Raw genomic sequence first — 122,500 nt, 5'->3', positions numbered from 1 at the left:
TATTAACCGCTAAAGTCGGCGGATTTTTACTGTAATGTAAAATGCAGAAAATCTGCATCTGCCTATTTTCTGCATTTTACATTACAGTAAAAATCCACCGACTTCAGCGGTTAATAGCAAAGCCTCCGGAAGTCCTAGAAACGCCAAATGTGTTTATTAAACAGAATCTTCTGAACAAGATGCAAAAAAAAGTTTTCAAAAAGACCTTATAGTTTTTGAGAAAATCAATGTCAAAGTCGGGCGGAATTTCCGCGATTTCCGGCGGAAATTCCGCATTAGAATGCGGAAATTGGTAGCGGAAAGCAGAATCGGTAATTGGCAATGGCGGAATGCGGATTTACTGCGGAATCGGAAATTGGCATTCCGACCATCCCTAGGAGGGTGGTACACAGGATGCAACTACTCCAAAATAACAACGTAACCATATGGCCTTTGTTACAGCCGGCCGGCCGGCCAGCTGTAACAGGGGGGAGGTTTTCAGTTAGACAAGATAGATCTGATGGTTTTTAGCAAACCTGAACTGACAATTTTCATTCAGATTAAATAAAGCTTGCTGAACCTACGAGTATTTTAACTCAGTTACTGGACTTTGTATCCCAAGCAACCCTTCTGTGTTTTATTAGGCTCGGAGCACACTTGTCTGTGCAGAAAAGCATGTCATTTAAAGCGTGTGCATTTCTGTGTTGTTCTTTGCGTTTAAATTTTCATTCACATTAGTGTACTTTGTGAGTATGTCCCCCATTGTGCCTTTTTCTGTCCCCTTTGTGCCTCCTTTGTGCCTCCTTCTGTCCCCGCCCACCTCCTTCTGTCCCCCTTTGTAACTTCTTCTGGCTCACGTGCTTCCTTCTGTCCCCTTGTGCCTCCTTCTGTCCCCCTGTGCCTCCTTCTGTCCCCTTGTGCCTCCTTCTGTCCCCCTGTGCCTCCTTCTGTCCTGTTGTGGTACCTCTGCCCCATGCATCTTTTGTGCCTCCTTCTGCCACTATCTGTCCTCGTCCTCCTTCTGTCCTCTTGTGCTACCTTTGCCCCCATGCATCTTTTGTGCCTCCTTCTGCCACTATCTGTCCTCGTCTTCCTTCTGTGCTTCCCTGGCCCAGCAGCAGTGTGTAAATGCAGAGCATAGTGCAGCAGAAGCTGTGCTCTCACCTCCCTGCCAGAGTCCAGTGCTGTGCCTGTGCGACCATCCGCTCTGTCTCTTGCTCCCTCTAGTTTGGCACCTCACTCTCCTCACATCTCATGTAATCACGCTACCTGCGGTAAGATATAGCAGGCACTAGGCCGAGTGGTGAGCGGACACAGCACTGGAAAGTTCGGAGTACAGCTTTGCCTTAAACAGCACATGGCTTATATTCTCTAGTGGGTGCGTGTTTTTTTGTGACAAAGGGGCTAGAAATGGTCCTGGCCTGGATTCATTAAAGATGCAGGATCCAATATCCAAAGAAACATCTGTGTCTTGGGCTGTGTCTTTTGCCCCTGTGAGTCTGATTACGTTTGTTAGACCTCTAGAGCTGTGAAACTTCGTCTTAAAGGACAACCGAGGTGACATGTGACATAATGAGATAGACATGGGTATGTACAGTGCCAAGCACACAAATAACTATGCTGTGTTCCTTTTTCTTCTTTCTCTGCCTGAAAGAGTTAAACATCAGGTATGCAAGTGACAGTTTCTGCCTGGGTCGGGACCGGGTCGGACGGGGTCAGACTATAGCATAAGCCTCAGTGATAAGTCATTACAGCCATAAAATACTTTCCTGTCAGTAAATGGCTTATGAGAGCAGGAAAGAGATAAAAAGGGTCAATAATTCATAGATTTTAGCTCAGGCATACTTCAATGAAGGTGTCATTGAGCAGAGACAATGAAACAGTAAAAACATAAAAACTAGATGTAAATATAAAATAAAACTTGGATGTCTTAAAAAGTCATTTTTAGGAGAAGGAGGATAGATACAATTGTTTTTTTCATCAGTTTATTTTCACCTCGGATGTCCTTTAATAAACATTGCAGTTCTAGTTGAACATTTAACTAGGTTGTACTGATGAGAACAAAAATAAATGTGATTCTCCTGTATTCTTCTGTAGGTAATAATTTCTTTGTATGTGATATACTTATGTTGGTGTGTGTTAGAGAAAGTATCCCCCAGGAATGGATACGCCCCCAGACTGCTTTGCTTCAAAGGGAAGGAAGGTGGATTGGTGTTTTGAACACTTGAACCTCAATGGGATTGAATGAGGACATTAATCTGAGATGTTTTTGTAATGCAATTGTTTAAAATGCAAAATTTGTAAGATGTTTCCATTTAAAGGGATACTGTAGGGGGGTCGGGGGAAAATGAGTTGAAGTTACCCGGGGCTTCTAACGGTCCCCCGCAGACATCCTGTGCCCGCGCAGCCACTCCCCAATGCTCCGGCCCCGCCTCTGGTTCTCTTCTGGAATTTCAGACTTTAAAGTCTGAAAACCACTGCGCCTGTGTTGCCGTGTCCTCGCTCCTGCTGATGGCACCAGGAGCGTACTACGCAGGCCCAGTATGGTCTGTGCCTGCGCCGTGTGCTCCTGGTGACATCAGGGGAAGCGAGGACACGGCAACGCAGGCGCAGTGGTTTTCAGACTTTAAAGTCTGAAATTCCAGAAGTGAACCAGAGGCGGGGCCGGAGCATTGGGAAATGGCTGCGCGGGCACAGGATGTCTGTGGGGGACCGTTAGGAGCCCCAGGTAACTTCAACTCATTTTCCCCCGACCCCCCTACAGTATCCCTTTAAAGCGAACCTGAAGTCAGAACTTTTTCTTTGCTCTAAAAGATAAGCAACAGCATAATAACCTTTAAAGAAAATCATTTATTTGTTACAGCTTACACAACTCCTGCAATAAATCTACAGTGTATCTACTTCATGCTTTCATGGAAGCAGGCAAATGGTTATCTTCCTGTGTTTACATATTAGCTGTGTCTGCAGAGGACTGCCGAATTTCTGTGCTGAAACTGCTGAGAGATCAAATTACACTTGTGATTACTTACAGATTAAGGGGGATTCAGGGAGGGGGGTGTGTTAGACCGGCTCTTCTCTCTAAACACACACAGGGTACATTTCTCTCTGTTTTCCTTGTGTCCTGTACAGGAGTTACAGTCCACTTTAAAGTGAACCCAAGGCAAGAGTAATATGGAGGCTGTCATATTTATTTCCTTTTAAGCAATACCAGTTGCCTGGCTGTCCTGCTGATCCTCTGCCTCTAATACTTTCAGCCATAGACCCTGAACAAGCATATGCAGATCATGGTGTTTCTGACAATATTGTCAGAACTCACAAGATTAGTGTTTCTGGTGTACTTCAGACACTGCTGCAGCCAAATAGATCAGCGGAGCTGCCAGGCAACTGATATTGTCTAAAAGGAAACAAATATGGCAGCCTCCATATCACTCTCATCTCAGGTTCACTTTAAGAGCTCTACTGTGATAACTAACTTTTTTTGGGTGTGGCTTCAGTTACCCTTTAACCAAAAACTTGACACTTCCCAAAATTCTTCTGAAATTCTGCATTCAGTGAACATTAACAGGTCTGTTATAGACTAGCTGGGGGCAACAGCAGAGTTCAGACAGTCAGCAAGGCTGGTTGTTTTCTTCAAAGGACCAAGCAAAGGTCAAGCAGCAACGTCAAGAACCATATCTATAAGACTGGTAATTGTGATCCAGCAACACCAAAGCGCTAAAGGACTCCAAATTCCAGAACAAATCCAGGCACATTCCACGAGGGGCACAGCAGCATTATAGGGGACAATGACATTTTCAAAGGTCTTGGTTGGGAGGAATAGTGTACCAAGCAGCTACTATCCTGTCTGGCTACACAACCGATCCTGCTATGTTATCAATTCATGATGTTAGCAGAGCTGTTACAGCTATTTATTTGTTTAATTCTCAGTAACATTGTGCTCTGCATCCCAGACTGTTTGACAGTTACATCTCATGTTCTGGCGTCATACTTGTGCAAGTATTTGTATATTTATTTACTGTAATCCTCCTTTACTGGGGCATAATGATGCGTAATAATGGCCCAGGCTCCCCAGCTCAGTGGCGTAGCTAAGGTGCTGCTGTGGGCCCTGATGCAAGTTTTACAGTGGGGCCCCCCAAGCACTCTATACATAACAATTGATACGGCGCACCAAAACCTGCCAATGGCAACTACAATGTCAGAGGTGCAAGAAGGGGATGGGGAGCAGTTTGTTAGTGATTACTACCATTCACAGTATCTATAGAAGTCAGTGGCGTAGCATTCGCTATAGTCACCATAGCGTTGCTACGGGGCCCCTAGCCACAAGGGGCCCGTGCGAGTCGGGGGACTTTTTTTTTTTAAATTATGATGCCGTCCGGCCCGGGCCCCCCCCCACGATAATTTTACACCAGCGCCGCCACTCGCCAGGCTCCCCTGGCCCCCCTCCTTTGATAAGGTGGCTGGTGGTGAGGAGGGGGACTATGTGGCGGCGCATTGATCCTCCCTGGCGGCTGGGCCGACACTTACTGTATAGTTCCGGCTTCCGGCCAGCCAGGGAGGGAGAAGGAGGAGACGTGCGCTGCGAAGAGGGAAGAGGAGAGCTGCGAGGCTGCGAGGAGGGGAGCGAGCGGAGCACGGTCACCGACCCCACGCCACGAACAAGGCATTTATTGTGCTGACGCTGATGGAGCTGGAGGTGGGTGGAAATGGGGGCCGACCCGGGGGACTTGTTGGCTGCTCCCATGTGCCACCCATACCTGGTCCAGTCTGGCTAGCGGCCATGATGCAACCTGTGCTGGCTGGCTGCTGGGGGAAGGGGGGATAGGGCAGGAGAGTTGCTGGCTGCTGGGGGGGGGGGGGGTGTTATGGGGGAGAAAGTTGCTGGCTGCTGGGGGGGGGGGGGAGGAATGGAGGAGAGAGTTGCTGGCTGCTGGGGGGGGGGGGGGAATGGAGCGGGCACATATTCCCCTGACTACATATACTGGGCGCATATACCCCTGACTACATATACTGGGCGCATATACCCCTGACTATATATACTGGGCAAATATACCCCTGACTATATATACTGGGCGCATATACCCCTGACTACATATACTGGGCGCATATACCCCTGACTACATATACTGGGCGCATATACCCCTGACTACATATACTGGGCGCATATACCCCTGACTACATATACTGGGCGCATATATCCCTGGCTACATATACTGGGGACACTGGCTGTTTGTCATTATGTGCGTTTACTGGTGAAAAGCTGTCTCTTATTATGTGCGTTTACTGGTGAAAAGCTGTCTCTTATTATGTGCATTTACTGGTGAAAGGCTGTCTCTTATTATGTGCATTTACTGGTGAAAAGCTGTCTCTTATTATGTGCGTTTACTGGTGAAAGGCTGTCTCTTATTATGTGCGTTTACTGGTGAAAAGCTGTCTCTTATTATGTGCGTTTACTGGTGAAAAGCTGTCTCTTATTATGTGCGTTTACTGGTGAAAAGCTGTCTCTTATTATGTGCATTTACTGGGGAAACGCTGTCTCTCATTACATGCATTTACTGGTGAAAGGCTGTCTCTCATTATGTTCATTTACTTCATATTTTTTTTTATGTAACTACATTAGCTAGTATAACTACATTAGTTAGCCCCACCCACATGACATCATGGCCACAAACATGTTGCCCCCCTAACCATTTTTGACTGCCCCCTCATATGTGCCAGTCTAGAACCGGCCCTGTACCCTGCCTACATATACTGGGCACATATACCCCTGGCTACCTGTTCTGGGGACATCTCTACCCCTGGCTACCTGTTCTGGGGACATCTCTACCCCTGGCTACCTGTTCTGGGGACATCTCTACGCGAACATCTAGATGTTCGGGTTCGGGCCGAACAGGCCGAACATGGCCGCGATGTTCGGGTGTTCGAGCCGAACTCCGAACATAATGGAAGTCTTTCGTGCTTTGTAAAGCCTCCTTACATGCTACATACCCCAAATTTACAGGGTATGTGCACCTTGGGAGTGGGTACAAGAGGAAAACATTTTTTTAGCAAAAAGAGCTTATAGTTTTTGAGAAAATCGATTTTAAAGTTTCAAAGGGAAAACTGTCTTTTAAATGCGGGAAATGTCTGTTTTCTTTGCACAGGTAACATGCTTTTTGTCGGCATGCAGTCATAAATGTAATACAGATAAGAGGTTCCAGGAAAAGGGACCGGTAACGCTAACCCAGCAGCAGCACACGTGATGGAACAGGAGGAGGGCGGCGCAGGAGGAGAAGGCCACGCTTTGAGACACAACAACCCAGGCCTTGCATGATGACAAGAAGCGTGCGGATAGCATGCATTTTGCCGCCATGCAGTCATAAATGTAATACAGATGAGAGGTTCCAGGAAAAGGGACTGGTAACGCTAACCCAGCAGCAGCACACGTGATGGAACAGGAGGAGGGCGGCGCAGGAGGAGAAGGCCACGCTTTGAGACACAACAACCCGACGGCGATGTTCTCCTTCACATACAAAATCTGGGTCTCTGTCAACATTGTCCATACCCTCCTCCTCTTCCATATCCTCAAACTCGTCATATGTGATTGTGGGCCGCCGCCGTGGAGTAGAGCTCCCCAGAACAACCTCTGCGCAGCTCACTCCAACGTCGTCTTCCAGATTTTCTCGGCCGACCTCCTGCCCAACTTGCTCTGGGATTTGGGTTTCACAGTCCTCGGACTCGCCTTGCATTTCAGTGCGCGGTGCATTTACCACAGTAAATGGTTGTGAATCCGGGCACAACATTTCTGGCTGTTCCATTGACCTTTGAAAGGTGGAAGTTTGTTGGGCTGGGAATAGCTCCTGCGAATACCCCATTGTGTCCTGAGGAAATTCTTCGGACTGGTTATTTGGCAGTTGTGTGCGTGGTGTCGCTGCCGGTTGTGTCAGCTTTGTGCTCACTGGCTCCTTGTAACTGGCTGAGGACTCGGACCTCGTGCGTGATGTGCTGGTGCTGCTTAACCCACTGCTGGACGCTTAAGAGCTCATCCAATTAATTATCTGGTCCTGTTCTTTTGGATTTGTGAGGGTTGATTTCCTGGACAACATGGGCGGTATTGAGTGGGTTTTCTTCGGTGCTCCACTGTTGCCTGTACGTGAACCGTCAGGGGAAACACCTCTTCCCTTGCCCCTCCCTCTTTCACAGGATTTCTTCTTCATTTCACTTATCCTTAAAGTACACGCTGACTGGCAGCAGTACAGTGGCAGTACAGAAATGCTATACAGTGGTGGGTGAGCGGTGTACTACTGTTCCCAGCAGCGACACAGAGCACAATGCTATACAGTGGTTGGTGAGCGGTGTACTACTGTTCCCAGCAGCGACACAGAGCACAATGCTATACAGTGGTTGGTGAGCGTTGTACTACTGTTCCCAGCAGCGACACAGAGCACAATGCTATACAGTGGTGGGTGAGCGGTGTACTACTGTTCCCAGCAGCGACACAGAGCACAATACTATACAGTGGTGGGTGAGCGGTGTACTACTGTTCCCAGCAGCGACACAGAGCACAATGCTATACAGTGGTTGGTGAGCAGTGTACTACTGTTCCCAGCAGCGACACAGAGCACAATGCTATACAGTGGTTGGTGAGCGGTGTACTACTGTTCCCAGCAGCGACACAGAGCACAATGCTATACAGTGGTTGGTGAGCAGTGTACTACTGTTCCCAGCAGCGACACAGAGCACAATGCTATACAGTGGTTGGTGAGCGGTGTACTACTGTTCCCAGCAGCGACACAGAGCACAATGCTATACAGTGGTGGGTGAGCGGTGTACTACTGTTCCCAGCAGCGACACAGAGCACAATGCTATACAGTGGTTGGTGAGCAGTGTACTACTGTTCCCAGCAGAGACACAGAGCACAATGCTATACAGTGGTGGTTGAGCGGTGTACTACTGTTCCCAGCAGAGACACAGAGTGGCAGTAAACACAATGCTATACAGTGGTGGGTGAGCGGTGTACACAGAGTGGCAGTAAACACAATGCTATATAGTGTGGTTGAGCGGTGTACTTCTGTTCCCAGCAGCGACACAATGACTGGGGGGACCCTGGCTAGCCTGGCTGGAGAGAGAACTACCCTGCCTGCCTACCCAAAGCTAAACCCACAGACAAATGGCGGAGAAATGACGTGGATCGTGTATTTACCCTGAACCACATGACCCGTTCGGCCAATCAGAGCGCGTTCGGGTCCGAACCACGTGACCCGTTCGGCCAATCACAGCGCTAGCCGAATGTTCGGGGAACGTTCGGCCATGCGCTCTTAGTTCGGCCATATGGCCGAACGGTTTGGCCGAACACCATCGGGTGTTCGGCCGAACTCGAACATCACCCGAACAGGGTGATGTTCTGCAGAACCCGAACAGTGGCGAACACTGTTCGCCCAACACTAATCTCTACCCCTGGCTACCTGTTCTGGGGACATCTCTATCCCTGGCTACCTGTTCTGGGGACATCTCTACCCCTGGCTACCTGTTCTGGGGACATCTCTACCCCTGGCTACCTGTTCTGGGGACATCTCTACCCCTGGCTACCTGTTCTGGGGACACCTATAGACCTGGCTACTTATACTGTACTTAGAGGGTTGTGGGATTGTTGGGGTGGAGGGTCCTGGAGGAATGTTTGGGTGGGAGGTCCGTGGGGTTGGAAGGTTGTCGGGGGGGGCCATAAATTTTTTTTGCTATGGGGCCCAGTCATTTCTTGCTACGCCCCTGATAGAAGTGATTATTATGAGCACAGGACCAATAGAGAGCTAATACTGTAGTTGAGGGAGGGCCCTTCGGGGCCCCTCTGGCCCAAGAGCCCCGATGCGGTCGCTACTTCTGCACCCCCTATTGCTACGCCCCTGCCAGCGGTGCAGAGGAGTACCTCCTCTAGTGCACCTGCGTGAGCGCCGCTGTCAATCAAGTCCATGTGGTTCACAGTGTACTGTGCAGGCACAGTAGTTATGCACCTGCGCAGTACACCGCAGACAACGTGGGGTTGATTGACAGCGACGCTTCCGTAAGGCGCAGTAGAGATGACCTCGAGGTCGCCTTCTGCACCGTCAGGGAACCCGGGCCAACGGCTGAGCGTGGAGCTGTCAGCGTGGGACATGTCAGCTGCAAGGGGCTGGAGGAACCCCAAGGTATGTATGAAAAAATGTTTTCATTCATCTCATGTACACTTTAAGAAGGCTGTTTTAAGCATGGGGGTGGGTGGAGCTAACCCATACAAATAGTAAATGGCAAAAAAAAATATATATTTTAAACAAAAGATGAAAGTTATATCCTAGTGAATTGGATAGGAGCCAATCTCTTCTAGCATTCTGTGCAGCTACATCATGATATGCCCATCCCATATATACAGGTTGTCCCTTCTTACAATCAGGTTCCGTTCTGAGAGATTGTTTGCAAGTTGGATTTGGTTACACGTTGAGTCTTGTGTTGAACATGGTAGATTGTGGATAAATGATTTACAGTCGAAGGACTCTTGATGTTGTCATACAGTATAAACTATGTTATGTTCACTGTTAACACGTAACGCAGTACACAGTTTTACTTCAACGCACCTGTTGCAATGTGAATGAAGCATAGGTAGTGCATTGCAGTATGGCAAGCCGTGTTACAAAGCATCCGTTATGTCGCAGTGCAATGCACCACTGTGTATGTAGCCTTAAAGCAGGCGTCTCAAACTCGCGGCCCGCGGGCCATTTGCGGCCCTCGATACAATATTTTGTGGCCCTCGCCGGCAAAAGCTCCCTTATAGTTCGCTTCAGTGCTCCCAAGTAATCCGCCGCATCCTCGCCGCTAAATGAGGGCTGCAGAGCCCCCAAATCACCCGGGGGGCAATCCGCCGGGCATTTCCTGGAAGGGGCAGAGCTTTTAGCTTCAGCTCTGCCCCTCCTGACGTCAATCGCCGCACGGATCGCCACCTCTCCCCGCCCCTCTGTGTGAAGGGAGAGTGAGAGGGGCGGGCAGAGGCAGCGATGCGCCGCGATTGTGAAATTCCTTATGCGGCCCAGCCTCATCCTGACTTTGCCTCCTGCGGCCCCCCAGGTAAATTGAGTTTGAGACCTCTGCCTTAAAGAGAGTCTGAAGTGATTTTAAAAATAAAAAACAAATACTCACCTAAGGAGAGGGAAGGCTCTGGGTCCTATAGAGCCTTCCCATTCTCCTCCCGGTCTCCGCGTTCTTCCACAGGCTCCCCCGTTGCAGTCTCTTCCGGGTTGGGCTGGCTTCGGCAGTTTTTGGAAGCATTCGGGCTTCTTAAGACTATCCGCTCCGTACTGCGCATGTGCGAGTGCCCTCTCTCGAGCACTCACGCGTGCGCAGTACGGAGCCGCCGGTCTTCTGGAGCCCAAGTGCTTACGAAGACTGCCAAAGTCTCCCGCAGCGGAAGATTCATACAGAGGAGCCTGTAGGGGAGCGAGGACCCCGGGAGGAGAATGGGAAGCCTCTATAGGACCCAGAGCCTTCCCGCTCCTCAGGTGAGTATCTGTTTTTATTTTTAAAGTCACTTCAGACTCACTTTAAAGTGTTTTCCACTTGTGGGAAATAAAAGCTTTTTTCAGCTGTTTCCAACAGCCCAAAAATGAAAGCAGCTTCTCCTTCCAGTGACATCACCTGCCAGCAGTAAAAATGTCACCATGTGATAAATGTCAGAGTGTAAATCAGGGAGAGGAAAGATTTTACAATGGGCAAACACTGACTAAACCATTTATACTGTACATAATTAATGTAAAAATGAAGCACTGTTTTTATTACATTGTTTCACTGGAGTTCCTCTCTAACAGTAACAACCTTTATTAATAGAGTCGAGCAGCAAGTTGCAATAGGCTGGTTTGGTCCTCCGCTTTAATCTTTGCACTCTTATTAAAACCATGGTGTCTTGAAAAGTTGATGACATACAAATATCTCTCATTTCACACTGTGTGCCGTCAAAGTAAATAAAGGGCAGGAGAGTAAATCTGGTGCTCTGTGTGTCATTTTAACAGAGACATGAAGTAGCCAAATAATGCCTGATATTTACCCACTTCCCCTCCCCCAGGACGAGTAACCATGTCCCTGCAAAATCCCATACCTCCATGCAGGGATATAGCTACTAAGTCCCTCCCCGCCACGCACTCTCGTATTCACAAAAGCCGATTACATACACGTCCACGCATTACTTCCTGTTTGCTTAGTAATAGTATGCATAGGGAAGTTATGCGCGAGGACAGCTTGTGGTCAAATTGTCAAACTACATCTAAAACCTTTTTTTTTTTTACTAACAGACTTTTTACATTTAAAATTAACCCATTACCTCTCACATTTCCCAATAGCTCCCCCCAAAAAATGTTTGTAAAAAAAATAAATATACAAATAGTTAGGTTAGGTTAAGGTTGCCATACACCGATAGATGACCACCAGATCGACCCTCCCCTAAGAAGTCTGAGCGGCCGCAGGCTGAGGCCGGTTTTACACTACTAATCGACGTTGCATTGCGGTGCGATGGTAGCCTTCGGGGATTACCGTTGCAATGCGCGGTAATCTCCCTTCTGGCTGCAATCCAAGCAGGAAGTGAGGCTCTCTAGCATTCATTTCCTGTGGCCGATGTTAGAATTGCGCAGAAGTGTATTGTCAAAGTATGCTTCAGCACATGTGCACCGTAAATATGTGCGGTAGACTGTTTAAATTATGTGTGGCGCCATAGACTTACACGACTTCTGGTCACCGCATGTGACTGTGCATACTGGACACCAACGTGCCGATGCTTCACTGTCATCCGAGCAGTAAATTGAGGACTTCCGACACATCGCACCGCGCAAAGTATGAAATGCTCCATAGACTTTCGTCACAAAAAGTTTTTATTGTACTCCATAGACTTTTATTGGTGTAACGTTATCCTTGGGTAAAAACAGGGTAATGCAACACACCAGTGTGAAAGGGCTCTTAAAGGGGGAAAACAAGGGCAGGGGGGGGAGATGGGGGGGGGGTGGAGGGGGAAGGGCATAAAGAGAGTTCAGGAAGTTAACAGCAGAGGAGAAAAAAGGAGTTGCTATGCCTTGATGTCCTGGTGGAAATGGCCCAAAACTTTAGGCCTGAGGGGATCTGGCTAGAGAAGCGGTGGCTCTAGTGTGATGGGCCATTGGCAAGAGGAGCTGTAGACCACCTCAAACAATATAGCAGAATGCCTTCCTAGAGCTGGTGTAACATTACAAGCAAAAAATACAATTCCTGGTTCCAATGCAATAAAATACCGGTAATACTACACCAGGACAAGGGCCCCGATGTACTACAAAAAAACTGAACTGTACAAGTAAAAAATGTACTGTATGCCTTTGTGAGCTGCTCGTTCTTGGAGACAAGGTGGTGGTGCTCAAAGATCACACATCTACAGTGACTACTTTGGTCCTTTGTAGCCCCTTTACACAGTCCAAGAAGTTCTGGCTCACTATGAGCTTGCTGGGTAGTCACCTAAGGGTTGGGGCGCACCAAGAGCGGTTCTGAGCGTTTTTTAAAGCGCTTGTATTTCAATGGGCTGGTGCACACACCAGAGCAGTTCGTTTCCCCCCCAAACGCAAACTCGGGTTTTTGAGGTTTTCTGAGGCATTTCTGTCTCAATGTAAAGTATAGGTAAGTGGAAAACCGCTCTGAAAAACGCTAGATCAGAGCGGTTTTCCAAGCGTTTTTGTTACAGAAGCTGTTCAGTTACTGTAACAAAATATGAAATCTGCTACACAAAAAACGCTCCAAAAACCGCTAGGCATGTTTAGAAAATCTCTCTAAACATGCCTAGAATCGCTCTGAAAACAGCTTCAAAAACCTCTAGCTTTTGCAGGTCTGCTAGCGGTTTTTGGTGTGCACTGGCCCTCACTCTGGGGGTTTCAAGTCCTCCGCCATAAAACCAAATGAATCCATGCCATGCACTGATGAAGATCAACAAACTCGAAACAGTCTGTTTGCATGTTGGATTATTGTGTCTCTGTACAATTAACAAGCTGACACATCATTGCATTCCAGCAGTGTGGTTAGCTTACAGGGACAATAAAGGATGATTTTTATATTCAGCAGTGATGCATTGTGGGCAGAGCAGGGACAAGGTCCTCCAGCACCCAAGGCTGAGACACCAACGTGCGCCCCTTCATCCCTCCCACCCCAGCCGTCACACACTGATTGCTATTACACTAAGACGCCCCACCCCAGCTGTCACACACTGATTGCTATTAGACTAAGAGGCGCCACAGGGCCCACAACCTCCCCAACACCTTAATATCTAGTTATCTGGCTTGCAGTCACTGCTGTGTATCCCCTTTTCTTATTTCTTTCTGCTTCAAACACAATTAGGAATGACAGCTGAATGAATTGTGCGCCCCCTCCTACACTGCGCCCTGAGGCTGGAGCCTCTCCAGCCTATGCCTCGGCCCGGCCCTGATTGTGGGAGACATCATATGCTCACTTCAATCTGAATAATTGCAAATGCCTTCTGTTTTAAGAAGGCAAACTTTTGTACTGTATAAAAATATCTCTTCTCTTGTATGCGTTTTGAAAGCAATCAATCTTCTTTGTGCCACTTTGCCTGTTGGGAAGTACAGTAATCCTTTAGGCAGATAGTAGCTACCATCAGCATGGAATGTTTGCTTTGTTCGAAATCTGAGGATTCCCTATTTTTCTTTCTGGATTGACAAGATTGCAGTTTTAATTTATTTCAGTTTAGCCTGCGTCCTCCTCGGGTGTATGTGCTGCCAGAGCAGGCTGCTGAGCGCACGGATCCTTGACAATACATGTTTCCCTGGTTATAGCTTGTGTCTAGGTTGTCATGAAGATTTGCATTTACAGGTCAAATAACCAAGCCAATGATTAGCCATACTCCGGCTCATTGTGCGTATGGAGGACATGCCTGCGAGAGCAACGACTTCAGTCTGTAAATAATGCACATTCTTAATTAATGACGCCACAATGACAGGTTTATGCTTTATATACATTTGTCTTCCTAAAACGGAAGGCCTTTGCAACTATTCATCTTTGTGTGAGCATGAAATCGCTCCCATGATGCATCACAGCTGAGCTGAATATGCAAATCATCTCGTTAAGAGGACCCTGAACAGATGTGAAAAAAGCACATCTAGACTTACCTGGGGCTTCCTCCAGAACCCCCCCCCCCCTAGGGTCCGCAAGATCCCTCGGTGCCCTCTGCGGCTCCGGTAGGTGCATAACTTCGGCCAAAGTCGCGCATGTGCCCAAGCACCCAGGTAAGTATCAAATCTTTCTTGTTGTCTCAGATTTACTTTACCTAGTTAAAGTAATTTTAAAAGAGGTGACAATACACTAAAGAGATGCGATGTAAGGTTTGGAGGACTTGCATGATTCAAAGAAAAATAAAACTTAAGGATAACCAAGTCATAAATAAAGAGTGTTTTTTAAGTTTCCTGGGGTTTGTACCAATGGTTTTGACTAAAAAAAAATGCTCAGAAATCAGTCAGTATTTGGTGGCACAACCTTGATTTGCAATAATGGCTTTCATGAATTTGGCATGCTCGAATTCATACGCAAAAGACATTGTTTTATATTTCACGACACCACACTGGTTATTACTATCAGTTTTATTTCATATTTCATATTAAACAGTACCTGAAGCCAGGTAAAAAAAGAGTTACATACTTACCTCAGTAGAGGAAAGCTTCTTGATAGTCAAGAGGATTCCACGGTCTTCCTACGTCCCACACTCTTTTACAATATGTTGAATAATGGTCGCAGCCGCGCTGGCTCAAACTGTGGCCCGCCCCTGCGTATGAGCGCAGAGCCACTCGTGCACAGTTTTTTCCTCTGTGCATGAGTGGCTTTGTGCTACAGTGCAGGCCCCGAACCCTACTGGTACCTATGCACCGTGGTCCCGCTCATAAACGAAGAGGAGCACGGCCGCAAAGATGAAGAGAGTATCAGCTGGCATTGGAGGGGTCGTAGAGGATGGGGGAAAATGTAAAAGATGGGAATAAAGTACTCATTTAAAGTACCCCTGAATCAGAGGAAAAATAGTGAATTGAAGCCCATGGCGGGCTAAATAACCTCCTCCTTAGACCCCTGATGCTGCTCTTTGTCTTGGGGCGGAGGCAGCCTTAGAGTACATGAGGCCTGGGGTGAGTGTCACATGCGGGGCCTAGATAAGTGTAGGCCATCTACCATACCACCATGCTCACACAGCCTTCTCCACTTCTAATGCAGTATGCTTTATTGTTTAAAAACAATTAAGTTTATTAAAGGCCACTAAGGTAACCACTAAACTGGAGATGGGTACTTAGAGCTGGCTGGGGAGCTAGGGATGGGTACTAGGCAAGCTGAGGTGCTACGGGTGGGTACCCTGCTGGCTGGTGGCTGGGGAGCTAAGGATAGGTAGAGGCTGGCTGGTGAGCTTGGGACAGATACAGGCTGGCTGGGGAGCTAGGGGTGTGTACCATACTGGCTGGGGATAGGTGCTAGGCTGAACAGGGAGCTAAGGAGCTCCCTATGCCTTTTCTGCACCACCACCACCAGGGGACAGGGTGATATGTGTTGTGTCTGTTGGCCTGACTTTGCTGGCTGACTCTGATTCTGTTGGAGATATTGTAGAGTCTTTACCTGTTAAAGGGAAGGTTCAGGGAGGGGTAAAAAAATAAAAATCAATATCCACTTACCTGGGACTTCCTCCAGCCCGTGGCAGGCAGGAGGTGCCCTCGCTGCCGACCCAACCTGGTCAGGCCGGCTGCCAGGGCGAGCTCTTCTGCGCTCCAACGACGGGCTCTTCTGCGTTCCACGCGGGCGCGCTGACGTCATCGGACGTCCTCCGGGCTGTACTGCGCAGGCGCAGAACTACTGAGCCTGCGCAGTACAGCCTGGAGGACGTCCGATGACGTCAGTGCGCCCCCATGGAGCACAGCAGAGCCCGACCTGGCAGCCGGGCCTGGCCAGGTCGGTTCAGCCACCGGAGACGCCCGGGAGCCTCTGAAGCGGCGGCGAGGGCACCTCCTGCCTGCAACGGGCTGGAGGAAGCCCCAGGTAAGTGGATATGGATTTTTATTTTTTTTACCCACTCCCTGAACCTTCCCTTTAAGCAAATTCCAAATATGATGCTACTGAGTCCTGTGAGAGGTTGATTGTCGCAGACTCGCAGTGGTCGGTGCTAGGTCGGTGGTATTTTGTGCGCCTATGGCCAGGAGTGCTATGCGCAGGACGTAAGTCATGATGTTAGTGCGCAGGGCGCTCTCGTCCGTAGGCACGCAATCAAGGATGCGTGAGCCGCTGGGTCAGCACCTGAGCATGAGCAGGCAAGGAAGAACGGGGCTCTCCCTGCGAGTGCAGTGGGCATGTCTGTGGGGGCCCCTTGCCTCCTGAAAAAGGCTGCCACTGCTTGGGGTCCCTGCCATTCCTGGTCCTCTTCTCTCCCCAGTCTCCTGGAAGTTCCTCTACGCATTGCTGACCAATTCTGAACTACGTAAGCACGAGTTTCTATCAAAACATCACTTCTGAAAGAGCAACAAATGAAGAAGAAAAAGGGTCAGAGTGATTTGGTTCCCAAAGAGGGACTGACTCTCTGAATAAAGTGACAGTTGGAAACAGGGCTGTAACTACAGGAGAGCAGCCCCTGCAACCAATGCAATAGCAGGGGGGCCCAGATATGTGAGGGGTCCCATTTACCAACCTTCCCTCCCTCCCTCCAATAAAGGAATCCATCCTTCAGATCAGGTGTTTTTGTGCCTACAATTGTTAGATGTGTGAAGATTATGATGGCCACACTTATGACCCTTGCAAGATGGTCTCTCAGGCTGTGTCACCAGTCCAGGGAAAGGTAATTTACCTGTTTTGGTTTTTAGTTAGGTATAAATAATTTACTGGGAGTTGAGTTTTAGACTCCAATGAGAATTGCTGCTAACTTCACTAGCTCTGGTTATTTGCAAACTTTGCTTTAGATTTTCTCTCTCAATGACACATGGCCGCGCCTCCCCAACTTTTTCATCAAGAAAGAAACTGCCTCTCAGTGTGACAAATCCTGGGAACTCTCCTCCCCCTCTCTGCCCTTAGTTGGTACCGCCCTGCCCGCTCACTGGCTCCCTGTCTTCTACAGACCGTCCCATTTGTAGGGGGGTGGGTGTGTGTGTCATGTCGGAGTTCATTGACAGCCGCGCAAGTGGGGGGTGAGAAGGGGTTACAGAGTGAGGGAGCGCTGAGGAGCCCGGGATCCGGTCACGGCAAGGTGAGAGAGTGATGGCCGCGCTCGCCGGAGCCCCCCAGCCCTTCACGTACGAGTCAGCCGGGGTTAAGCAATGCAAATCCGGCAAGGGCAACCGGGAGACGGCGCTAATCCCGGCCGGCGTGCGGAGAGGACACCGGGGAGGGGGGGCGTCACTACTCCGCCTGTACCAGCTGTGTGTGACAGAGCGCTGCCTGCCCGGCCAGAGAAGGGTTAAAGGGGGAGGGAGTTCATAGACTCCCAACAAAGAATATGGCGAGAGGAGCAGGCAGAGAGTCAGTGGTGTCCTTCCTGTCCCGCAGCGACTGTCACCCCCCCACTCTCCCCCTTCCCCCTACAGACTGAACGCTCTGCAGCGCAGCCGTGTGTCCGACCCGCAGCCCGCCTGCTTGCCCTTCACTTGTCTCCTGCTGGTGGTAAGTGACCTTCCTGCAGCCAGACTCTCTGCACATCTCCCTGCAGCCAGACACCGTGCACACTTCCCTCTTTCCATACTCTCTGCACATCTCCCTGCGGCCAGACCCCCCCCCCCCTGCACATCTCCCTGCAGCTAGACCCCCCCCCCTGCACATCTCCCTGCAGCTAGACCCCCCCCCCCCTGCACATCTCCCTGCAGCTAGACCCCCCCCCCCTGCACATCTCCCTGCAGCTAGACCCCCCCCCTCCCCTGCACATCTCCCTGCAGCTAGACCCCCCCCCCTCCCCTGCACATCTCCCTGCAGCTAGACCCCCCCCCCTCCCCTGCACATCTCCCTGCAGCTAGACCCCCCCCCCTCCCCTGCACATCTCCCTGCAGCTAGACCCCCCCCCCTCCCCTGCACATCTCCCTGCAGCTAGACCCCCCCCCCTCCCCTGCACATCTCCCTGCAGCTAGACCCCCCCCCCTCCCCTGCACATCTCCCTGCAGCTAGACCCCCCCCCCTCCCCTGCACATCTCCCTGCAGCTAGACCCACCACCCCCTGCACATCTCCCTGCAGCTTGACACCCCCCCTGCATATCTGCCTGCAGCCAGACCCCCCCTGCATATCTGCCTGCAGCCAGACCCCCCCTGCACATCTCCCTGCAGCTTGACCCCCCCCCTGCACATCTCCTTGCAGCTTGACCCCCCCCTGCACATCTCCTTGCAGCTTGACCCCCCCCCCCCTGCACATCTCCCTGCAGCTTGACCCCCCTGCACATCTCCCTGCAGCTTGACCCCCCTGCACATCTCCCTGCAGCTTGACCCCATCCCTGCACATCTCCCTGCAGCTTGACCCCCCTGCACATCTCCCTGCAGCTTGACCCCCCCCTGCACATCTCCCTGCAGCTTGACCCCCCCCTGCACATCTCCCTGCAGCTTGACCCCCCCCCCCTGCACATCTCCCTGCAGCATGACCCCCCCCTGCACATCTCCCTGCAGCTTGACCCCCCCCCCCCCTGCACATCTCCCTGCAGCTTGACCCCCCCTGCAGCTTGACCCCCCCCCCTGCACATCTCCCTGCAGCTTGACCCCCCCCCCTGCACATCTCCCTGCAGCTTGACCCCCCCCCCTGCACATCTCCCTGCAGCTTGACCCCCCCCCTGCACATCTCCCTGCAGCTTGACCCCCCCCCCCCCCCTGCACATCTCCCTGCAGCTTGACCCCCCCCCCCCCTGCACATCTCCCCGCAGCTTGACCCCCCCCCTGCACATCTCCCTGCGGCCAGACCCCCCCTGCACGTCTCCCTGCGGCCAGACCCCCTGCATATCTCCCTTCTGCGCCTCTGACTGCGGTCGGACTCTCTGCGCCTCTGACTGCGGCCGGATCCCCCTGCGCCTCTGACTGCGGCCGGATCCCCCTGCGCCTCTGACTGCGGCCGGATCCCCCTGCGCCTCTGACTGCGGCCGGATCCCCCTGCGCCTCTGACTGCGGCCGGATCCCCCTGCGCCTCTGACTGCGGCCGGACCCCCCTGCGCCTCTGACTGCGGCCGGACCCCCCTGCGCCTCTGACTGCGGCCGGACCCCCCTGCGCCTCTGACTGCGGCCGGACCCCCCTGCGCCTCTGACTGCGGCCGGACCCCCCTGCGCCTCTGACTGCGGCCGGACCCCCCTGCGCCTCTGACTGCGGTTTCCCCTTCGCCTCTCCCTGCGGCCATGCCTTCTGCGCCTTGCAGACTCTGCCCCTCTTCCTGCAGCCAGATCCCTCTACCTGCTGAAAGCTCCCCTCACAACTTTTTCTTTTTTCCTCTTCTAAAAAAACTTTGAATAAAGCAGGGATAAAAAGATTGCCAGTTAGCAGCTTCTCCACCGGCCTGGATGGCAGAGGATCTTTCATTCAGGGTCATCTGGGGAAAAAAACTACAAAAGGGAAGGGCAGAGCTAGCGTTTAATCACAACTAGCTCAAGGGCACATCAAAGTGAATCATTTGTTTTAATGTTAGGTTAATAACCCGTCTCCGAGACAACCAGCGGAGCAACTTTGTGTCCTCCCTCCTGTGATGTGACATAGGCTGTGCCCTCCTCCTTGCACTGAACCCCCCCCCCCCTCCTCCTTGCACTGAACCCCCCCCCCCTCCAGCTCGCGCTCTGTCCGCACTGCACGTTACTTGCTGACCCCTTTCTGGTCTTCGCTGTACAGAGAAGAGTTTTCATCTTATTAGCCGTGAGTAAGTTGACATTCCCATCGCTTTTTATTTTGATCTAGTTACTGAAAGTAGGCACAGGGCTAATCAGATGTGGAAAGCAAATGATTCATTGAAAGCTTGATTCCTTAATGAAGTTTTCAATTAATCATTAGCTTTCCATGTCTGTTTAGCCCCATGCAAAGTTCTGGCTAGAAGTTTGTACAGATATTAGAGTTTTGTAGTTAGAAATTATTATTTATTGTCGTGGGTTAAGGCTAGTAGTGTCAGTACAGTCTCTACAGTTCCATCACTTAGAGATCGTTTTTGCTGTATTAGTAATTGGGCAACCACAAACGATTGCTATTAGGGCTGACCGCTGGTCCCTTGCTCATCACTTCTCTTCATAGAGCAGACTTTGGGCTTGATTCAGTAAACCGTGCTAACTGTTAGCACGCTTGTGAAAAGCCCCTCTTCACGCCTAAAATAACTTTGTGCGCAAAGTCCCGCGCACAAAACCTTGAACACGGGACTTTGCGCACGATCTAAATTTCACTGGTGCGTGCTGAGTACTTGGCACCCTAGTAAGCATGCCCAAAGCCTTTAGGCGTGCTAACTAGGTTAGCACCGCATATTGAATCAAGCCCTTTGTGCGCAAAATAATCACTGGTGATATTTTGGGTGATGGTTTAGGAATGAGGGCAGAGCAGCCTATTCTGTTTAGTGGAGAGGGAGGAGAGGTGCCTTTACTCTACCAGTTGTTAGTGATCCAGCACAGCACAGTTGGTTACTATTGACATAGTCATTGATATCAGGGGCACCTGTACTCCCGCTAGTTATTGACTTGATACAATCATGGCTGGTCTTTTCATGCTATCAGGCCTGGGCCCACTCGGGCACTTTCAGATCACTGGCAATCCCAAAAAGTGCTGTGCTAATGGAAGTGAACCCACAGCCACGATTGTGGTTTTGCCAAATCGCGGGTCTAGCAGCGGATGCGCGCCAATGATAAAGATAGGGGCGCTGCAAAATCCCTTTCCAAAAGAGATTTTTGTAGAGACTTTGGGCATATTTTCTGTTTAAATAAAGTTTAAACTTCTTGCTGGGTTTTTTGAGTTCCGCCTTCTGGTGCATAGCCCTATCCCCTTGCACAAGAGGTCATTGGTGCATCTCCATTTGGAGATGGAGAAGCATGTATGCCCTCTTGCCCTAGGGGTGGAGCTACGCATCAGAGGAGTTGAACATTCTAAACTTCATCAGATGCAACTGGTCGAAACTTTGTGCTTTGCACTGTGTTATTTGAAATGAACTGGCCAGTTGTCCTAAATCCAGGTCAAGACCCAGTCTTTCTGTTATTGTATTAAAGAACACCTTGTGTGGATACGGGTGGCAACTGGTTGACTCCCTGGTGCTGCAAACAATTGGGTTGCAACATTGAGGAACTTCACTATTGCTTTAGCCTCCATCCCTCTTAGTTCAGGTGTATTTTAAAGAGACTCTGTAACATTCAAAAGATCCCCTGGGGGGTACTCACCTCGGGTGGGGGAAGCCTCCGGATCCTAATGAGGCTTCCCACGCCGTCCTCTGTCCCACGGGGGTCTCTCCGCAGCCCTCCGAACAGCCGGCGACTGTGCCGACTGTCATTTCAATATTTACCTTTGCTGGCTCCAGCGGGGGCGCTGTGGCGGCTTTCCATTCCGAACTACACGGAAATACCCGATCTCATTCGGGTCCGCTCTACTGCGCAGGCGCAGGAAACTTGCGCCTGCGCAGTAGAGCGGACCCGACGGCGATCGGGTATTTCCGTGTAGTTCGGAGCCGACAGCCGTCAGAGCGCCTGCGCAGGAGCCGGGAAGGTAAATAATGACGTCACCGCTGCCTGGACTCCACGGAGGGCTGCAGCGAGACCCCTGACGGATGGAGGACGGCGTGGGAAGCCTCATTAGGATCCGGAGGCTTCCCCCACCCGAGGTGAGTACCCCCCAGGGGATCTTTTTATGTTACAGTTCCTCTTTAAGTTCGGTTTTACACTTGTTTGCGGGTGCGATGCAATGCTCCTGCCGCATCACAAAAAACTTGACTAGTATGACCCCGCGGCAGAGCGCACCGACAGGGTCATATGCATAGCGCCGCCCCCCACTCCTGCTGGGCAGGAAGTACATCAGCTCTCCGCCATTTATGTACGTCGCCCATAGACTTCCATCCTAAACACTGTGCATTAAGCGCAGTGCTTGCAGTAACGCGATGCACCCCTTGCGTTGGCTTGGATACCTCCAGCGCGCCGCAACGGACAGCAATAAGAGTGAGTCTCCATAGTCTTTCATTACTTTTGCAGCCCCTTGCTGTAAAATAGCCACACATTCGCATAGAATCGCACACCACTGTCGAGGTGCTGGATCGAAGTGCCATACAAGAAAATCCAAAGGATCCACACACTTTTGGATGAACCAAGTTCAATTTATTGATTCAAGCAAAGTAACACATGCCATTCTATATACCAACGATTCGTTTCGGGGCCCCGTGGGGTCCCCTTTGTCAAGGTAACAAACACAGAATGGTTCTTGCTGTAAAATAGGGTAACGCAATGTGGGTTTAACCTGCAAGTGTAAAAGGGCCCTAAATAATACTGAACCTGCTTTTGCAGTTCTGAATCTTGTTGAAGATAACCAGCCAATAATCACTGTAGTATAAGATAGATGGGTAGATGGGAGGTTACTCTTTCAGCTCTCGGCATTCCACTGACGAGATCTCCCTTTAGTCAGGTGCTCTGGCCCACCACTAGCTGCTTAATACTGAGGGCACCTCTGGTTATCTAATGCCAAGGGACACCTGTAGCTACACTTGCAATACAGTTTGGCGGAGGTTTTAAAGGATACCCGAAGTGACATGTGACATGAGTATGTACAGTGCCTAGCACACAAATAACTATGCTGTTCCTTTTTTTTATTTCTCTGCCTGAAAGAGTTAAATATCAGGCATGTAAGTGGCTGACTCAGTCCTGACAGGAAGTGACTACAGTGTGACCCTCACTGATTAGAAATACCCCTTTTTATCTCTTTCTTGCTGTCAGAAGGAAAGTGTTTTATAGTTAGAATTTCTTATCAGTGAGGGTCACACTGTAGTCACTTCCTGTCTGAGTCAGCCACTTTCATACCTGATATTTAACTATTTCAGGCAGAGAAAGAAAAAAAGGAACTCAGCATAGTTATTTGTGTGCTAGGCACTGTACATACACATGTCTATCTCATCATGTCACATGTCAGTTCGGGTATCCTTTAAGTCGTGGAGGGTGAAATCTAGGGTGCCAGGACATCTGTGCCTATAGGCTCCTGTGAGTGATGTAAATCTGGCCCTGACCCAGTCTTCCCTCTCCTTAGGTAAGTATCTGTTGTGGGTTAGCAATTAGCCTTAGTCTACATATTAGCGTCATTGGCTAAGGTGTTCCCCTAAGGGTTCCTTTCCATATCCAATGGAGGAGCCGTGTGTCAGCGTGGCTCTGCATTGCACGTGATTCCCCAGGGGGTGGTGCTTGCGATCCCATTCATTATAATGAATGGGATCGTGGGTGTAAATGGGCCAAAATGCAGGCAACCATGCGCTGCGATTCAGTGGTGAATCCCAGTGCATGTATGGAACATTAGAGAGTGCAGTCTATGCGCTCTCTGATGTCCCTGCGATCGCATTTCCATAAGTGCGGCTGGAAACGAGCCTTTAGAAGTCTCCATTAAACTGCTAACGTTATTTTATTCCGTTTAATCCTCCGCCCCTTTCTTTTTGTCCTATACGTAAAATAATCTGTTGAGTAAGAATGTGCTACATGCCTGGAATATGTTGCTGCAGTTTGCTGCCTGTGTGGCCTGACCTTGTTACTGCTGTGTCAGCAGCTGTCCAATATGTTATAATTTTACTGATAGAAATCAGTACTTTTCAGTTGCATTCTTACTGGTCCAACTGTAATTCAAGGGTAATCAAGGATTTGCAGCGTAGACAGTCTTGTAGTTGGAACAAAATCTGTGCTGTGAAAACTGGCATGTTAATTTTTTACACAAATCTCTGTCCTGTTAACTAAAGCGTATCTCCATGTTCCGTAAGAATTAAAAACAACCCTTATCGAATCATCATATCCTTTCTGTAGTGCTCTGTTTCATCAAGTATTCAAACAAGGTTACATTATACAGACATTCCTGTGATTATACTCAACCTCTCCATAAGCTTCACTGAGACAGGTGCCTGCATGGCTGTCAGTTGTTACTGACATGGGAGTTCTTAAAGGACAACTGAAGTGAAAAGGATATGGAGGCTGCCATATTTCCTTCCTTTCAAGCAATACTAGTTGCCTGGCTATCCTGCCGATCCTCTGCCATTGATAATTTATAACCATAGACCCTGCACAAGCATGCATCAGATCAGGCGTTTCTGACATTGTCAGTTCTGATAAGATTAGCTGCATGCCTGTTTATGGAGTGATTCTGTACTGCAGCCAAACAGAGCAGCAGGACTACCAGGCAACCGGTATTGTTTAAAAGGAAATAAATATGGCTGCCTCCATATTAGGCCTGAAAGATAAATCAAATTTAAACCAAAATCACGATCACCAAGATCACAATTTCGGAATCGTCAAAGTGGCGGTTATCGTGATGACGTCATTTCCGCATGGGGGAAGTTTAAAGACACTGCTTCAAACTTCCCCCAAGACCTGGCTTATGCTGCCCGCAGTGTTGGTCATACCTTCCGTACGAGTCCAACGCTGTCCGTCCTCTCGCCGTCTGCCGGTGTTGTGTCTGATTGCGCTGCCTGTGGATTTGCGCTGCCCCGCATGCGCAGTAGGAGACTGTGCGGCCACATTTCCTATAGAATGATGCTGCAGGAGGTAAAATACTAAATATCTCCGCTCCCACACCTCTTACACTCCCCAAATTTTCAGGGTAGGGAGGGGACCCCCTGAACTACCTCTATGCCAAATTGCAGCCCCCGAGAACCGCTGGTTCCCGAGATAGGTTTCTCTAATCCATCTCCTGAACCAGCGGGTCTCGGGGGCTGCAATTGGGCATAGAGGTCGTTCGGGGGGTCCCCTCCCTACCCTGAAAATTTGGGGAGTGTAAGAGGTGTGGGAGCGGAGATATTTAGTATTTTATCTCCAGCAGCATCATTAAAGGGATACTGTAGGGGGGTCGGGGGAAAATGAGCTGAACTTACCCGGGGCTTCTAATGGTCCCCCGCAGACATCCTGTGTTGGCGCAGCTGCTCACCGATGCTCCGGTCCCGCCTCCAGTTCACTTCTGGAATTTCTGACTTTAAAGTCAGAAAACCACTGCGCCTGCACGCCCGTGTCCTCGCTCCCGCTGATGTCACCAGGAGTGTACTGCGCAGACACAGACCATACTGGGCCTGCGCTGTGCGCTCTTGATGACATTAGCAGGATCGAGGACACGGCAACGCAGGCGCAGTGGTTTTCAGACTTTAAAGTCTGAAATTCCAGAAGTGAGCCGGAGGCGGGGCCAGAGCATTGGGGAGTGGCTGCACGGGCACAGGATGTCTGCGGGGGACGGTTAGAAGCCCCAGGTAAGTTCAACTCATTTTACCCTGACCCCCCTACAGTATCCCTTTAACTTCACACTGAGCATGCGTGCTACTCAGTGTGGAAGGGAGCTTCCGGGCAGCGCAATCAGATATTACACCGGCTCTTGTGCACAGCATACTTCCTGGTTCCTGTATATCACATGACATACAGGAAGTATGCCATGCATTAGAGCCTGCAGGAGGCGAAGGTTTATCCAGCACTGCCGCAGCTTGGGGGACAGCGGGCACAGAGAGAGACAAAAGGGACACAAAGGGGGCAAGAGACAGACCCAGAGGGGGCAGAGAATGAGAGCGAGAGAGACTAAGGGGGTAAAAAGGGGCACAGAGAAACACAAAGGGGCAAAAAGACGGGGCACAAAGAGACAGGGAACAGAGAGGCAGAGGAGGAACAAAGCTTAATTTGAAGGAAATCGTGAATCAAATCAAAATCGTGATTTGGAGCAGAAATCGCTCAATTCATTTGTTTTCTAAAATCGTTCAGGCCTACTCCATATTCTCACATCCGTTGTTCTTTGAATGCGTTGTATGCAGAGCCAGAACCCTCCGGATGTGAGAATCCATCCTACCTGTAAAATGAATGTCATTGCAATAAACCCTGTTTACTACCTTATAAAGGTCCCTGGTGTCTAGCATACCCCCCCCCCCCCCCCCATACAGTTCCCTAGTGTCTAGTGGCCTCTGTCCCTTAACCATGTAGATAAAAAAGGATGGGGGGGGGGGTGAGCTGTCACCCTAACCAAAAAAACAAAACACAAGGGAGACCAAGGGGGCCCAAATGGTGAAGTACGTCACACTCAATAGATGGTATACGGAGTGTATTCACAAAGGGAGGTTTAAAGGGGCAACCAACCACTGCAGGCAGGTGGAGATCTGTAAACCCCAACTCCACTCAGGGGTCCCGGTCAGCCGAAAGTGGTTGCACCTTTCAAGGAAAAAAGGGTCCTACCTTATTTATTTTATAAGATTTTATTTCATTTTATTATCCTTTGAGTGCATTTTCATCCTGTTTGTTCTATTAACCATGTGGCTTCATATTTTCAGTGCTCAGGTGCTCGCATGCCAAACATAATTCAGAGTGTAGAAACCACTTGTGGGCCTGGTTTGGTGGCACTGTGAGACAGACTTGGCCCATGGCCCAGATTTTAACTTGAGAATACTAATTCAAAGCAGGACCCCCACCACCTTCCTAATAGTGACAGGGATCCCCGGAAGTTAAAGCGATGACATCACACTGGGGTCCCTTTCAGTCTCTGGAGACAGGCCTCCACGTCAACAGAGCGGCTTAGCTACCTATGCTGACAACTGGGAGGAAGGGTGGCACTTGCACAATTCAGCCCCACCCATTGGTGATTGGAGGAGAGGTGTGGTTGTTAAAGTTACAGACCTATACCTAATATGATGAGTGGCTGGGACCCTCTGGCTACGGAAAGTTTGCAGGTATGCTGTGAGAGTTGGCTGAGGGAAGTTTAGAAAAAAAAATCTCCTGATGGAACTGCCCCCTTGGAATTGCGGGCATGACTGGTTTTCTTCAAAATTTGGCCTAGGCACACCCACCTGAACTGCCGCAGCCTTCCCCAGCTTGGCAGCCACGGCCTAATCAAAGGCTTCTGAGCTGATGGCAGGCTGCAGCAATGCAGGTGGAGGTTTCTAAAGAGCTTCAGCACACTTCGGAAACTTGGCTGCGATGGCGTTCCTTAAAGCGGTACGATCAGCCATACTATTCCAGGGAAAAAAAAACATATATAAGTAGATAAATACTTGATCTACTTACATAACACATGTATTTTACTGTCCACGTTTTGATTTCAGTGAATGTTATATAGTAAATGACGAGAATTCTGTTCCTGGTGGGGGCCATGTCTTTTGCCCACGGTTAAGGCTAACTCGTGATGTCATTTCTGCCCTTTACTTTTTTTCTTGTCTCCTCCAATCACTGAGTCACCTCAGCCTTGCTTGTAAACACAAGTGAGTAGGGGATTAGGTTTCAGATAAGCAGCAGACAGAGAAATAAAGGGAAGAGGAGGAATAGATTATAGATTAAAAAGAACCCCCAGCATGCAATTCGTTGGCACTGACTACTAAAGAGTCAGTGCTCCTAAGGTATATGATAACTCCAAATCATAACGGCAGAAAACGTTTTGAATGCAGGATTAGCATCTTTATCACTTAATACACTCAGACCAGTTGCTGTTGAAATTTGATTTTTATGGTGACGATACCGCTTTAAGAGGGCAGAGCTTCACCTAAGTTTCACCCTAAGACACACTACCCCACCCTGCAGCATTCAGAATCCTTTCCTGTCCTGAATGGCAGCAGGCATGGGTGTCCACTACCCCTCGGCTTCCTCCTTTGGAGCTCTGCATAGAACCCCTGGCTATATTAATTAGGGGCTCAAACGAGGTCCTGGTGTCGACGTCGGCAGGAACTCTTTTAACCACTTCACCACTGAGGGGTTTTACCCCCTGAGCACCAGAGCAATTTTCACCTTTCAGCGCTCCTTCCATTCATTCGTCTATAACTTTATTATTACTTATCGCAATGAAATGAACTATATCTTGTTTTTTTCGCCACCAATTAGGCTTTCTTTAGGTGGGACATTATGCCAAGAATTATTTTTTTCTAAATGTGTTTTAATGGGAAAATAGGAAAAATGTGGGGAAAAAAATAATTATTTTTCAGTTTTCGGCCATTATAGTTTTTAAATAATGCATGCTACTGTAATTAAACCCATGAAACGTATTTGCCCTTTTGTCCCGGTTATAAAAGCATTTAAATTATGTCCCTATCACAATGTTTGGCGCCAATATTTTATTTGGAAATAAAGGTGCATTTTTTTCAGTTTTGCGTCCATCCCTAATTACAAGCCCATAGTTTATAAAGTAACAGTGTTATACCCTCTTGACATAAATATTTAAAAAGTTCAGTCCCTAAGGTAACTATTTATGTATTTTTTTTAATTGTAAATTTTTTATTTTTTTTTTTAATTACAAAAAAAAAAAAAGGGGAGTGTGGGAGGTAATGAGTTAATTTTATGTGTAAAAGTCATTTATTTGTATGTGAAAAATGTGTAGGGTGTAGTTTACTATTTGGCCACAAGATGGCCACAGTAACTTTTTGTTTTAATGCGACCTCCAAGCTTCCTTCCGGAAGCTTGGAGGAAGAATAAGGAGGCTGGACACGTGAGTTTTTTCTCACAATGATCGCGCTGCCCATAGGAGAGCAGCTGATCATTGCGGGGCTTAGATCAACAAACGGGAATGGATTTTCCCGTTCATTGATCTCTGGGCGAGCAGGCGGCGGCGTGTTTACTAGCGGCGGGCGGCGTGTTTACGAGCGGGAGCGCGGGCAGCGTCGGGAACGCGGAAAGTACGTGTTTCTCCGTCCCTGGTTTTTAAAGGATGGAAAAAGGGGCGGAGAAATACGTACGCGCGGGGGTAAAGTGGTTAAAATGGCCACCTTTCAGACAATCTTATCTGTCCCTAGTCCCCTTATGTCCCTTCACCACCTTATTTAACCTCCTTGGCGGTAATCCCGAGCTGAGCTCGGGGTATGCCGCCGGAGGTCGCCGCTCAGGCCCTGCTGGGCCGATTTTCATTCTGCAAAAAGCAGCACACGCAGCCGGCACTTTGCCAGCCGCGTGTGCTGCCCGATCGCCGCCGCTCCGCGGCGATCCGCCGCGTGCAGCGGCGAAAGAGGGTCCCCCCAGCCGCCCGAGCCCAGCGCAGCCGGAACAAACAGTTCCGGCCGGCGCTAGGGGCTGGATCGGGCGGCTCTGACGTCGACTGACGTCCATGACGTCACTCCGCTCGTCGCCATGGCGACGAGGAAAGCGAAACAAGATAGGCCGCTCATTGCGGCCTATCTTGTTACTTTCGATCGCCGGAGGCGATCGAAAGTACGGTTCAGGAGCGCCCTCTAGTGGGCTTTCATGCAGCCAACTTTCAGTTGGCTGCATGAAATATTTTTTTTTTAATTTAAAAAAAACCCTCCCGCAGCCTCCCTGGCAAAATAAATAAACCGCCAGGGAGGTTAGGATTCTTAACGACTTCTGCTCAGTCTTGGGCTTTAGGGTTAATAAGACAAAGTTTGAAGCAATGGCTTTTGGTTTTCGTGGGAACAAGAAGAAGCTCTGGCCACTTCATATGGGTTTAAGCTAAGGCCTATGGGCCCATTCACACTAGAAATAGCTAAATGTAAATGCTGAGCAATAATTTTTTTTTCCCTTCTGGCATTTTTCTAGTGATTTCCCAGCGATTTTCACTGTATAGAAAGGATTATTCCTGCGTTTATTCAGCGATTAGCATTTTGCGATTTCTAGTTCAAATTGCCTGCAAAACTGTTCTGAGCCATTAGCGTTTTAGCAAAAGAATTGGTCAGAAAACACTGCAGGCAACGTGTTCGCGTTTCAGCAAATCACTTAGATGAGAACACTTCCATATACTTTCACTGTACATGCGGTTTTCAAACCCCTAGCGGTTTTCAGCAATGCTGAAATCGCTCTGAAAATGCACAAGTGTGAATGGGCCATAAGGGCCTAAAGTACTTATGGGTTACTCTTACACCATCCCACTTATCCCTTTATAAATCTAACTAGTCCCCTTTACTCACTAAGCTGTGTAGCTCCATGGAGTGGTCTTCCTATCCCCCTTTAACTCACTGGCCATATAAACGCAATGAAAATGAACCTTCTCCCCAAGATACTTTACCTGATTTGTTCACTCCCAGACCGGCTAGTTCTGGGGATATCAAAAAGCTGCAATCACTTGTGACTAGATTTATTTGGGTGGAAGACCTCCCAGAATAAGATGCCAATAACTGGAGACAGACCCAGTGTGGGCCTGGGTGCCCCAGTGTTCCTCTAGTAATTTTATTCCTCTAGAATGGCCCAGATGGTGCAGTGGTCAGCGGAGCTGACTCTCTATGAATGGGCAACCTCGAGGCACCCCTCATAATGGCCCATATTCACGGGCTGCAAAAGCGGCCTGTCGCCAGCACACGTGAGCGTGTGCGCGACAGGCCGGCGACAGCTCGTCGCCAGGTCCCTCCGCATACACACGGCGGAGGGACCTGGCAACTAATTGCGATGGAAGCTGTCGCTGTTGTCCCTCCCCCGCCGGAAGCGCCGTCTATTTGCTATTATGTTGCTGTTGCTAGTCCGCGTACTCACGCGGACTAGCGACAGTTGCGGCGGAGATGCGGCGGCGACTGTCGCCAGGCGATTGACCGCGCCAATCGCCTGGTGACATCAGCGATGGGCGACAGTTCGGGGTGCGCGCCTGTGCAACACCGCATACTCGCGGGCGACCTGTCGCCGCAACACGCGCGCGCCGCATGTTGCGGCGACAATTGTAGCCCGTGAGTATGGGCCATCAGACTGTTTCCCATCACTGCCCTACTATGAACACCTCGCTGGCGATCAGCAAAGCACTGCTGCACAAGTAATCCTATGGGAATGTGGTGTATTTGCAGTTTCTTCCGATTGCAGACGTGCTGCATGCAGCATTGTTCCAGCGATTGCGTTGCAACTCTTATTCAGGTACCCAAAAATTCCACTCCGACCCTGTTAGTGATTTATATCAGCCAGCAGAGCAGCAGAGTTGGAGGTATTTGGCCTCACACTCCCCCCTATCTCCCCCCATTCCGTACACACAGCACTGTTCAAACTTCTGCATAGGGGAAGTTCCTCTTCTCCACTACATGGAAGGGATTTATAATATCTGATGGGGTGTTCATAACGCATACTTAGGGTTTAGATCGTCCTATTGCAGAAATCTGGAATGTTTTAATGTTTAACTTCATCTAGATAGATAATGATTAAGTTAAATCGTTCAGTTTCAACTTTTTACTGCACTTTGTGTGCATCCCACAGACTTACCCTAGGCTTCCAACACAAGTTCACTAGCGTAAAGTCTCCTGTATCCGGCTCCGGACGGGATTGCCTGAGGCCAAATGCGTGTGCTTGTTGGATGCTTGAGCCGAAAAAGCACACGCCACCCCCCTCCCAAATGCAGCAGAAAATACCAAACCTCCAGGCTCTGCCTGCTACACTTTCTGTAACTCCTAGCGGCTTTCCAGGGTTGTGTCTGATTACGCTGCCTGTTAATTTGCGCTGCTCCGCATGCGCAGTAGGAGACTGTGCGGCCACAGTTCCTATTTAATTATGCTGCTGGTGGTAAAATACTAAATATCTCTGCTTCCTCACATCCTACTCTCCCCAAATTTTCAGGGTAGGGAGGGGATCTCCCAAACGACCTCTATGCCAAATTGCAGCCCATGAGCCCCGCTGGTTCCCGAGATAGGGTTCTCTAATCTATCTCCTGAACCAGCGGGGCTCGGGGGCTGCAATTTGGCATAGAGGTCGTTTGTGGGATCCCCTCCCTACCCTGAAATTTTGAGGAGTGTATGATGTGTGGAAGCGGAGATATTTATTATTTTACCCCCAGCAGCATAATTAACTTCACACTGAGCATGCGTGCTACTCAGTGTGGAAGGGAGCTTCCGGGCAGCGCCATCAGACATTACACCGGCATCCTCTGTGTACGGCTCCTGGCGTGTCACCTGACCTGCATGAGGTCAGGAGACACGCCATGAGCGGTGCATGGATGCCTGAAAGCCAAAGGATGCTGCAGGAAGGGGAGAAGAATGCGCCTTGAGGCTCGTTAAAGGGCCACTATCGCAAAATATTGTAAAATTTTAAATACATGTAAACACATACAAATAAGTACGTTTTCTCCCAGAGTAAAATCGGCCATAAATTACTTTTCTCCTATGTTGCTGTCACTTTAAAGTAGGTAGTAGTAATCTGACATTACCGACAGGTTTTGGGTTAGTCCATCTCTTCATGGGGGATTCTCAGCATGGCCTTTTATTCTTTATAAAGACACTCCTTGAAAAGGATTTATACAAAGACGCTGGCCAGCCTCCCTGCTCGCTACACACTATTTTAGCAGTTAGACGGAGCAACTGCTATTCACTAAGTGGTTTTGAAAATAAAGAAAACCATGAGAATCCCTGACGAAGAGATGGGCTAGTGTAAAACCTGTTGGTTCTGTCAGATTTCTGTTGCCTTCCGAAAGTGACAGCAATATAGGAGAAAAGTCATTTATGGCTCATTTTAATCTGGGAGAAACGTAGTTCTTATTTGTATGCGCTTACGTGTATTTTACATTTTAAATTTTTCACGAGTGGTCCTTTAATTAGTTCCTGGCCTGAAATGGCCAGAAAAATGCCCCAATGCACTGTTCCGGCTATCCACCTCAGGCATGCCGGTTAGTTGAGACTTCCAGATAACGGGACCTTTATACTTAAAGGATGAGATGATGGGCCTTACTCCATTCACTCATTTTCTTGTAAGTTTTTTTTCTCCTGGGTGCGATCTTCACACCTTAGCAATAAAATGCCTTTGTAGCCACCAGCAAGCAACAAAAAATGCTCAGAATAATTTTGACAATACCTTTTCTCCTACTTTTTGGTACTTTTTTTCTATTGCGGAATGCTGAAAAGTTATTTTAAACAGAAGCTTGTTTAAAGATCCGGAACACCAGATCTTTAAATGCCAGCGAGCCTTGAGAGCATTGTTCTCATCCATTCCTCCCCTCCTTCCTGAAGCTGTTCATTCATCTGCTGCATGTTGTCTGCCCCCCTCCATCCATGGCAACAGATATGCTGCACCACTATAGCAGAGGAAAGCACCTGTACAGGATTCAGCCACTAAACTGCTGCCTGCAGGATCAAGTCTTATTCCCTTTGGTAGACAACAGTTGTGCATGTGAACCCGATGGTAAGAGACGTGGAAGGTGACATATTTGATCTGCATGTTTGTTAACGGGATACTGTAGGGGGGGTCAGGGGAAAATGAGCTGAACTTACCCGGGGCTTCTAATGGTCCCCCGCAGACATCCTGTGTTGGCGCAGCCACTCACCGATGCTCCGGCCCTGCCCCCGGTTCACTTCTGGAATTTCAGACTTTAAAGTCTGAAAACCACTGCGCCTGCGTTGCCGTGTCCTCGATCCCGCTGATGTCACCAAGAGCGCACAGTGCAGGCCCAGTATGGTCTGTGTCTGCGCAGTACACTCCTGGTGACATCAGCGGGAGCGAGGACACGGCAACGCAGGCGCAGTGGTTTTCTGACTTTAAAGTCTGAAATTCCAGAAGTGAACTGGAGGCGGGGCCGGAGCATCGGTGAGTGGCTGCACGGGCACAGGATGTCTGTGGGGGACCTTTAGAAGCCCTGGGTAAGTTCAGCTCATTTTCCCCCGACCCCCCTACAGTATCCCTTTAAGGGTTTGTGGCTATAAAGCCCCATACACACGCTCAACAGCGGCCTTGTATGCTTTCACAACTTTTGTTTTCAAACTCCTAAATAAAGTCTTGCTATTGTTCAAATAACTGATAAGACTGATAAGAAGTCTTCTTATCAGTCTTATCAGTTATTTGAACAATAGCAAAATTATATATATATATATATATATATATATATATATATATATATATATATATATATATATATATATATATATATATATATATATATATATATATATATATATATATATATATATATATATTTTTAGGTGTTATAACTTGTTTCACAACAAAAGTTGTTAAAGCATAGCCCCATACACACACTCAACAGCGGTCTTTAACCACTTTGAATCCCTTGCTACGCTTATCTACTCTCCACAAAACTTCATCTGAAGCTCAGGGGAGTAGATATGCGTACTTGTGGTAAACAGTGTGCTGTATGCCCAATAAGCTATCTGATTATGTATATAGGGTATCATTTTAACCGTGACAAGTGAGAGAATAGATTTTGTGTTTGACAACTAAGGGCTAAGTCATGTTTTTTTTTTTGTTTTTTTTGTTTTTTTTTTAACTGGAAAACTGAATGAAAAGCAATAAAACTGTAATTTTCATGTACTCTGTACCCCTAAATAAATACTTGTAAAAAAAAACAAAAGTGAGCATTGAAAAGAGAATACATAGTTACCCTAGGGACTCAGCTTTTAAAATATGTATGCCATGAGAGTGTATTACTGTTAATCATGAAGATAAGGGCTTTTAATTACTGATAGAGTACAATGAGAAAACAAAAAATACAAACCAGAAACTAATATATTATCGCCATACATTGTAATAGGAACATTATTTAAATGTTGAGATTGGACTAGCCCATCTTTTCATAGGGGGGTTCTCAGGGTTTTCTTTATTTTTAAAAGCACTTAGTGAATAGCAGTTTCTCCATCCAACTGCCAAAATAGTGTGCAGCAGGGAGGGCGGTCAGCATCTTTGTGTAAATCTTTTTCAGAGTATGTCATGTCAATAAAGGCCAAGCTGAGAATCCCCTATGGAGAGATGGACTAGCCCAAAACCTGTCGGTAATGTCAGATTTTTTTTACTACTTACTGTAAGTGACAGCAACATAGGAGAGAAGTAATTTATGGCTTATTTTACTCTGGAAGAAATGTACTTCTTATTTGTATGTGTTTTAAATTGTAACATTTTCGAGACACTTCCTCTTTCAGGCCCCGTTCATACTGCACGCGTTTTCAGCCACGTTTCGGAAACGCGTGTGGGTGGCCCGACTCGCACGACATCAGATCTGATGTTCACACTGCATGCGTTCCGGACCTATGTGGTTCAGGAACGCATGCTGCATGCATTTTTTGCCAAAACGCGCGGCTGTCCCATTCACTTTTCAGTGATGGGATCAGCCACGCAACGCACCCAAACGCAGATGGCGTGCGTTCGCATGTGTTGCGTTCCGCACGCATGGCCATCCGCGTTTGTGATGTGAACGGGGCCTAAGAGTATTCTGCATGGTACACACAATGAGATTTTCTGTTTACTTCTATGGACAATCGATCAGAAATCATATTGGACATGTTGGAAAATAATCGATCTAACAGTAAATGTGCCAGAAAATCTCATTGTTTGTACCTAACATAAGAGGCAGAGGATCAGCAGGACTGCCAGGCAATCTGCATTGTTTAAAAGGAAATAAATATGCCAGCTTCCATATCCCTCTTAGTTCAGGTGTGCTTTGAGTGTAACAGAAGTTTATGGTTTGGAGGAAAGAGATCTACAGTACTTTCTAAAAATTAAACAGGAAATTAAAGAGACACTGAAGCGAAAAAAAATGATATAATGAATTGATTGTGTACTTTGAATAATTACTAGAAGATTAGCAGCAAAGAAAATATTCTCATATTTCTTATTTTCAGGTATATGGTGTTTTTTTCTAACATTGCATCATTCTATAATATGTGCAGATTACACAACACTCGGCATTCAAAATGATTCTTTCAGAGCAGTCTGTGAACTAATGACCTGTCCTCTGGCAGAGAAAAAGTAAAAAATTAACTAAGGCCCAGTGCACACCAAAACCGCTAGCAGATCCGCAATACGCTAGCGGTTTTGGGAGCTGATTTCAGAGCGATTCTAGGTATGTTTAGAGAGGTTTTCTAAACATACCTAGCGGTTTTGCGTGCGTTTTTGTGTAGCAGATTACACATATTGTTACAGTAAAAGCTGTTACAGAACAGCTACTGTAACAAAAATGCCTGGCAAACCGCTCTGAACTAGCGTTTTTCAGAGCGGTTTGCGGTTTTCCTATACTTTACATTGAGGATGAAACGCTTCCGAAAACCGCAAACGCGCAGCAGGAGGCGCGTTTGCGGCTTGGCAAAAAGCGCAAACCGCCGGTGTGCACCATCCAATTGCAATACATTAGACAAGCGTTTTTAGAGGCGGATGCGGCCGGCGGATCGCTCCAAAAACCGCTCGGTGTGCACTGGGCCTTACAGTTGAGATAAGAAGTCAGAAAACAGCCCTCTCCACGACTTTGAAAGTCGTAGAGCTTAATGGCTTTTTTGTATAGAGATAACAACTGGAGTTTTTTAACTTTTCCTGTACTGGAAACAATTAGACTGATGTATCTGATCTTAATGTTTTATTTCTTAGCTGTGCTACACATACAAATCATAATATCATCATTTTTTTTTTCGCTTCAGTGTCTCTTTAAGAGTGACTGTGTGACGAAAAAAAAAAAAATCAACAATAGACCGTATTAATTCCCCTGCAGCTTTCAACTATTTTCCTTTACTGTGAAGATTTGATGTTCCATTTCTTGGTTAATTATGTGAATCTGATTTTAGCAAGACAAAACACATTTTACACACTACACCATTTGCCCCCCTCCCCCCCCCCCCCCCTCCCCCTCTCTGGGTTTAAATCTTTCTCTAACTTTTCTGTTTAAAGACAATCCAGATGTTTGACTGATGACAGGATGCGTTTTTATTACTAAAATTAGTTTCTTTTCCATCCTAGTATCAGTCAAAGCCCAGAGCCATGCAGGCAGCTTATATAAGGCTTCAATCAACAGTGTCATTTGTAATATTACTGGGTAAACAGTGTGGGCTGTGTGTGAGAATATCTTGTAGATATAACCGTGATAGAGCCAAGTGAATGGTAAGTCAAACGCTGTTTTAAAGCACACTTGATGTGAGAGACACGAGGAGGCTGCCATATAGTTATTTTCTTTTAAACAATGCAGATTGGCTTTTCTGCTGGTCCCCTGCCTATTAAAACTTTTATCCGTTGACCCTGAACAAGCATGCAGATCGGATGTTTGACTGAAGTCTGATTGGATTAGCCACATGCTTGTTTCAGGTGTGTGATTCAGACACTACTGCAGCCAAAGATCAGCAGGACTGCCAACTGGTATTATTTTAAAGGAAATGAATATGGCAGCCATCATATTCCTTTCACTTCAGGTGTACTTTAAAAGACAACTGGAGCGAGAGGTATATGGAGGCAGCCATTTTAATTTGCTTTTAAGCAATACCGGTTGCCTGGCTGTCCTGCTGGTCCTCCGCCTCTTGCTGGGTACACACTATGAGATGTTTTGGTCGATTTACTGCCAGATCGATTATTTCCAACATGTTCGATTTGCTTTCCGATTGATTTCCAATCGATTTCCGTTCACTTTAGTAGGAAATCGATCGGAAAATGCACGGAAATCGATTGGAAAGCAAATCGAACATGTTGGAAATCGATCTGACAGTAAATCGGCCAGAAAATCTGTGTGTACCTAGCATAATACTTTTAGTGATGGACCCTGAACAAGCATGCAGCAGATCAGGTGTTTGTGACACTATTGTCAGATCTGACAAGACTAGCTGCATGCTTACGTCTGGCGTGATTCAGACACTACTGCAGCCAGATAGACCAGCAGGGCTGCCAGGCAACTGGTATTGTTTTAAAAGGAAATAAATATGGCAGCCTCCATATACCTCTCACTTCAGCTGTCCATTAAAGTGGACCTGAACTCAGAACTTCCTCTCTGCTCTTAGGGCCTGAGCCCACTAACGTAGTTGTGTCCGCTTTTCAGGATCTGTAACATTTATGTGTGACTGAAAAGCGGACACAACTGCATCAGTGGGTTCAGGCCCTAAAAGATGAGCAACAGCATAATAATAACCTTAAAGAAAAACATTTATTTGTTACAGCTGATATAAATCTGTACTGTTTCTTCTTCCTGCTTTCATGGAAGCAGACATGTTGTTAACATTCTGTGTTTACAAATTAGCTTCTACGCCGTGGCTGTCAGCTCAGCTGAAACAAATGAGATCAAATTACAGTTCTGATTAGTCACAGATGAGAGGGGAATTAGACAGGCTAAACTCTCTAAATACATACAAGGTGCATTACCCTGTTTTCCTTCTGTCCATTCCTGGGCAGGAGTCATAAAGTTGTAATAGTCATTCCTAGGACAGCAGTTGTGATTAATTGCTAGTGTGCGAGAGATAATCTGGTCAGTGAGGCATTTATCCTGATGAACTCTCAGAAGTAGAGGTGGAAAACTGCTCTGTTTGAACCATCTTGTACCACAGAATACAGCGTTTTTACCATTTCATAGGGACCATTTACAGTGAGTGTTATGAATGTGGGCACTGAAGCTAGAACTCTCCCCTAGTTGTAATTGAAGATGTGTTCTCAGGTTTGTTTGCTGCACTATCTACATGCAACATCAGTGTTCTCCCCAGGCTCTTATAGCTGGGTGCTCCGCCCGGCTAGTTTTGGTGAGCACCCGGCTGTCATCGGCTCACCTCCTCCGATGCTGTAAGCAGAGAAGTGCCGACCCCGTATTCTCTCATCGCGCCCCACCCAGCTACTTTTTCACGCCACCCTGCTGGAAAAAAATTCCGGGGTGAATACTGTTCTAGTAATGCAAACTGCTATGGAAGAGCCAATTCACCCAGGCCACTGCTGCTTGCTTGTATCGCCCATTTCAAACGCTTTTCTGCTACAAAGCAGAAAAACATTTAGCATAGATTCCCATTGATTCGTTGTCGCATTTTATTTAAATGTTTTTTTGGGCACCACTAGGGTGATACTTAACCGCACATGCTGACGACGCTAGAAGCTACATGCAGCATGTTGGAAATTTCAATTGACCGTGGTGCTCATGCAATGGACTGTAAACGCATTGAGATGAACGCTGCGGTGAACGAGGATGGCTGCCGGGGCATACATGTAAAAAGGGTGCCGGGAAATTTGGGAACAGGGTGAAACCGAAAAAACCCTCATCATGCTATGGCAACGTTTTTCCAGCGGCGTCAATTACTATTCCCTGTACAGAGGGGGTAGGATGCGATTCGGCATCCAGCTTTTACTGGCGGCTGAATTGCCTTCTTTTTATCGTAATTTGAGCTCCGTCTTTTGCCAGGAGCCCAAATAACTCACTGAGCGCCGCTATACCCCTAATTCACATGGCCTATGCCCAGATGTCCTCGGTCGTGCGGTGCCCTTTTTTTTCCTGTTTTGCGCGACCAGTGTATGGGCCCCTTTTAATTATGTATTTTAAAAGGAAGGTTCAGGGACTGTTTAAAAAAAAAAATCCGCATCCACTTACCTGGGGCTTCCTCCAGCCCGTGGCAGGCAGGAGGTGCCCTCGGCGCCGCTCCGCAGGCTGCCGGTGGTCTCCGGTACCCGACCTGGCCAGGCCGGCGGCCAGGTCGGGCTCCTTCCGCGTTCCAAAATGCGCCTCATGGCGGCGTGCTGACGTCATCGGACGTCCTCCGGGCTTTACTGCGCAGGCTCAGAACTACTGAGCCTGCGCAGTAAAGCCCGGAGGACTTCCGATGACGTCAGCGCGCCGCCGTGAGGCGCATTTTGGAACTCGGAAGGAGCCTGGCCGCCGGCCTGGCCAGGTCGGGTCGGCTACCGGAGACCACCGGCAGCCTGCGGAGCGGCGCCGAGGGCACCTCCTGCCTGCCACGGGCTGGAGGAAGCCCCAGGTAAGTGGATGCGGATTTTTATTTTTTTTAAACAGTCCCTGAACCTTCCCTTTAAGAGTGAAGAGTCAAGGCAGAGAGCTTAAGCTGGCCGGCAATGATTACATTTGCTGATTATTGGCAGAGCAGTACAAACTTTTACAGCTCACTGCAGTAGGGGGGGGGGGGGGGTAAGGCCGTCTCTATTGATATCTTGATGGCATAATGTCATGATTACTTGCTGATAACTTCCTCAGCACTATTTAGTGCTAGTTCACACTCTGCGCTTGGAGCGCCACTAGCCCGTGATCGCGTTCAGCTCCCCGATCTTAACTAAAATCTCACTATTCTGCTGCGATTTGCGCTTGTGAGTCCCGTTCAATAGAATGAGAATCGCAGAGCAATCGCCCCCAAAACGCTGCATGCGTTATGTTGATCGAAATCACAACCGCTGCAGTGTGAAAGTATCCATAGGGATACATTGTAGCAGCGCTTTGCTGATTGCCGGCGATCAGCAAAGCGCTAAAAAATCGTCAGAGTGTAAATAAAGGTAGCCATACACTGGTCGATTTGCCATCAGATTCGACCAACAGATAGATCCCTCTCTAATCGAATCTGATCAGAGAGGGATCGTATGGCTGCCTTTACTGCAAACAGATTGTGAATAGATTTCAGCCTGAAACTGTTCACAATCGGTGGTGGTGGTGCTGCCGCCGTCCGCCCCCCCCCGCATACATTACCTGCTCCGCCGGCGCGACTCCCCCCGGCCTCCGCTGTCTTCTTTTCCGCTCTGGACTGGTCTCCGGATCCAGCAGGCTTCACTTCTTCCTGTCTGGGGGAAGTTAAAACAGCAGAGCGCCCTCTACTGTTTAAACTTCCTGCCGGGACAGGAAGAAGTGAAGCCTGCTGGATCAGGAGCCCAGCGCGGAGACGGAGCAGCGGTGACCGGGGGGATACGCGCCGGCGGAGCAGGTAATGTATTGCAGCTGTATTGCGTCGGTCGTCGGGCACTCGAACGCCGCTAGCGACGCGCTCCCTACCCGCGGGCGACCGACGGTAATTTCCCACACGGAGCGATCGACGGGATTGATCTATTTCGGGACGAAATAGAACGAAATTTAGCGTTAACGATTTGACAACAGATTCGACCCCAGTGATGGAATCTGCTGTCGATCGGCGGGGAATCGGCCTAGTGTATGGCCAGCTTAAGAGTACATATTCATATCACGGACTGTCCCTTAGTGGAGCTTACCATTGTATATTTGTATGTAAAATAGGCTATGAATGAACCACTGTATGTATTGTACTTTGATCCAAAAGTAAACACTCCTCCCACTAGGATATTATTTGCTGCAGCAACTTCCCCTTTTTGAATAGGATTGCGATCTTGTCACAGATAATGCTACAGATAGATTATCAACAAATGATAAATATTTTTTTCAAACTTGAACAGATTTTGTTGCAATTTTTGTTTGCAGGTTAAAGCTGAACCTATCCGATCAAGCAATTTCGAGCTGCGTAATTTGCACCAAGTCAGAAAAACGTTTGGAGTTGATTGATCATCTTTAGCCGTGACTCAAAGGAACTAACAATAGTAAGTAACTGTTTACATTTCACAGCATAAAACCATTTTTGTATGAGTGCAGCAAAAGAAAAGCTTGTTTACTTAAAGGACAACTGAAGCACGATGGAAATGGAGGCTGCCATATTTATTTCTAGTAATGGGATGAACTGTTCGCCAACAAAGAGTACCTGCGGCTACTTCCGGGTCAGCTTGGTTTCTAAGTAATGCGCTGGCCGGCAGTGCGAGTCCTTGGTTGTGCGCCCGCGAGCACTCTGTGAAGAGGTTGTGTGAAGAGTGCCCCTGGCCATGGGCGTGTGATCAAGGGGTGCACTCTGCCGGTCATTACTTAAAGACCTCACCAACCCGGAAGTAGCCGTAGGTACTCTTTGTTGGTGAACCGTTCATCACAGGGCCAGGCAAACTGTTCGTTCCATCTGTATTTATTTCCTTGTTAGCAATACCAAATAGATCAGCAGGGCTGCCTGTCAACTGGCTGTGTTTAACAGGAAATAAATATGCCAGCTTCCATATTCTTCTCACTTCAGTTGTCCTGAATAACCTAACATATGCCGCGTTTCCCCCACATGCGAGCCAAAGGAAACGCTGCCTATTCAGAAAATAGACTTGCCATTGGGATTTCATGCTGGTGCGATTCTAAACGGCTTGGTGCAGTCTTCTGTAGCACGCAGCTGAATAATATAGCCATGCATGGCACGGCTATAGCGATTCAGCTGCAGCTTCGAAGCATCAGCGGTGCATGCGTTACAGAATCAGTCACGGCATCCAGTGGGAATAGAAATCGGTCCTTATGGGCTGATATACACACACAAATTGGTTTAAACTTTTTCTTTTTTTTTTTTATAAATGAAGTAGAGTATTACCATATATACTCATGTATAAGCCAAGGTACCCACTTTTACCCCAAGAAACCAGGAAAAAGTAATTGACTCGCGTATAAGCCCCCTCCACAGTACCCAGGTTTGCCCCCAGTACAAGCCAGCCCCCTCCCCACAGCCAGATGTGCCCAAGGATGAGACAGCTGTGTCTCGAGATGCCACTAGATGACATCATGCATATAAGACACAGTGATTGCCACACAGGAAAAATCCCCGATCATTGCACTGCTGACACTTTGCTTGCACGCTCCGCTTCACAAGCCAGGGGACACAGGTAGTCTTGAGATCACCATCTGTTCTGCTCCACTGACTCGAATATAAGCCAAGGGGGTAACTTTTCAATACATTTTTTGTGCTGCAAAATTAGGCTTATACACGAGCATATAAGGTATGTGTTTTCCCACAAAACAGTGCTAAGCAAAAACAAAGATATTAATCCATTATTATGAAAGTAAACTAATTCCTGTTTAAATTGCTCAGTGATTCAACAGTTTGTGAGTTTTCATAGAAAAGGACCACTATAGCGAAAAACTAACATTTGAATTACACGTGCACGTATGCGTATAAAATGTACTTTTGTCCCAGTATAAAATGCGCAGTAATGCCTTTAATCCTGTGTAGCTGTCAGTCTGTGGTGTTCATCTAATTGGTCTGAACCTCTTACCCAAAGGTTTTGGATTATTATATCTCCTTATGTGGGATTAATAAAACAAATCTTTCCAAAAACTCATGCTCCACAAGAGCTAGCCTTCCAACCCACTTGTTCTGGCAGGTGGACTGCACCACTACAATCTAGGGAGTACTTTCAAAAATAAAAGAAATCCAGAGAATCCCCCATAAGATGGACTAGTCCAAAACCTGTTGGTAGGAGGTTTGGAGCTGTCTGATTAGTATGTTAATCTTGCATACTGCATCTCTAGCAATGCCTTCTGCAAGAAGGGCCTGTTCATGGTACCAGATGTGTCGTCAGCCTGCAGTCTGTACAAAACTCTGCCCCAAACTGTCTCCTGATGGATCGAGTCCTGACGCTTGCTGAGTGACAGGCCTTCTTAAAGAGACACTGAAGCGAGACTAAATCTCGCTTCAGGTCTTATATATAGCAGGGGCACATGTGTGCCCCTGCTAAAACGCCGCTATCCCGCGGCTTAACGGGGGTCCCTTCACCCCCAACCCACCCCCCGCAAAAGTTGGTCGTAAAATGGTCGCTGGGAATCTTCTTCCTGGAGGCAGGGCTAACGGCTGCAGCCCTGCCTCCCAGCGCGTCTATCAGACGCGCATCGCCGCCTCTCCCCCGCCCCTCTCAGTGAAGGAAGACTGAGAGGGGCGGGGGAGAGGCGGAGATGCGCGCTGACAGACGCCCGTGGGGCAGGGCTGCGGCGGTTAGCCCTGCCCCAACCAGGAAGCGCTCCCCCGCTGCACGGAGGGGGTTTGGGAGGACAGGGACCCCCGTTAAGCCGCGCTATAGTGGCGTTTTAGCAGGGGCACGCATGCCCCTGCTAGCTATGAGGTCTGAAGCGAGATCTATTCTCGCTTCAGACTCTCTTTAAGATAGCCATTCATCTAGCAATGATGGGCATATTTAACCAAGAGACAAGTCTCTCCTTAATCCAATCTGCTGAAATTGATCCGGAACTGGCCTGATGACGCTGCCTCGCCGGCCCAACGCTGTGCAATGTGCCCTCTTCTCAGTGCACTATACACTACCTGTCCGTGTCCGCCGCTGCTCCTGACGCTCTCCTCTATCCATACACACACCCAGGGGGTTTGCCGGTGTACATGGGGGTGTGTGTGTGATGCCCAACGGGTATGGGCAGAGGATGGGGCCAGGAGCCGGTGGTGGACATGTGATGTATAGTGTACTGGCTCCTGGGGGCAGCGGGCCAGCTCGGGGGTTTTGTCGCGTTCATCGCTCATCCCGGTATCGCTTGCTGTTACCACCGCGCACCCGATCGAGCAAGTCAATCGGGTGCGCTCCACCCAACCAATTTCAGGCCAAAATCGGGTGGCACCGATTTTTTTTTTTTTTTTTTTTTTTTTTTTTTTTTTCCCATTCTATAATAACTGAATCGGATGGTCGATCGGCCACCAAGCCGCCTGATTTATGGCCACCTTTACATATGTATGAGGCTTTCCAAACGTTTTCTTGCACTGGGAAGTACATATTTTTCCTGCTAAATTAGTCTTGAGGTTATTATTTTAGAACACTATGAAATTAGGATTTAACTACTGTACTGTATATCATTAGGTGGCAAACATTTTAAAGTAAATCTTACGTGACAGAACGGAAGTTAAAGAGGAACTGTCGTGAAAATCTTTAAAACCCATACAAATAAGTACGTTCCTTCCTGAGTAAAATGAGCCATAAATTCTCTCCTATGTTGCTGTCACGGTAAGTAGTAGAAATCTGACAGAAGTGACAGAATTTGGGCTAGTCCATCTCTCCATTACGGATTCTCAGCATGGTAGTGAGGAGTGGCTTATGTCTAGTTAGTGATTCCCACGCCCCCTAATCAAGGGGTGTGGCCGTCATGCTAGTATAAATGTAGGTGTTGTGGTTGGTCTCATTATACACCTGATGAAGAACTGTGATGGTTCGTAACATGTAGTGTTGCTCCACTATCAATACATGCTTTAATTAGCAAGCCTTTTGTGTGCCGCCTCTTCACTATTGCTGTATCCATATGCCCAGGTGGGTGACCTGAGCGAGGCGTAGCACCGGCAACGCAAGGAACGTTTTCCTTGCTGGGTTCCTGATCCGTGATTGATTCTATATAGTTTGGGATTCTCAGCATGGCCTGCCATGCCTCCCTGCTCACCATACACTTTTTTTTTTTTTTTGGCAGTTGGATGGAGCAACTGCCATTTACTAAGTGCATTTTGAAAATGTAGAAATCCCTGTGAACACCCCATGAGCAGATGGGCTAGTCCAAAACCTGTTGGTTCGGTCAGATTTCTGCTACCTACTGTAAGTGACAGCAACATAGGAGAAAAGTAATTTGTGGCTCATTTTACTCTGGAAGAAACGCACTTCTTTACATATATTGTAAATTTTAAGATTTTCGCGACAGAGGTCCTTTAAAGAGAGTCTGAAGCGAGAATAAATTTCGCTTCAGACCTCATAGATAGCAGGGGCATGTGTGCCCCTGCTAAACCGCCGCTATCCCGCGGCTTAACGGGGGTCCCTGATCCCCCAAATCCCCTCCGTAATGCAGGGGAGCGCTTCCTGGTTGGGGCAGGGCTAACCGCCGCAGCCCTGCCCCACGCGCGTCTGTCAGCGCGTATCTCCGCCTCTCCCCCACCCCTCTCAGTCTTCCTTCACTGAGAAGGGCGGGGAGAGGCGGAGATCCGCCGCTGATGCGACTGGAGGCAGGGCTGCAGCCGTTAGCCCTGCCTCCAGGAGCGACCAAGTCTGCGATAGTGTCGCAGTGGGGGGTTTGGGGGTCAAGGGACCCCCGTTTAGCGGTGCTATTGCGGCGGTTTAGCAGGGGCACAGATGCCCCTGCTAACTGAGCTCTCTGAAGCGAGATTTATTCTCGCTTCAGAGTCTCTTTAAGTTTAGCTTACCTGTGGCTTCTTCCAGCCCCTTTAGTCCTTCAGGTCCCAAGCGGTCCTCCAGGTCCACCCCCTTGTGCCGGTGACAGCCCTGGTAAAGTTTGTGACTGGCTGCACATGCACAGAATTGAGAAGGTTTTCATGGCCGACACTGCTTTCTCCTTGGCGGGATTTGATTGGGCCAGTTTCATAATTAGCCAGTAGAAAAGATCTGTGGTGTCCCAGAATGCTCTGGCAGGGAGACGTCCACAAGATAAAACAGCATAGATTACGCTTCAGTGGAAAGGCGGGGCTATATACCAGTATACTGTACAGCAATACATAGATTTAGGAAGGTTTTTCTGATGCTTAAACCAGGATTTTTAAAGTGTTAAAAAAATAACTTTGAGTGGCAACTCCCTCCCGCAAAGCTGGCCAGTCGGCGGCTACTACACATGCGCGGCCCTGAGCGTGCGCACCCTTATTGCACTCCCATGGTTGGGAGTGCTGTGCACATGCGCAGTAGCTATTTTCTCTTACTGCGCATATGCAGCGCTTTCCCAGCATTGAAGAGCCGCGTAGCCGGTCAGCTTTGCAGGGGTTGCTGCAGCTGGCTAGAGGGCTTTTATTTTTTTTCCGCTTAAGAACTCTTTTAACGTAAAAGTGGGTATCCTGAACAATTTTCTGCATTCTACTACGTCGCCATAGTTCTACCATAATGGATTTTAGCATTTTGTAAGAAGTATTTTTTTTTCTGAAGCTTGGGTTAGAAACAAAGCTAGTTTACATAGTACACATTTATTCCTCAAGGTCATCTCGCTGAATCACAGCTCCTATGATGCGTGTGCTGGTCTGTGTAATGTTGTGGCAACACTGGCCGTTGACCTCTGCGCGTCCTTGAATAACACACATGCTTTGGCAGTGAGATGGATTTTTTTTCTCCTATTAACCACCCAGGTTATGTCTGTAGTGCATTCGGGATCCAGCATGAAGTGGCTGTATGTCACACATGCCTCCGCTCCTTCTCAGGTGAACGGTTTGGGGGTTATGCCAGCTCCCACTGTGATCAAAGTTCAGTCCTTTGGCATACTGTACACATAACTGCCCCATAACATGGCAGCTCCATGCTGGTGTGACCTGGAATAAACCGAGAAATGTAACATGCTCTATTAAACTCCCTTTTATCCCTGCCCTGCAGAGGAAAATTTTGATTCTACTTTGCAGCCAGCTGACAATTTCCAAAAGTTAAGCTCAATTTTTTTATTTTATTTAATTTTTTTTTTTTTTTTTTTTTTTTTTTTTTACAACTATGGCAAGTGTGCTGTTGGAGTGCAGGTTGTCCAAAAACATCCTCTTTGTAGCATCGGTAATTGGCTTTACAGAGCAGAAGTCATACTATTTAAGTCTTTGCTCAAATCTAATCATGACTTTTAACTTTACCCCCCCATTATGAACCCGTTTATTATTCTGAGCACAGCTTTAACTGCAGTTTATTGAGCAAGAAATTGGGCAACTCTTTATTTTTGCCCGAGGCCCTCTGCTTGCAAAATTTTGAATCTGGATGGCTTCCTGTCATTAATTGTTGTAAAGGGTGTGGCCGTAACGAGAAGGGAAGTCATGGCGACGCTCAAGGGTACTGAAGTTGGAGTTTTGTCCTTCCTGGTTTTCCTTCAAAAGAGAATAACCTTGAAGGTTTGCAAGGTTACGAGTTGTCCTATAGCAACTGAGAACTTATTTATTTTTCCACATTGACTACTTCCTGAACTTTCTACATTCTGAAAGGTGTTTTTTTTTTTTGTTTTTTTTCTTCTTCTTTCTTAGTAATTCCTGTAAACTCGAAGGAGTTAATTGCTTTTGTTTTTACTAAGATGCTTTGCTCTGCCAAGTACATTTGTTACCTTTTAATTAGTCACAAACCAGTTTTATCACTTTTCTGGGAACGTACGGCCTGGTGCTTACCAACCAGCATCATCGCTAGGCAATGAAACCTCCACAAACAATCCCCTGCCTGAGATGTCTCTCCACTCCGCCCTGTAGGATAAAACGCAACATCACACAGCTTTATGCTCGCCTCACACGTCTATTGTGCTACTGAATGGCCCATTCACATCCCTACACTGAAGTGAGAAGACTATGGAGGCTGCCATGTTTATTTCCTTTTAAACAATACAAGTTGCCTGGAAGCCCTACTGATCTATTTGGCTTCAGTCGTGTCTGAATAACACCAGAAACAAGAATGCAGCTAATCTTGTCAGATCTGACCATGCTAGAAACACCTGATCTGCTGCATGCTTGTTCAGGGTCTATGGATAAAAGTATTAGAGATAGATCAGCAGGCCAGCCAGCCAGCTGGTATTGCTTGAAAGCAGATAAATATGGCAGCCTCCATATACCTCTCACTTCATTTGTCCTTTAGGCTGGTTTCACAGTAAGACGTTACAGGTGCACGTTAGAGTAACGCAGCCCAACGCACAGCAATGAAAAATCAATGGGCTGTTCACAGTGCACACGTTGCGTTACATTGTAACACAACGTACTGCATGCAGTACTTTATAAGCGGCTAAGCCTCGTTAGACTGCTTGCACATGCTCAGGAAAGTTGGGGAGGAGCGGAGAGCGGCCGGGCACATGGCTAATACTCACTGCACTCAGTGACGTGCAGTGTTTACTTCCTGGAGCGGCCGCTCTGTGCGGCGATTGGCCGGCGGGACCACGTGATGCCGCATGCGTCCAAGAGTACGCATCACGGACGCCAGAGTGAGCTGCACAACGCGGCTCACTCCGACGTCCACACCAGAGAGCACCAGGCATTGCGTTAGGGGCACGTTATGCGACCTTAACGTCCCCTAAAACGCAACGTCCTGGTGTGAAACCAGCCTTAAAGTAAACCAGAGACCAAATAATAGAAAGAATCTATACTTACCCCCCGGGGCTTCCTTCAACCCCATAAGCACATCTGATTCCCTCGCCATCCTCCTGCGGTCTGCCGTTCAGTGGCAATCAGCCCCGGTAACTGGTTCAGTCACATTAGTTGGGGGGGGGGGGCTTCTGCATATCCATACGCACAATACCGCGACTGATTCAGTTACCGGGGCTGATTGCGGCTGAACGGCAGACCGCGGGAGGACAGTGAGGGACTCAGACATGCTTATGGGGCTGGTGGAAGCCCCATGTAAGTATTGATGACTTCTTTTATTTGGTCTCTAGTACACTTTAAAGGACAATGAGCTCCCATATACGGAATGTTCATAACACAGTATGCTGTTGGGGGTCCACAGCTGCCGCAGTTAAAGGATTTTGCCAGTGGACCGCACTCCTGGCTGCATAGCATGCCAGGAGCCGAGACAGCTAATTTCGCCAATGATTTATGCGCCGCCATAAGCAGTTATGAGAATTACTGCTATAGTGGTGCTCAGTGACTAATTTGGAGGCTGGCAATAGCACTTTTGGTGGGCTTTGGGGACAGGGTTGGGGAACACTGCTCTAATTCACAAAAAACATTTATACTTTAAAAAGAGGAACTCCACTGAAAATAATGTAATAAAAAAAAGTGCTTCATTTTTACCATAATTATGTATAAATGATTTAGTCAGTGTTTGCTCATTGTAAAATCTTTCCTCTCCCAGATTCACATTCTGACATGTATTACATGGTGACATTGTTACTGTGGGCATTGTATGTACCGTAGCTGTTTCTAGCTGTTCTGGCTGTTAGACAGCTCTAAACAGCCATTTCCTGCCTGGGAACATTGTTACATTGTGGCAGTTTGCCAGGAGTACCGCGGTATTCAGAGCCTCTAGTGGGAGTGGTTTCAGCACAAAATCAGTCATACAGCGCCCCCTGATAGTCTGTTTGTGAAAATCATTCTATTTCTCATGTAAAAGGGGGGGGGGGGGTATCAGCTACTGATTGGGATAAAGTTCAATTCTTGGTTGGAGTTTCTCTTTAAGTTGTTAGGTAGCCTTCAGTTGGTTGTATCACCCTTGCACATCCACATGCTCTCTATGCACAACTTTACTGCAAAGCACATGTGATTGGAAAAGTTGAGATTTGCATAGTCTAATTCAGTGGGAATTGGAGATGCAAAAAATAACAAAAAACTCAAAAGGGTGACAGTGGGGTCAGTTCAGCCCTTGCATAGTTTGAATGCAAATACTGTGCCTTTAATTTACTGATGGGCTTTTTACCTATTCAATGTTTGTTGTATGTTTGTAGGAGGAGGTTTTGTGGGAAATCTCCTTAGGCCCCATTCACACTGGGAATCCCAAAACGCTAGCAAAATCACTAGCACTTTGCAAAGCGATTTTCCTGTGATTGTTTTTCACTGTACAGGAAAGCGATTTTGAAGTGATTGCAATTTATGATTCTTTAACATTGAAATGCAATCGCTCCAAAATCACTACAAAAAAAGCTGTGTGCACCATTTTTGAAATTTCAGCAAATTGCTAAGCTCTGGGGATTTCTACATTGTGAACACTACCATTGATTTGCATTACCATAGCACTTTCTTAAAGGACTTACGAGGCCAAAATCGTTAAAGTCAAGTACCTGGAAGATGTCCGCGCCCTCCGTGCAGTTCCGCCGGGTCCCCTTCCTGAAAGCGTCCCCCGTGCTGATCGCGACCCCACAGGCCGGGCTCTCATGCCGCTACCAATATGGCCGCCGGAGCTGGCCGCGGCTGCACAGTCCGCATTGCCCCGAGTGCGGCTGCGCAGCTCTAGGGTGGATCGGAGGGGTTGGCCCTAGAGCTGCGCAGCCGAGTGCTAAACGCTCACAAACTTTGTGCGGCGATTGCGTTCACGTTTTTAAGAATAAATACATTGTATTTATTATTTTCCGGTTCAAAGAGTTCACTTCCTGACTGACGTCAGGAAGTGAAAAAAACGCAATCGCTCTGTAAAAGCGCTTATTAAAAGCGCTTTGCAAAAAACCGCAGCGCCCACCCGAGCGGCAGGAGGAGAAAAAAAATTGCCCATAAAATAGACATCGCTGACGCCAGTGATTTTCTATGTCAGGCAGGGTTCACGCTTTGTGTGACTATTGTGAAAGTGTGAAAACGCGTTTGTCACACATTTAATGAAAGTCAATGGAGTTTCGCACATCTGCTAAATTTTGTGTGAAAAAACTTGCAGCATGAATTCACACATCGCATGCAAATTCCCATTGACTTTCGTTATCTGCAATTTAAAAAAATTGCGCTTGAAAATTTGCATTTGAATGAAAATGTTAATGTAAGAAAATTAAGAGTAAACCCTGCCTTTTTGATAACCATCCTGGTAGATCCAATGGTTGTATTGAAGAGTAAAAATCTTCCATTAAAAAATAATTTTTTTTGGAATGTTGAATTTAAGGGCTGGTTCAGACGGACGTTTGCAGAGCGTTTACAGCCAGCATTCAGGGCTTGGTGTTAAACGCTCCCATTCAAGTGAATGGGAGCGTTTGTACCAAGCTTTCAAGCGCGTTTACACAAACGCGGCGTTTGGGTCCCGATTTTCCCTGGCGTTCAAGGAGCCCCTGGAAGCTACATGTAGCTTTCAGGGGAGGTTAACCGCGACGGCTAATGTCCCCCTAGGGGAAGAAAAAACGTGACCGCATCCAAACGCACACGAACGCTGCTAAACGTGACGCCAACGAACGCAACGCCTCCAAACGTCCATCTGAACCAGCCCTAATTCTATAAAAAAATTCTTCAGAATTGTGCTTTGTGAAGTACGGTAACTGAGTAAGCAGCTTTTCCATGCGATGTTTGCTCACTGCCAGGTTAATTGCATTACTTTGTTAATGGTTTACCTACAAGAGCACATTTCTGAAATTCCTTATGCTGTGGTTCACATACTTGTGCTTTACAAGTTATAAGGCAAATACACAGTGTCTACTGTAACTAAACTCCATTGTCTGTCAATCCGTGCATTTTTCTCCTAAAAAAATAATTAAAAGAGGCACTGTAAGCAGTAAATTACTCAGGATAACCACTTTTATGGTAATTGTCCACATCAGAAACACTTTCTATATCTTTTTATATTGCTGTGAATTATTGGTATGTAGCCCCGCCTTCCCAGTGATGTCACATCCTGGGCTATTTCCATATGTGGAATTCTTTCTCCTCCCCAGAGCATTCTGGGAGACCAGGTATAATTTCTAGTGGCTTTAGAACTCTCCATAAACAAACATTCCGCAGAGATCACTTGACAGGACTAAATGCTCGTACACCTGTGCAACTTTTGCGCCCAACTATCGACCAAACTTGGTCTGTTGGTAGCGGGAACGATTGCTCGATCCAACAAGTGGTTCAACTCACACGAGTGTTGGGCTGGTATCGTGCACTTGGCCGCATGTATACAAGTCGTTTGAATGACTTGTACTTGTTTTGAATGCGGCCATATGATGCAGTCCGTCATTTGCTTGCGTAGTATGCAAATGAGTTGGTTGTTCAGTTGGTTAGTGCGTAGAAAATACAAGTCATGCTGTTGCTTGGTCGTGCAGGCGGTCATGCCATCGGGTTGGTCATGCAGGAAAAGTTGCACGTATACAAGCCTTAAAGGAAACCAGATGCAAAAGCATCTGGTAAAAACTGAAGCTGAACTGGGTAGGGAAGCGCAATCAAATACTCACCATTCCCCTCCGTCCCCCGCCACTCTTTTCTGGTCCGTCCCGTTGTCCTGGGCGACTTCAAACCCTGACATACTGCGCCTCGCATGCGCAGCATGTCCGTTCTGCTCCCCTGTGGCCATGGCGAATGACGTCACAGGACAGGAGCGCGCTTGCACCCCAATCCCCATAAAGCCCCCCCCGTCCCCCGTGTCTCCAGTTAGTGCTCACACTGGGACGCAGGAGCAAGCGCGCTCCTGTACTATGACGTCACTATGTGGCCACAGGGGAGCAGAACAGACATACTGCGCATGTCCGGATTTGGAGTCGTTCAAATTGCCCAGGACAACGGGACTGACCCAATAAGAACTTCGGGGAGGGACCAAAGAAAAGGAGGTGGGAACGGAGAGGAACGGGAGGTGCGGTTAGCTTTTGATTATGCCCCCCCCCCCCCCCCCCCTACCCAGTACAGCATCAGTTTTTACCAGATGCTTTCACATCTGGTATCCTTTAAAGACGCCTACTTCTGTGATACATTTCAGAATGTAAGTCAAGGTGAGGAAAGATTTTATGATGGGCAAACAAAATTAATATTGTAAATTAAAGGAATAAATAGAATTACTTTTCACTACAGTTTCTTTTTAAAACCCATTGCTACTTACCAACAGAATGTTGTTCAGTTGCCATTGCATGTGTACTGTACTTGTATTGTGCCGTTGAGAATTCTGTTTGTAGCTTTCATTGACGGATGGATAAAAATAGTCACATCCTGTCCTATTTTGTCCTCTTGCCTTTGGAAGAGGCGATTAGATCTGCTTAAAGTGAAAGTGTAGTGAAAACGGAGGCCTGCTTGTAAACCATGGAACAAAATACACTTTTTTTTTTTTAATTGCTACGCTTATGTAAGTGGGAACAAGGATTTCAAGATTTGGAAAGTAACATTGCTGTACCACGGTTACCCAAAGAGATAATTAGAATCCTCATCTGCCTGCATTGAAAGTCAGGGACTTCATCACTGCTAGTTTTTTCCTGCATTCGGGTTATCCTCTGGGCCAGTTCACACAGTCAGCTGGCGGTGGATTGTTTTCGGGGTTCTCAGAGCAGAAAAGTGTTTGGCAGCAATTTGTCCCAGGGCTGTGGAGTCAGAGTTGAGGAGTCGGAACAATTTTTGGATACCTGAAGTCAATAGTTGACTGTTGACTGTTCAATGTGCAATGTGCAGCGGACCCAGCCCTCAAAGTGCTAATTATGGAAAAAGTGGGGCTCAGAGTAAATAGGGTCACAAACAGATAATACTGTCTGCGTCTGCAGCAGTTTCCGTTAGTTTCACTGCAACTAGTGTTTTGCAAACCGCTAGCAGTCAGAATTAAATCACTAAAATCTGGTAGTGAAAAAGGGCCCCCTTATAGGCCAGAACGATTTTAGGAAAAAATTAAATTGAGTGGTTTCTGTCTGAAATTTCGATTTGATTCACTATTTCCTTACAATCAAGCTTTGTTCCCCCTCTGTCCCCCGTCTCTATTTGTGCCCCCTTTGCCTTTTTATGCCTCGCCCGGGTCTCTCTTGCCCCCTTTGACTCTCTGTGCCCTCTCTGTCTCTCTCTGTGCCTTCTCTGTCCCCCAAGCTGCAGCAGTTCTGGACATACCTTCAAGCACGAGTCCAGCGATGCCCATTTTTCCACTTCGCCTTCTGCAGGCTATAATGCAAGGAATACTTCCTGTATGTCATGTGACATACAGGAACCCGGAGTTTTGCTAAGCACAAGTGCTGATAGACGGCGATAGAGGACGGACAGTGTTTCGACTCGTGCGGAAGGTATGTCCAACGCTGCGGGCCGCACGCGCTGGAACTTTAGGGAAGTTTGAAGCCACTTCTTCAAACTCCCCCCCCCCCCCCCCCCCCCCATGTGGAAATGACATGATTGCAATAATTGCCGCTTTGACGATTCCGAAATTGTGATCTTGGTGATCGCGATTTCGGTTTAAATTCGATTTATCTTTCAGGCCTAGTCCCTTAGTGACGGGGAGAAAACAGCAGACTTGTTATGTGCTGTGGCAGCCTCGGCAAAGGGACGTACTTATCTTGCTTGGTAAACTCTACCTTACACCACATTCAGCAGCGCCTGCTTGTCCTGTGTATGTTGTCCCGTACTGGGATAAAGGTGCTGTTGCCAAGTTTCCACCAGCCGTAGCTACAACAGGGCTTGGCACACAGCCTGCAGAGGTCAGCCTGTGCCACCTTACACAAAACACAAGTAGGGCCGTGGCTTAATTAACTAAACATGCATTAGCCCCGTGTTTCCCAAAGCTGTCCTCAAGTCCCACCATCACTGCCTTTGTTAGCAATTGCCTTCACATATGCACAGAGCTGACCTTTAGTAGTCAGACATCTGATCTGTATGCTTGTTCAGGGTCTGTGGCTAAAAGTGTTAGAGGCAGAGCATCTGGGGGGCGGGGGACGGACAACCAGGAGATTTGCACCTGAATCGAGAGGTTTAGGGAGGCTGCCATATTTATTTCCTTTTTAAAGTGAGTGTGCAGTGGATTGAAAACAAAAACAAATGATACTTGCCTAAGTAGAGAGAAGGCTTTGTTTCCTATAGAGCAGGGATGTCAAACCAATCCTTCGAGGGCCAAGGTCCTCACACATTTTTGACACAGCTCAAATGAATTGATGGGTCTGAATCAGGAAAGGTGTGGTCCATCAGGTAGAACACATTCCTTTCTTTCTCAGTCCATCCTAAACACTGGCATGGATCCGGCCCTCCAGGCCTGGAGTTCCACACCTGTGCTATAGAGCCTTCCTATTCTCCTTCTGGTCTCCTCGTTCCCCCACAGGCTCTTCCATTTGATTCTCCCGCTGTGAGAGAAGTCTGCGGAAGCACTCGGGCTCCTGAAGACCGGCAGCTCTGTACTGCGCATGCACGGGAGAGGGAGCCTGCGGATGTGCAGTACGGAGCGGCCCATCTTCGGAAGCTCACCCAACGCGGTTCGGTCATGGACTGCTAACTGGAGACCGGGAGGAGAACGAGAAGGCTCTATAGGGTACAGAGCCTTCCCTCTCCTTAGCCACTTAATGACAAGCTGACTTATAAAAACGTCCTGCTAGAGCCTCTTAATGGCTCCAGGAGGTTTTTATAAGTCAAACAGTGCTGCTGCCGCTGTGCAGGTGTGCTGCCCCGTGCGTGCATTCCCGTGCACATGGAAATGGGGGGGGGGGAAAAAAAACCACCATACAAAAAAATACGCCTTTATTTCCAAATAATATATTGTCACCATACTTTGTACTAGGTTATGAAATTGGCGAAATAGTGTATTTTTTTTCTTGTTTTTTTCCCTTTAAAATGCATAGAAAATAAAGCAATTATTGAAAACAAATAACCCCAAAAAGCCTAATTGGTGGTGAAAAAAAACAAGTTATAGCTCATTTCATTATGCAAATGAAAGGGATGAGCACTGAAAGGTGAAAATCACTTTTCCCTTAGGGAAAAAATCCCCTTGGGGTGAAGTGTTTAGGTAAGTATCTGTGGTTGTGTTTTTTTTTTTTTTTTTTTTTTTTTTATCTGCTTCAGACTTCCTTTAAGCCTCATCTACACGCGTAGATGAGGCTGCGATCCGGCAGCTCGATTAGCTGCAGGATCGCCTCTTCAGCGTTCCCGCTGCGTCCCCGCTCGCCACGGGTGCGCCGCATTCGATTCCCCGCCGTCGCCGCTTATCTTCTGCTCGATTCCCTGCCATTGTCCCCTCGCGGGGAGCGAGCAGGGAATCGGCGGAAGCAAGATCCGTCCTGTTGGATCTTATCGATGCGGCTCGATTGATAAGGAGCATCGCGGCCGCATCTACGTGTGTAGATGCGGCTTTAAACAATACCAGTTGCCTGGCTATCCTGCTAATCATTTGCCTCTAAAGCCGCATCTACACACGTAGATGCGGCCGCGATGCTCCTTATCAATCGAGCCGCATCGATAAGATCCAACAGGACGGATCTTGCTTCCGCCGATTCCCTGCTCGCTCTCTGCGAGGGGACAATGGCAGGGAATCGAGCGGAAGATAAGCGGCGCCGGCGGGGAATCGAATGCGGAGCGGGGACGCGGCAGGCACGCGCGGGTACGCGGAAGAGGCGATCCGGCGGCTAATCGAGCCGCCGGATCGCAGCCTCATCTACGCGTGTAGATGAGGCTTAAAGCAGGGGTAACAAACTCAAATGCAAAGTGGGCCAAAAATTTAACACTGACACTAAGTTGAGGGCCAACCTTCATGTCTAGTGGCCACCTGCCTTCATTATAAAGTGCTGTGATGTCCATCAGTTCCCTGATGTCTAATGCCTCCTGCCTCCCCTATACAGTTTCCTGGTGTCTACCCCCCATACAGTTCTCTGGCATCTAGTACTTTCTCACTACACTACCTCCCCCATTTAGCTACCCTGGTGATCTAGAGTTGGCCAAATGTAATACAAAGTGGGGAAACTCCCTGTGGGCCAAATTTCATGGCTCTGCGGGCCAGAGTTTCACTTGTATGCTTACTTTTAGCCATAGACAAGCTTGCAGCAGAGCAGGTGTTTCTGAAATTGTCAGGTAAGCAGGGCTGCCTGGCAACTGGTATTGTTTAAAAGTAAATAAATATTGCAGCTGCCATATTCCTCTCACTTTAGTTGTCCTCGAAAAGGAAATAAATATGGCAGCATTCCATATCCCTCTCACATCAGGTGTGCTTTAAAATGGCAGTATTGTTTTTTTTTTTTTTTTTTTTTTGTAGAGATGGAAGTGGAGGAATTGATGCCTGCACAGTTTTGTACTGCATTGGGTAATTGTCCTCTCTGTTTTTCTTATCAATATAATTTCAGTTAAAAGTTCCAATCCAATTCATTTTCTCCTAGGTGATATTTCACATCATGTCCATAAAATACAATTTAAAGGGAAAGTAAAGCTTCTTAAAAAAAAAAAAAAAAAAAAAATTTAATCTACTTACCCAGGGCTTCCTCCAGCCCCTAGCAGCTGATCTGTCCCACGCCACAGCTCCACTCTCAGCAGTTGTCTCCTGGTGCTGAGGAAGACCTTGCCAGCTCGTCCTCTACTGCGCCTACGCAAGCGCCTCTGTCAATCCAGTCCACGTGGCCAGAGTGTACTGCGCAGGCGCAGTAGTTCTGCACCTGCGCAGTACACTCCGGACAATATGGATTTCATTGACAACGGTGCTCGTGCGGGCGCAGAAGGGGACGGCCTGACGAGGCGCCGTTGGGGTCTGAAAGCATTTTTAACTACAACTCGGATGTGTCCTTTAAGCCGCCAGCAAGCAAGAATATACTCAGAAAAAATTGGCGGTCCTTTTTCACCTACCTTTTGGTACTTTTTTTTCCAATAGAGTGCTGTAAAGATATATTTTAAACAGAACATGAAAATGATCTCTTAGGAGAAAATGTGATTTGGATCAGGCCTAAAATCTCAAAAAATAAGTTGTATTGATTGCTGCTCTCCAACCAATTCTTGATCTGGCGGGTAATGCATTGTTTGCAGAATAGGGGCACCGCTGACCTGCGTAGAGAAAACTTTAGGGCCCGTTTCCACTAGCGCGGAAACCGTGCCGAATTTGTAGAGTTTCCGTGCAGGTAAATTGCACGGGGAATCTCTGTCATAGGAAATAATGGCGCCCACTGCCGAATTGCTTGCCCTAGAGAGCCAGCTGACATTGCCATCCGTTTCCGTCAGGGCTGTTGAGTCGGGGCAATTTTGGGCACCCGGAGTTGGGGTCGTTGATTTCATAAACTGAGGAGTCGGGAGTCGGATGATTTTTGTGGAAAATATACAGCCCTGTTAAGGATTAGACTAAGGAGTAGGAGTCGAGGAGACAGAGCCATTTTGGGTACCCGGAGTCTGAAGATTTTTGTACCGACTCCACAGCCCTGGTTTCTACACGAGGCAGCGAACCCCATAAAATGTGATTCGTCTGCGTACCCGCAGACCAAGAACTGCTGCCGCGCGTCTCGCAGCAGCTAGTGGAAACGTAGCCTTTTTTTTTTCGCGGTTGTATGTAAGATTCTATCTCTATGCAGGCTGAGGAGTTAATGTTTGTTTATTTTTTAGGATTAAAGAGCTTTGTTGGGCCTACATCATGCTGCTATTTCAACAGAAGGTTTGTTGTGCTGCAGATCACCAGTCCATTCATCAACAATGGGAACATTTAAATCAGGAGATCGCTTCCAAATATAGAAAGTGAAAAGGCTTTAGAGGTAGGTCGGGTGAATTCACTTTCTTTTTGTATTTTCTTTTCCATGATGAGGATGGTTAAAAGTTATGGCGCAAGTTGAAGTGGATTTCCAATTTTTGTGTATTAAAAAAGAAGGTCCTCATCAAAGTCCTACCAGTATTTTAAATGTTAACAAGCTCCATTATACTAAGGGTATGTACAGACATACGATAACGATCGTTCGTTCTGAACGACGAACGATGTTAAAGGAGGTATCGGCCGATGATCGTTTGAGGAAAGGCTACTTTGAACATCGTTCGTGTACGAACGATCTTGGAACGAGCGTTGCGTGCGCAACATGATGTATAAACTGATCTCAAACACAAGTGTCAAAAAGAACTGTTTGAGCATGTGTAACGCTTTGAGAACGAACGATCAACGACCGATCGTTGTACAGACATTACTTTTTGAACGATGGTCGTTGGAAAAGATCTGGCAGAATTGATCGTTCTTTACCAACGACATATCTCGTTGGTCGGTCGTTTTAATGATCGTTCGTGCACTTTTTACGAACGATCGTCGGGCAATGCCGTCGGTAACGATCGTTTTAAACGACTATAGTCGCATGTCTGTACGCACCCTAAGTTACTAGTGGAAATGAACAGAGGCGCCAACAGAATAAAAGTAGCTAAAACGTAAAAAAATGGGGGAGGCAGTGGTGGACTTGCCTTCTCCAAGCAGAAACAAATACAGGTTGATATTATATCAACAAGAAAATGTATTCATATATACACTCCAAAGGGTCAAAGCAACGGGTTTTGCAGGTGTGGCCCCGCTTCATCAGGCAGTGGTTTATAGGATTTTGTAGAAGGTACAATATAATTTCCAAAACGCCCTAATGAGACAGTTGTTGGGTTACAAAAATTGTACTTGTGTTTTTTTATTTAACTTTTGTGTTTTTTTTCTCTTTGCTGTTGCACCACGCCAGCTATCGTTATCTCTTAGTTAGGTAGTAAATGTCATGATCATTTTGTATTTGATCTGCTGAGAGTCATTCTGGATGAAGTTCTCTGTTGATGCCAAGTGCCAGGAATGTGTGGCATGCTGAGTTGCTCAGCATTGATAGGATTGGCTTTGTTCCTTGTATGACTTGACTTACAGAGGATGTAGTGCCTTCAGAAACTATTAAGATATACAGCATGTGCCCTTGCGCCTTTGTCTTGTTTCAGCCATAAGACAGAGATTCTGCTTTTACAATGGCACTAGGGTGGGGGAGCTGATGTGATCCAACTAACCTGCATCAGATGCTTCTTGTTTTTTTTTTTTTTTTCATTTTCTATCACAAATACAAAAAGTTTATGCGCTTGGGATAAAACGAATACTTTGCAAACGTGGTTCGCGTTCTCACTATTGCCAAACAATACTGAATTATATATCTTTAAAGTCTGCGCTCACAGTCAAAGGTATAAAGAATTGAATTATCTTACAATCAGTGATCCAAAGTCCACAATTCCTCACAGGCAGGGTTCACACTACAACTTGAGGACACGTTGTTACCAACTCTTTTAGCCAAGACTCTCACGTTCTATGCAATGATAAAAAGACAGGAAGACAAAATATAGTGTGCAACTGAGGAAAAATTGTTGTTTCCAGAACCTCTCCAGTGTGTCACTCTCCATCACCTCGCAAGCCAATTCGCCAGTGCCAGGGCACCCCCCTTGTGCCCACACTCACCCTAATGCCCTCCAAAATATCCGGAGGTTGAAATGATAGCGTTGGCGGTTAAAACCATAAATGGCGGATACTTCTAAGGATACTCCAAAATGGGCACTGCAACTAGAAAGCGCTTATAGTGTAAAACCTTTTTTTTTTTTTTCTTTGCATATAACCTGAGTCTCGGCTAAAAGAGTTGGTAACGTGTCCTAAAGTTGTAGTGTGAACACAGCCTGTGAAGAATTGTGGACCTTGGATCATGGATTGTGAGATAATTAAATTCCTTATACCTTTTTTTTTTTTTTTTTCTATGTAGTCTTTTACCCCCCCCCCCCCCCCCTCGGGGCCTTTTTTGTGTGCAGACTCCTCCCCTTCGTGCAACTTTTGAGCCTTTACCACAACACTGCACACCCTTTCAGAAATGGGCACTGTAGGCCGACACTGTGATTCTGTAGTGGCCCTACGTTATTTGGCGTTTTATCCATCCAGATTGCTGGATAAGGCATAGCAGCCAAGCAGTATTCCCTCTTTTCACCTCCCCAACTCTCAGTAGAACTAAACGAGCTACTTGGCTGTCTCCGAGCAGCGTCTATATGGTTCTCAAACACCACAATAATATTTGTGGGTGACAAACAGTGCGGCTCAGTTAAGCTTTAGTGCTAGTTGAGATGAGGGTTGTGGAACACAAAAAAATAAACAAGCTACATAGGCTTTGAATCAAAAATAGGGTGGGTTTTGACAGAGTTTCATTCGGTCCAGTTTTTTGTTTTTAGCCGGGTCGAGGGTGATCACTTTCTGCTTTGGTAGAGGTCATTGTTCCTCTCTTAACCATTACAGTTGATAAGCCAGGCAATAGATGGGGCGCTAGTCTACAATAGGGAACCCAGCGGGTTCTGCTAACGGGATTGCGTGGATGGCACCCCCTCAAGCTGCTAGGTTTACAATAGGTTGAAGTAAACGACGCCCATAATATTCAGCCAATCACAACGCTTTCTGCTATAAGAGTGATGTGATTGGAGAACTGTTCCCTATGAAGTGTCCTGGTGGGTCGCCTAAACTAGACTAGTGCCAAAGATGGGCAGAGAGCTCCCTGTCAATGGCAGACAGATCTTGTGTGACTGCCCACTGAAGGATGTGCCAAATCTGCCCTGTAGCCACGCAGCCTCTTGTTGTGCTAAGACAGATGAGCTGCTTCTCTCTGGCATAAGTTTGCATGTTATAAGTTCAACCTTTTGCCCTTGCAGCTGTAGCAAATAATTGATTTCTCCTGCGATGTCCAGAATCCTTCTAGGTGAGCCAATTAGCTGGCTTGCGCGAGTGTTAAAGAGACACTGAAGCGAAAAAAGAATTATGATTTGTATGTGTAGTACAGCTAAGAAATAAAACATTAAGATCAGATACATCAGTCTAATTGTTTCCAGTACAGGAAGAGTTGAGAAACTCCAGTTGTTATCTCTATGCAAACAAGCCATTAAGCTCTCCGACTAAGTTAGTGGTGGAGAGGGCTGTTATCTGACTTTTATTATCTCAACTGTTCCTGGACTATTTACTTTTTCTCTGCTAGAGGAGAGGTCATTACTTCACAGACTGCTCTGAAAGACTCATTTTGAATGCTGAGTGTTGTGTAATCTGCACATATTATAGAATAATGCAGTGTTAGAAAAAACACTATATACCTGAAAATAAAAGTATGAGAATATTTTCTTTGCTGCTAATCTTCTAGTAATTGTTCATAGTACACAACCAATTCACTATAGCATATTATTTTTTTTTTTTTCGCTTCAGTGTCTCTTTAAACACTTGCGCAGCTTATGTGGGGCGGACTAAGGAAACAGAGGACTAGAAAGACACAAATGAAAAAAGACCAATAGCTAATAGTGCAATAGATCTATGCACCAAGGTAACGATGTGTAAAAATACTCACAAATTTTGGGTTGCAGGAAATGCAACTACCGATGTGGCTTATGGAGGTCAGGTCTATAAAGTTTCACAGAGGTCACACTCTTGGTAAATTGGGTAGTTCCTAGGGATAAAGGCTACTCAAAACAACCTCAAAATAGAGGTGTGATAAGTATAAACGTAAAACTGTAGAGAAGCCCAAAAGGTATAAAACCGTTAAAACAATATAACAATGAGAGGTATGGTAAGCTTACCTCTTCTGTGGCAAATGTAGCAATCAGAAAATGTAGATTTTTACGTTTATTGCACAAAAGGCTCAGGCAACGCGTTTCTCGGGTATCTCCTGCTTCATCAGGTCAATAAAAACCATCAAATGCCTCTTAACAGAAATCATTTAGACTTGAGGCACAAACATCTGCAAGCTTGTTCAGGGTCTATGACTAAAAGTATTAGAGGTAGATGATCATCAGAACAGCCAGGCAATTTGCATTGTTTAAAGGGAACCTGAGGTAAGAGGGATAGGGAGGCTGACATGTTTGTTTCCTTTTAACTTATGCACATTATCTGGCTGTCCTGCTGATCCTCTGCCTCTAATACGTTAAAGGCCCATACTCACGGGCGAGAAATGTGGCCTGTCGCCAGCACACGTGAGCGTGTGGGCGACAGGCCGGCGACAGCTTCTCGCCAGGTCCCTCCGTGTACACACGCGGAAGAGGGACCAGCGGCAAGGCGGAAGCTGTCGCTGACGTTCCTCCTCCCCCCGCCGGAAGCTCCATGTACCTACATGGAGGTTGCTGTCGCTAGTCCGCGTACTCACGCGGACTAGCGACAGTTGCGGCGGGGGGGCAGCGGCGACTGTCGCCATGCGATTGAAAGTTTCAATCGCCTGGCGACATGAGCGACGGGCGACAGTTCGGGGTGCGCGCGCGTGCGGCGGCCCATACTCACGGGCGACCTGTCGCCGCAACACGCGCGCGCCGCGTGTTGAGGCGACAAAAGTCCCTCGTGAGTATGGGCCATAAGACAGACCCTGAACAAGCATGCAAATCAAATGTCTATGACTAATCTGACAAGATTAGCTGCATGCCAGGTGTGTGATTTAGAACCTACTGACCAGAAAGATCAGCAGTACTGCCAGGCAACTGGTATTGTTTAAAAGGAAATAAATGTCAGCTTCCATAGGTCTCGCACCTCGGGTTCTTTTTAAAAGGAAGTAACAGTCGGCCTCATTATTTTTCACTTTTAAGTTCCCTTTAAATTGTGTAGTTTACACGTCGCGCCTGTTGAATGCCCATTCTAGTAACCCTTCACGGAGTTCTCCTTTAATCCCAGCCACATGCAGACCTGAACAGGAGGCATTGATCATTCCTCATCTGAAGCCCAGCTCCACTTTGAATTTCTATTGTATGCATTTTAGGAAGTGTCCGGTTGTTACCGCTGACAGTGAGCGGCTGTAAACATCCTCGACTGGAAGCTGTGAAGCAGCTGATGGGCTTTCAGTCGGATGTTTGCAGCTGCCAACTGCCGAAGACTTCAGGATTATGTCTGACACGGAACCTTTCATGTCTTGGCTGCTGCAGAAAGATTTACAGGATGGCTTTCTGCATCTCCGCTCTGTTCAGAAGACCAGGAACAGGAATTGCATAGATGTAAAAGCAGAAAGGAAAACCGAGAGTCCAGTATAGTGCAGTATGTACTGATGAGGAATAGTTTCCAACAACTGTATTAGAGTAATACGCACAAGTGTGGGTTACCTCTAAAGGCTTGTACACACGTGCAGCATTTCCTCATGACTAACCCAACGGCATGACTGACTGCATAACCAAGTGATTCCACAACTTGGATTTTCCATGCACCAACCAACTGAACGACCATCTCATTTGCATACTACAAGCTCAGGACTGCACGATATGGCCGCATTCTAAACACGTTCAAGTTCAAACGACTTGTACACACCTGGCCAACTGCACGATATCAACCCAACAGTTGTGCGTGTTGAACCACCTGTTATCAGTCGTTCGTCTAGTCGTTTGTCACACGTTCATACGCCCAACTATCGTCTAACCCACCAAGTTTGGACGATAGTTGGGTGGAAACGTTGCATGTGTATGAGCCTTTAGGCAACCCCTATGTAGGCAGGGGGAGGGGGACAGAATAATCCCGACCTTTGGTCTGGTCCACTCTGGCTGCATTTTTTTGCTTTGAAAAATGAATTCTTATCGACTTGAATGAAAATCGCAGCAAAAAAAGTCAGATCTTGCCATGATTTTTCAAACTTGCTGTGATTTTCATTCAAGTCAACGAGGATGCGTTTTTCAAAACCCAATCTCCGCACAAAATGCAGCCAGTGTGGACCAGCCCTTACTCTGGTTAAGAAGTTGCTCTCTGTAGTATCAGGAAATGGGTAACACCCCTCCACCAAGTGTGGACGATAGACCATGTGATCGTAGGCAAAACTGAGGTGCCAACAAGATTAAATATGCTAATTACAATTTGAAAGGTTTGTAGTGGTGGTCTTGCCTCCAATTAGGAAGACACAAGTGGTCTATTTTCAGTTAGTTTTATGTAAACTGAAAATCTCCCCTTGTGACGGGTTTTGCAGGACACATCTGCTACCTCGGGCAAAAATTATCGGAGTATCTGTGGCCAAAGATCCGTGAGCTTGCCTCTTTACCCTCACTGCCAATCATTGTTTTTAATGCCTGGCTGGGAGACATAAAGGTGTGCTAAGGCATAGTGCCTCATCTCATCCCTGGTCCACAATGCAAGTACTGTGTGAGTCCCACCAATATCCTGCTTCTTATCAGCCTGACCCGGATGTAGTGTCTAGTTCTGCCCCTCTCTACCTCACTGTTGCTTCACGGCCCACTCCCCTCCCTCTTCACCAGTGCAATTTACCGTATATAACTGCGGATAAGCCATTCTACAAAAAGGCCAAATTCCACTTGTGGCCTAAATAAATCAGCCAAATGCCTTGACCCGCTGATTGGCCAACCCCTCATGCGTGTTCCTGATCTACAGTACACGTTAGAAGCATGCCGGTAAACATGGCTTTCCCTCCCTTCTCCAGCTTACATCCTCAGCAGCTCACGATGCAGCCGCTAGAGCTCCAAGCTCACTGTCCTGTGACCACAGGTAGCCTGGTGCTCTAGCAGCCAGTTAGGAAGCTGCCCGGGAGACTCAGAGTGCAAGCTGGAGCGCATAGAGGTAGTCAAGCTTTCCAGTGTATGCTTTGCATAGGGCGGTCCTGCACTAATTGCCTGCAATACATCGCAAGCCAATAAGATGACCCCACCCCACTTAAAGTGGATCCAAGATGAACTTTTACACATTGCATAATTGTTCCTTTCCTATTGTTTATAGGGCATTCCTCAAGCCAAATATTTTTTTGTTTTGATACTCTAATTCCCTATAAACTAAACAAGCCACGCCCACAGGTTTTCAGAGAGACAAGGCACTTTCAGACAGTAGCAAGGGCTCATGGGAGCTCAGTCTGGGCAGGAGGAGGGGGAGGTATTACTAGCCAGAGATTTCGGAGGAGGAGGGGGATTAGGTTTTTTTGCTCCAGATGCAGATAAGCCTTCCTCTGTGTAATGTTTACAAACATGGCTGCTGTCGTATTACAGGAAGAAATAACCATATTCTATTAAAGCAGTTTGCAGCTAGATTTGCTGTGTAAACTATCTAAACTTTAGATAAGATATATAGACAAGTTACTTGTTATAGTTATTCATCTCGGATCCGCTTTAACCCCAAAATTTGGGTGCAAAAAAAGTACGGGCGCAACCTCTGCACCCCCTATTGCTATGCCACTGGCTTTTTAGATGAGATAATTCTGCTCATCCTGGAGCCAGCTATGCTCCTATGTGTTCTGCAATCTACCAGTCGGCATGCTTTGCTGTAAAAGGTTATGTGAAATCCTGCCTTGGCCTTTGTGTGAAGGAAGCGCAAATATACCTTTGTTTTGACACCATGGAACGCCTGTGGAATGTCAGGCCTCTTCATTGTTAATACAGTAAATGAGACCCATCCACACTAAGCCAACCATAGGAATAGGAACTGGTATAAAAGGTTTAACCTGTGTATGTATAATCTATAGGTTTGTGCACACATAACCTGTACACAGCTCATATATACATTTTATGTATTTATAAAGGTGCCCATACCCTCGTCAGATTGGCAGCAGACAGATAAGAAATGCATCTGATGATCTATCTGATGCGTTTTTATAACATTTTTTACCAGGAAAGAATTCCAATAGATTTCAGTTTGAAATCTATTGAAATTCGATCTGATGGCATTTTTTTGCCATCAGATTTCCATTAAGGCCAATGCAAACTGATAAGCAATCTCATCAGATCGACCTAAATTTTCCATCCTGTCTGGTCGATGGAAATCCATCGAAATCGGCCATCGATCGGTCGATTGGCCAACCGATTTTCAAACGATCAATCGATCGATCGGGATCGATCGATCGGCCAGAAAATCGGCTGAGTGTATGGGCCCCTTTAGGCATGAAAATGTAGTGCTTCTTACTACATCTGAGCATTACATTGCTAGAGACTTGAAGCTTTGTGAATATTTAAGGTGTACCCGAGATAATCCGAATGGTAAAAAGAATCGATAGTCCATGCACAGACCCCCCCCCCCCAAAAGAAATCTTGCTCTTCTTCATGCACCAGCGCAGCAGTACTGTGCTCATGGGAGTACGGCTGCCCCTGCGCAGTAAGCCGGGGGCCGCTTGTGCAGCACAGCTCAGCTCGTGCATGAAGAGCAGCGCGGGCGCGATATTCAGGAGGCTTCCTCCTTCTTGGGTATTAGTTTTTTTTCTCCTTTGGGATCACAAGGATGATACTTTCGGAGTCTTGCAGAGCAGCATATAAACTTTACTGATTCTACTAACAGATGGCTTTAAAGCAAACCTGAAGTGAAAATAAACTTATGCAATGAATTGTATGTGTAGTACAGCTAAGAAATAGAACATTGGTAGCAAAGAAGAGTCTCATTGTTTTCCATTACAGGAAGAGTTAAAAAAAATCCTAATCGGGTCTACTCTATTGCAAAGTCACCTGTGCAGTAGAGCAGATCCAAGTGGGATGGGCTATTACCGCCTGATCCGAGCAGAGAGCCGCTACTGTGCCTGCACTGGAGCCGGGGAAGGTAAATATAGCAGGCACTTCTGCGCCACAGCCTGACAATTTGTCGGTTGTGGCTTCGGAGGGGCCTAGAGAGACCACCGTGGGACTGAGGAGCACGGGGGAAGCCTCAATCGGATCCAGAGGCTTCCCCCTCCCGAGGTAAGTACCCCTCAGGGGCCCTTTTTTTTCAGTACAGGTTCTCTTTAAAGTAAACCTTAGTCCTAACTAAAGTGCCCAGTTCAACTTGCCTGTGGCTTCTTCTAGCCCCCTGTAGTCCTTTTGGTACTTTGCTGTCGTTTTGCTCTGATGCATTCAGCAGCTTTCCCCTCAGAAAGCTGCATGCTGGCCTTGGGTCACACTCCTTGATTGCGCTCCCATAGTCGAGAGTGCTTTGCGCTTATGTAGTTCATAAAATTTGGAACTCTGCATGCGCCGATGGCTCCTAGTTATGGGAACGCAATCGAGGAGGCGCCACACAGTTGGCCAGCTTACAGAGAGGAACAGCTTCTGAACAGATCAGGCTGGAATGACAATGAGGGATCTGAAGGACTAGAGGGGGCTTGAAGAAGCCCCAGGTAAGTTTAAACTGGGCACCTTCGTTACATTTAAAGGATCACTGTCGCGAAAATCTTAAAATTTAAAATCTATGTAAACGCATACGAATGAGAAGTGGGTTTCTTCCTGAGTAAAATGAGCCATAGATTATTTCTCTCCTATGTTGCTGTCACTTACAGTAGGTAGTAGAAATCTGATATTACTGACAGGTTTTGGCTTAGTCCATCTCTTCATGGGGGATTCTCAGCATGGTCTTTATTCTTTATAAAGATATTCCCTAAAAAAGTTTTATACAAAGATGCTGGCCAGCCTCCCTGCTCACTGTACACTTTTTTTTTGGCAGTTGGATGGAGCAACTGCCAGTCACTACTTGCTTTTTAAAATAGAGAACCCTGAGAACCCCCCACGAGACGTGCTAGTCAAAAACCTGTTGGGAATGTCAGATTTCTACTACTTACTGTAAGTGACAGTAACATAAGAGAAAAGTAATTTATGGCTCATTTTACTCTGGAAGAAACATACTTCTTATATGTTTATGTTTCTATTTATTTTAAATGTTATGATTTTCGTGACAGTGGTCCTTTAAGATTACCTTGAAGCAGCTTTACTTTGTTGTCAGCACTGGCTGCAAGCTTGTCACTATTGAACTTCGACATGTCAATCTAGTCAAATTAGGGTCTGAATATTGTCTAGCGAATGACACACCCTTCCCCAATCCTATTCTCACCAGACTGCTGCCTGTTTGCTATTTTGCTTCTGAGGCCAAACGATGACCTCACTAGAGGGCCAAATGGGGCAGAACTGCGCTATAATTTGGGGTGGCATAATGGACTGATGCGGATTCCACCGGGGTCAAATAATGTGACTTTATGCTAGCAGTAAAGCCAAGGTAGCAGATGCTTTCATTTCTATGAACCCAGGTGGTGCTCGGACACTGAGGTTCGTGTAGCCTAAATGCCACACATTTGTATTGTGGTTTTACTGCATCTTTAAATTTCTAAGCATATTAAAATAAAACTTGCAGAATTTTGAAAACTGCGAGGCAGTCATAAGCAATCGTGGCTCAAAAGCCACTGCACCACAGGCCCTAAAGGCTAGTGTACATGGACCTTTAGTGTACATGGACCTTTAGTGTACATGGACCTTTAATCTCAATTCCGCTGTCATTTAAAGAGAACCTGAGGTGGATCTTCGGAGGGCAGATGCGACACAGAGGCATGTTCTCTGTCTAATGACATGGCTCTGTGTCCCCCAACCGCTGCTCTCTGCCCCGACCCCCCCCCCCCCCCCCCCCCGAGTTTAGCAACAAGATTTGTCACTAACTCGGAGGTAAACAGAGGGGAGAGGAATTCCCTTTATAAAACGCCCGCCAGGGGTGTTCCTGCAGGGTTTCCATTGGGCAGCTCTCTCCCCGGCCGCGGCTCCTGCTGCTCTCCGCCACCCTGCACGCTGTGAGAGACAATAGAGCAGAGGTGCCCACACTTTTTCGCCTTGTGAGCTACTTTAAAAAAAATGATCAAGTCAAAATGATCTACCCATGTACAATTTTCGGAGCACACTTGTGTATGTTACGGTCAGAACCCGAAGTGTGGCCACTTCGCGTTCTGGCCAGCCAATGTGCGAAGTGGCCGCAGCGTAGCGGCCAATGTTAGAAATGTAATGTTTACACTAAGCACAATGTATTTTACGGCCGTCTCGCTGCGGCCAAATGTATTACAACTTGCTTAATTTAATTAAATATAGCCGGCGGCAATGTATAGCCGGCTTTTGCACTGCCGCCTCCTTCCCCTCGATTTCCTCCCCCCCCCCCCCCTTCCCACGCGTGTCCCCGCCGGCTTCTCCGTATTGTATAGGAGGCGGGGAGAGGAGAGAGGCGGGGGATCGGGGGGAGGAGGAGGAGGCAGTGCGAAAGCCGGCGGCTTCATCTATTACATTGCCGCCGCCTATATTTAATTAAATTAAGCAAGTTGTAATACATTTGGCCGCAGCGAGACGGCCGTAAAATACATTGTGCTTAGTGTAAACATTACATTTCTAACATTGGCCGCTGCGCTGCGGCCACTTCGCACATTGACCAGAACGCAAAGTGGCCACACTTCGGGTTCTGGCCGTAACATATATACAGAATGGAAAACGTAGTGGGGTCGGGATCTACCATGAAGGCCTTCGCGATCTACCCTTGCAATAGTCTCTTTGTGCAGCACCTCGGGCTCTCTTTAAAGCCTTAGTTATAATGTAAGTCAGCTGCAGTTGGAAGTCAGAAGTCAGGCATACATGGGCCTTTTTAATTTTGTTTGTTTTCTGACGTAAGGCTAATCTTGATCTGAACTCTTAGTTCTAGGTACACAAGCCTAAGGGTTGTGATTGTAGTATGTATGCTATTGAACAAATATTGGGAAACTGTTTTAATCTGCCTGTACTTGCTATAAAGCTTAAAGTAAAAGAAATGAACATTTGGTGTTGAACATACTTTCGGTCTGTTACTGTGCAGTAAACATGTTAGGTAGGGACACAAAATGGGAGGAGGCGCCCCATAGTAGTGTGCTTTGAGTAAATGTGGGTAATGAAGCAGTCTTACCTCGGGTAGGAGGTTTAAAGATAATTTTATTGGACCTAGGGAAAGACGATGCATTTTGTGGGAACTGCCCGCTTCTTCAGATCTACAGTACAGTGACTATGCACTATGACTTATGCAGCTGCATGCATGGAGTGGGAGGTCCTAGTCCGTGTGTGCAACTGCATAAGAGACTGTAGTGTAGACCTGAGAAAGCAGGCAGGTCCCGCAAAACGTGTCTTCTTTTCCGGTGTCCAATAAAATATTTGTAAACCTCCTACCTGAGGTAATACTGTTCATTACCCATGTTTACTCATTGCATACAACATTGGGGTGCGAACAGTTTTTTTTCCCATGACCAGGGATGAAACCCAGCATCTGGTGATGTTTATGCATTCCAGACTTCAGGCTGTAATTGACTGCAAAGGATTTGCAACCAAGTATTAAAAAGTGAAAGTTTGATTTATGATGATTATTCTGTCCCATTACTTTTGGTCCCTTAACAAGTGGGAGGCACATATGCAAATGGTTGTAATTCCTACACGGGTCACCTGATTTGGATGTAAATACCCTCAAATAAAAGCTGACAGTCTGCAGTTAAAGCACATCGAGCTCGTTTCATTTCAAATCCATTGTGGTTGTGTATAGAGCCAAAAAATGTTAGAATTGTCAATTTCCCAATATTTATGGACCTGTCTGTAGGTAATAAAACATAAATGTATATTTTGTACATTGAGACAGCTTGTATGTATGATTAATTGTGACATGAGTTGTTTGTAGGTAGGGGGCTTCCTGTACATGGGTAGGAGTGGTAAGGGACATTTGCATAGCTTTGCACTGTATTGAACAGCCCTCCATACACTGGCAGACTTGCTCTCGACCTGCCTAAAAGCTAGATCCCTCTCAGATCGACATCTCTGCACATTGATTTTTTTTTATTTCTTTAAAAGGTTCCAGTGTGACTATTTGACATTTACTACGGGCGAGAGGGTGAGCGCTTCATAAGAGTAGGTTCACACTTGGTCCGTAAATGTATCCGTGGCTCCGTAACAAAACCTGAGCCACGGATACCAATGCTAAAAATAGCAACTCTCTTCGCCCAACGAAAAAAAAAACGGATCCGTCTGCGTTTAGGGGGAACCGGTTTCAAAACCTAAACGGACGGTCCGGATTTGCAACATTTTCGCGGACCCCCCGATTCACTGAGGGGTAGTGAAAATTAATAGTAAAACTGATCCCCTTCTACACAGGATCCATTTTATGTATCCCAGGGGAGGGGTGCCGCCATACAGGAGGGGGTAGCAGGACGGGGGGCAGCGGCGGGAAAGGGGGAGTCAAATGGGTCCCACCTTCCACGCTCTCCCTCCAGCTAGTTTCATTAATTGTAATCCATTTAAATCAATGTAATGTATAAGCCTGTAGTTCTTTGGCCCGGCAATGCCGTCCAATGAACAGAGGGCGGCATTGCAGGATGTGACGGTGAGCAGTAGGACTCAAGGAAGCAAGTTCCCCAGCTTATACATTTTATTATATTGATTTAAATGATTAAAATGGATGAAACTAGCTGGAGGGAGAGTGGGGAAGGGGGGACCCAGGGGAGGGAGGGCACCGCTGCCCCCCTTCCTGCCTGCACCCTCCAACATGGCAGCCTGCAACCCTCCCCACCCCCCAGCCAGGGCTGGGGACGTTTCCGTGGACTGGAAACGTAGCTGCACAAAAAATAAAAACCTCTCAAAATGGAGAGGGGGGAAAAATTGTTTACAAAAAAGAATCCGATCTTCAATGGGCAAGTGTGAACCTAACCTAATAGCAGATTGTCCCTTTACGGTACAGAATGAATTGATTATGCAACACGTGGGATGTTGTCTTTTACAGCTATTTTTTGTCATTCCGCCACAACATAAAAAAAATGACAAAGTATGACCCTGCAGCAGAGTGCGCAGGCAGGTCATATGCATTGCTCCGCCCCCCACCCCGTAACTTACCCCCTGCCGGGCAGAAAGTGCGGCACTGGGATTCCCGTCAGTCGGATCCTGCACGCTGTGACACACCACATTCTGCTGTTTATACTACGTGCATCTCCCACAGACTCGCATTAGCCCAAACACCATGTGTTAAGCGCGGTGCTTGCCGTAACACACTGCTACCTTTACGTCGGATCGGATACTTCTTGAGCATTGCAAAGTGGGAAAGTCTCCATAGACTTTCATTGCTCTTGCGGCAAAATAGTAACAGAGCAGGTTTATCCTGCTAGTGTAAAAGGGGCCTTAAAGAGAATCTGTACTGTAACATTTTTACAATAAAAAGCATACCATTCTATTCATTATGTTATCCTGGGTCCCTCTGTGCTGTTTCTGCCGCTCCCTGCTGCAATCCTGGCTTGTAATTGCCAGTTTTAGGCAGTGTTTACAAACAAAAGACATAGCAAGTGATACCTGAGAGTAGCTCAGTGTGTGAGTCATAGAGTGTGCAGGGGGCCTGGAGAGGGTGTGTATAGCTTCTATCCAATCACATGCAGCACAGCACATTCCAGCCTGACTGCCTCAGCCCGACAGAGGAGAGAAGATTAGATCATATAACAGTGATAATACAGCCACTGTGCAAATAGGAAAGGCTGCAGTAAGACAGAGCACATTAGAACAGGTATAGGAACATATAGGATAGAAGAAATAAGGCTCAAAATGTTGTTACAGAGTCTCTTTAATTACATAGAAAGATTTCCTTGTGTGGCACATAAGCCAATGACTGCTACTTTTAAAGCGGAACTGTAAATTCCTTTTAAAAAAAAGTTTCACTTACCTGGGGCTTCCCCAAGCCCCAAGCAGCCAAGTCCTGTCTCGTGACGGTCCTGCCTGAGCCTCTGTTCTCCCACGCCAGCTACTTTTGTTACTGCGCCTGCGCCCCCTGGCTACGCAAAGCTTTCTTCGCGTTCCAGTCCGCAATAGCATCCTGCGCTAATTGTTGTGACCTGTACATGGTGGTGCTATGCATTTTTAGTAAAAAAAAAAAACGCGACTGCTGCGGTTTTTTTAAACGCAGTGCTTGGAAAAAAAATGCAATGCGCTTCCATTGCGTTTTTCAGAGGTCAGTTCCCAGGAGACTCTTCAACTTCCTGTTAAAAGACTTTTAACCAATCCACAAGAAAAAGGTAAACGCATTGATATAAGCCCGACGAAGGCTGCAAAGCCGAAAGCTTGCTTATTTTTATTCATTTTTAGTTAGCCAATAAATGTTATCATCCTGATTTAAAACTTCTTGCATTGAAAAACGCAAATGCATCACAAAAATGCAAGAAAGCTGTTTTAAAATTGCGATTGCGCCTGACTATTTTCAGTGTGTACAGACCCTTAGTTTTTATTACACACACACACACACACACACACACACACACACACACACACACACACACACACACACACACACAGCACACACAGCACACACACACACACACACACACACACACACACACACACACACACACACACACACACACACACACACACACACACACACTGCATACTCCTTTCTTCACTGTAACATAGCCTGTACAAACATAGCCTTCATCAAGCTGTGCTGACAGTTCGGTCCTGGAGTCACTTGGGAGGCTCCCTTGTAATAAAGGAAGTCTGCTAATGGCTGTAATCCCTGTCCTCCCAGATGATTTGTTGTCGTCAAAAAATCTACATCCTCTGCGCAGGGAAAAAAAAGCTGTTTTTGGCCGTTTTCCAAGCTGTGACCATGCCAGTTATCAGCTGGACAAGCAGCCTTTCCCCTTATGAAATTTTCCACGATCCGCACACAGGGGGCACCAGCAGATTCTCAAGCGTTGCACAATTTGAAACTGTTCCAAACGCTCCTTAATTGTATGTTTAGTTGCTTATACAGTTATTAATCATCCCACGTTTTATTTATTTTCTAGCCCTTCCCTCTACCCTGTTTAGGCATGTCGATTTTTTTTTTTTTTTTCTTTTGGTTACATTACTTGGGGATCATTTAGTTGAGCAGTTGTGGTTATTCCACTGCCTGTAAATTTGGTCGTAGCATTTGAACATTTGTATGGCACTTGCCAGATTTCTACAGGACTCCCAACTGTAAATTTATAACTCAGGTGTTAACAGAGAAAAATACTGCCATTTTAAACAGGCACTGTTGTGACATGCAGTAGAATGCAGGAAATTATTCAGGATACCCACTTTTATGGTATGGTAACTTCCTTGTTTCAGCATCAGAAACACATTCTATATCTATAATGGCTGTGTATTGGTATGTAGCCCCACCCTCTCAGTGATGTCACAGCCTAGGCTGTTTAGCTATGCGGAATTCTCCTCCCAGAGCATTGTGGGAGACCACGTGTTGTTTCTACTGACTTAGGACCCTTTTCCTCTAGTAAAGGTGATCATAATCACAATCGTGCTGCATTACATTTTGTTTTCAGTTTCCAGCACTTTGATTCCGCCGGGGTCTGGGTGCAATCCTTTTGGTTTATGCTGCGATGGCGGTGTAATATGCGTTTGCAATTTACGCGTGAAATTGCCGAATTGCAGGGAAAATTGCATAGCTGTGGGATTGCTGTCTGTCTATCCTATAAAAGTATAGGAGCTGAATGGCCCAGAAACGACGATTGCTGTTGGGGAAAAAATCGCATCGCGCTAACGGAAAAAGGTCACCACGGTTTCCATTCGTTTTGGTAGTGGAGGCCCTTATACTAGGAATATACGAGGTGTTTTTTTTCCGTTAATTTTTTTGTTTGTTTGTTTTCTTGCGGATAGATGGCTGGATGGATAGATAATTTCCAACAGGTCTGATCTGATTTCCATAGTTTTTCTTATTGATTTTCTTATAGAAGTGAATGGAAATCAATCAGAAAAACAATCGGACTAAAGATGTCACCACCAGTGATACATTTCAGAATTTAAATCTGGGCGAGAAAAGCATTTACCCGTGACTATATAATGAGTATTATAATGGGGTCCTTATAATATAGACCCTGAACAAGCATGCAGCAGATCAGGTGTTTCTGACATCGTCAGATCTGACAAGATTAGCTGCATGCTTGTTACTGGTGTAATTCAGACACTGCTGCAGCCAAATAGATCAGCAGGGCTGCTAGGCCACTGGTATTGTATGTAAGGACTTCTCTCCAGTTCTGTCTGGGTGATATTTCATTATGTACAAAATTACACAATGCGGGTTACACTGCTGGGGAGGGACAGTCAAAGCAACAGATGTAGATGCTTTCATCCTGATGTCTGATGTTTTAATGTGTTGTTCCACAGATCCTTTCCCAAGCTGTTCTGCTGACTGTGCTATCTACCTAGGCATTGCCTCTTGTTAATGGTAAGTGTACAGCTCACAATCCTCACTTATTACACACCAAATAACCCCCACTCCCCAGGTCTGTCGTCTTTTTTGAGCTAAGAATGTGACACTTTTATGATTTAAAGCGCACTTGAAGTGAGAGGGATATGGGAGCTGCCATATTACTTCCTTCTAAGCATTACAGATTGCCTGACATTACTGCTGATCGTTCTGGCATTAGTAGTGTCTGAATCACACACTTTAAACCAGCATGCAGCTGAATCTTGTCAGATGTCAGCCACAGCACCTGATCTGCATGCTTGTTCACGGTCTATGGCTAAACATGTTAGAAGCAGAGGGTCAGTAGGAGAGCCAGGCAGTGTGCATTTTTTAAATAAAATAAAATAAATGTCATCCCATACCTGTTACTTTAGGTGTGTTTTTAAGGGTACCCAAGGCGACATGTGACATGAGATAAACGTGTATGTACAGTACAAAACCTATTAATAACCAGGCTGTGTTCCTTTTTTTTTTTCTTTTTTCTGCCTTGAAGGGAACCTTAAAGGGAACCAGAGATGAACGATTCACACAAAATAAACATATCAGTTGATAGCTTGTAAAGAATAAATGCTCTACCTGATAATTTCGCCGCTCTGGTGTGCCTTTTTGAGTGTTTTTTTAATCCATTATTGCTCCAGGAAATATGCAATATGGCCGCCGGCTCATATCCCTTCTGCTTCCAGGTTATGAGGTGTTCTGGATGTGCTGTCTAGCCTCTATGAGACTATAGACAAGCAGGGCTGCTGCAGCCTTTCATCTGTGTGCTTTCAACTATTATTCTGGTATGCTGTGTGGCTGCCTGTAGGAAGTGTCTCTCATAGAAATGAAACTGCATACAGTAGATAATGACTGGCTGCACACTGCACACAGATACACTTGTCTGTTTCAGAGCTTCTTTCTCGGCAGCAGCAGCCCCTCCCATGTCAACAGCTCTGAGTATGAAATCTGAGCCAGGAGGGGGCAGGCTTGGGTTTGAAAAGACTCCACAGAAGAGTGACTCAGCTATAATGATTCCAGGTCAAACCTCGACTGAATAGGTGGATTCTTATCACAGTTGATAACAGATAGATTAGACTGAAAATAATAAAACTAAAAGCAGGGTAGGTGTTTACTGTCATGTTCCCACTGATAAATGTAATAAAATACATGAGGGTGCTTCGTCTCTGGTTCTCTTTAAAGAAAACCAGTGACGAAAAATATTTATACATACCTGGGACTTCCTCCAACTCCATAAGCCTGGATCACTCCCATGCTGTCGCCCTCCGCTACCTCTGTCCGCCGGTACCGGGTCCCGTATTTTCGGCCAGTCGACGCAAGCGCTGCACGCTCCCTCCACACTGCGCAGGCGCATACTTACAGAACCGGAGGGAGCCCCTGCGCATGGGTACAACTGGTCGCGTCCGGCGTAAGTGACGGGACCCGGTACCGGCGATAGAGGCAGTGGAGGATGGCGGAGTGGGAGCGATCCAAGCTTATGGGACTGGAGGAAGCCCCAGGTATCCATGAAATCTTTTTCCATTTTTCACCTATGCTTCGTCTCTTGTTCCCTTTTAAAGTGAACCAGAGACGAAGCACCCTCATGTATTTTACAATGTATTTTCAATGGGAACATTAGAGAAAACACCTACCCTGCTATGTGTTTCATGTTTAACTGTTCAGCTTTCTTCTTATCAGCCATGATAAAATCCCCGACTGAGCATTCAGTCTGGCTTTGCTCAGGAATTTTTATAGCGGAGTCTGTGTTCTCTCATGTCTTTTCAAGCCCAAGCCTGCCCCCTTGTGGCTTTGCTCAGCAATCGTTATAGCTGAGTCATTATAGCAAAGCCAGACTGAATACTCAGTCTTGGACTTTATCAGGGCTGATAAGAAACAAGCTGAACAGTGAAGAATGAAACAGAGAGCAGGGTAGGTGTTTTCTCCAATGTTCCCACTGATATATATGGTAAAATACATTAGGGTGCTTCGTCTCTGGTTCACTTTAACTCAAATTATAAAAAGGTTTTCACTTACCTCGGGCTTCTACCAGCCCCCTGCAGTCATCCTGTGCCCTTGAAGTCACTCCCAGATCCTCTGGTCACCCACCGCTAGCTAGTTTCGTTTTTTGCCGACTTTGAGTCAGCGGTACAGTCATTGTACAGGATGCTATTGCGGGCGCAAACCCGTATCTTTTTACGCGTTGCAAGTATTGATGCCCGCGATAACATCCTGTACCTTCGGGAACGCGTGCAGTGATACACTTTAAAGAGTTAACCTTCAGACATACAAGTGACCTTTCCCCTGTTGTCGCAACCTTGTCGGACTATCTCATAACCCTCACTGATCAGAAAACTTTTTCTGGCAGAGAACCGTGCAGGGGATAGATAAAGGTAAATAGTTAATATAGGCTAGCTCTAGGACACAAATTTGTTTTTATTTTTCTTTAATTTTTTTGAAATACAGCTAAGATGCTGTGGATAACACAGGCTCTCCAACCATAACACATCTGGGCCATTAAAGAGAATCTGTATTGTTAAAATCGCACAAAAGTAAACATACCAGTGCGTTAGGGGACATCTCCTATTACCCTCTGTCACAATTTCGCCACTCCTCGCCGCATTAAAAGTGGTTAAAAACAGTTTTAAAAAGTTTGTTTATAAACAAACAAAATGGCCACTAAAACAGGAAGTAGGTTGATGTACAGTATGTCCACACATAGAAAATACATCCATACACAAGCAGGCTGTATACACCCTTCCTTTTGAATCTCAAGAGATCATTTGTGTGTTTCTTTCCCCCTGCAGCTATCTTCCACTGAAGTGTCAGGCTGTTTCTTCCTGCAGAGTGCAGACAGCTCTGCCTGTATGTAATTCCTCAGTATGTGAAAGCCCAGCCAGCTCAGAGGAGGTTTTATCCAGCTTGTAAAAGATAAGAGAGAAGAGAGAAGCTGCCCTAATCTAAATAATACACAGGCAGTGTGCAGAGAGGGGCCTGGAGGGGGGAGATGCATCACAGAACCACAACACTGAAGAACTTGGCAGCCTTCCAGACACAGGCTGACAAGTCTGACAAGAGAGAGATAAGTTGATTTATTACAGAGATGGTGATAGTAGAACGTGCTGCAGTAAGCCACAACACATTAGAATAGCTTTTGGAACTTGTAGGATGATAAAAAACAGGATGCAATTTTTGTTACGGAGTCTCTTTAAGAAATCTGGACCTTCCTCCGCTATGGTGCCTTTTTGCAGATACTTCTTTAAATTAAACTCGAGGTGAAAATAAACGGATGAGAAACAATTGTATCAATCGTCCTAGTCATAAAAATGACTTTTTTTTTTTTTTTAATAGAGATCCCACAGTTTTATTTTTTCAAACATTTAAAAAAAAGTAGATTTAATATTTTGTCTCTGCTCAATGGCAGCCTATTAAAGGAGTCATCAATTAAATTATGTAGTGTACAAGATACAGAGGCGCCAAAAGAATAAAAGGTAATTAAATTAACTTAAAAAACCAACTGGTTAAACAGAGGAGGCAGCGGTGGTCTTACCCCCTCCAAACAGACACAGGCAAGGACTGCGATTCAGACAGTCAACAATTTATTCGGAACTCCAAAAAATAATGCAACGCGTTTCACGGGCCATACATCCCGCCTCCTCAGGCAAAATACAGTAGGAGTCACAGCATCTGTATTATATCAGCGAGCTCGGCGCCGGCTTTATTATCAATTAAATTATGCTACCCCCAGTACTACTTACCCGGGGCTTCCTCCAACCCCTGGCAGTTGCTATGTTCCTTTGCCGCAGCTCTGCTGGCCCCCGTTCCCCGACGGTGTGTAGGACAACCTCCAGGTCATCCTCTACTGCACCTTTGCGAGCCCTGCTGTCAATCACCTCCACGTGGCATAGAGCGTACTCTAGTTCTGCACTTGCGCAGTATGCTCAGGACCACGTGGGGTTGATTGACAGTGGCAGGCACAGTAGAGGATGACCTAGAGGTCGTTTGCGCACAGTCGGGGAACGGGGGCCAGCAGAGCATAGTGGCTGCCAGGGGCTGGAGGAAGCCCCGGGTAAGTAGTACTGGGGGTAGCATAATTTAATTGATGACTCCTTTCATAGGCTGCCATTTGAGCAGAGACAATAAAATATGAAATTTACTTTTCAAAATGTTTAAAAATATAACTGTGGGATCTCTAAAAAAATAAATAAGTCATTTTTATGACTAGGAAGATTGATGCAATTGTTTCTCATCCGTTTTTCACCTCAAGTTCATTTTGATCAAGTAGCTGCAAAAAGGCACCATAGAGGAAGAATGGTCCAGATTTGTTATGGTTGGAGAACCTGTGTTATCCACATTATCTGAGCTGAATTTTGTACAAAAATTGTAAATAAGCAAAAAATTGCAACCCTGGGCCCTGCGCCATAAGATCAGAGCTAATTGGAGTTAGCTGGCTCACATGGCTTCTTCAGTGCTCTCCCACCTTGCCATATTAGGTCGAGGGATGGTCAATGAGATGCAAATATTTTTTAATTGTATGCAAATATATGCTGCTTGAAAGTTTACCAGCCGAATCGCACCTCAGCAGGACTTGACTGGTCTATTTTCAAGCTGTATACATTTCATACAAAATTTCCATAATCCTGCATGAATTCAGAATTATTAGCATCTCATTGGCTATACCTAATCTGGTGCATTGTGGTATTTTTATTTTTTTTTTATATCTGTCTGAGCCCCCTACATTCTGTGAAACTGCCAGTGTTGCCCAGTTTTTATGCAACAGTAGAATATTGTTCTAGTAAACTCAATCCACAGGTCCCAACAAATGTCTGTATAAATATACAATATAAGACCAATACCGATATACTAGACTTCTGATAGAGTAAACTACTTTTCCTCATCCTTTGGTGTTTACTGTAAAGGGATTCTACTGGCTGTGGAGTCGGAGTCGTGGAGTCGGGAAATTTTGGGTGCCTGGAGTCGGAGTCGGGAAAAAAATGCACCGACTCCGACTCCTAATGAATTTGTAACTGTGATTAAAATAGAAAATATGATAAAATGTTCTATTTCTCAGATAATAGTCATGAAAAATAATGTATATATACAGTATATATACAGTAATAGCTGTGCTTAGTCCACAAAAATGAAATAAACCAATCAAAATTAGTTACTTGTGCTGCTTCAATAAAGCAGTCCCCATATTTTTAAGGTCAGATATACATATCTGATTGTGACTGTTTATATGATGTGTACACAGGAATCTCTTATATATACTAAATAACATCTATGCTGTAAGAATAAAGCCTGATGTGTAGCTGTGTCACTAATAGAGATGGTCAACAAGATGGAAATAATTCTGCATTGATGCTGATTTATGCAAATGTATGCACTCCCTTTGCTGATGAAATCAAATAATTTGATATGTTGTTAAAATTTGGTTTGACTACAAATTAAAGGGTAACTGAGACGGATGAAAAGTAAAGTTTTATACATACCTGGGGCTTCCTCCAGCCCCCTTCAGGCTAATCAGTCCCTCGCTGTCCTCCACCACCCGGATCTTCTGCTATGAGTCCTGGTAATTCAGCCAGTCAGCGCTGTCCGGCCGCATGCCACTCCCACAGCCAGGAACATTCTGCACCTGCGCAATAGTGCTGCACAGGTGTAGTATGCTCCTGGCGGCGGAGTGTGTGCATGCGCACTACGCCTGACTGGCTCAAGTACCTGGACTCAAAGCAGAGGATCCAGGTGGCGGATGAGGACAACGAGGGACTGATTATCCTGAAGGCGGCTGGAGGAAGCCCCAGGTATGTATAAAACTTTAATTTCATCTGTCTCAGGTTTACTTTGTTACACAGTAGTACTATACTCTACATATGCACTCCCCACAGAGCTGCAGGAAATCCACTGAGAATGCTGTGCACATTGAACACAGAGGTGTTGTCTGTTTACAATCTCCTCATTCCCCTGCAGAGTACCTGCACATCATTCTTACATGTACCCACACTTACATTGCCTAGGGCCTGATGTTCTTTGTTCCGGTCTGTACCTTTTACAAGTACTCTTACCAAGGACTAGTTTTAGTCTAAAGGGAATAAATATAGTAGTCTACATATCCTTCTCACTTCAGTTGTCTTGTAAAATTCCTAAGCGTTGGCAGTTAAGAGACGAATTTCATGTTACATACTTTTAATCAACAAAATTGTAATATGCAAATTAGAGGAGTCGGAGTCGTGGAGTCGGAGTCGGTGGAATCCTAAACTGAGTCGGAGTCGGTGGATTTTTGGACCGACTCCACAGCCCTGATTGTGTTCTTTTAAAAAATGATGTGTATATAATGAAAATAATGAAGAATACGGTCCATTGCAGATGTGCATTAACACAACTTTCTATTTTACAGATATTGCACCAGCGCTTCCCAATGAATGACCTTGTGTATGAAGTGTCCCCAATCCACTTATCTCTGTGCTAAGATGAATGCATCGCCACATTTATTGGTAAGGGTGAAGTTATTTGGTTACTGTAGAAGTTGTGACAATACACATTCACACCTCTACTCAAGTTGTGATATTCACTAGATAACCTAAAAACAAACAGCTTGTATGAATACTGTATATTACTCACTCACTCTCTCTCTCCCCCTCTCTTCCCCCCCCCTGTCCCCCCCCCCCCCCTCTCTTCCCCTCCCCCTCTCTTCTCTTCCCCCTTTCTCCCCCCCCCCCCCCCCCCCTCTCGCCTGTCTCTTCTAGCCCCTGCAGTCGTCTCGGCGAGACAGTTAAAAAAGGCACTGGACATTTGGGCCCTGCCATAGACTGTAATATGAATTATGGCTATAGCGGTACTCACAGGGTAATTTGGGCACCGGAAGAAGATGGAGCCCAAACTATGAAAAAACAAACGGTGCAATTCAGCCGCCATCAGTAGCTGGCAGACTAATTGCATCTTACCCAAGTCCATCTATCTCTAGTGACAGTGTGTGTCTGCACTGGTTGTACCCTTCCTCTGAGCACTGCCAAATGTGAGTCTTTGCAGAGGCTATTGCTGGCTCCTATTATGAGGAAGACCTCTTTGCTATTCCTTGTTCAGATGGCCATTTAGTGAATGAGAGCGGGCACAAAGCCATCATTTCTGTTCTGATGTTCACACACAAAGAGCTAGGCTTCTACAAACCTCTGCAGACAGGTGGAGCCAGATGCGACTCCCATTCTCCGCCAATCACTCACACTTTGATTGGACAAGTTACATCACGAGAGAGGAATCTTAAGACGCGTGACATATGGCTCAGCAGCTTAACATGGGGCTTGGATGTAACACTACACAACATAAAAGGACTACTGTCCATTACATCTACCAGACTATGTATAGCAGGATCCTGTTCCATGCTGACAGGATACCGCCACTGCAGTGCAAGATCAAGACTTTACATAACATATCGCCATTTTATACTGCAACTCACTGCCGTTGTAGAGAACCTGAACTGAAACTAAAGTCATCCGCTAATTAATTGTAGCTGTAGCGGTTATGGTAACCCAAACTTTCTTAGGCCCATATTCAATTTACTGTTCTGAATTTTCTCACTGGAGATGTTTTAGAATCTAATCAATAAAATAACATTTAAGAGCTTGTTCACACTACAAGAGCTTTTCTGAGCACTTTGTGGTTTTAAAGAGAACCCGAGGTGGGTTTGAAGAATATTATCTGCATACAGAGGCTGGATCTGCCTATACAGCCCAGCCTCTGTTGCTATCCCAAACCCCCCTAAGGTCCCCCTGCACTCTGCAATCCCTCATAAATCACAGCCACGCTGCTGACAAACAGCTTGTCAGAGCTGGCTGTGTTTATCTCTATAGTGTCAGTCTGCTGCTCTCCCCGCCTCCTACAGAACTCCGGTCCCCGCCTGCATCCCTTCCCTCCCTGCTGATTGGAGGGAAGGGACGGGGGCAGGGACCGGAGCTATGCAGGAGGCGGGGGAGCAGCTGAGACTGACACTACAGATGTAAACACAGCCTCATAGCACGGCTGTGATGTATGAGGGATTGCAGAGTGCAGGGGGACCTTAGTGGGGTTTGGGATAGCAACAGAGGCTGGGCTGTATAGGCAGATCCAGCCTCTGTATGCAGATAACATTCTTTAAACACACCTCGAGTTCTCTTTAAAAGCTCTTGCTAATGTTATCCTATGTGTGTATTCTCACTGGAGCGATGTGATTTCGTAAAAATCCCCCATAGCATTGCAAGAGCGTTTCAAAATCACACGCATAAAAAGCTCTTGTAGTGTGAACAGCCCTAAGTCCCCAGCAAGGAAATAAATACTTAGAAAAAGTTTGGTTTTGTGTTTTTTGCCGACTACTGAGCCAACACATTTTAATACTATGAACAGATTGTGTACAGGTAAGCTCTCATACTACATGGAGGTGGTAAAATTGGTCAATGATTGGCCAATAAAAATTGGATGTGTATGTACTGTAAAGGTGGCCATATATCTAGTGATTTTGGTGGCCGATCAACCAAGAGACAGATCTTTCTCTGATCAAATCTGATCAGAGAGAGATCTGTTGGGCGCCATAAACCGCAGGCCAATTTCCAACGGATTTTAGCATGAAATTTTTCAGCATGATGCTGCCTCCGTCCGCTGTTTCCCCAGTATAGCTGTACACTCCCACCCCCCGCACCCTGCATTAATACGTTACCTCTCTGCTGCCTGCCAGACTCTTCTTCCAGGTTTGCTTCTGGGGGGGGTGTTACACTAGGGAGGACAGCGGATTTTTATCCAAGTCGATAATTATCGAATCAGATGGACTATCTTCTGCCAAATCAGTAAATGTATGGGCACCTTTACCCCCGTGGGATGACCAGGTGATAAGTAAAACCTGGTACACACCTTCAACTTTGATTGGCCAATCACTGACTGAGCTTATCTACACAATCTGTTCTGTTGGGCCTCTTGCTACGTGGTGGTGGCTACTTTTCACCTATGACAGGATATGGCCTGTCACCGTGAGCATTGTCATTTGCAGCCCCAAATCTTGCCAGTTGGGAGGAATAGAGGCTGATCTCTCCCCTGCAGTGGAGACGTGGTATAGGTGGCAGTTGGGAGGAATAGAGGCTGATCCCTCCCCTGCAGTGGAGATGTAGTATAGGTGGCAGTTGGGAGGAATAGAGGCTGATCTCTCCCCTCCAGTGGAGATGCAGTGTGGGAGGCACTTGGGAGGAATAGAGGCTGATCTCTCCCCCCCAGTGGAGATGCAGTGTGGGAGGCACTTGGGAGGAATAGAGGCTGATCCCTCCCCTGCAGTGGAGATGTAGTATAGGTGGCAGTTGGGAGGAATAGAGGCTGATCTCTTCCCTCCAGTGGAGATGCAGTGTGGGAGGCACTTGGGAGGAATAGAGGCTGATCCCTCCCCTGCAGTGGAGATGTAGTATAGGTGGCAGTTGGGAGGAATAGAGGCTGATCTCTCCCCTCCAGTGGAGATGCAGTGTGGGAGGCACTTGGGAGGAATAGAGGCTGATCCCTCCCCTGCAGTGGAGATGTAGTATAGGTGGCAGTTGGGAGGAATAGAGGCTGATCTCTTCCCTCCAGTGGAGATGCAGTGTGGGAGGCACTTGGGAGGAATAGAGGCTGATCCCTCCCCTGCAGTGGAAATGTAGTATAGGTGGCAGTTGGGAGAAATAGAGGCTGATCTCTCCCCTGCAGTGGAGATGCAGTGTGGGAGGCACTTGGGAGGAATAGAGGCTGATCCCTCCCCTGCAGTGGAGATGTAGTATAGGTGGCAGTTGGGAGGAATAGAGGCTGATCTCTCCCCTGCAGTGGAGATGCAGTGTGGGAGACACTTGGGAGGAATAGAGGCTGATCCCTCCCCTGCAGTGGAGATGTAGTATAGGTGGCAGTTGGGAGGAATAGAGGCTGATCCCTTCCCTGCAGTGGAGATGTAGTATAGGTGGCAGTTGGGAGGAATAGAGGCTGATCTCTCCCCTGCAGTGGAGATGCAGTGTGGGAGGCACTTGGGAGGAATAGAGGCTGATCTCTCCCCTGCAGTGGAGATGTAGTATAGGTGGCAGTTGGGAGGAAAAGAGGCTGATCCCTCCCCTGCAGTGGAGATGTAGTATAGGTGGCAGTTGGGAGGAATAGAGGCTGATCCCTCCCCTGCAGTGGAGATGTAGTATAGGTGGCAGTTGGGAGGAATAGAGGCTGATCCCTCCCCTGCAGTGGAGATGTAGTATAGGTGGCAGTTGGGAGGAATAGAGGCTGATCTCTCCCCTGCAGTGGAGATGTAGTATAGGTGGCAGTTGGGAGGAATAGAGGTTGATCTCTCCCCTGCAGTGGAGATGTAGTATAGGTGGCAGTTGGGAGGAATAGAGGCTGATCCCTCCCCTGCAGTGGAGATGTAGTATAGGTGGCAGTTGGGAGGAATAGAGGCTGATCTCTCCCCTGCAGTGGAGATGTAGTATAGGTGGCAGTTGGGAGGAATAGAGGTTGATCTCTCCCCTGCAGTGGAGATGTAGTATAGGTGGCAGTTGGGAGGAATAGAGGCTGATCCCTCCCCTGCAGTGGAGATGTAGTATAGGTGGCAGTTGGGAGGAATAGAGGCTGATCTCTCCCCTGCAGTGGAGATGTAGTATAGGTGGCAGTTGGGAGGAATAGAGGCTGATCCCTCCCCTGCAGTGGAGATGTAGTATAGGTGGCAGTTGGGAGGAATAGAGGCTGATCCCTCCCCTGCAGTGGAGATGTAGTATAGGTGGCAGTTGGGAGAAATAGAGGCTGATCTCTCCCCTGCAGTGGAGATGCAGTGTGGGAGACACTTGGGAGGAATAGAGGCTGATCCCTCCCCTGCAGTGGAGATGTAGTATAGGTGGCAGTTGGGAGGAATAGAGGCTGATCTCTCCCCTGCAGTGGAGATGCAGTGTGGGAGGCACTTGGGAGGAATAGAGGCTGATCCCTCCCCTGCAGTGGAGATGTAGTATAGGTGGCAGTTGGGAGGAATAGAGGCTGATCTCTCCCCTGCAGTGGAGATGCAGTGTGGGAGACACTTGGGAGGAATAGAGGCTGATCCCTCCCCTGCAGTGGAGATGTAGTATAGGTGGCAGTTGGGAGGAATAGAGGCTGATCCCTCCCCTGCAGTGGAGATGTAGTATAGGTGGCAGTTGGGAGGAATAGAGGCTGATCTCTCCCCTGCAGTGGAGATGCATGTTGAGTTATACTCGCTGTTAATGTCCAAATGTTAGAAGACTGTATATTTATGTTTAGCATTTGCTTATTCTAACTTTTATTTTTCTTAGGTGGATGGCAAGCTTTACGGAAAGATTTCCCTGACTGATATGAAGAAAATGGAGCTTGTATAGTTTAATAATGGAAGAGTATTTTACAACCTATTACAAGTCTGAAGGGTAATGTGACTGAATATACGTTTAATGGCTATTTTAAAGCACACCTGAAGTGAGAGGTATATAAAGGCTGTTGTAATCATTTCTTTTAAAGAATGCATGTTGCCTGGCTGCCCTGCTGATCCTCTGCCTCTAATACTTTCAGCCATGGACAATTTGACCTAAGAAAGGTATTCTGTCCACCCCTTTTGCTACATGTGACATTAGATGAAGCATTGTGGGGTTGGCGTATGTGTGGGCGGGCTCATCTGTGCTTATATACAGATTTAGTGCCTTTGCGTTAGCTGCAGAGACAGACCCAATAAAGCTGAGTACTCACCACCCTACGGGTCCAGCGACGCCCCCTTGAGGATGAGTGTTTAGTGACTCCTCTTCCTCCTCGTGATATCACACGACAGACGCGAACAGGAAATAACGGTACTTTTTCTTGGAGTCGTCGGAGAACTTAAGGCTTCTTGCACACAGGGACGTTCTAGGCGCATGTTAGTGCAGCCTGTAACGCTCCCCAAACGCACAGCAATGTAACACAAGTGGGCTGTTCACACTGCCCACGTTGCGTTACATTGTAACGCAGCAAAGTGCTGCATGCTGTGCGTTCTCCGCGGCTAAGCCGCGTTAGATTGTTTGCACATGCTCAGTCATGTTGGGGAGGAGGGGAGAGCGGCCGAGCACATGGCTAATTAATATTCACTGCACTCAGTGACGTGCAGTGTTTACTTCCTGGAGCGGCCGCTCTGTGCGGCGATTGGCCGGGCGGGACCACGTGATGCCGCATGCGTCCAAGAGTACGCATCACGGCATCATGGACGCCAGAGTGAGCTGCACAACGCGGCTCACTCCGACGTCCACACCAGAGAGCACCAGGTGTTGGGTTAGGGGCACGTTATGTGCCCTATAACGTCCCCTAAACGCAACGTCCTGGTGTGTAACTAGCCTAAAGATATGATCCTTTGTGACTGTCGTCACTCGCATGATCGCTCGCCTATACTCATTTTGCGAAATCATGGAAACAACTGCTCGTCCCTCAAAAAAATCACCAATTGAAAGAAAAATCTTTGGGAAAATCGTGTGGTGGGTATGGGGCTTTAGCCACAACCTTTATGACAACACATTGACTAGTGGGTGGGGCAGTTTGCATGCTCGTTCCACTAATTGTCAAACATATTCTGGGTCAGTGGCTGAAAGTATTAGGGTGCATACACACATCAGACTATAGTCTTTGGAAAATGAAAGATCACAGACCAATCCTACCACCCTTCATGTAGTATGAGCGCCATACCTTCACAGTATTTTCTATGGAGCTGAACTCCCCATCAGAAAAAAATCTGTGCAAGATGCTGCACACACAGATGCTGTACAGACACAAAAGATCAGTATCTGCAAAAGATCTGTTCCTGCCAAAGATCCGTTCCTGCAAATTGCATTCATAGTCTATGAGATCTGCACATCATCATACACACCTTGTTTAACTGACATTCATCTGCAGATCAGACAATCATCTGCAGCTCTGAAAATACATCCTGGTGGATCTGATTGCAGATGAATGTCTGTTAAACAAGGTGTGTATGATGATCTGCAGATATCATAGACTATCATTGCAATTTGCAGGAATGGATTTTTGGCAGCAACAGATCTTTTGCAGCTACAAATCTTTTGAGTGTGTACAGCATCTTTGTGTGCAGCATCTTGCAAAGATTTTTTTTTTCTGATGGGGCGTGCAGCTCCATAGAATAGACTGTGAAGGTATGGCGCTCATACTACATGAAGGGTGGTAAGATTGGTCTGTGATCTTTCATTTTCCAAAGACTATAGTCTGATGTGTGTATGCACCTTTAGAGGCAGAGGAGCAGCAGGACAGCCAGGGCATTGCTAAAAAGAAAATGAATATGGCAGCCTCCCAATCCTGCTCCACTGTAGGATTGAAGTTTCACTTTTTTTTTATGGAAATATTTTAAGACTTGTTCCTGTTCCGTTTTCTTCATCCTTATCTTGTTCTCCCTCATCTTATTCTCCTTTCTTCCTTGTCCCCTTAGATGTTTATTCTTTTTAAACAATTGTGGAATACCGCTGTAATTCTGGAAGTCGTTTTTGATAAATCCTGGCGATTGTTGTCTTTTATTGTTGCGTGGCTCATTAGCCGGTGCAGCCAACTGATGTGCTCTCCCTCTGAGTGACAGATGATGTAAACATCCTACACTCTCAGCTGTGAGATGCATGGAGCTGGGAGAAGGTTGTTTACACTCTCTGCCTCGGACAGCAGCTGACAGAAAGTGACGTACCATTCAGCAGCTGACAGGAAGTGACGTACAGAGAGAGACTCCCTCACATGTTGGTATTACACATGATAGTTAAAGTGTAAGTGTTGGTTATCCAATTATAAATAAACACATGACCTTTTTTATGTTGGTATGTGTTCTTTGTTCTTATTGTGTCCTGAATTTGTGTTTTTGGTTTCATGGGCCTTGAAAAATAGGGAAAACCTACCATAAAGGAATACAAACTACCTCTTAGAGGACAGTCCTGGAGATCGTGAATAAAGAGGATTACTCGCACGTTCCTGGTTGCAAGAATGATGCAACCACCAATAAGTGTGGATGAGTTCCAGCTCCCTCTTGTGTTATGGCCCATACTCACGAGGGACTTTTGTCGCCTCAACACGCGGCGCGTGCGTGTTGCGGCGACAGGTCGCCCGTGAGTATGGGCCGTTGCACGCGCGCGCACCCCAAACTGTCGCCCGTCGCTCATATCGCCATGCGATTGAAAGTTTCAATCGCATGGCGACAGTCGCCGCCGCAACTGTCGCTAGTCCGCGTGAGTACGCGGACTAGCGACAGCAACCTCCATTAAAGTATATGGAGCTTCCGGCGGAGGGAGGAGGAACGTCGGCGACAGCTTCCGCCTCGCCGCTGGTCCCTCTTCCGCGTGTGTACGCGGAGGGACCTGGCGAGGAGCTGTCGCCGGCCTGTCGCCCACACGCTCACGTGTGCTGGCGACAGGCAACATTTGCAGCCCGTGAGTACGGGCCATTAGAGCTCATACTTGCTGGTCGTGCTCCTGGTTCTTAGGAAGACCCCTAAGGAAGCTAAGCTTTAAAAAAAAAAAAAAAAACGAAAAACAAAACCTCCCAACAGAGGTGTTAACAGGAATACAACAATCAAACTGTTTAACAAGGAGAGGCAGTGGTTGGCTTATACCGTTTTGCGGACTTTACCTGCTTCCTCAGGGATTATTGACCTAAGCAAGTAAAGCCTGTGAAACGCGTTATCATACCCTAATTCTGTGTAACAAAACTTTTTCTTAAAGACTTACTAGCTATTGTTCTTCAAAGGAGGTACGCCAACCACTTACTCTCTCTTTTTTTTGTAACAGTTTTTCCGTTCATAGTTTTCAAAATCTGTTTGTCCTCTTATTGCATGGAGGATGTAAAATTGTCAAATTATTTGCCAATTAAAATTCAATGCGTTTCCCCCCCACTAAAACCTTGTACACACTTTCAATTATAATTGGCCAATCACTGACCAATTTTACCACCTCCATGTAGTGTGAGGTTCAATACATATGACTATGAACAGATTGTGTAGGTAAACCCTCCTACTACATGTAGGTGGCAAAATTGGTCAGGGATTGGCCAACTGTCATTGAAAATGAGTATCAGGCGGAAGGGCGTGTTCACACATTTAATGGTGATTAGCCAATTTTACCACCTCCATGTATTATAAGGGCCAATAGATTTGGAATACTGTGAATGAATTTGAACTTTTCGAGTCACACCCCTGCAACAAGAATGCAGCCAGTGGAGTGAGACCAGAGTCCGAGCATCTGATCTGCACGCTCATTCCAGGCCAGTGACTTACAGTATTAGAGGCGGGGCATCAACACAGAAGTCAGGAAACCGGCATTGTATATTAGAGAATGAAGATGGCAGCCTCTGTATTAATCTCACTACAAGCACCCTTTAAGCAGTTAAAGACGTTTGACCACAATGGTGGTCAAATGGACCACCTTGGCGGAAATTTCCACATAAGACAAGACACATAAACCAGAACATTTATATTGCGCTTTTCTCCTGGCGGACTCGAAGCCGCCAGAGCTGCAGCCACTAGGACAGGCTCTAAAAGCAGTAGTATTGTCAAGGAAGTCTTGCCCAAGGTCTCCTCACTGAACAGGAAGAGCCGAGATTCCAACATGGGTCTGCCTAGCACAGTCACATGGGTGTGCCCCTGATTAACATAATTATACTGTAATTGTCACATCATCAGGAACACTGGCTCATGGGTGTACACCAATTGGATCATTAATACTGTACAAAAAAAAATGTAAATACATGAATAGTTGTATTGACTAATTTACGTTTAAGCTGCAATTTAAGACGCCCTCAAAAAATAAAAAATTCCCTGGCTGGCTTGCCCTCTCATCACTGTGATAGATTGTAATCTTGAATTTCAATTGCGTTTCATAACGTTTGCCAATAAAGGTAGGTGTGTGTCTGTAAATTTATGTATCTCTCTCTTTCATCAATAGTCTAATTGGTGTACACCCAGGAGGCAATCTCTGTCCTTGTGCTGAATTATGTTTATTCAGTGCCCATCCAGTGAAATCTTGAATTATTGAACTTTTTAGCTGTTCCCTACATTCACAAGTGGGTTTTCTCAGCCACACAGGAGTTATTTGACCTGCAATATATTTATTGGTGAGGGTTAGGCTCCTCTTCCACTGGTGGCTGAAGTGTGCGCTTGTCTGACAGTTCAGCCTCCCATGCAGCCGATTGCAGTGTCGTTGTTTATGATGTGACCGGGTGGCAAACCCCCCCCCCTTTTTTTTTTTTTCAACAAACTATTGTGTACAGCAGCCCCTGCCAGTCAGGTCGTTTCGGTGCAGTGTTGTGCCTTATTTGGGTGCCACTATAGGCTGTAATGTTATGCACGGCTATATCAGTGCTGGGCAGAGTGAACTACTTAAGACACTCCATGCCAATTGGAGTGGACGCGGCGGCAGCCCCAGGACCACCTAATGCCTATTGGCATGCAGTCCTGGGGGCGTGTTTTGCAGGAGATCATCTCCGCTCCATCAGTCTCCCAGCAACAATCGCCACTAGGAGACTGTTAGCCGTCAATTTACACTGTACAGCGCTGTGATCTATGGCAGCGCTGTACTGGGGAGGCTCAGACGTGATCGGCTGTCATAGGCTAATGCCTATGATGACAGCCGATGGCTGTGATTGGCTGGTGGGGGGAGGGAAGTAAAACCTTTTTAAAAAATTACAAGCATTAATAAAAGAAAAATATATACATCCCAGAAACTCACAACCCACCAACATAAATCTCTGGGGGAGGGGGGGGGGGGTGATGGATGTGGTTTGAGGGATCACTTGTGTGCCGAGTTGTATGGCCCTGCGATGAGCCCTTAAAGCTGCAGTGGCCTAAATTGTAAAAAATAGCCTGGTCAGTAGGGGGGGGGGGGGGGGGGGGAGAGGGGGGGGGTGTAGTGTAGGCCTACGGTTCTCAAGTGGTTAAAGGATACCCGAAATGACATGTGACGTGATGAGATAAACATATGTACAGTGCCTAGCACACAAATAACTATGCTGTGTTCCTTTTTTTTTTCTCCCTTTCTCTGCCTGAAAGAGTTAAATATCGGGTATGCAAGTGGCTGACTCAGTCCTGACTCAGACAGGAAGTGACTACAGTGTGAGCCTCACTGATAAGAAATTCCAACTATAAAACACTTTCCCAGCAGAAAATGGCTTCTGAGCGCAAGAATGAGATAAAAAGGGGAATTTTCTTATCAGTGAGGGTCACACTGTAATCCCTTCCTCAACACAGAAGAACAACCCTGCGCACTCTTCAACCAATAGCTGGTTTGCCTTCAGAGGTGCTGCTCCAAGTGCTGGGTGGTGCCAGCGTATCTGTGCAAAGAATAGAAAAGAAAACCGGAGCGCACCTCTGGTGCAATAAATCCTTTTACTTCAATAAGCACGCAATAAAACCTGACGAAGGCGTGGTCAACGCCGAAACACGTCGACGTCAGACAGCATCCCAGCGACCTGGCTCCGCCCACCGCTTCCGACTCCCACGCCAACCATCACGCTCCCCGCTGCTCTGGCCAAGCGCGGGTGCAAGGAGACGTTTGCCGGCAGGCCTGACAGGCGCATCTGTACTATTACACACTGTGAGTGTAACTTTTATTGCGTGCTTATTGAAGTAAAAGGATTTATTGCACCAGAGGTGCGCTCCTGTTTTCTTTTCTATTCTTTGTAATCACTTCCTGTCTGAGTCAGGACTGAGTCAGCCACTTACATACCTGATATTTAACTCTTTTAGGCAGAGAAAGGTAAAAAAAAAAAAAAAAGGAACACAGCATAGTTATTTGTGTGCTAGGCACTGTACATACACATGTCTATCATCATGACACATGTCAGTTCAGGTATCCTTTAAATCACTTTCATTTGGGTGCTGGCAATAGCCAAACTCCAAATTGTGTCGCCAAAACAAAAAAACTGTAGTCTGTAGGGGAATACATTAATTATATTCCCAGATATTGCCTAGCACAGGAAGAGCTGTCTTTCGACTTCTCCCTGTGATCAAATTACATGCGGCTGGAATATACGGATGCAGCCCCTGACCTTTTTTGATCTGTTGCTAAGATCCGGCCTGGCAGGTCATCTTGGCCGAATTCTGCCCGATTCTTTTATGCGTTTTTTTATGCCTGTCTTTTGCGATGCCCTGCCGCCATCACATTGCAACGCACCAAATGTCGATCATATGACCCTGCGGCAGAGTGTGCTGAAAGGGTCATGTGCATACCCCTCGCCCAGTGACTTCCTTCTTGCTGGACAGGAAGTATGTCACTGGGTTTCCCTGCCGTATTCCCATTCCGCATGCACTGCCAACATGTTTAAAATTCCTGCGCCGCTCATTGATGTGTATTACTTCTGCTGCAGAAGTCTGACTGTAATGTGCTGTTGACTTTGCGGCAAGTGCATCTGCAAAGAGTTTGTATGTTCTCTCCGTGTCTGCGTGGGTTTCCTCCGGGCACTCCGGTTTCCTCCCACATTCCAAAAACATACAGATAAGTTAATTGGCTCCCTCTAAAATTGGCCCTAGACTACAGTACTTACACTTCATAATATAGACATATGGCAATGGTAGGGAGTAGATTGTGAGCTCCTTGGAGGGACAGTTAGTGACAAGCTATATATATATATATATATATATATACACTGTACAGCGCTGCGTAATATGTTTCCGCTATATAAATACTAAATAATAATAAAAAAAGTGTACTAGGCCCCATTGCCTTGCTGTTGCATTATCCCGCGTAAAAACCGTGTAATGCAATGCAGGTTTAGAAGGCAAGTGTAAAAGGGGCCTTATTCACCTTCCTTCCCATTCCTGCTCCGTTAGGCACTGCTCAACATACTCTTCCCCCCCCCCCCCCCAACATAGTAAAAGAACATGCTGCTAGTCTGTTCAGCAGCGGGCACCAAACTGTTGCCGAAGGGGTCGATTCCTGAGCCCTGTTCATGTGTGCACCTAGCTTTAGAATAACTTTGACTTTCTGTTGCTGAGGGACTGGAGGTATTCCATGGACAAGGTTTGAGAAACCTTGCGAGAGAAGTTTACTTTTCACTGATTGAGAAGTTGTTTTTCTTGCACAGCTACAATTGAGGTCAGCATGACGAGGGTGAAGCAATCATTAGTGGAGTGCTAATGTTCCCTTTATCCAACTCCACTTTCAAGCTGACATTTACAGTAGACAGAGGAATGAAACTGGATTCATGGTTGCAATCTGATCGCCCTGGAATACTGTATGCTAAAACAAACCTAAGAGCGAAGCTCTTTGACAGAATTAGCATTTGCTTACATGAAAAGAATACTCTTTACAGTGATTGTGAAGGATTTTTTTTTTTGTCCTAATAAGCTGTTGTAGTTAAAAAAAATATATATATATATATATACATCTATAGCAGTGGCATAGCTAAGTAGCTGTGGGCCCTGGTGCAAATTTTACAATGGGGACCCCCAAGCACTCTATACCTAACAATTGATACAGCGCATCAAAACCTGCAAAAGGCAACTAGTGTCCGAGGTGCAAGAAGGGGATGGGGAACAGCTTGTTAATAATTACCGCTATTCAATGTATCTATAGAAGTGATTATTATGAGCACAGGCCCAATAGAGAGCTAATACGGGCCCGATGCGGTCACAACCCCCTATTGCTACTCCCCTGATTTATAGACAGGCATGCCCAGCTTCACACATACCTTTGTGAGGGGAAAATGGCTTTTTTTTGGCCATACACGCTGATTATGGACTGATATGCCAAGTTTATCAATCCCTCTCCAATTGGAATTTGATCAGATAAATATAAATTCCTACACCGCACAACAAACTCCATGGCAATAGATTTAAGCATATGTATTGAGCCACAACCTAACTATGTAGCGCAAATGTTTTGGGCCATAGATACCCCACCACTCCTTCCCCAGCAACTTCCCCAATTCAAGCCCATACACATACTAGATTATAATAATCCAAACATTTGTATAGCGCTTTTCTCCTGTTGGACTCAAGAGCTGCAGCCACTAAGGACGCGCTCAGGAGGCCACCCTGCAGTGTTAGGGAGTCTTGCCTTGAACTGCTTACTGAATAGGTACTGACCCTAACCAGGATTTGAACCCTGGTCCCCCATGTCAAAGGCGGTGCCCTTAAAGGGAACCAGAGACGAAGCACCCTCATGTAATTTACCATATATATCAGTGGGAACATTCGAGAAAACACCTACCCTGCTCTCTGTTTCATTATTCACTGCTCAGTCTGCTTCTAATCAGTCCTGATAAAATCCCTGACTAAGCATTCAGTCTGGCTCTGCTCAGGAATATTTATAGCTCAGTCTGTGTTCTCTCATGTCTTTTCAAGCCCAAGCCTGCCCCCTGCTCAGGAATCATAGCAAAGCCAGACTGAATGCTCAGTCGGGGATTTTATCAGGTCTGATAAACAAGCTGAGCAGTGCAGAATGAAACAGAAAGCAGAGTAGGTGTTTTCTCTAATGTTCCCACTGATATATATGGTAAAATACATGAGGGTGCTTCATCTCTGGTTCACTTTAACCAGTACACTATCCAGCCAGCCGGCTGAGGCACGCAGAAGCTAAATGAGTATATGAGGGTGATTAATTAAAGTGACAGGTTAAAAAAAACTTAATATAATTAATTTTATGTGTAGCGTGTATAATTAATAGAACATTAGTAGCAAAGAAGAGAGTCTCATTTTTATTTTCAGTTCTATAGCTTTTGTATATAGCATTGCATCATTCTCTAATATTTGCAGTTTACAAACTACACTTTGCATTTTAAACTATGAAGCAGAGCAGATAACCCTTTGAACTCCCCTGCAGTAAAATCTTATCTGAAGTTGTCTTTCATTGTTTCTTTTGATGTATAAGCGCTTCAGAATATAGCACTGTAGCCCATTAACTACTTAAAGACCGCCCCACACCAATGGGCGTGGTCACAGCAGCAGCCTCAGGACCGCCTAACGTCAATTGGCGTCAAGTCCTGGCGCTGCGTTTTGCAGAGGATTGCGCGCAGGTTGCGCGCGCATCTTCTCGGGAGCCGGAGCTCCACCCCGCCTTCAGCTGTCCCCTCCTAAGACTGGGGAGTGATCGGCTGTCATAGGCTGAAGCCTAAGACAGCCGATCACCCTGATTGGCTGGCGGAGATAGGGAGCAGGGGAGGACACATTTAAAAAAAAAAAAAAGCAAAATGTATTAAAAATAAATAAATATTTATAAAAAAAAAACAACAACTGTGGAACGATCAGACCCCACCAACAGAGAGCTCTGTTGGTGGGGGGAAAAAGGGGGAGGAATCACTTGTGTGCTGTGCAGCCCTGCAGCTTGGCCTTAAAGCTGCAGTGGCCAATCAACAATAAAAAGGCCTGGTCTTTAGGGGGGGGGGTAACACTGCGGTCCTCAAGTGGTTAAATTAGTTGGAGAGCTCGGAGAAGCTCTTTTGCATAGATACGTGAAGTTTAACTCCTCCTGTACTGGAAACAATATGAGACTCATCTCTGTGCTACTAGTGTGTGTGTGTATATAGGCACCTGTACCTGGAATGCACCTTCCACCAATAAACACAAGAGCCACATGGTATGATTTGTTAATTTATTCATTCTCCTCTGCCCTCAGGCTGTGTAATACTGCATCTGTACAACAGGTATTCCCGGAATGCAGCAGCATGCAGGCCCCAGTGAGGGGAGCAGGAGGCAGAGTACAGCACATGTGCTACAAGCTAAGGCGGCAACATCTAGTGGATCTACATATCGAGGCAGGTTAGGACCGGGGCAGCTATGGCTGAGAGGCGGAGCTCTTCTGCACAACTCCACCCTCTCCTAGCAGACGCCCTATAGGAAAACAGCATCTGCCGTTGCCTCTTACAAAGTGCTTTCTCCAATCCGTTCCTCACATCCTGCTGCTCCATGGATCATTGTCACTGGCTCATTAAAGAGGACCTGTCCATTCACTAGAGACACAGTGGTGCAAAGAGTAAACTTTGGAAGTGCTTATTAGATAAAAGTTTAAAGTTTACCAAATATATACATTTATATACAATGAAATAAATATCAGACTTTCTTGAATTCGGTAAAACACAACTATCGGAGATAAATAAGTGCCCCAGCAGACCTTGCCTGTCTGTACAGCTAACAAAGCCACACTCCCCCACAACGGCCGCTTTACCTATAGTACAAAGGGCCTGGAGTTGGTGTTAGTGCAGGCATGGGCAAACTTGGCCCTCCAGCTAAGGAACTACAAGTCCCACAATGCATTGCAGGAGTCTGACAGCCACAGTCATGACTCATAAAGGCAAATGCATTGCGGGACTTGTAGTTCCGTAACAGCTGGAGGGCCGACTTTGCCCATGCCTGGTCTAGTATACTGCTAATGATTCCTGCTTGCATGCAAATTCACTGCTAATTGTATGTGGCCTGGAACTCAGCAAATCAAAATAGTACATTAGCCCATTTTTATGGGCTCCGCCCCAAGCTGCATATGATTTGCATTCAGTTTTGTGCATAATGAGATGCTGATATGTCTGGCTTGGGTGCAATTTAAAGAGTATTCCCTTTGCACCCACACAAATGTGTGGTTTGACCTTTTAGGGCTAGTTCAAATACCCGTTTGGGACATTTTTTAAAGGGACTCCGAGCAGTGCAGAAACTATGGAAAGATGCACATCATTTTAAAGCTCTCTTTCTCCTCTTTCCAATGATATATAAACCGCCGCCCTACGCCTTTTAGTTTTCACTATTTTTGCGATTGAAATTGCTGTGGCCGCGATTTCGATCGCGAAAATAGAGAAAACTAAAAGGCATAGGGCGACGATTTAGGTGTCAGAAAAAGGAGAAAGAGAGCTTTAAAATGATATCCATCTTTGTATAGTTATATTGTATTACACAGGGCGACTTTTTCTCAAAGTAAGCAGCTCCAATCTGCTGAAAAAGTCACCCTGTGTAATTCAATGTAACTATGGAAAGATGGATTTCATTTTAAAGCTCTCTTTCTCCTTTTTCTGACACCTAAATCGTCGCCCTACGCCTTTTAGTTTTCTCTATTTTCGCGATCGAAATCGCGGCCGCGGCAATTTCAATTTCCCCACAGACTACCACCACTCATTCCCTCCTACACAGCCTAGTGGCTGGCGTAAGCATGGAAATCCTCAGCAACAGGGAGAATTATTATTGATTCATGGTGGGCCTTTGGAGAGCACAATGCTCCTGCTGGCCTCCGGGCTGAATATAGAGGGACCGGAGGCGGCAGGACAGGTGAGCGGTGATGTATATGGGCAGATGTGATTGACACAGGAGCACACGGGGTAATTTGTTGAAAGCAGATGCAAAACAGGCAAACCGCATCCGCTTAGCGGAAGCACTTACCGTTTCTGTTTTGCCTCTGTTCCACTGTGAAGCGGCCCTTGGTTAGGCGTCAGATGTTTCTGTATTTTGTAGATGGAGCGTTAGGTAGAACGCAAGAAAATCATTTTTTTTTCTGTTTTGGTCTAATTCTGGGAGAGGGCAGACCTGAGCTTCCATTCATCTTTTCTCCTGCAGTGTATTGTAGGAGGGGGCATGGCCTGAACTGTCACACATCCCTCCGGCAGCATCTTCAGGAAGTGGGCATGACATGAGCTGCCACTCACTCTCCCTGCTACGGGACTATCTGGAATTATGCATGACCTGAACTGCCTTTAACCCCTCCTTCTGCGGGACTGTCTAGAATTGGGCATGACCTGAGCTGCCACTCACCCTCCCGCATAACTTACTAGAATGAGGCATGACCTAAGCTGCCATTCACCCTCCCTCCTGCAGGACTTTTTAGAATTAGGCATGGTCTGAGCTCACCCTTTCCTCTTGCAGCACCTCCTGCTAGGAGAGATGACTTCAGCATTTACTCACAGTCCTTTTTGCAGCAGAGTTAGTAGAGAGGGGGTGTTTTGACCATGCAACTCCTATAGTGTTTTTGATTTTAAGGGTGGTTGGGGGAGGGTCCATACTCTGAATTTGATTCCTAGCAGATTAATCGAATCTGCTATTCTTCCTATTCTGGGAAGTTTGCTCAATAATCACTATTTGCAGGCATTTTCCCAAACCATTCAGTCATTTTTAAACCTAGGTTAGGAGAGGACAGGAGACAGCCTGAATGTGGCATCCCTGCTAACATGTTGCAATATGTCTCTTAGGTAGTTAAAGGGCCAGTGCACACTAAAAACCTCTAGCAGATCTGCAAAATGCTAGAGGTTTTTGAAGCAGATTTTCTGAGCAATTCTAGGAATGTTTAGAGAGGTTTTCGAAACATGCCTAGCGTTTTTTTGGAGCGTTTTTGTGTAGCAGATTACAAATGTTGTTACAGTAAAAGCTGCTACTGAACAGCTTCTGTAACAAAAACGCCTGGAAAAACGCTCTGATCTAATGTTTTTTAGAGCAGTTTTCCACTTTCCTATACTTTTACATTGAGGCAGAAACGCCTCAGAAATCTAAAAGATGCTGCAGCCCCCGAGTTTGCGTTTGTGGAAAAAACGAATCTCTGGTGTGCACCAGCCCATTCACTTTCATTATCCAAGCGGTTTTCCACCTGCAAGTGTTTTAAAAACCGCTTCAGAACCGCTCTGGTGTGCACCAGCCCTAAGTGAATAGAATCTGCAGGATATTGAACATGAAAATAACCATATTTTTCAGCATATAGGACACTCCACATTATAAGAGGCACCTACTGTAGGTTTAGAGTGCCAAAACCAGGGGGAAAAAAAAATACTACGGCCTGGTTGCACTGAAAAACGTGTAAAAGCACATGATAAAATCCGCTTCTGCGCGCTTTAATGCGTGTTTCAGTGTGCTTTTTTAAGCAAGTTTTGCTTATTGTAGCAGTTGTCAATGAAGCTTTGTTTTCATATGTAAATGTATTTTTTTTCCCAAATAGGGGTAAAAAAACGCATGCGCTTCTATGTGCTAAAGCGCACCCATTCACTTGCATTGATGTGTGTTTTAGAGCTCAACGCACAGAAATGCATGCAACACTACGTTTTTGTAACGCAGCGCGCATAGATGTGAACAAGGCACATTTAATTACATGGGAAAAATCAATACCTTGCAGAACGCACAGGGCAATGCGCTGTGAACAAGGCCTAAACCTGGTGCATCCCCCATGCGTCATCCACTCGCCCTGAATAAATGCAAGCAGCAGCACATCTCACCTAATCCATCGGAGCCTGCGGTGATCAGAGACCTCTCCCATCTTTCACTGCTCCCCTAGTGCCAGCTTCTGCTGATGACGCGATCAGCAGCAGCCAGAACTATGGGAGCAATGTGGGAGAGGTCTCTGATTGCTGCTGGAGCCGATTAATTAGGTGAGCCGTTCTGCCACTGCTTTCATTTATTCAGGGGGAGCGGAGGAGACACAGGACCAATACAGGGAATACCCGACATTGTGGTGGTTCATATCGGCAGGAATTACTAAATTGGGGACTCCCTGTATTGGGTGTATAAGATGCAGTGACTTTTTCTCCCCATTTGGTGGTGAGAAAAAGTGTGTCTTATATGCCAGAAAAAAAGCATACTGTTCTTCAAACAGTTTAGAGAAGTCACACTTGATTACCTTCACACCTTCCCACTGGATAAGGCCAGAGTACAGGGGAGGGGAAAATGGAAGCTCCTACAGCTATTAGAAACCAAGGCAACCAAGCTGCTTGGATCCCTTAAAGTGCTCTCTAAAACCTTCACACCCGAATGCAAAACAGAAGACACAGCCACAGATACCACATCATGTTCAGCAACCAGTGGTCATTATAAAAAGCGATTGCTGACTAGATGATGCAATGATGCAGGGGGGGAGGAGTGTCCAGCCCATAGGAGGAGGAGCTTCGGTTCTCGGTGTGAGCACACTCCCCTGCTTGGTGAGCACGGCACTGCTGAAGGGCCCAGTAGTCCCTCTACCAGTGCTAATTAAAAGCTGAAATTAACTTTAGTTTTAGAAAATTCGAAAGGATCCAACAGAATAAGCAGGAATCTATGAGCAGTATGCAGTCTAATCGTCCAGTTATATGAATAGCCACCCTAGCCCTATTCAGCACTCTGTCTACAAGATAAACACAGGTCCTCTTTAATGTTTATTCTCAGGCTGCGATTTGCTCCTGCTGGCTGTACATGATTTTCAGAGTCTCTATTGTTTGTCTATTCCTCGACAGACTGAGGAGTGAGCAGACACGACTTAATATTCAGAAGGCAACGGTAGCAGTAAGACTAGCTGGCTGCAGGGTGAGGCTATTGCTCTAATCCTGGCTGTGAACAGAGGTCACCACGCTAGCAGCTTCTCCTTCTCTGCCACACGGGCGGCATGCTAATCACGCAGCTCTGCCTCCCCTGCAGGAAAGATCAGCATTAATAGCTTATTACATCAGTGAGTTACAGCCTACATTGACCCACAGTTTGGTAAACTAAGACCCAAAAGTTCTCTTATGATCTGTAACATTAGCTCCAAACAATACTAAAGAGAAAAGAGTGTCTGTGCATACAGCTCATCTGAAGGTGCTTGTTGAAGTGCAGCATCCTGGCGTAATCATCAATGCTACCACGAGAGGGCGCAAAGTCCATGTGACTCTGGAAAGAGAAAGAAGATTATTATTATTACTATTATGGATTTATAAAGCACCAACATATTCCATGGTGCTGTACAAAGTAAGAAAAACTTACATGGGGTAAAAAAAAATAAAACATGCAATGGTATACACCAAATACGGACACTGGTGTAAAATACAGAATTAGAGAGAAAGAGAGAGAGAGAGAAACAGAAAAAAAAAAAAGAGAGAAAAAGGAAGAGAGAGAAAAAGAAAGAGAGAGAGAGAAAGAGTGAGTGAGCATGAGTGAGTGTGTGTGTGTGTAATATACAGTATTCATACAAGCAGTTTGTTTTTAGGTTATCTAGTGAGAAGTACAACTTGATTAGAGGTCGAAGGGGGAATGACCTACGGTAAGTTAGATTGTATGCTTGCCGGAAAAAGTCAGTTTTGAGGAAGCGTTTAAAGTGAACCCAAGGTGAGAGTGATATGGAGGCTGCCATATTTATTTCCTTTTAAACAATACTAGTTGCCTGGCAGTCCTGCTGATCTGTTTGGCTGCAGTAGTGAACTGAATTACTCCAGAAACAAGCATGCAGCTAATCTTGTCCGTTCTGACAATATTGTCAGAAACCCCCAACCTGCTGGGTCTATGATCGAAAGTATTCGAGGCAGAGGACCAGCAGGGCAGCCAGGCAACTGGTATTGCTTAATCTCCTTGGCGGTAATCCCGAGCTAGGGTCGGGGCGGAAAACCGCAGCTAAGCGGTAATCCTGACCTCTGCTCGGGGTAGCCGCCAGGAGGTCTGTGCAGAGTATGGCGCACGGTTTACATACCTCCCGGGGGATCCCAACATCTGCCACCATTCTTCTTCCTCTCCTCCGGGGCTCTGCTTCCTGCTGGTGAGATTGCCGGCTGTCTTTAGAGTTGCAGCGCCACCCGGAGGATGGAGGCATAACTACAGCGCTGGAGGCAGGGAGGTGAATGATTGCAGAACTGCTGCAGATCTCCCTGGCAGCATGATTTTTTTTACAGGCTTTAGGGTCTATTTTAGACCCTAAAACCTGGAAAGAATCATACCACCAAGGGGGTTAAAAGAAAATGGATATGGCAGCCTCCATATTATTCTCACCTCGGGTTCCCTTTAAAGACTTCAAAGGTTAGAGAGTGACTGATGTGTTGTGGCAGGGCAGTGCAGAGGAGGGGTGAAGCATGTGAGAAGTCTTGTATACGTGAATTATTTTATTTATGTATTTATACAGCGCCAACATATTACGCATCGATGTACAGAGTATATTGTCTTGTCAGTAACGGTCCCTCAGAGAGGCTCACAATCTAATCCCTACCATACTCATAGGTCTATGTATGTATTGTAGTCTACGGCCAATTTTAGGGGGAAGCCAATTAACTTATCTGTATGCTTTTTGGGATGTGGGAGGAAACCGCAGTGCCCGGAGGAAACACACACAGACACGGGGAGAACATACAAACTCCTTGCAGATGTTGACCTGGCTGGGATTCGAACCGGGGGCCCAGCACTGCAAGAGCGAGAGCGCTAACCACTACGCCACTGTGCTGCCCAAAGGAATACGAGGAGATTAATCTAGAGAAGGACAAAAGAAGGTTGTGGGCTGATCTGAGATTGTGGTTGGGTTGGTATCCGGAAACTAGTGAGAAGATGTACAGGGGAGAGAGATTGTAGAAAGCTCTGTAAGCTGGAGTTAAAGAGGAACTCCACTGAAAATAATGTAATAAAAATAGTGCTTCATTTTTACAATAATTATGTATAAATGATTTAGTCAGTGTTTGCTCATTGTAAAATCTTTACTCTCCCCGATTTACATTCTGACATTTACTACATGGTGACATTGTTACTGTTGGCAGGTGATGTAGCTGCTGCATGCTGTTTTGGCAGTTGGAAACAGCTGTAAACAGCTATTTCCCACAATGCAACAAGGTTCACAGACAGGAAACTGCCAACAGTACCTCGGCCCTCAGAGCTTCTTGTGGGAGGGGTTTCACCACAATATCAGCCATACAGCGCCCCCTGATGGTCTGTTTGTGAAAAGGAATAGATTTCTCATGTAAAAGGGATTATCAGCTACTGATTGGGATAAAGTTAAATTCTTGGTTGGAGTTTCTCTGTAAGAGATTGAACTGGATCCTCTGGTTAATGGGCAGCCAATCAGTGGCGTAACTACAAATCACAGCCCCGCCCCCCCCCCCCCCCCAGCAAAACTTTGATGGGTTCCTGCAATGTTCACACCCCTTCCCTTTCCTACCCCCGGTGACCCTCACAGCCCAGACGAGGCCCATCTTGCAAGGATCATAAAACAAGTGTGGTCATCATGAGTGTGATGTGCGAAAAAAGTGTAGCCATAAAAACACCTGAAGGATGGTCCCTTTTATTGGAGGGAGTGTAATACTAATTGGGCCCCCCTTACAGCTCTGGGCCCCCCTGCAGTCACATGGAGTAGTTACACCTCTGCAGCCAATGGAGAGCTTGACAGAGAGAAGCAGCAGAGGAAGAGCGAGAAGAAAGATGAGCGAGGTGAGCAGCTGAGTTCAGTACAGATTGGAGCGGTGCCAGTCAGTTAGTTGGTAGTCCACAAAGCGGTATATTACTAAAGTCCAAACGAGTTCACAGAAGAACTCTACAGCTCAGGAAATAGTCTACCTGCAGTAATAATTAGAAGACCAAGAGCCAGTATAGTGCAGTAAGTCTAAGGTCACATGACACCAATGCTTCCTATTTTCGGCTTGGAAGATTGATGTGAAGCGGGACATGGTTGCCCCGTGTGGTGTTCGGCATAATTCGGGTTTCCGAATGCAGGATCCCAAATTCGAACACCAGCACTACTAAAGAATCAGCTAAACTCACTCACATACCTGGATTACCATTAAGGCAACCACAGTACGGACATATAGAGAATTTGCCTGGCCCCGCTTGGACTTTATGGCAGGCTGTAAGTCTACAGTCATGCTTCAGATAGGAAGAACATCTATGGGAGGACCATCACAATACAAGCTGATGCAGCTGGAGGCATTTAATGAGATCAGATACTTAAAGTGTGCCTGAAATGAACTGATGCAAAAGATTGTTACATACCTGGGGTTTCCTCCAGCCCTCTGTGTCCTTCAGCCCCCTCGCCGTCCTCCCCAGTTGTGCCGCTGTTAGCTTTGTACAATCCGCAACTCGGCTGAGTTACAGACTACTGCACATGCCCCGTCCCAGCCACATGCACCCCTCGGTCGCGCTCCCACACATGCCCAGTTCTTTAACCACTTAAGGACCGCGGTGTTAACCCCCCCCCCCCCCCCCTAGTGACCAGCCCATTTTTTAATAATTAGGTCACTGCAACTTTAGCACACAAGTGATCCCCCCTTTTCTACCCACCAACAGAGCTTTCTGTTTGTGGGCTCTGATCGCTCCCAGGATGTTTGCTTTTTTGGAAATATTTATTCAATTTTTTTTTAAATAAACAAACCTATTTTATTATTTATTTTTCTAACCCTCCCTCCTGCCGCCAGCTTATGACAGCGATCAGGGTGTCATAGGCATTAGCCTATGAGAGCCGATCGCTCCTCTCTCCCCCAGGAGGACAGCAGTGTCGCACGGCTGTCCCCAGTACAGGGCTGCCTTAGATCGCAGCGCTGTACAGTGTTATTAGACGGCAGTTTTGCCGTCTAACAGTCTCCTATCGGCGATCGCCGCTGGGAGACTGAGATGCGCACGCTACTGCAAAACCCTGCCCCAGGACTTCACGCCGTGGTCCTGGGGCTGCCGCTGCGTTCACATGAGCGGTTGGCAATAGGTTAGGACTATAACTATGCCTTCAATTTAGCCCAACCAAGGGAGCGCGATGGAGGAGGTTAATAGCATGGAACAGTGCATGTGCAGTAGCCTGCAATCCAGCTGGATCATGGACTTCACAGCAGATCGGACCGGCAGGACAGCAAGGGAGATGACGAACTACACGGGGCTGGAGGAGCGTACATGTTGTTCCGTTGCTAGCGATTGTAGTGATGGGAGAGCAGAGGGACGGCTCTTCCTGTCCAAGGTAATCTCTAATGCAGCGTCATCTCTATTGCAGTCACCCAAACTACAATGAAGCAACATGTACACAGCATTATAGCTATAGTGGCACCTACATCCGGCGCTGCACGGAAGCCAGCAAGCGCTGAAATCACCTGCGTTAGGTGGAGGAAGCTTCGGGTAAGAAAAAATCGTTCCCATCAGTTCCTCTCAGGTTTACTGTACTTTAAAGAGGAACGCCAGTGAAAATAATGTAATAAAAAAAGTGCTTCATTTTTACAATAATTATGTATAAATGATTTAGTCAGTGTTTGCTCATTGTAAAATCTTTAGTCTCCCCGATTTGCATTCTGACATTTATTACATGGTGACATTGTTACTGTGGGCAGGTTATGTAGCTGCTGCTAGCTGTTTTGGCTGTTAGAGACAGCTGTAAGCAGCCATTTCCTGTCTGTGAACCTTGTTACATTGTAACAAACTGCCAAAAGTACCATGGTCCTTAGAGCTTCTTGTAGGAGGGGTTTCACCAAAATATCAGTCATACAGCGCCCCCTGATGGTCTGTTTGTGAAAAGCAATAGATTTCTCATGTAAAAGGGGGTATCAGCTACTGATTGGGATAAAGTTGAATTCTTGGTTGGAGTTTCTCTTTAAAAAGCTAAAAACAAGATCGGAGACCAATAAAAAGCAAAATTCTTAAAAACACCTGAAAACTTGATTCATGGCTTACAAACACTTCTCCAGGTCAGGGCCTAAGGCAGTGGTCCTCAAACTAAGGCCTGCGGGCCGAATGTGGCCCCCTGAGGCTTTTTTTTACCGCCCCCCCCCCCCCCCCCCACACACACACACACACAAAATGTATTATACATGCAGTCAGCTACATCTTTAAATATTGGTGGTCCGCATATAGAATGAAGCCAGAAAGCAGTAATTCGCTGGTTTCCAATGAAATTCCACATCAGGTGACGCTGTTGTCCAATTGGACTGCAGGTTGTCACCTGGGTATGCTTCACTGTCTGGCCCACAAAGACTTCTACATCATTCCATGTATACTGCGGCCCCCCAGCAGTCTAAAGTATGTTGACCCGGCCCTTGACCCAAAGCGTTTGGGGACCCCTGGCCTAAGGGCTGTCAGTTTCTGAAAGTTGTTACATGAGTCTTCCAGTTGGAGATGTAGACCCTACCTTGGTCAGGCTAGCCAGCCCGCGTTTCTGCTTCTATCTTCTGCTCTCCATGTAGACTCTCTGGCTCCTGAGGCTGCACGATGGTCTGTCGAATGGCGATCTCTGGCCCACCTCCATAAATGCTGTACAGGTATTGCCAAGTCTCCTCAGATATCTGGCCGTAGTCCGCTCCTAAACATGGCCAATGAAAAGTAAGGCTCAGACATCATCCTGTCATTCTACTGCCTTCTGTTAGCAGGGTGGGGCAGGAGCTTGGACTGTGGCCTTGTCATACTAGAGAATTTTGCAGTTTTTTCCAATGAGAGTAACTTCCCTCAAGACAGCTTTAATTTAAGATTTAAAAGGACACCTTGAAGTGAGAGGGATATGGAGGCTGCCATCTTCATTTCCTTATAAACAATGCCAGTTGCCTGGCTGTCATGCTGAGCTTTGGGCTTTAATGTTTTTTGAGTCACACACCTGCAACAAGCATGCAGCCAGTGGAGTCAGACCAGCGTCACAGCAGCTGTTCTGCATGCTCATTCTGGGCCTGTGACTTGTAGTATTAGAGGCAGGAGCTTCAGCGCAGAAGTCAGGCAACTGGCATCATTGTTCTCCACAGAAATGTTTTCCACCCGGGTGGCGTGATAAAGTAGCCGGGTGGGGCAAGATGACAGAATGCAGGGCCGGCGCTTCTCTGCACAACTCTGCTTACAGCATAGGAGGAGGGGTGAGCTGATGATAGCCGGATGCTCACCAAAACTAGCCGGGTGGAGCGCCCGCCTAAAAGAGCCTGGGGAGAACACTGGGCATTGTTAAAGATGGCAGCCTCTCAAAGTTTAAATATGGTAAGGGCAGATTAGACCATTTGTGAAGTTTGTATTTAGGTCTACATCCTCTTGCCGCTGAAGTGCTACTGCATACGGTGTGTATAAAAATGTGTTTAATAAAAAAAACAGTAGTAAAGAATTATTTTGCTGTTAAAGTGACACTGAAGTTAAAAAACAAACGTATAATATAATGAATTGTATGTGTAGTACGGATAATGAATAGAACATTAGTAGCAAAGAAAGGAGTCTCATATTTTTATTTTCAGTAGTATAGCTTTTTCTATATAACATTGCATCATTCTTTAATATTTGCAGTTAGAGGAGACTACAAACTACACTCTGTATTATAAACTATGAAAAAGAGCAGAGCTAATGACCCTTTGAACATTCCTGCAGGAAATTCTTAATCAAACAAGAAACAGTGAGAGACTGGTTGAGATAAGTGCTTCAGAAAACAGCACTGTAGACCATCCACATTGTGATATATCAACCACTCTTCTGTTTTTTTTATGTTGTTTATGGATTGCATTAATTATAAATATCAATACAATTGTAATGATTTAAAAAAATATAATTTACATGCATGCACCAGATTACACTCACCCTGCTTGGGCTGTACAAGTCCTCCGCTCTTAGTTAGTGCCACCTTACTGTTGTCGATTGGACCTGGTGGATCTAGGAAAAGAAAGAGGAGGAGTAATAAAATAATAGCCAATATATGAAACCTCAGCTGAACAGTGAGGGTAATTTGTTATTGCTATAGTGTCAGCAGACTGCCCACTAGGCCGTGTTACCATGTGCTTTTGAAGGTGGCGTATGGTAGACAGTTTCAGTTTTGTTTACGATCACTAAGCTTTTCTCTTCTCTGCAACTACTTGTTCAGTGAACAAAATGGCTTCCCTACCGCCAAGCCCACACTCACTGGAATGTCCCAAACAAGATGAGGAGAGCAAATCGGTTAGCAGTAAATGATTGGTTGGTCAGGGGCTGAGGGAATCACGTGTAAATGATGCAGCAAAGTAGACTTGAAAGATCCAGACACCAGACCACTTCCAGTTGCAAATCACCTCTGTAATGCATCCTTAGCAAGAAAGACAAATAGCAAAGCGTGGGCAGCCTGGGAGCCGTTCCGTAGGTTTCACCCGCTGTGTCAGAGGCTACAGGTAAAGTCTGTGTCCTCTGACGAAGCGGGTGAGACCCACAAAACGGCTTTCAGGCCGTCCATACTTTGTTGTTAATCTGTCTTACTGAGGATGTATTAAATAGATGTTGGGCAACTGGAAGTGGTCTGGTGACAGCATCTTCCAAGTCTACTTTACTGCAGCTCACTGGAATGTCATTTTAACTCTGACTTCGGTGCCACAATAAAGTGCAAGAACTTCATCTATGAGACCAATTTCAGTATATTTTCAAAAGCACATTTCGATTTCTCTGGCTTATAAATCAAATGATGGATAAAAGAGAGGATGTGACCTCACCGTTGTCTTTGCCTTTGACGAAGGCCTCCCACTCTCGGAACCACTGCATGCTGATACAGTAGATGACACTGGGGGACTCTTCTGCCTGGAAAGCTTTATTCAGCTGCAACAAAGGCAGTGTGACATGAGGAGAGAATAACTTTACTTTACCTCAGGTCTAGCTTAGCCAAGGATAATAGCTCAGGTCATTTTGTCAAGTGAGGGACAATCGTAGCTTATAGGGAGATATTGTATTTCTTACCTTAATAAAGGTGTCAATCTCAGCTTTCCTGCGCTTTGCCAAAGCCTCAATTTCCACCTGACATATTGAACATACATAGAGATGGTTCACAGCTGGGCCGCCACCAAATCTGTGAGCGACAGAGCAAAATGGTGCGATTTAAAAAAAAAATGATTTATAAATGTATATTGTAAAAATAATAAGCAATTTTATGTTTTTTTCACTACAGTTCCTCCTTTCGGGCCAGCGTGGTTGAAATCTGCGTCCTGCTTGTGGCGGCATGGCCCTGGCAGGAGGTAGACTTCAACAATTGTCACAGTGCGGTCCCGCCAATTGCACCGCTATGCCCCCGCCGCAACCCACTTGCGCTGCAGTCACCATGATCTCAATGGCTCCTGACCCCGTCATCAGAGTAAGCCAATCTCATTGGCTTACATTGATGAACAGCGTCAGGAGCCAATGAAAGCAGCTCCTGACCGGCTCACAGAGCTCTGCCGTCATAGAGAGTGGCGTGACTGGCGAGAGCGGCGGATCATTGTGGCGAATCGTTGGTAAGCGCCATTTTGTGGTGCCAGCAGTCTCTGGTCCTTAAAGGGAACCAGAGATGAAGCACCCTCATGTATTTTACCATATATATATATATATATATATATATATATATATATATATATATATATATATATATATATATATATATATATATATATATATATATATCAGTGGGAACATTAGAAAAAACACCTACCCTGCTCTCTGTTTTATTCACAGCCTGCTTGTTATCAGCCCTGATAAAATCCCCGACTGAGCATTCAGTCTGGCTCTGCTCAGGAACATTTATAGCTGAGTCTGTGTTCTCTCATGTCTTTTCAAGTCCAAGTATGCCCCCTGCTGGCTCTGCTCAGGAATCATTATGGCTGAGTCATTATAGCAAAGCCAGACTGAATGCTCAGTCGGGGATTTTATCGGGGCTGATTAGAAGCAGACTGAGCAGTGCAGAATGAAACAGAGCAGGGTAGGTGTTTTCTCTAATGTTCCCACTGATCTATATGGTAAAATACATGAGGGTGCTTCATCTCCGGTTCTCTTTACGCGGAAAGAGACTGCTGGTACAGAAGTAGTTGAGTAAGAAGAAAGTGGCAACTCATCCATACTCACAACAGATAAAGTTAAACCACATACCTGTTATACAAATATTCCCAAACATTCTGCGGCAAGATCACCACCAGGTCATCGATGTAATGGTACTTGTTAGGAGGGATTCCTGAAACAGAAAGTCACTGACCATCAGATCAGAGGTCCACCCACTAATGCCACTACTGCAGCCAAATAGACCAGCAGGGCTGCCAGGCAACTAGTATTGTTTAAAAGGAAATAAATATGGCAGCCTCCATATCACTCTTGCCTCAGGTTCACTTTAAGACTGTGGCTCTGCTTCTCCTTCCACTAGTCTTTGCTCAGAATTAGGAAATTTGGGCGCCGCCAGCCAGCTGGTAATGTGGGTGCTACATAGACCACAATGTTAATTGAAGGTATAGCGGCACCCAGTGTATAATGTAGCCGCCAGAGTTCCGTTGTGAGTGATCTCCAGCGGAAAAAGGGGGCGGGTGTAGCGGAAATTGGCTCTCGGCTATTCAATAGCCAAGGGGTTCCTTTGAATGCTGCAGATAGGCTGCAGTGAGCGTATCGAAAATAGATGCTCAGCTATACAATGAAGGTTACATATTGGAAATGACAGACTGGTTGCCCTGCATTGCGGATCTGTGGTAACCTTGCATTCATGAGCACCGTCCAGGTATGTAGAAGAATACATTGAAGCCCCTCTCCAGGCTCGTTTCTTATTAATTAGCTGTGCAAATCACAAAACGTTCAGCCAGTAAATCAGTTCCCATACACAACATGAATGACAAACGTACCTCCGTGTGTGCACAGAAAACTCTGGTTGCTTATTGGTCCAGGTTCTGCAAATGTGTTGAACTTGTTCAGCCATTCACGGGAGATGTAAAACTGCAGGAGACCAGATTCCTTCATTGCAGCCAATGAGACAACTTTCTGCCTCTCTCGCTCCGCCTCCTCACTGCTCTTCCTATAGGACAGAAGTCAGGTGTAAGAAAGTTTGTAAAACAACCAATATCAAACCCATGTCCACAGCTGTAGCCATTGCCCTTTGCTGATGATCAGAATGGGAGGAGGGAGAGGTTAGTAGCTGTACTAGCCTTGTCATCCCTCCGTTAGGTCATAAGGTGAGGGGGGTGGAGGTGCATGTAGCCTGGCTTGACCAATGATGAAATGGGGGGGGGGGGGGGGGAGTAAATCTAGCGAATATCAAGGGAGCAAAGAATATTATTTTCCACGGAGCTAGGCTATAGCTAGTATCAATTTTTTTCTTGTTCTCCCTTCTGTCTGTTCCACCAGACACACCCTGATACTCACAAATGTCAGATTCAAACAAAATAACAGCTACTAACAGTTATCTGCATTCCACTAACTACCATCCTAGACATGTCAAGGAGGCCATCCCATATTCTGCAATTCCTTCACACTGCACGCGTTTCCAGCCGCGTTTTGGAAACGCGTGCAGGAGGCCGACACGCACGACATCAGACAGTGCATAGAGTGCACTGTCTGATGTTCACACTGCATGCGTTCCGGACCAGTGCAGTCCGGGAACGCATGCTGCAAGCATTTTTTACAGAAACGCGCGGCTGACCCATTCACTTCAGTGAATGCGATCAGCCATGCAACGCATACAAACGCGGATGGCGTGCGTTTGTATGTGTTGTGTTCCTAACGCATGGCCGTCCGCGTTTGTAATGTGAACAGGGCCTCAGATTAAAAAGAAATAATGTAGTTTGAGAAACAGGCAGAGGAGTTGCGGGAACGCTTGGAAAAAGAGAGGTTAAGGCCCCGTTTACACGTAATCAGTTGCTCTCAGTTATAACTGAAAGAAAACTAATTTTCAAAGTAAGTCCCATGTTTTCCTATGGCACCTTTCACACTAAACGCGTTTTAACTGAAATCTTTTTCACAATGCACTGCTATGGAAAAAAAAACGCATACTAACGCACACTAACAGATTAAGTGTAAATGGGCCCCTTCAGAGCCCACATCGGTAGTACTGACCCTAGATAGGGCCCGTCAGGTTCAGAGGGAGCAGTAATTAGTAAGGAAAGATAAAAAGCGATCCAGAGAAGGTAGATTTAATTTCGTGTTTGGATTCTTACCCCTCCCCTTGCTGAGAGAATCCGTCAGGTAATACGGGGACAGTGGCACCTTCAGGCTTTAGGTGGCTATCACAAAGATGTAACTATCCTCCTCCCAGAGTAAGTTTTATGCTGAGTACACACCATGCGTTTTCCCGCACGATCTGCGGGTTGATCGGGATCGATTTCAACTATTTCAAGACGTGCTCGATTCGGGCTTCGATCGTTCCTGCCGTCGCTTTTGCTTTTGACATGCAAATCAACGGCAGGAACGATTGAAGCCCGAATCAAACATGTCGGAAATAGTCGAATTGATCCCGATCGACCCGCGGATCGAGCGGGAAAACGCATGGTGTGTACTCAGCATTAGAAGGTGTAAGACCATTAGAAAAGTTCTAGTGAATAGCGATATTTCTTAACAAAAAAAAAGAGAAGCGTTCAGGAGATTGGTTGAGCAGGAAAAAGGATAGGAGGGCAATTTTAGTTGTAGACACTGCAGTGCTGTCGCTCCATGAAAAAAAGGTAGCGGTGTACAGGTAGGGGGGACCACCTGGAAAATAAGGCAGTTTGTCAACTGCCATACAAATTTCCTAGTGTACCGCATGTGGTGCTCTTGTGGCCGTTCTATTATTATTATTATTTATTTATTTATAAAGCGCCAACATATTCCGTGGCGCTGTACAATGTAGGAAGACAAACAAGGGATACATAATGATACAGACAATGATATACATCAAATATGAATCTAAAGGAATGGGGTGGAAACAAGAGGTGGGGAAGTATACAGTATATGTACAGGCAGTGCGTAATTAGGTTATTTAGTGGGTGCATGGCCTAAGCTAGAGAATATGCTTGTCAGAAAAGGTGGGTTTTGAGGGAGCGTTTAAAGATTTCTAGGTGGGAGAGTAGCGGATGTGGTGTGGAAGGGCATTCCAGAGGTGGGGTGAGGCACGTGAGAAGTCTTGTACACGTGAATGTGAGGAGGTAATTGTAGAAGAGGATAAAAGAAGCTCGTGTGCAGATCTGAGATTGCGGTTGGGTTGGTATCTGGAGACTAGTGAGTAGATGTACAGGGGAGAGAGATTGCGGAGAGCTTTGTAGGTTAGGGTTAAGAGTTTGAACTGAATCCTCTCGTTAATTGGTAGCCAGTGAAGAGCTTGACAGAGAGGAGCAGCAGAGGAAGAGCGAGAGGAGAGATGAATAAGTCGAGCAGCAGAGTTCAGTACAGAATTGAGCGGTGTTAGTCGGTTAGTTGGAAGTCCACCAAGCAATATATTGCAATAGTCCAATCGAGATATAATAAGACCATGTACTAACATTTTGGTTGTGTCATGGGAGAGAAAAGGTCGCATATGTGCTATGTTTTTGAGTTGGAGATGGCAGGAGCTGGTTAGGGAGTTAATGTGAGGAGTAAATGAGAGAGAAGAATCAAATGTTACCCCTAAGCACCGAGCTTTGGGAACTGATGTTGTAGACGTGTTGTTAACATATATTGTAATATCAGGCAAAGAGGTGGGGACAGGGATGGTAGAAAGACTATTAGTTCAGTTTTATTCATATTAAGTTTTAAGAAGCGAGAGGACATGAAAGAGGAGATAGCGGACAGGCAGTCGGGAACCCGTGTGAGGAGGGAGTTAAGGTCTGGGGCCCGAGAGGTACAGTTGTGTATCATCTGCATATAGGTGGTTTTGAAAACCAAATGAGTTGATTAACCTCCTTAGCGGTAACCCCGTGCTACACACGGGGTAGCCGCCGCGGAGGATCACATGGCCCCAGGACTTATAAAAAAAAAAAAACTGGTGCAATACGCTTTAGCTAGCGGTTCGCTAGCTAAGCGTATGCACAATGTTGCTCCGGTCCCCCGCAATTACTTCCGGGATACGTACCCCCCAGCGTTCCCACACCGGCGCAGCCGCCCAATCGGCTCCAGGCATCGCAATGACGGCGATCGGGGTTGCGGCTGACGTCATGACGTTGATGACGTCATCTCCGATCGTCGCCATAGCAACGTCGGAAGCCGATCGGGAAACTGCGCTCTTCGTGGGATCGTGACGAGGTACGTATAATACATACACTTAGCTAGCGAAATGCTAGCTAAAGCGGTTTAAAAAAAAATTTGGAGTAAAAAAAAACTCCCGGCGGACGCACACTCAGAAACTGCGTACCGCCAAGGGGGTTAAGTTACCAAGACTGTGCATGTAGATGGAGAATAGGAGGGGACCGAGGACAGAGCCTTGGGGTACCCCTACAGACAGAGGATGTGAAGAGTAGGCCTGATCTGAATAAGAAACAGTGAAAGATCTTCCAGAGAGGTAGGAAGATATCCAGGAGAGAGCGAGGTCCTTTATTCCTTTATTATTCCTTTATTCCTATAGATGAAAGGATCTGTAGGAGTAGAGTGTGGTCAACAGTGTCGAATGCTGATGACAGATCTAGAAGGATGAGTATGGAATAATAGCCTTTGGATTTAGCTGTGAGGAGATCATTAGCTACTTTGGTGAGGGCTGTTTCTGTGGAGTGGTTTGGCCGGAAGCCAGACTGGAACTGATCAAGCAAGGAATTTGCAGATAAATACTGACTTAGTTCAGCATGAATTCAAGTAATTTAGATGCAAATGGGAGAAGTGGCTTTTTAAGTAGAGGTGTTACAACAGCCTTCTTAACCTCCTGCCGCCCGCGTCACGCCAGTAGGCGTGGCCGCGGCGGCAGCCCCAGGACCGCCTAACGCCAATTGGCGTAAAGTCCTGGGGCTCTGTTTTGCATGAGATCGCGTGCATGGTGCGCGCGCATCTCATGCTCGGAGGGCGGAGCTCCGCCCCGCCTTCAGTCTCCGAGCGGCTATTGCCGCTCGGGAGACTGTTAGACGGCGATCACGCCGTCTATTTACTAGGTGCAGCGCTGCGATGAGCAGCAGCGCTGCACTGGGGACAGCCGTGTGACACGGCTGTCCCCATGGGGGACAAGAGAGCGATCGGCTCTCATAGGCAGAAGCCTATGACAGCCGATCGCCATAATTGGCTGGCTGTGGGGAGGGAGGGAGGGAAGAAATTTAAAGAAACAGGGGTTTTTAAAGAAAAAAAACAACAAATAATATTTATTAAAAAAATAAATAAACATGGGGGGAGCGATCAGACCCCACCAACAGAGATCTCTGTTGGTGGGGAGAAAAGGGGGGGGGGGGGAATCACTTCTGTGCTGAGTTGTGCGGCCCTGCAGCTTGGCCTTAAAGCTGCAGTGGCCAATTTTGCTAAAAATGGCCTGGTCAATAGGGAGGTTTAGCCCTGCAGTCCTCAAGTGGTTAAGTGAGGATGGAAAAATTCCAGTGGAGAGGGATAGGTTAAACAGCGATGTTAGGGCAGGGATGAGGGATGTGGATAGTTGTGGAATGAGATGTGATGGGATAGGATCCAAAGAACAGGTGGGTAGATGGGATTTGGAGATAAGAGAAGAGAGCGAATGTTCGGAGAGTGGAGAGAAACTGGAAAGAGTGCAGTCAACAAGAGGAGTGGAGATGGCGTTTGAGGTCTGCATGGAAAAAACACTACAGATTTTGGCAATTTTATCTGTAAAGTATGTTGCAAATTCTCCAGCTGATGAGCATGAAGAAGGAGGAGGGGGTGGACGGAGAAGGGAGTTGAAAGTACTAAACAGGCACTTTGGATTGTGCAAGTGGGAGGATACGAGGGAGGAAAAGTATGATTGTTTTGCAGAAGAGAGAGCGGATTTAAACTTGTTCAACTCTTTTTTGTAAGTAATGAAATCCTCATTAGTATTAGTTTTTATCCAACGGCGTTCATCTACCCTAGAGCACCCCTTTAGCTGTTTAGTAGCTTTGGTCAGCCAGGTTTGGCGACTGACATGGTGTGGGCGGACATTGGTGAGGGGTGCGATTGCATCCATGACTTGCGTGATTGAGCTGTGATAGTGTGCAGCTGCTGAGTCAGGGTCAGTGAATGGTTGTGTGAGGAGAGGTGCCAAGGCATCAGAGACAGATTGCATGTCTATGTTGCGGTAGTTCCTGCGTGTATATGAGCGTGCTTGAGGCAGGGTGGTAGGAAGAGAGGGGGAGAGAGAGAAGTTTAGTAAGTTATGATCAGAGAGCGGGAGAGGAGTATTAGTGAAATCAGTGATAGAACAGAGACGAGTGAATATGAGGTCAAGTGTATGACTGTTAGAGTGAGTTGGAGCAGTGGACCACTGAGACAGGCCGTAGGAGGAAGTAAGTGACAGAAGTTTAGTGGCGGCAGAATTGTTGGTGTCAACAATTCTGCCGCCACTAAACTTCTGTTTAGAAGTTTAGTGGCGGCAGACAAAAGGCCTATCAAGAAAGGTATGGGAGCCACCTGCATGATTGAGCATGTCCAAGAGGTGTAAAGGGGTAATGCAGCATGTCTCTCCCTCGCAGGTCTGGTAGATATTGAAAGAGATAATAGAGGGGGCTCAAGATAGGACAAACTTAAAAAGGGAGACCACTATGAGATCATGTAGTGATGCCTTAGGGAGTCTGGGTTTCTGGCCAGGAACGAGGTGAGTTTTTAAATGAATGTTTTTTGTATAGTTCTTTTAAACTACAATAGTACCTCCCCTTCCTATGTGGGCGGGAAGCTACACACACCTGTATATAGGACAGGTAGGAGGGGAGTGTGCTATGCTCCATGTGTCCCAGAGAGGCACCTGTAGACCAGGGGCAGTCTGTCTGTAGCTGTTCGCACCACGTTTCAATAAAAGAAGTGAACTGTAAGTGTTGGGAGTCCGTATCATTCTTTCTCAAATAACTGTTTGATTTGCTACAGAGTAGGAATCCTTGCTCTTCCACTCACCGGTAGAACAGGACATAGGCCTCTGCATTCTGGACCACCGTCTCATGCACCTCCGTCACGTACTGGTCATCAAACTCATACCACTGACCATTGATCACATTCTGACAGTAGGATATGTAGTGTCCGCCTGGAACAGAAAATGGTAGGGAAATTAGCAAAGGCTTCTATTTTAGATCAAGAGATGTGCTAAGAAATGTGTTACCAAGTAGCCACAGGGCATGAGCCGAGAGTACATGAACTGCTTATCTCATAATGATTTACAAATTGAATGATCTGGCTGTGCTTGTGAACAGGAAGTGAGTGAATCTCTCTGTGACAACCATGCATACCACAGGACGTGAAGGGAAAAAAAATCTCCTCGCATCCGGCAGGTGGCGCGATTGTTGCTAATTTCATTCATACTTACTTCACGTAGTAGTGTGTGAATGGAACCACCGCAGGTGGCGCTAATTACATTTCTACGTGACGTAACAATACAGTGTTAATGTCAACTAATAGATTGTGTTTGAAGTGGCTGGAACTGTCACTTAATGGAATTAAAATGAAGGCGGCGGCAATGTAACAGATGACGCCGCCGCCTTCGTCTCTTGTTCTTCTCCCCGTTTGCCCTCTCGCTTCTATACAATGCTGGCAGCCTGCGGGGACATGCGTGTCCCCCCAGAGTCGTTCGTCGCAGCAGGGAATCCTGCTTGTTTGCTTGCGACGAACGGCTCTGGGGGGACACGCATGCCCCCGCAGGCTGCCAGCATTGTATAGAAGCGAGAGGGCAAAGGGGGAGAAGAACAACAGACGAAGGCGGCGGCGTCATCTGTTACATCGCCGCCGCCGCCTTCATTTTAATTCCATTAAGTGACAGTTCCTGCCACTTCAAACACAATCTATTAGTTGCCATTAACACTGTATTGTTACGTCACGTAGAAATGTAATTAGCGCCACCTGCGGCGGTTCCATTCACACACTACTACGTGAAGTAAGTATGAATGAAATTAGCAACAACAGCGCCACCTGCCGGATGCACCCGGATAACAGATAAGTACCCAATTAACTAACATCCCTTAGGCCCCGTTTACACTTAATCAGTTGGTATGCTTTTTTTTCCCCTTCTCCATAGCAGTGCATTGTGAAAAAGATTTCAGTTAAAACGCGTTAGGTGTGAAAGGTGCCATAGGAAAACATGGGACTTAGGGCTCGTTTCCACTAGGAGCAGTGCGATGCGGCTACATAGCCGCATCGCACCGCAGGTGTCCTGAAACACATGCACGCCAGTGGAACATTTTCCACTGCGTGCATGGTGTGCGGAGCGTTGCGGTGCGAGAATCTGCAGCATGCTGCAGATTTTCGCACGGCCGCATCCGCCTACAGCCGTGTCCCATCTCCTCAATACACTTCCGCATTTGAGATGCGGAAGTGATGCGGCCGGCGGCGGAAGTGATGCGATGCGGCTGTGTAGCCACACTCGCATCACTTCGCAAATAGAAACCTGCCCTTACTTTGAAAATCAGTTGTCCTTTCAGTTATAACAGAGCAACTGATTAAGGGTAAACAGGGACTTAGAGGGTTAGAGGTTAAGTTTTCAAAATGTTGTGTAAAGTTCCCTTTAAAGTGTGCCTGAGGCGATATGTGGCATAATGAAAACATTAATAACCAGGCTGGTTTACTTGTTTTATTTTGCTGCCTGAAATAATTTTAGGCACGGAAGTGACAGCTTCTATCTTCTCGGTACTTTGTCGGGAATATAGCAAACCTCACTGATAAGCAAATTACAGTCCTAAAAGTTTTCCTGGCAGAATACAACTTTTGAGAGCAGAGGGGGATATAGAAAAAGGACAATAGTTCATGTATTCTTAATTAGGGACACTTAATAGGCTGCCACTGAGCAGAGACAAAACATTCAATGTACTTTGTAAATGTTTAAATATAAAATAAACCATGTGATATCTAAAATATAAAAAAAAAAAAAACATTTTTAGGAGGAGGATTATAAATACAATTGTTTATTTTCATCTCGGGTTCCCTTTAAAAACATGAACACTTTAAAAACAAGCATATATCGTCAGTTCTTCAATCTGTCTGTGTGCTACTGACAGGGTGTCTTACTGAAGCCCACAGAGCTCCACATACTTACTTCCTGCTGTGCCGTGGTGACAGATGACGGCCAGGAGATCGTACGTGGTGATGCGGGAGACACATTCTTTCGCCAGGAAGGGGCGCAGGTTGAGCCCTTCTAGCGGGAAGGAGACATGGCTGCTGATTTTGAAGGAATACATCACCTCGTGGCGAAAGCGTTTCAGGTGTATACAGAGAATCTGAGGGAAGATAACCAGGGAATACAATGAGAGTCATTTCCAGAGAGGAGTCTGTGCGGTCAGAAGGAACAGTTTTCAGGTAAACTTTTCTCCATCATGTAACTCCTTACATTTTGCCAGCTGTCTAAAACCAGTCGTGACCAGCGAGGAGCCTATGGCCCATCTAGCAATGTATGGGCAGATTGATCGAGAGAAAGATATCTCTCTGATCGAATCCGATCTGTTGGCTGCCCCAACACCACAGACCGATTCCTGATCAATTCAGCACAAAATCCATCAGGAATCGGCCTTGTGATGCAGCACCCACCGCTGTCCCCCCAAATGTTAAATTAATGAGCTCATGCTTTAAAATCTCACCCGCTCACGCTAGTATCCAGCTGCTCCTTCACCCGCATTCGTATCCCAAGCTGTCACACATAGCACATGACCTCATGTGCATGCCACATGCTATGCCTGGCAGCCAAGCGTCAGAAGATGAGAAACAGCTGTTGTGCCAAACCCTCATCACCTTCACAACTACCTCCGTCACCAGACTCACCCCAGCATGGCATGCCATACACAGTGCCTGGATTAACCACTTGAGGACTGCAGTGGTCTGGGTGCGCTGTATGGCTGGTATTGTGGTGAAACCTCTCCCACAGGAGACTGTGAGGACCAAGGTTTTATTGTGGGAAATAGCGGTTTACAAATGTCAAAAAAGCAAGCAGCATCTCCCTCCACTGACATCACCTGCCAGCAGTAAAAATGTCACCATGCGATAAATGTAAATCAGGGAGAGGTAAGATTTTACAATGGGCAAACACTGACTAAATCATTTATACATAATTATTGTAAAAATAAAGCACTTTTTTTATTATATTATTTTCACTGGAGTTCCTCTTTAACTTATTAAAGATCTACAGCAAAAGCGTTGTTAATGAGATCTGCTGGAGTTGCTGGGAATCATGCTACACTAGCAGCAACTTTAAGCTCTTAGCTTGCTCCTATAGTCTGCTTTGTTGCCCTAAATTACACCAGCTACACAGTCTAATGCGCTTCAAGTTACTGCTGGTATAACTAAGAAGCCATCTGTACAATATAATGATGTTTTATAGTAATGCAGGTCACAGCATAGAACAAAGTGCCTGGAAGGAGAGAACCTACCTCTGGAAGCCGTAATACTTTACAATATTTGATACCATTTCGTAGCCTTTGGGAAGGAAAGAAAAAAAAAATCTAAATAGTAAGCCTATGTTTTTGAGCTGCAGTGATGTACGCAGGCATAAAATAGATACTAATAGACACTTACTTTTTACAGCGTTCACAGCTATACATGTTATCGCCTAAAAGAAAATGCATGAAGGGAGAGAAAAGATATTCCTTGAATGAAAAGATAACACTTTAATAAGGTAATATAACATACCGTATATACTCGCATATAAGCCGACCCGTGTTTAAGCAGAGGTACCTACTTTTCCCTAAGAAACTAGGAAAAAGTGATTGACTCCCCAATATAGCCCCCTCCACAGTAGCCAAACGTTCCCCCAGTACAAGTCAGCCCCCCTCCCCATAGCCAGATGTGCCCCAGGATCATACAGCTGTGTCTCAAGAAGCCACTAGATGGCGTCATAGGTATAAGACACAGAGATTGCCACACAGGACAGGAGGAATACCCAATCACAAGCCAGGGGACACCGGTAGTCTTGAGCAGCGCACTCTGCACACCATGTTGCAGGGGATGTGGGGCACGGACACAGCAGGGAGCCAGCTGGCAAGAGATCACTAGTGCCCAATCCTTATGCTCCTCTGCAATTAACAAAACCTGCTCCACCATACGTTCTGCTCCACTGACTCACATATAAGCCGAAGGGGTAACTTTTCAGCACTTTTTTTATGCTGAAAAATTTGGCTTATACGCGAGTATATACAGTAGTTCACCGTTTATATAATTCATATAGTATTCTGAAATTTAAAAAAAAAAAAATATTCAACCTACTAAGTTGAATAAACTACTTGCATCCCTGAGTAGTTTTGAAGACAAGCACGTCTGTACATCACTCGTGCGAGTTCGGCCTCACGCATGTGCAGTACGGATGCACTCGTTCTTGGAAGTAATCCTGGCTGCTAGGAGTCCGGAAGGCTGCATGAGGACTGCCACAGACCTAAGAGAACTAAAAACTTCAACGGGGGACGGTGCAGGAGGACAATATGGACCAAGGACTGGGAGGAGCTCTATGGTATCCAGAGCCTTCCCTCTGCATCAGGGTTGGCAAACTCAATCACGTAAGAGGCCAAAATCTAAAACATAGTCTAAGTCGAGGGCCAAATTGTTTATTAACCTTTAACGGTCTAAAGTTAAGTGGCATACCTATAGCAACAATCGGGGGCCAGCTCCTCCCCCTTGTGC

The 122,500-nt window shown here is 46.5% G+C and overlaps 1 protein-coding gene and 1 long non-coding RNA gene across 7 annotated transcripts in view; one reads left to right on the top strand and one right to left on the bottom strand.

Annotated features, from left to right (window-relative positions):
* Nucleotides 1-17,100: 17,100 nt before the first annotated feature.
* Nucleotides 17,101-88,158, top strand: LOC137528570 (uncharacterized). Its single transcript, XR_011023426.1, has 6 exons — nucleotides 17,101-17,197; nucleotides 41,111-41,226; nucleotides 58,290-58,435; nucleotides 75,528-75,588; nucleotides 81,977-82,073; nucleotides 86,853-88,158. It is a non-coding gene; the product is annotated as an uncharacterized lncRNA (long non-coding RNA).
* An 8,949-nt stretch (nucleotides 88,159-97,107) lies between these two features.
* Nucleotides 97,108-122,500, bottom strand: part of USP20 (ubiquitin specific peptidase 20) — an 86,768-nt gene continuing 61,375 nt past the window's right edge. For 5 of the 6 annotated variants that reach the window (XM_068248938.1, XM_068248940.1, XM_068248942.1 and 2 more), the window contains 11 exons: nucleotides 121,403-121,436; nucleotides 121,258-121,303; nucleotides 119,934-120,114; nucleotides 117,809-117,935; nucleotides 111,703-111,872; nucleotides 110,969-111,050; nucleotides 109,811-109,919; nucleotides 109,570-109,672; nucleotides 108,695-108,766; nucleotides 107,283-107,453; nucleotides 100,778-102,106 (listed from right to left, as the gene is read on the bottom strand). In XM_068248938.1, the coding sequence (XP_068105039.1) occupies nucleotides 107,293-107,453; nucleotides 108,695-108,766; nucleotides 109,570-109,672; nucleotides 109,811-109,919; nucleotides 110,969-111,050; nucleotides 111,703-111,872; nucleotides 117,809-117,935; nucleotides 119,934-120,114; nucleotides 121,258-121,303; nucleotides 121,403-121,436 (1,085 nt within the window). In that variant the 3' untranslated portion in view covers nucleotides 100,778-102,106; nucleotides 107,283-107,292. Of the gene's footprint in view, nucleotides 97,480-100,777; nucleotides 102,107-107,282; nucleotides 107,454-108,694; nucleotides 108,767-109,569; nucleotides 109,673-109,810; nucleotides 109,920-110,968; nucleotides 111,051-111,702; nucleotides 111,873-117,808; nucleotides 117,936-119,933; nucleotides 120,115-121,257; nucleotides 121,304-121,402; nucleotides 121,437-122,500 lie in introns of those variants that run through there. The other variant, XR_011023230.1, reaches the window with a different exon arrangement.

The sequence above is a fragment of the Hyperolius riggenbachi genome, chromosome 8 (assembly GCF_040937935.1).
Source record: "Hyperolius riggenbachi isolate aHypRig1 chromosome 8, aHypRig1.pri, whole genome shotgun sequence".
NCBI lineage: Eukaryota > Metazoa > Chordata > Amphibia > Anura > Hyperoliidae > Hyperolius > Hyperolius riggenbachi.
The sequence above is the reverse complement of the archived record's forward strand: the minus strand, read 5'-3'. Positions and strand labels throughout refer to the sequence as shown.